The 123,388-nt window shown below is 38.9% G+C and overlaps 1 protein-coding gene across 7 annotated transcripts; it reads right to left on the bottom strand.

Moving 5' to 3' along the window:
• Positions 1-27,005: 27,005 nt before the first annotated feature.
• Positions 27,006-117,813, bottom strand: ACVR1C (activin A receptor type 1C). 7 transcript variants are annotated; one of them, XM_059704389.1, is made up of 10 exons: positions 117,520-117,567; positions 116,540-116,576; positions 81,564-81,794; positions 56,345-56,584; positions 50,680-50,910; positions 45,517-45,684; positions 43,931-44,087; positions 42,080-42,204; positions 39,430-39,560; positions 27,006-34,705 (listed from the first exon to the last, which is right to left on the bottom strand). In XM_059704389.1, the coding sequence occupies exons 2-10, from the start codon at positions 116,574-116,576 to the stop codon at positions 34,577-34,579; spliced, it is 1,449 nt and encodes a 482-aa protein (XP_059560372.1). In that variant the 5' UTR covers positions 117,520-117,567; the 3' UTR covers positions 27,006-34,576. The 7 variants fall into 7 exon arrangements, with proteins under 7 accessions (XP_059560372.1, XP_059560371.1, XP_059560373.1 ...); XM_059704388.1 differs by lacking the exon at positions 116,540-116,576 and having other exon boundaries at positions 117,520-117,813; XM_059704390.1 differs by lacking the exons at positions 116,540-116,576; positions 117,520-117,567 and adding an exon at positions 117,316-117,394.
• Positions 117,814-123,388: the final 5,575 nt, after the last annotated feature.

Here is a 123,388-nt window from a genome sequence, read left to right as displayed (position 1 = left end):
TACACTGCTTACTACACTCATTTACACTTTATTTTGGTCCTAATTGTTTAATGGAATGTGCCCTATTCTTTAGAACATCTATAATGTGCTAAGTGCTGAGCAAACACACAGAAGAAAAAATATTTTGAAAGTGCTTTCTTTTAAGATGCTACAAACAAAGCTTGACTGTGAGTAATCCTGTCCCTTTGAAATGTTTGTGGAATTACTAGGCTGGACAAGGAGAGTTAAGATCAGAAATAACATGCCAAGCAGTTTACGTAAATAACCTGGCTTTTAAAAAAATGATTAATCAGACATGCTTATGTCTGGTGAAGTGGAGAGCCTTTATCCAGGGGTCTTTTTCCTGGCCTCTTTTTTATTTTCTGTGACAAAATGACAGGTCAGGTGCCGGAAGTGACTTATGCCATTTCTACATCTTTCTCCTTAGGCAACAGACTCCAGACATTTTATTTACGATTAACTGGACCAGGCTGGTGACTGCTTTTTAAAAATGCATGACTTTCTGATGAATCAAGAGAGATTTAAGCTGTTATGTTTTAAAGATGTTAATAAGGATTCTAGGATGTTCTGGGAGTCACTAACCCAACCCAGGCTGCTGCAGTTTCACTCAGAAATTTGCACATATTTTAAAAGTCCTAGGAAATTACACCATCATCTAAAGTTCAACTTCCCTCTTTAATAAACACATCTCTGACTAAATTAAATGGAAGTATTATATTGATTCACTACTCAAGTGTATTGGTTAACATACATACCAGTGAAATTCAAGCTCCATATCTTATCAGTTAAACAGCATCTTCATTTGGCCCCAAACTACATTGCTAGCCTCAGCCTCATCTCCCCAGTACTCTAGTCACTACACATTTTATAATTTTTACTATATCAGGCTTATTTGATACCCTCTTCCTTGAAGGCTGCTCCCTCTCTCACACACAAAGACACACATACACACACACACAGGTACACACAATCACACACACACAGTTTGTCCACCTGGAAAAGTATTCATTCTTCAAGATCAGATGACATCTTCCCATTTCCCACACCACTAGCTTATCACATTTATTTACATAGGTATCTAACAAAAGCCTGAATATTTCATGTAGAGCAATCACATTTTATTCCTTTGTATCTTCAGTGTCTAGTTTCAAATCTTCGTTGAAGTTGACCTTTCTACAGAGCATCAATAAAGCACTTACTGAGGCTGGCAAGGGGATGGGTTGCACTTGGGTTGACTCTGCAGATGGAGGCACAAATGGGATGCTTAAAACCTCTTTATCAAGCAGAGCTGCTAAGGAAGGGAATAAAGGCAATTCAATAAATTATTGAGTTAAAACATCTATTTTTAAATTAAAGAGCTATTACATTAATATCAACACCATTGTCATTCAGCTCTTCACCTTTAGAATGGCCAATAGCTCAAGAGTTGGGACCATATTCTACTCCAATTGTAATAACAGCATTGAAAACAGTAGACCTACTGAATGGGTAAAGGAGATGAGAAACAGTTCAGCTTGCCAGCAATAGCAATGCTAATCGAGACTTCTGATTTCTGCTTTCAAATCCAACAGGAGGAGAACAGAAGGGAGGGATAGGGAAGGGCCCAGAACAAAGAGGAGAGGAGGAAAGGGAGGGACTGGATTGCTGGGAAAGATTATCCTTAGACTCCATGTTCGCCATTTTTATCTTTTGGAAACTGAAAAATATAGATGTTCTGACAGGTTGTACAGAACATAATGATAGGCAGTCGAAGATAAATACTACCCAGTAAAAAAGTTGCTCTGTCTCTGGAGCCTCTCACAAAAATTATTTTAAGGGCATCCTGCTTTCTTTCAATGTGTCTAGGAAGGTTCCTTTCATTCTCTAAAGTTGAAATACTGATATGTTTCCCAAATTGACCCCCCCAAAAATTTTCAGAAAGTCAGTAATTGAACAATGTTGCTCTGTACTTTTTATGAACTTGTGTACACCGTATATATGCGTCCTCTTGCGTGAACCCATGCACAGCGCGTGTGTTTAAACCTCACACTTTTAATGGGCGCGGTGAAGTTCTTTCACAAGCATTATTAGCTCATTGACCCTCATAGTCTCCTGTTATGGTCGGTAGAGTACTGTACAAATGAAGAAACCTTGTCTCAGGCAAACTTAGTGTCTTGCAGAATTAATATATAAACACAAGCTAATAGTACCCTAAGGTTTTTTCTATCTCATCATACTATGTGATTACTTTAACAATTATTAGAGATGCAGCTTTGATTCTTTACATTTCTTTAAAAAATGCTGGTTCTGTATATTTTGCACCCACTTACTCAGCAGGAAGTATATGTATGATCCACAACAATATTTTTTCCTGGATACTGGGAATCCCCTAAGAATCCATGTGTCATTTAGGGGATGCATTCCCTGGTTAATCAGACCTGATCCACATACAAGCAAATGTTTATTTTCAGATAAAACTCCAAACTTTCACCCTTCATTAATTCCTTAGCAGGCAATGCAAAATCTTCTTTCTGCCAAATCCAGCAGAGGGCAGGATGCTCCCACCAACAGCCAGCTGGCTGGTGCTGCCAGCCCAACCAGAGCGACTACCTGGTGGAGTGCTCTGACTTTACAGCAGTCATCCTTTTCCCGCCTGGATCTGAAAAAAGATGCGGGCTTGAGCTGAGAATAAGGGTGTGTGGCATGTCCTGGGAAATGCCAGGAAAAGCTTTGCTTTTGAAGCTGCCTACGTTTTGTTTGCACTTGATCTTGAAGCTACCTGGACACTAGCCAATTCCAATTATCTTTCTGGCATATCTTGCTGAGGAGGCTACACTGGGGAATTAATTTAAATATAGCATAAGAATTTCTGTTTCTGGTTTTAGGTCATCTCAGGTCACAGCTGACACTCACATGCCCTGTCTTGGGTTCCCCATCTAAGCTCAGCCCGCACCTGCTATCCTTCTCTGTCCTTCAGAGCTCCTAATGGCTCCCCATTGCCTGTCATCCCGGCACAGGGTACAGCCCCCACTAATAAGGGTTAATGACTCAATGCTCACTAATTAAAATCCTGTCTTCATCCCTAGGGCTAACTCAAGAAGCACCTCCTCCAGGAAGTTTCTGGAGATCCCAGCCCCAGTGATCATCAAACTTTCACCAAGTGAATCCCTAGCAAGTGAACTATGAGGTGAAGGTTTACCATTAGGCCTTAGATCTAAAAGATATAGCCGGTTCCTTCTAGTCCAGATTGTAGCATGGTAAATGCAAAATGAAAGGGGCAAGCATAAATGCTACAGTTAGTCAAATGTTTTGTAGAATGTTCTTCATTTGGGGTTTATCTGATTTTTCATCATGATTAAAGAGAAACTGACCAGTGCTTTTGAATGTGGCAGAAAAATAGTAGCAGTCTTTTAGAGTTTCAAACTACGGGCAAGAACTTTGTCATCGGTACCAGAAGGCTTCCAGAATTAGCTGGCATCTGGGTGGAGAGTGGCTGGTTGGTCAGGCTCTGCATCATTTCCCAACTCACTCCCCTTCCCTCAACCCCCCTTCCCCCAATCAGATGGAAGCAATTTAATTTTTACCTGTATTATTTATGTATCTTTCTGGGCACTAAATACAGATTTCCTTTTAAAGAAAAGAGGCCTACAAAAATAGGCAAACATACCAGGTACAATCTACTCATTGTAATCAAAACAACAAAATGCACTTTAAAACAATTTGAAAATCATGTCTCAAAACTTCAAAGGCCTTTCTTTACTGTTGAAGTAATCAAGCCAGGTGAGGAGAAAAGACCTGAGGTAAGAAGAGCAGTCCTTTCTCTTATATTTATTTATTTATTCAATTATCTATTTTTATCATTACAGGCTCACAGATACTTATTTTATTCTATGGGTTATAATCCAGTATTATCATTGTTTATTTTATTGCTCAAATTGCCCCAGCTTTGGCACTTGTGAGCTGCTACAGATTGGTGTCTAATCTTTTTAATATGCTCCCATCATTTATTGAATACTTACTTTCTGGCATCACAAGATAATCTGGGCTTTTGTACTCAGGCCTGGATTCAGCCTTTTACTGGAAAGTGGTACTTAGAACATGAGTCCTGGGTATTGGGTATACTCATTGCTGCTGGGGTGTCAAAGGCTTCTAGGCCTTTTAAGTATGTACACATGTATATAATGAGGCATTATATACATGTGTACATACACAAATGCATGCACATCTGTATCTATTTGTATTATAGGCATATATAGAGATATAATACAAATAGGTAGAGATGTGTAAGTAGATAGATAGATAGATAGATAGATAGATAGATAGATAGATAGAAATAAGTAATTAAAACTGATACCTTCCATTCTAATGCATAGAGTTCAGAGAGTCTCCCTCTTTCCTCAGTTGTAACTCCTTTCTCTGGCAGTGATAAATTGGCTCTGATTATATACAATTTATTTACTCATTCACTCAAATTTGCAATATACATAAGGTACTTAAACAATTATTAAAACATATCTCTGTGAAAAGCAACCTTACTCAAAAGTGTGCACTATTTGTGCAGTCTTGTTGTTTTGGGCCTTGTAGAATATATTCAAAATATTGTTTTCCAATATTGCCTAGGTTTATCATTTTCTTTTTTATCCCATTTATTATGGTTATGGTATTCATTTCTAGTACAGTTAGTTTCATTGGTTACCATTTGTATTCCGTTTACATTCCCACACATCCTGATTAATATTATTTATCTATTTTTTAATGTCTGAAATAGTATTTGATTCTAAAACTCAGAACTGTACAAAAAGATGTGCTTAAAGAAGTGTCTCCACTCATGCCTTCTACCCATTCTCACTTCTTCATTTTTTCCACTCACTCCCACCCACCTCTGTGGATAACCAATTACATTCATTTCTAACTTATCTTTGCCATATCCCTTTTTCCATAAATTAGCATATATATGCCTATTTTCTTATATCTGTCATTTATACTTGAAGAGAGCCGTGCTATAGATATATTTTGACACTTCGTGTTGTTCTTTTTTTTCACATCAAAGTATATCCTGGATACCCCTATATGTTGGTTTGGAATGGTCTTCCTCATTCTTTTTATAGCTACATATACTCTTTATTGTGTGCACATACCCTAGTTAGTCAACCACTCTCCGGTGTATGGGTGGTCAGATGGTTTCCTATATTTTGCATTTACAATGTTCCAATGAAAAAACATTGTGTGTGTGTGTGTGTGTGATTTGTATTGCTGGAGGTGTGTGTCTTCAGAATAACTTCCTAGAAGCAGGATTACTGGGTCCGAAGGCAAATGCATATATATATCTTTGTTAGATGTTGCTAAATTTTCCTGGGGAGCGTTTAATGCCTATCAGTGTCTAAGCCCTACCCCCAAAGGTTCTGACATAATTGACTGAAGAGTCTGGATGAGAATTGATATCATTTTTGATACCTTCTATTCCTTTACCCAGGTACACTAGTAAATCCACAAACTCTAAGTGTACAATTCAGTAATTTTTAAAGTAAATCTATGGAGTTGTGCAAACATGACCAGAACCGGTATGTTTTCAAGCTCTAAACTGGCCCACTGTTGGTGCTTTTTGCTACCACGTGGTGTCATTACTTGGAGCCCCTGCGCTTTTCCTACACTGCAGCGCCCCTGCAGGTCTAGATCCAGTGGAACGTGTTTCACATTGAAGCAAAAAATCCAGTTCTTATTCTTCAAAGTGAAATCAGAATCAGGCTCTAACGGCTGCATCTGAGGGAGTGCCAGCTAACGTTACACACTGTCCAAAACCATGCCATTTAACCCGCCTTCAGTGGTGACTTTTTTAAGTGTATTCTCTTGCTCATGTGAATTAGTCCCTTCTATCCCAGCAACCAGCTGAGCATAACCCCAGACAAAGGAGAAGCCAACATAAATTTTAAACATGTCCCCTATAAGATTGTCCTTTGAACGTCTCCCATAAGAAGCACTCATACTGTTCCATATAAGAAGGGTCTAGATGGCATAGGCTCAGTCTGGGAAATGTTCGGAATGGTTTCCTTAGGCAGGTGATATTTGAACTGAGTTTTCACTGATGACACTGATTAACCTGGTGAAATACTCAGAGGTAATGGAGGGCGCACCAGACCAAGCAAACAACACATACTAAGACCCTGGAGTAAGGTAGAATAAGAAATAGTGTGACTGGTGCACAGAGAGGTGGCAGGGGAATATATTGCTAGATAAGACTAAACAGGCAGACCTGAGGCCAGATCATCCGGGTCCTTTTAGGCCTGAAGGATTTTTGCTCTTAATCTTAAAAGCAGTGGAGACCCACTGAAAAAAATTTAAGTGCTGAATTAGAGGAAGATAAGGCGGATGGCATGACATAATCAAATTTACTGAGAAGAGTTCACTGTGTCTGCAGCAAAGAAAGCAGACTGGCAAGAGTAGTTACTGGAAGACCAATTAGAAAACAAATGCTTTGAAACAGTGAGAAATATTTTTTTAAATGGCTGGTGACTGGAGTGGTGCAATAGATTGACAGGACTTAATCGTTGGTTGACTCAGGGGGCTGAGAGAGAAAGATATCAAGGATGACTCAAGTTAAGAGACTATGCCACCCACTTTTTCTCCTTTGTGCAGTCATCTGTTGCCCTCCCCCTCACCATTTCTCATCATTTTTTTGGCACTTTTAACTCCTATCTTTCTGTTGCTCTCTGCATCCTGCAATAATTCTTGATGCTCTCAGTATAGGTACAGATAATCCTTCCATTATCCAGGTTGCTTAGTTACTTTGTTTCCTCTCCTTCAATTATTTTTTATTCTTATGTCACCTTAGCCACTAATTCCCATGGACAGATACTTGACCTTCTATTACTATGAACTGAAATCCTTCCATAGTCTCATTCGCAAAAATCCCTTCTAATACTCCAACTCCAATCATCCTTTGACTCTATCAGGCCCTTCATTCTATTGGTCCTACCACAATTGCACTGTCCCTCATCCCATCATATGCTCACTTTCACTTCTAAGCAGCTTCAATTCTGTTTCATATACCCTCGACCCATTTATGCCCTTCAATGTATACAATACCTTGGCAAAGCCACCATTATACAAGTAAGTGATGCGCTTTGGAGCTGTGTGAAAACAAAGTGTATGCCAAATGTCTTCTGTTTTCCCCTTCGGACCCAATCTCCTTCCTTCTCCTCCCCACTCTGTGTCCTGAGAAGCTGACCTATAAGGACTACATAGGCAAAGTTCCAATGCCCTCTGGTTTTTTAAAATGGTCATCCAATGGCAAGCCCTGCTGTGAGATAGGAGGGACAGAGGATAATTGAATTCTGGTTATTCCACTGACTCCATCCCTACAAATTCACCAAAGTTTATCTGTGTCCCTTGTTGAAGTCAGTTCACTGGCCTGCTGTAGGGGACTCACTCTCCTTCCTAGATGTTGGAGATTTCTGTTCCCATTCAAGCCTTCCCATCAAGAGACATTAGTAGTTTCACTGCTAGTGGACCTGAGTTCCACTGCACCCACCCACAATTTTTTTTAAATTGATTTTAAAGAGAGGAAGAGAGAAACAGAGTTGGTGGAGGGGGAAAGAAAGAGAAATAGATTTGTTGTTCCACTTATTTATGCCTTCAGTGGTTGATTCTTGTATGGGCCCTGACGGGGATAAAACTTGCAAACTTGACTTATTGGAATGATGTTCTAAACAACTGAGCTATCCAGCCAAGTCTCACCCACATCTTTTGTTTTACACTTATTATTAAGGTATAATCGATGCAGTGAAATACACAGAAGCCAAGCAACTCTGACAGACGTATACAGCTGGAAATCCCACATTCCAAGGAAGATATAGAACATTTTCATCACATCAGAATGATTTCTCATGACCCTTTTCAGTCAGTACTCTTTCTGCCACGGCAAGCACTGCCACCTAGCTCCGCAGATTACTTTTGCCTGTTTTGAACTATAAATGAAATCACAGAACTTTTGTTCTTTTGTGTCTTGCTTTTTTGCTCTCAACATCATGTCTATGAGATTCCTTATATAATTGTCTTGCTTTTTGCTCTCAACATCATGTCTATGAGATTCCTTATATAAAGCCTCCTTTTATGGTGAATAAGTATGCCATTGTATGGCTGTAATACAATTGAACTCTTCTATTCATGGGCATTTGGGGGGTTTCTACTAATTGGGTTTTCTACATAAAAATATTATGAGTGTTTTTGTACAATCTTTTTGTGGGCATATGTTTGCATCTTCCTTAGATAAGTAAAGAAGAGTGGAATTGATAAATCATAGGAAAAATCTACGTTTATGTTTGTAATAAATTGCCAAACGGTTTCAAAGTGATTGAATGATTTTATAACCCATAAGCATGATAGCTCCAATCGTCCATATTTGTGTAACACTTGGGGTTATTATACTGACTTTGTATTTTTAGGCATTTTATTGAGTGTGCAATACTATCTTAACTGTGGTTTTGGCTTGCATTTTTAATATTGAGTACCTTCTCCTATGCCTATTGGCTATTTGTCACTCTTCTTTGTGAGATATCCAAGTTTTTGGCTCAGTGGGGAGGGGAGCATTTATCTTCTTATAGTTAAATTATAAAAGTTCTTTTTATATTGTCAATGCAATGCCTTTGTAGATATATATATTTTGCCAGTCTTTTCTTCCATTTAGTGTCTTATCTTTTCATTTTCTGTGGATTAGAGGGTAGTATTGTACCCATGTTAATTTCCTATTTTGGTTATCTAAGAGAATATCCTTGTGTTTAGAGAATGTAAATATTATATATGGCAGAGAGAGAGAGAATTATATAGAATATGTGGTAAATGGTTAACAGGGAAGCTGAGTGAAGGGTAATCAGGAATTGTTTATACTAGCAACTTTTCTGTAAGTCAGAAATTATTTCAACATAAATTTAAAAGAATTTATGATCTCAAAGAAATCAGAGGAAGAATGCCTTTTAATAAGAAGAAAAGCGTTATGGACCAACTGTTTATGTCTCCCTCAAAGCCCTAACACCCAGTGGGATAGTACTAGGAGATAGGGCCTTTGGAATATGATTGGGTCTAGGTGACATCATGAGAGTAGCGCCCCATGATGGGATTCATGCCCTCATAAGGATGCTGCAAGAAGGCTGGATCTGCAAACCAGAAAGAGGGCCTGACCAGATGCTGGATCTGCCAGCACCTTAATCTTGGACTTCTCAGCACTCCAAACTGAAAACACATGTTTATTTTTTAAGCCTAAAGAATTTTATAACAAAATTGCTTATGCAGCCCAAACTCGAACAGAAAGATTCATAGACTTATTTGCTACAAGTACTGAGTATGTTGAACAGGTGTATAGAAGATAAACTGTAGAAGCCTTAAATGTCAGATTAAAGATAATTGATTGTTTCCTGAGGGCGATAAGGACCCATTAATGTTTATTAAACATTGAAACAACTTGTGGGATGTACTATTTTAGGAAGATTAATCTGGCAAAGGCATTCTTGGGGAGACAAGAGACTAGTTAGAGACACCAATTAATACATCATTGCAACAAGCCAGCTAATAGAGATTGGACTTTGTGGAAGTAATGAGAATGGAAAGGAAGAGACAGATATGAAAAGCATTATGATGCAGCAGCTCTGTATAGACTTTAGAAATGTGTAATTTTTAAAAGCTCCCCAGAAAATTCCAAATACAGCCAGACATAGGAACTTTGAGACTAGAATGGGTACTGGCACCATATGGTGACATTAATAAAGACCTGAGCCCTGGACACAGAAATTAGTGTTCAAGGAAACTGGATTGAGGCTAAGAAAAATGGAAGGCTACCATGGTAAAATGCAGGTTTAATTAGTATAAGACAAAGCATTTGAACAAAATGAAAATTCAAAATAATAAATCTAAAAAGAATGTGATAAAATGGACAATTCTACATTGACTAGAAACAGAGCCAGAAGTTTGAATGGAGGCTGTTCAATATTGTTTATTATAAAATTTTTTTATATTCATTAAATTATGCATTTTAAGTTTTATTTTATGTATTTGGGGGGAGGGGTTGTATGGATGGATACAAACATATGTGATAAAAGTACTACCTACTCCTATTTCTTTTCATCTCCCTCCTTATCTTGAGCTATAAAAATCTCCTTTGCATATTTCCTAAAGAGTTAATCAAATGCCTGTTCAAAATACATTATAGTTATACTCTTTATTCTCTGTAATTTCTACCTCTTGAGCTTCCACAGCAGAGCACAGAGAAATGTCAGTCAAAATGGAATAAAGTTACCTATAGTCAAAGGAACAACATGATTACCCTTTTCTTTCTCTCTCTCTATCTCACTGGATCCAAATCATCAGAAATAGTGAGTATATCTTTAAGAAAATAAACTTTGGCTAATCCAGACCGTTAGACACAAGCAGGTGATGGCATTAAATGAGAGCTACAACAAGCACTTGCTATATAAGGATGGTTAACTCTGTCCACCCAACTCTGTCCACTATCTGAGGAGGGTAAGAGGTAGAAGAAAGTCACAATCTATATATATAAAAGCCTAAACAACCAGCCGACTGGTAGCTATGATGCACAGTGGCCATCAGGGGGCAGATGCTCCATCCAGTAGCTATGACACACACTTACCACCAGGGGGAAGATGCTCAATGCAGGAGCTGCCGAGCTGTAGTGACTTGGCAGCTGTGGTTCTCAGGTGATGTACCCAGAACCAGAGAGAAGGGAGCCTGATTTTGGGGTGCATCACCCAAAAACCATCCTCTCGCAATCTGGGACCCCTCAGGGGATGTCAGAGAGCCGGTTTTGGCCCGATCCCCAAAGGCCAGGCCAAGGGACCCCACCGATGCATGAATCCATGCACCGGGCCTCTAGTTTTAAAAAAAGTTGATTTGCGTTTTGGAAGGCAGCTATGCTCACCACTATACCACCAACGCTGCACATGATTTGTGTTTTGATGCCAACCTTAGCTCTCTCCCAAGACAACAAATTCATTTATATTGGGCCCTGTTGGGATATACAAGGTGGGGCAAAATTAAGTTTACTGTTGTGAGTACACAAAACACAATTTATTCTTGTATTATTATTATTGTATTATTTCCCATATGAACAATTATAAACCTACTTTTGCCCCACCCTATACAGTGTTTTCCAAAATGGGTGCAGAGCGGTTACAAAGTAGCTTTCAGGACTATTTTTTGCTTATTGTGGGAGGAAAGAAAGAGTAGGCAAAGAACTCTCTGAACAAAAGTGTCTCTCCCACTAATTCTATCAATTAGAGATTTCATGGTAGTTAATAAGCTGTTATTTTAAAGTCAAAGTTCTTATAGGGTAAAGCTAATCTGCACTTGAATGTCATTAAACAAATAATCAATTTTAGCTGAAAGTCAAGGCAGAATAGTGTGGAAGTGGAAGGAGATGTCAAGCACTGTTCTGAGGAGTAGAGGAACTGGTAGCTAGAGGCCCGGAGGGCGGTGAGTGTCTGAAACTAGGGGAAAAGATGGCAGCAGGATTTCAAAAGAAAAAGGGGCAATGGTCAAGTTCAGTGTTGACATCTGATCAGAGGTCAGAGAGCAATGGATGTATGCCACTCATAATCGAGCAGGACTTTCACATGACCACATTAAGATAATAATAATAGTTTCTCTTGTTTCCATTTAAAATTATAACCTAAAAACTAAAATATAACTATTTTGCAAGACATAATATATCATTATTTCCCGACTGAGGAAACTTGCACACAGAGAAATTATGTAGCTTGCTCAAGGTTGCACCAAAGCTCACAAATATAAGGACAGAATTTGACCATAGATTTTTATTTTTTTTTACTTCAAAGTGTGTTTTGTTTTTAAAAAAGGCCTCCACTTCTGGCAGGCTACAATCCCACCTTCCTTCTTATGGGCTCAGTCTTCTCAGGGTAGCGCTTAGTGGTCTTTCTGGTCCACCTAAGCCCTCTTTCAGGAGTGGGTCAAGGAGTGGAAAGAATTCAAACTGTGAACTCAGATACCCTCACATCCACAGTTCAGCTCTGCCACTTACATTCTGTGTGGCCATTAGCATATTTCGTTGTCTGCGCAATAGACAAGCATACCTATCTTACAATATTCTTGGTGGTTGTTTGAGTCATCTATTCCTGTATTTTTTTAAACACTCATAATTTATTGGCTTAAAAATTTGCTTATGTATTTTATTCTTGATTCTATAATCTGATCAAAGTCTGGTAGGGAGAGCTCTTGTTTGCTCCACTCTGTGTCCCTGGGGCAGCTTGAAGGCTGGGGGCGGAATCATGTAAAGGCTTATTTACTCACAAGTGTAGAGTTTTTCTGGGTGTTGTCTGATACCCTAGCTGGTACTGTCATCCAAAATCTATACGTGATCTCTCCCAGTATCTTGGGCTTCCTCAGATATGGGGTTCCAAAGGTAAGCTTTTAGGAGAATGCATAGTTGGAAGCCCTATTTCAGTATATGCTCTTTGCCTCAGAAACCACACAGCATCAATTTTGCAGCATTCTATTCTTTGAGGTAGTCACTATGAACTACACAGGTTTTAGGGGATGAAATATAAATTCTATTAATAAAGGAGTGGCAACATTCTGGAAGAGCATTTGGGACCAAAAGTATTGCTTCCGCTATTCTTAGAACTAAAATCTGCCACGATCCACTTTGGGGTCACATGAATTCACATACACTCCACATGCAAAATACACTAATTTCTTCCCCATGACCCACCTCCTAAGCTCTGCAGGCATAGGCTTGAGGTCCAGGAAATCGTCATTAAATCAGATGAAATTCTTTGGTTGTGGTTCCTCTTGATATGTAGATCTGTGAACTAAAAAAGATTTTTCAAATATTTCACAAACCCCTGACAAGCAAAGATATGATAGATGGAGGATAATCATTAAATGTATTCACATTCAAAAAGGGAAAACTGATGAAACGTAGCCATCACTGGTTCATACCAATTCTTAAATACAGACAGGTACATATTGCCAGTTCCTTGATTAGGGCTCAGCCCTACTACCTAGGGATTCTACATAGCTCTTTGCCTTTTGGCTTCTTTCAACCCATTAACTTATCTTTCCTATTCCATAAAATGTAGGTAATCTTTGCAGTTGAGTGGTTTTCTTTATCTGCTACCTGCTCATAGACTTTGGGGAATAAAAAGACCTCTTTTAGTTTTGTACTGTCTCTTCTATCCTTTTCAGTAGAAGGTGAGAAAAATTCCTTTAAACACTCTGTGGGTTTCTTATGAATCAATTTAAAATCCACCCCATTAAACAACTACAGTATATCCAAATCCTATTGAGATAAGCCTCTTTCTAACTTGAGCCCTCTTTAAGAGCGCCTACCTTACGATTCCTAGAAACTCCATTGTTTTATAAAAGGAATTTGTGAAGCACCCCTTAAGATCTTTGGAGGGCCTTTTGTCTGTTTGACATGGTCTATAAGGCACTATTTTAAAACTTTATGAGGCCTTAACAAAAGGTTTTATATTTAGACATGTTTTCCTGACAGCACTCTGGATTTGATCTCTACTCAGAAGCCATATCTTAATTTTAGTATCATTTGCCATCTGGAGAGGCTGGGAATGAGAAACAGTTTTCTCTTCCAACCCAGCAAGTCTTGGAGACTTTATATATAACATTTCCATCTTTAGCTCCTATCCCTTCCTTATATTTTACTACAGGAAGCTAGAAGCAGATAGAAAGCAATGCGCTTTCAATCCTCTTTCTGCAAATCTTTTAAGCTCAGAAATAGGTATATTTCTCATTTCCTACCTTATTGCAGGACACATTGTTGCTAAACTTTCCATCACTACATAAGAGTCCCCTCTCCTCCAGCTTTCAATACCATTTTATTCTCTTAAAGTCCTCACCAACAACCTTCTAATGGTCCACGAAGTTTCCTCTAATAGTTTCTTTGACCCCTTTAAGATTTCAATAACCATCTTGTAAAGATGCTTTTCATTTCCTCCTACCTTCTGGTCCTAATGCTGCTACCACATGTATTAGGTTGAGTTTGGCTGCACTTACCTCCTGAAATCAAAATGTGTTTCAGGTTCCTACAGCTGCCCATAAACCACCCTAAAACTTAATGGCCTAAAAGATTGATATTTATTTTGCTCAGAAATCCACAATTTTAGGAAGACTCTGGGTGATGCTTATCTCTGCTTACCTCAGCCTTATCAGGGACAGCTCAAAGACTGAGGACTGAATTCACATTTTGTCTCTGCTCCATGATGTGTTTGGGACCTCAGTTGGTAGAATTAAAACCTATGTATGAGTCTCAGAATCATCTGAGGGCCTCTTAACTCACATGCCTGATGGTTGACACTGGCTGTTGGCTGAGATCTTTCCTGGGGCTGTTGGCCAGAGCACCTACACATGATCTTTCCATGTGTCCCGAGCTTCCAACCTGTGGCTGAATTCCAAGAGTGAACATTTTGGGGGAAATAGTGAGCCAGGATATGATGTATTACCTTTTGTGACTCAGCCTCAGAAGGCACATATGTCACTTTCGCCACATTCTTTTCATTGAGACAGTCACACAGGACCCATAAGATCAAGTGCGGGAGGAATATATTCACAGATGGAGCAATAGCAAGTTTCTGGAAGAGCATGTCAGACTAAAAATATTATTGCCTCCATATTTAGAAAATACAGTCTACCTCAAAAGAGTTAAATGAAATAATTTACATGGAGAGAAAAAAAGCTCCACAGCCTCCTTTGTCAAACCTCAGGAAGCCACAGTTGAATGTGCCATGACCCTCTTCCTCTCAGAATGGCACCATCATTGAAGCTGTCATCATTGAGTCCCTTGTTCTACTGGTATGCACCTTGGAAAATCCTTCTTTCCTTGACAGGAGGAATTGGAAGAGCATTTTAGGTTTAAAAACATGATGATACATAGCAGCTATAACAGCTGAGGTCACTTAATAAATGGTGCTAAAGTAAAACAAATATAAATAAATAAATAAATAAAACACAAAAACAAATGCTCAACACATGTCAGCTCCCTGCCTCAAGAAAAACATACATTTGCCTTCTATCCTCATCCAAAGTAGTAACTTAACATAGGGTAAATTCATGGTCTTTAAAGATGCCTTAAATTGAATGAAAAAATATCATGAATATATATGTGTGTATAATTTTTTTATGTGAAGAGAACCCATCAGATTATTAAAATACTAGGAAAAATATGATTAAGAACTAATGCTATAGTATACATCATAGAGTGCAATGCTTTAAAAATATATTATTAGAAAATGGACTTATTTCCTGCAATGCTGCATGTCAATTGTGCTAGATTATTTTGGCCAGAGCACCTAGGTGACCAAGCCTTGGAGAAAGTAATGAAGCAAAATTATTTTCTGTTTCTAAATCAATTCTCATTATCTACTGCTTTTTGAGCACACACAGTGGAAAATGGAAGAATACCCACAATCAGGAAAAGAAGAAAAAGTAATAGTTATAAAGGGGAGCATTGGGGCCATATTAGGAAGCATGTTCATCACCTAGTACTCCAATCCCCCTATTCCAGAGGAGGAAAAAAAAGTAACTGCTAGAAATAAGATAGAAGTGTCAAAAGTATGTATAATTACCTATATTCATTTAGAATAATACTGATTTTGTTCTAGAGTTTTGTAAAAATTGCAAAATTCATAGAGAACTATAACACTAAAGATGCAAGTAATTTAGGTGCCATACAAAATATTATGTTCAAACTATGCCTATAATGAAACTTAACATTTCAGGAGGTATTTTGGAGATTTTGCACTGCTAAGAAGTAATCCATCCTTAAAAAGCTATTATCATTCAACATCTCCCACCATCTGTCTATATCAGCGATTTGGGACAAGTGTGACAGAATTTTTAAAACATTCAGTACCTGACTATTTAGTAAGGGGCACTGACCTCTTTTCCCTTACATTGTCAAATCAAAAAATGACAACAGCCAACGCAACAATAGGATCCGGCATGAATGCCCTATATTGAACCATAAAGATATAGGTCATAGAGTACAGTTGCATCTTATTGGTAACACCGCATAATAAGGTTGCATCTGCTTGTTTAATTCTTGGTACCTGAAATCTTTATATACAAGTATAGGCACCAGATTTTTTTTAAAGTTACTTTGGAACAAAAAGCGTAGCTAATTACTATTATTGTTATTTTGTTGTTGTAAATCAATCAAAATTATACCTATTTTTTGCCAGATAGGCAAAAAAAAATTTTTTGGTGTGCCACAGAATTTTTGTAATTTAGTTTATGTGTGCCATTAGATGAAAAAGGTTGAAAATCACTGGTCTATACCAACTCCTCAATATGAGCAAATGATTTTGAAGCCCTTCTGATCTTTTTCTCATTGCCTGTTTCTCTGTAAAGAGTTTCAAGGAAAATACATGGAACTTTTTACATTATTAGTAAATTATAATCAGTTAAATGTGTCCAATATTTTATTTTAGATACTTGTGCTGATGCATTCAACTTGATTGAGTCTTAGAAACCTAGTACATAAATAGCCAAGTTTTTTGGAAAAACAAATATAGTATAGTAAAAGCTTTAACAATAAAAACAAATTTCTGTTTCCATCCAAGACAGACTCTCAATACAATAATTGTCCTTCTGCTATAAATAGTTAAAAATCTGAAATAAACAAAATATATGTGCAATGCTGCAGGTTAAGTGTGAAAAAGATATGTGAAATATACATGGGATATTATACATTTTATATTATGTTAGATAGATAGATGATAGTCTCCAGACATACAACCATAGGAAACACAGGAATATAATCCCTAAAACAAGGAAAATATATGAAACCAGCATCCTACCGTTGGTCCAGGATCTTTCCTTGGAAGCACTTCCTGGAGGATTGTAAGGCAAAAGGAGGAACCAAGGTAAGCATGGTAGTTTCAGTGAGTTAAGGAGACAATGTGAGGTTCCGTGGTGTAATGGTTAGCACTCTGCACTCTGAGTTAAGGAGACAGAGGTTGGGTTTGCGAAAGCTAAGATAACTCATATTCGCATAACAGGAGCAAGTTTCACAGAGAAATGGCTCCAAAGTTTGCATGGAGGTACCCTTGAGTCTTCTGCTAAATGCTAAGTAGCATTTAGCAAAATTTACTGCTTACTTAGGTGAATCTTTATGAAAAAAGACAAAGAACAATTTTTGAGTAGCTGTAAACTGGAAAATTCCCAGAGTTCTCACAGGACTAGGAGATGTTTGAGTACTGACCAGGCAGACTGTAGAGAGCTCATTTAAATCTGGGGTATTCAGTTGAAATCTCACAAAGGTCACAATTTATAATGTGATTAAATTAACCCTAGAGTTGGGCTACTTTAGGCCTACCTAACAAAGTTTTAAAAATAAGACTTGAAAGGATAAAACTATTCTTCAAGCCACTTAAATGCCTTCTAAATCTAACTTTAACACTCCAGAAAGGATGACAAATAAAATCCAGACACTTAATAAGGTAATCTACAATGTCCACCATCTAATAAAAGATTATTAGACATGCAAATAAGAAGTAAAATATAATCCATAAATAAGAGAAAAAGCAGTTAAAAGAAACAGACCTAGAAGAATGCAAAAGGAATCCAAATGATACTTCTAGAACTAAAAAATACAATATTTGAAGTAAAAACTTCAGTATAAGCATATATCAGGAGATTGGAAAATGCCAAAGAAAGGAGTAATGAACTTGAAGTCATAATCTAAATGAATCAAATAGAAGCACAGAAGGAAAGAAGTATACAAAATGAATATAATCTCAGTTACCAATATAACACTATCAAGTTGTCTAATATACATGAATTTAAAGCTCCTTTAAAAGAGAAGATAGTTCATGGGGTAGAAAAAAATCTGAAAAAATTTTAAGGGCCAGAGAAAATATCCACATTTGATGAAGACTATACACACACTGATCTAAAAAGTTCAATAAAAACAAAGAAAATCACTAGTCCATTAAAATCAGATGGCTGAAAACCTGTGAAAAGGGAAAATCTTAGGAGAGCAAACAAAGGGTACAATACAAGCAAAGGAAGATGTGAATTACCATTGATCCTATCAGAAATAATACAAGTTAGAAGATGATGAAACAACACCTTTAAAGGTTTGACAAAAAAAACAAAAACTTGTTAATTTAGAATTCTATGTCCAGTAAAAATATTCTTCAAAAATGAAAGTATTTTCACATTGACAAAAGCTGAGAAAATTGAGTACTGTATAAGTGCAGGAAGCCACCACTTACCGATACTGTCATGAGAGTGCACCAAGGAACGCAGAAGGCTGATGGACCTTGGGCATTAGCAGGTCTGATGCTAAGCACAGATGGTTAGTGTTGAGATAAGTGGTGGCTCAAGGCAAATTCCCTAACCTGATAATCCTTTTACTGTTTACCAAACTTTACCTTTGATATGCCTGTATGCATTGCTAAAGGACAAATGTGTATTCAAGTAAATAAATAGTGGACCAGGCCAGAAGTTGGTGTGTCTCTTTAAGAAAGAGGCTCCACCTGGCCCCCAATGCCTCCTAAATTCATATTTCTTGTATAGCATTTTCATTTATGCATCGGCTCCTCCTTCAGATCCTGAACCCCACCACAAAGGTTGCGCCATATAAGGAATATTAAAGGAAAATCTTCTGACTGAAGAAAATAATATCAGATTAAAACTCAAAAGTACACAGATAAAGACCATTGTATATATTAAATATAATGGGGGAATAGTCCTCATACAAAATGTTTAATTTAATCATTTAAAATATAATTGACAGTTTATGGTAAAAATTAGATCAATATTTTGTGAAATTACACATATATAAAAGTAAATTATATGATAAAAGCAAGGACAGGAGGGAGAAAATAAAAATATATTTCCTAAAATTCTTATATTATGTATAAGCTGACACAATAGTATTTGAAGGTAGATTATGGTAAGTTAACATTTATCATAAAAAAAAATTCATGTTGTAAACCCTAGAACAATCCCTAGGAAAAGAGATATCACTATTAAGTTATAGAGGAAATAAATTAGAATACTGAAAATACTGAACTCATCCCACATAAGATAAGAAAATAGCAAAGGGAGAACCAAGATGGCGGCATAGGTTAACGCCGGAGTTTGCTGCTTTGAACAACTACTTCAAAAGTGAAACCAAAAAACGGAAGGGACATCACCCAGAACCACAGGAACGCTGGCTGAGTGGAAGTCCTACAACTAGGAGGAAAGAGAAACGCACACGGACACTCAGAGGAGGCGCAGTGCTGAAGTCAAGTTCTGAGGTGCGAAGTGCGCGGTTGGCGTTTTCAATCGGGAGGGTGTCTCAGACTCTGAGCTCCAGATCCGGGTGAGTCTTTAGGGACCCAGACTCAAACGGGAGAAGCGGGACTGTCTGGCTTCGGTCAGAGCGAGTGCAGCTTTCTCTCCCAGCTTTGCAGCGGGTGCTGGGACTCAGAGAGGCAGAGCCCCTGGGGACAGGACTGAGAGCCGCCATAACTGCTCTCTCCAGCCCACCCTGTTGATCCTGTTCGACCCGCCCCGCCCAAGCCCTGCACAGAGGCATTTGCCGGATAGCCTCAGGCAAAGGCTAGATTAGCACCTCCCTAGAGGACAGAAGTTCTCTCACTGCTGACACAGCTGATTCTCATAGCCACTTGGCCTGGAGGTCAAACCCTCCCTGGGATTAGCTACAACAATCAAGGTTTAACTATAAGACTGCGAGGAAAGACCACTAGGGGGTGCACCAAGGAAGCATAACAAAATGCGGAGACAAAGAAACAGGACAAAATTGTCAATGGAAGATATAGAGTTCAGAACCACACTTTTAAGGTCTCTCAAGAACTGTTTAGAAGCTGCCGATAAACTTAATGAGATCTACACGAAAACTAATAAGACCCTCGATCTTATATTGGGGAACCAACTAGAAATTAAGCATACACGGACTGAAATAACGAATATTATACAGACGCCCGACAGCAGACCAGAGGAGCGCAAGAATCAAGTCAATGATTTGAAATGCGAGGAAGCAAAAAACATCCAACCGGAAAAGCAAAATGAAAAAAGAATCCAAAAATGCGAGGATAGTGTAAGGAGCCTCTGGGACAGCTTCAAGCGTACCAACATCAGAATTATAGGGGTGCCAGAAGATGAGAGAGAGCAAGATATTGAAAACCTATTTGAAGAAATAATGACAGAAAACTTCCCCCACCTGGTGAAAGAAATGGACTTACAGGTCCAAGAAGCGCGGAGAACCCCAAACAAAAGGAATCCAAAGAGGACCACACCAAGACACATCATCATTAAAATGCCAAGAGCAAAAGATAAAGAGAGAATCTTAAAAACAGCAAGAGAAAGAAACTCAGTTACCTACAAGGGAATACCCATACGACTGTCAGCTGATTTCTCAACAGAAACTTTGCAGGCCAGAAGGGAGTGGCAAGAAATATTCAAAGTGATGAATACCAAGAACCTACAACCAAGATTACTTTATCCAGCAAAGCTATCATTCAGAATTGAAGGTCAGATAAAGAGCTTCACAGATAAGGAAAAGCTAAAGGAGTTCATCACCACCAAACCAGGATTATATGAAATGCTGAAAGGTATCCTTTAAGAAGAGGAAGAGGAAGAAAAAGGTAAAGATACAAATTATGAACAACAAATATGCATCTATCAACAAGTGAATCTAAGAATCAAGTGAATAAATAATCTGATGAACAGAATGAACTGTTGATTATAATAGAATCAGGGACATAGAAAGGGAATGGACTGACTATTCTTGGGGGGAAAAGGGGTGTGGGAGATGTGGGAAGAGACTGGACAAAAATCGTGCACCTATGGATGAAGACAGTGGGTGGGGAGTGAGGGCGGAGGGTGGGGCGGGAACTGGGAGGAGGGGAGTTATGGGGGGGGGGGAAAGAGGAACAAATGTAATAATCTGAACAATAAAGATTTAATTTAAAAAAAAAAGAAAATAGCAAAAAGGAAACAACAGCTGAAACACATGCAAAAAATAGCAAGGCAGAAATTAAAATCAAACATAATAATTATTAAATGGTCTACACACTCCAATTTTTATAAGTCAAAGATTATCAGACCGGATAAAAATATCAGACTCAACCATAAGCTATCTTTAAGAACTCCACTTTAAATATAAAGACACAGATATGTGAAAGTAAAGAATGCAAATATATATACCATGCAAAAACTAATCATAAGAAAGCTGCAGTATCTCTGTTAATATCATAAAAAATAGACTTCAGAATAAGAATATTATGAGATATAACAACAGACATCTCATAAGAATAAAGGGATTCATTATCAAGAAGACATAAAATCTGTCCTGGCTGGGTGACTAAGTTAGTTGGAGCATCTTCCCAAACACCAAAAGGTTCAGGGTTCGATTTCAGGTCAGGGCACGTACCTAGGTTGGCGAGTTTGATCTCCAGTTGGGATGTGTAGAGGAAGCAACTGATTGATCTTTCTCTCTCACATAGGTATTTCTCTCTCTTCCTCTCTCTTCTCCCTTCCTCCCTCTAAAAATCAATAAACATACCCTCAGGTGAGGATTTTTTTAAAAAAAGAGATAAAATCTACAAACGTATACATCAAAGAAACAGAACTTCAAAATATGTAAACAAAAGTTGATTGAGTGAAAGAAGAAACCAACAAGTCCACAATTAACTTCTTTCAGTAATTGATAGGACAGAGAAATCAGGTAGGACAAAAAGGCTTAAAAAGTCTACTAATGCTTAGCTGGTTTGGCTCAGTGGATAGAGTGTCAGTCTGTGGACCAAAGGGTCCTGGGTTCAATTCCAGTCAAGGGCGTACAGGAGGCAGTCCATCAATGGTTCTCTCTCATCATTGATGCTTCTATCTCTCTCTCCCTTCCTCTCTGAAATCAATAAAAATATATTTTTAAAAAGTCTACTAAGCCACTTGACTTTATATTTATAGAACACAATACACAAAAACTACAGAATACATATATTTTCAAGTGCACACAGAAAACCACTCACCAAGATAAACCATACTCAGGTCCACAAATCAAATCTCAATAAATAGAAGAAGATAGAAACCATTTAGAGTATGGACAACTCAGGACAAAACTATGAGTAAGTAGAACTAGATTTGGGCTCAGGAGACTGATTTCAATAGCCAGGACAACATATCTGCAAAGGGGAAGTACTGCAAAACACTGGGAAGATATTCTTTTTCCCAGGAACCTATTGGTCAGATATGTAGAACTTGCTCGTTCTTATCTGATAAGCGGAAAGAAGGAGAATAGGTTTTGCCCCATCCTATTTTTTTATTATTTAGAGCCATCGTATCTATTATTGAGAACAATTGCTAATGTTATCTGAAAGGGAGAAAACATATAGGAGTGGAAACAAATTAAAACAGTGGTGGCATAAAGTTGGAGAGGAGAGATAGCCTAAGGAAGTAGAAACAGTACAACTTGATTTGGGGGTGGAACAAGAGGGATCATAGGCATGAGCATAGGTTAGTCTTGAAGGACATAAGTTAATGAGTTCATTTGACAAAATATTTGTATCTAGAATATATAAAGAATACGTACAACTCAATAATAAGAAAACAAAACAATAAAAATCAGGCAAAATATTTTAATATACTTCACAGTATAGGAGTCAATATTCACAGGAAAAGAAGCTAAATATCATTAGCCATCACAAAAAATGCAATTAAAATAACAGTGAGACACTACACATATCCACTAGAAAGGTTCAAATAAAAAAATTTGGAGCAACTATTACTCTCATTGATGGCAAGAGTGTAAAATGGTTCAAATACTTTGGACAATAATTTGCCACTTACCATATGACCTAGAAATTGCACTCCTAGTTTATTCAAGAGAAATGAAAATGTATATCCATAAAAGACCTATACATGAATAGTTGTGGCAGATTTATTCAAAATAGCTTCAAACTGGAAAAATCAAACAAATGATTGATAAAAACAAATTGTAACATGTTAGTACATTAGAATTTTACTCAGAAATACAAAAAGACAAGCTGCAGACACATCCAACAAAATGAATGAATCTCAAAAACATTATCTAAGCAAAAGAAGTCAGACACACACAAAAGTACATTTTGACATTCCAGTCTGAAGTAACTATAATACATTCAAGTGGATAAATCAAGAAGCAATTGAAAATTAGGACTGGATCTTAGAAGAGAACTCAGAAACAAATATGTAGTTTTGTCAAAGACAAAACAGTGGGTGAGGTCACCAAAAAGGGAAATTTAGGATGAAGAGAGCCAAAGACACAATCCTGGGTAAAGATTAGCATTTTAGGGACACAAGAAAGGAAGGAAGGAAGGAAGGAAGGAAGGAAGGAAGGAAGGAAGGAAGGAAGGAAGGAAGGAAGGAAGGAAAATAGGTGAAGAGCACTGAGAAAAAGAGAATAATGAAGATAGCCAGAAGAAAGTAGTATTTCAGAAATAAAAAAAAAATCATTCTGGGAGACAACATTCTGTGTCAAAAATCCTAGAGGGACTAAATAAGAAAAGAGTAAAATGCTCCTTGCACTAGGCTATATCATTCATGAATGTAGAGAAATCAAGGTTTAGAGGGGCAATGAGAGCAAAAGGTGAATTGTGGTGGATGGAGGAGTGAGTGGGCAGAGAGGAGATAGGGACAGAGAATGTACCCTACTTCCACAAAAGTTTATTTCAGAAAGGAAAAAAGAAACAAAGAAGTAGCCACATCTGTGTATTTCTGAAATTCATCTTCCTACCTGTTTGTAAATTTGGGGTATTTAATAGTTACTTTGCAGCAAGTGGATTCTTAGTAAGAGGTTCATAATATCACCCATGTGTTTCTGGTTAAAAAAAAAAAAAAAAAAGCTGACTTAGAGAAAAGTGGATTTCATGAACTAGTTCATGTATTATGTAAAAGCAAAGATCCAGATTGCGTTATAGAATTGAAATGTGTTTTTGCAAAGTCTTGCTTTCGCTCTTGTGCAGAAAACTAAGCTGTATTTCCCTGTTCTGGTTCATTTATATCTCATGTGATTGTGTCACCTTGTGTTTCTCCATTTAAAAGTTAAAGGCAAACTCAGCAGTTCCTTTTTCTTAAAATGCTTCAGTAACCAGCAGTTGCCACATTAAAAGCTTTAGCTGGAAGATTATAAAAATAGTCTAATGCTCCCTAGCAGGTAACTACTTTTGAACTGATTCTCCTTTCAGGGATGCAGTGAGGTCAAATCGACCGGCAAAAAAAGGACAGCAAACGCTGGATGACATTCAAAGGGCAAAAGTGCATTGTGTTTGGAATGTTTTGTGTAAATGTTAAATAGCACCCACATTGAACCACCTGCTTCTTGTTTAGAAGAGTTCAAATGAACAATTTCAAGCACAATTGAGTAACACTCAAAAGAAAATCAAGTGTAATTTCCTAAGTTGCTGAAGCAAGGGTTCTTCTGTGAAATCACCATTAGTATTTCTAAATCCAATTTGATTATATTTAAGATTTACTGCGCACAGTTCAGTGGCACCTGGGAATTTCTTCAGGCGGAGATGGAATTACGAGGTAGACCTTTTTAAATGATGTTTTTTTTATCTGTGTGTGTGTGCGCTTTAAAAATCTCTGGGTCATGTCTTTAATAATCTAATAATCTTTCATTTCTTTTTTCTCTTTCTTGTGAATATATTTTGCTTTGCTTTTGAGACACACTAGAATGTAAGGGGAACGCACCATAGAAAGACACCTACTTCACCCCAATGTACAGCTCATCTTGAAATTCCTTACTTGCTATCTCCAAATATTCACCAATGCGGGGGGCGGGGGGGGGGGAGTAAGGGTAGAATCTTCAGGGTTCTTTAATAAATCTTCTAAGAAGGTAACTTTTACTGCCTTTATTAAACACCAAATTCACATTATCATTGCTACTGTAAAATCTTTAGTCTCCCTCAAAGGCAAATCAAGTTCAAGTGCTATAATCTGAACCTTATAAAAACCCTCCATTCTAGTCCTATAGGTTACTCACTGCCATGAGCATTCTTACATTTTTCTTATCAGGGACTTCTTTTCTGTCTACATAACACTTATAAAAATCTTTCCTAACCTGCAACTTCAACTTGTTCATTTTCTTGAATCTTCCAACCTAACTCATACCCCAATATCTGTACTCACAATCAGCCTTAATAATTTCTTCCCTATGACTTGTCTTCCTAAATAGATTAGCTTCTTAAATGCGGGAACTTATTGTTAGCACCACCGGCAATGATGGTTATACTAAGCACTTAGTAGCAATATTTGATAAAGATCTGTTGGTTAATATTTGAGGGGAAAAGAATTTTAATCTGTTTTCACAATAAAACAAGTGACTGTAATTACAATTTTGTTAGATATAGTGCTAACAAAAAAAATTCTCTATTGAAAAATGTTTCTCATTAAATAAATTTTAAAGAAGGTAGTCAAATAAAAGTTTTAATAACTATTCTTAACTGCACCATATGTATAGTTCCTCTAAAAGTCAGACAGTATTCTTCTTTTAATTAAATCTTTATTGTTGAAAGTATTATATATGTCCCCCTTCTTCCCCCTTCAATTCTTATTCTTTTAAGTATTCTTAAAAATCTCACTTTAGGACACCCTGTAAAACAGCCTGGACTTGGTGATTCCCTCAATCTCTAGGAGTCATCCTAAGGGGACAAAAGTAACTTCAATTTCAACTTCATTCATAGGTAAACTATGTCAACAATGTGATGTTCACCAACTTCTTCACTTTAGTGTTAAAAAATCAAAATGCTGAAAAGTTATTACAACTGAAGGGGGAAAAAACACTACTAGTGGTATTGCTGAATCTACAGCATTTGTTTTATTTCATGCATAAATTTCACAATCTAGATTGACATGAAGTAAATATTTGCCCTTTCCCTACAACCCCAAGAAGAAGCTAAATGAAGCCAGATGAGAACCTGACCTCAGGACTGTTGAGCAAGAATATCTGGCTTGTGAATCTGGTTCGTACCCACTTAATGCAAGATTGTGAGAACACAATGACAGAACTGCCCCCCAAATGGGGGTTGGGGGTGGGAGGAAAGAACTGAAGAACCCATACCAAAAGTAAAACCAACACTGTGCTCCGCCTCTGTGCTCCGCCTCTCTTACGCTAAGTTCCAGAGGGCTGGGGAGGGGGCGGAGAGAATCATTGTAGGGTTGAAAATATAAACCAAACAACCTAATCTTCTCATAATGTTATTCTGGAAAAGCCACTATAAATTTGGCTAAGCTATTCTTGGTTGGGTTTATAATTATCTCTTAAGGTTTATTACAGACTTTTGGGGGGAGAGGTGGAGGGCCATGAGTAGCACAGAGTATTTTTGACTGTGCAAAACTCCTAATTCTAGTGCTCAAGGCTTTAGTCCCTGTGATAATATATACTAAAAGATATATGATAAAATAGTTAATACAAAGTGCTCTAAAGGAAAGGAAAGCAGATTAATGGATAGTGAGTGACAAAGGGTGCTACTCTATGGAGTAAGGGTGACAAGAGGTAACATACAAATATCCAGAGGAAGAACATTCCAGGCCGAGGAACTAGAGCAAATCCCCGGGACAGGCACATGCATGGCAAGTTCAGTGACAGGAAGAAGCAGGAAAGCAGTCGGGCTGGAGGTAGGGGGATACCTGACATGAAGGCAGAGAGGGGGTCAGGTTCCCTGTGCCTAAGGCACTGGTAGAACGAGTGATTATTTAGAAATTTAAGTGTAAAAGAAGCTATTTTAGACTTGAGAGCAGGCCAACCCAGGAGTCTTTGAATAAATGCTTAAATAAATGCAAAGAATGGTTACTATACAAGAAAAATCAAACAAAATCTATTATCCTGCGTGCCCTCTAGAGAAGGGGCTGTTGAAGAAGAAAGTGTCTCTGCCGGGAAGGAAGGAAGCCAAGTTCAAGGGCCAACTCTCCAATTTCCCAAACCTCTCCCTATAATGCATGCAAATGTAAATATAATTTTTAGATGATAGAACATAATTTCATAGAAACCAAAAGATGACACATTTTCATTTTATTTAAAATAGAGCTCTATATGCTTCACAGAAACAAGTGCAAGGAGTGCTTAATTTATTATCTTTGCCACTTTACAAAACAAACTTTCAGAAAATGCATACATAAAAATATAACATTTAGGCCAATAAGTATTTACATCAGGAAGCAGCTAAAAGTTATATTTAAAAAGCTTTAAAATAAATACTTTATGACTTGCTGTTAGTAAAGCTAAACATTTTGGTATGAAGGCTATCACTGAGTTCTTTCTAAATTTAAAATAATACTATTTCTAAACAAAAACATACATATTTCCACAGACTAGAAATCCATGAAACACCTGAATATCATTCATTTCTCTTTGGAATTCTCTTCAGCTTCAACAATTAATTGCAACGATTAAAATTGCCACCTGCATACTTTTTGCTACCATTTATTGCCCAATTTTCATTTCAAGACCTATTTCTTCATATTTCTTATATACGTTCACTTGGGCCTGTTAAAAGATACTATATGTTACACACTTAAGAACATCAGCTAGCTTACAATAAGTCTTTACAACAGTGCTTTTTTTTCACAGTAGTTCAAGAGTTCAAGGCATGTTTCACAGTGTCAAACTGCAATGGTTTTGACATTTGTAATGTGCTCTTAGGTACAAGAAAAGTCACACTACCAAAAGTATAATTAGTATTAGTACTTTGAAAGGCAATCCAAAATCCCTTTTTTTGAGATCTGAATCTCATTTTCTGTTTTTAGGACATTTTAAAACCTGAAACTCAGATTAAGTTTGAATAATTTTCTCCAGTCTAGGATCAAAAGAGTAGAAGAGCTTGACACTAGTCATTGTGGAAATGAACTGGAATTTAATATTTTGGCTCAGATGTCCTTACTTTATATAAAGGGGAAAAAATAGTTGTATTTTTTTTAAAAAAAAATCTAATTGCTTGTATTTAGCCTACTGGAGGAAATGGGGACATTGGTAAGTCTCATTCTATACCTGCACTAATCAGAACTTAGGCATGTAATTGCCCCTTTATAGGCAAAGTCAATGAATATGTTTGCAAATGGAATGAAAACTCACAGATACCAAAATTAGGGTCCATGTATTTTGGTGCAGAATGTCTGAGTTGAAAATCTTAATAAACAGGGTAAATCATACACTGTCTTTTGCTGTCTTGGGAATATTAGGATGAAAATCTAATGTCTTTTTTCCTCTCAGTTCTCTATTGTGTTTGCAGATGCCAAAACCACTTAGAAATTTTCATTCTCATTTTCTGAAGATGTATAATCAGGGCCCTCTTCTGAAAAATATAAAACTATTTCTGAGTTAAGGAGCCACTTGCAGGTTGGATTTCAGCCCCTACCTGCCTCTGAGAGTGTGTGTGCAGAGCACACATGCCCAGCTGGTTCCGGTGGCATCAGCATGGGCTAATTTCCCAATACACTCAGATTCCTAGTGGCTCTTTTACCATTCAGGTGCATGTAACCCAGGGTAAGCATCTTGCAGTCAAAACTATTAGATCTAGAGAGGAAAACTTTGTGTAGGATAACATGGACAAATAATAAGAAAATATAGTCCTATCTGAAAATATTAAAATCTAGGATGAGATACTCTCCCAACTAAATTAAGAAGTACCCTGGCAGCCCTCATTTGAGAGATATTAAAATGGGGATTACTATCTAATTTCAATATAATATTGTATTTAAATCATATGGTATAATAGCTTAACTTTAAAAGATGGCCAAAGCAAAACAAGCAATGGTATGCAGAAATAACATTAGCAATCACATTATGGGACATAGATTTCACATTCTCTGCTCAAGTCACTATTTCTTAAGTGGACTTTAGCATTAAGGCACCTGTAGACACATTCCTTATATGTTAGCTGAAAGCTAGAATATAAGTAGACTGATAGTCTTCTTTAAAGTGTAAAAGAAAATCACTCTGCCTTTAACAAACACCCTCTTCATCAGGCCGAGTGAAACATTACTAGAGAAAGCATGAGATGCAACCTCTCATATGTGGGTATGGGAAAGTAAAATCTTGTCAAGAAGTTTGGTGCTCTTAGGCACAAGAAAAGTCACACTACCAAAAGTATAATTAGTGTTAGTACTTTGAAAAGCAATCCAAAATCCCTTTTTTTGAGATCTGAATCTCACTTTCTGTTTTTAGGGCATTTTAAAACCTGAAACTCAGATTAAGTTTGAATAATTTTCTCCAGTCTAGGATCAAAAGAATAGAAGAGCTTGACACTAGTCATTGTGGAAATGAACTACAATTTAATATTTTGTAGCAATCTGGCAGGGGCTAAAACTACTAGAACAGGAATTACAGAGTGTTTAGAATTGAGGAAATACAAATTTTTAATGTAATAAAAAAAGATGAGTACCAAAGATAAACTAATGAGAAACTAGGAGAGAAGTAAGATAATATGCTATCAATATTGTCTCAAATTCAACTACCAAATCATCTTTCACTCCCATTCCAATGCATAAAGAGAAACAGCAATCCTAGAGAAAGGAGAGAAAAAGAGAGTTATGAAGCATCTCTTATCATTACTTGCACTAAGAAACTCCATGTTCTCACAATTCCTAAAATTTATTCAGCACTACCTAGCTATTTAAAACTCTTCCTTAGCCCATTTTTGTTTTTCTCACCGACCTCACCATGAGTGAGCAAATTATTTCAGCAGAAATAAAGAGTAAGATTTGATCACCACTATCAAATGGCACATTCAAGGTAGGTTTAGATGCACGTTAATTATTTTTTCATTTATAAATGTTGGATATAGTAGGACACCATGGTGGGTATCCCTACTGGGCTCTCAGTTCTGCTAATAAATAGCATCTCTGATCCTTGGTTTCTTCATTTATAAAAATATGGGAATTGAATTAGAAAATCTTTTACATCCTTTATGATTCGCAAGTTCTGGTTTTGTTTTTGTCTGTGACACATCTGTAATAATTTAGACCAGTGATAGATTCTCCATCATTAGAATAAGTACTGGGATGATTAAATTAAATAATAACTAGTGTGGGGTTTTTAAATTAGAGACTAAACCTAATTTTGGAAGACAGTGAGGGGAAAAGGAGGTGAGAAAAAGAATGAAATGTAAAAGAAAATCTAGAGGGGAAAAAAGAAAGTCAAATATCTGAAAATTTGCATTGAAATGTTTAAAACTGCCTGTATTATAGAATTTTTTTAACATTAGCTCTTTGATTAATTTTCTCATTTTCCAACTGACATTTTTTCTGTTTAGTAGAAGCCCTCAGAAGCAGAAAGATTATGCTCTTCACTAAATAGGACATAAAGTCCACATTAGGTCTTAGTTTATGGAGGGCTAATGCAAAGCATTGTCACACATAAAGTAGTATGTTTCCCAAGAAAAATTATATTTAGAATATCTCCAAAGACCACAACAATAACATTTTAAGATACTAATTCTCAAACATTCCAAGTAAATTAAAATGGTATATTTGTAAATTTCTTTAAAGGAACGAATATTGAAAACATCAATTGCGGTCAACTGTATTCATTTGATACTCTACGTCTACTTTCTTAACTTCCTGGTGGGAAATAAAATATCCATATTTTAAATACATTTATTTAAACAAAATACATTTTCATATTTATTTTAAATAATTAACCAAACACTATTCCCTGCCAAGCAATTTTACGTTGGATTTTGTATAATGGCAAATGTGGGCTCCCTGCTCTCAGATGATTTGCTAGTAGGTGCCCTGGTCCTGTTGTGTAAACTCAAAGATAGCCCTGAGTTTTCTCTGCCCCCAATAAGTCACATGGTCATAAAATTCCAGCACAGCAGTTTTCCTTTGTTTTGTTTAATCATTCTACTAAAGTAAAAGCAATACTAAATTATTATGGGACTTCTAATGAACCTATTGAAGATCTTCATTTTAAATTAAAACCTGATTTTTAAGTCTTCAGACACTGCAATCAGGATACTATTTTCATACAATCATGGAATTTAAAATGCAAAGTTAATTGAAAGTGTAAAGACGAAAAGCAAGTGCTACACCTAAAATAGTGCATGACACAGTCATATTTCACTTAACTTTCAAGTCAGAACAAAAATTAAGAATTTTTGATGTTACATGCCAAATATTTTAGACATAGAAGAAAGCACACAAGTCTGTACCCAATTACACGCAAAGATTATAAGGCAACAAGTTCATGCTAAAATAATTGTCAACAAATATTGTTTCCCTTACTTTAAGGGAGTGATGCTGCGTATATATATATATTCCTTCACTATTTTATACAGTACTGAAATTTCATAAATAGCATTTTCTCAAGCTTTATATTATACTCAAAGACAAAATATTTAAAAAGAGCAAAGAACAATGACACTTTGAATCAAATAACAATATTTTTTGTTTTTAACACAATTCAAAAGAAATAAATATTACACAATAAGACTCCATCAAAAACAAAAAACAAAGTTTTACAACATAGATATATATATACAGTAAATTTGCTTAATGTTCTAAACTTTATCTTATTTTTAAGTGAGCATTTCCTATTTATAATTTTGAGAATTAAGAAAAATTAGAACTTTTAATTTTTCTAATCATTTTTGTTAATCTACCCCCTTTCTTAAAAATAATGTACTTGGTAATTAAAATATAAAACTATTGAGTTAGGAGTTCTAGTTAGCCAACACAAAAACAAAAAAAAATCTCAAAATGTACAGATTTTTCTGAATTGAAAGTTGAACCAATAAAAACATGAAATTATATTTGGACACACTCAAATAAATTATAAACATAATGACAAGGAAAATGGAGAGGTTAAAACAGCCTTTCTTAAAAATTAAGTAAGTATATTCACCCAACATAAGTGAGTAAAACAGAAAATGTTATCCTCATTTATTTGAAACTATAGTACAACCATAGTAAATAAATAATTTCATTCTTATATATGCAGAAACAATCTATGACAAATGAAGGTAACAAGCATAAGCAAGATTACTCCCTTCACATAAGCTGTTTAAAAAATCCTTCACATATGCAATTTTTAAAAGTTCACATATTATTTAGATTGTCTGGAATAGCCAAGTAAAGATGTTTCTACCTGTATTGCAGATTGAAAGTAATTTGTCATATGGAACTCAAAACATCCTACTTTGTCATACAGAATTGAAAACATCCTAATTTGTCATATGGAAGTCAAATCATCTTGTCATATAGAACTCAAAACATCCTACTTTGTGCTATATTTATTTGTCAATTTGCTTTCTTCCTCCACACTTCTACATGTCTGTTCCCGTTCTCAAGTTAGAGTTTAAAATCCCTGAGGGCAGAACCTATCTATCCTTTAATTCCCCTATTGGGCCCAATATTGGCAAGGAAGATATGGGATGCCCCACATTATTTAAGGAATGGGTGAGAGTGAAAGTATATACACACGATAGCTGCCAGGTTTTTGGCTTTGATATATCATCCCAGTCAAATGAAGAAGGGTTCAGTAACATATGTCCACAGATAAGTAAATTACAAGCACTGCAGTGTGGTCTATGTGAAAAAAAATTTATATATATATAAATTGTTTTCAGACACTGTTACCCAAGCTGTGCTTTGTAGAACATTGAAATGTGGAGTAATAAAAGGTTTGCCCTCCTCTTAATAAAAAGGTTCCATGGTCAAATAATTTGGGAAATCCATTCTAAAGAAATCCAAGTAACATTTCTCTACTGCTAGACCCATCAAAGCACACGACACACTAATGTGCGGAATCACATTCTAAGAATCTATCAAATAATCCTTTTGGTCTTGGATCATCTCAGTAGAAGAGTATTCTAAGGAACAGAGTTTAGAAAATAGTATTTTAGGACAATAGAAGATACCATGTTAACTTCACCAAATTCCTTCACCAAAACAGAATTATAGATTTATAGGAAATATTTAATGTTCTATCTATTTTTCAGAGTTCATCACTTCTACTAGTATCCCCACAGGAAGTAGAATACAGGCAATATTATCATGAGCCTTCTTCTGCACCCACTCACTCACTCATTTTAAAAGGGTAGGAAATGTTTATTTATACTTACTGATACCCTCTATGGAATTTGGTTGTTATACTTCATTTAAGGGTTTCTTAATTTTTTTCAAGGTATTTCCTAGTTTCTTCTTCCTTTTCTGTTCTTTTCTTTCTAAATGTGTATGCACAAAAGTAATAGGGACCTCTGAAATGCATCTTAAAGACATCTTCTGACAATGGATCTTTATGTTTGATTTACCTCTGCACGTTTTTAGAAAACATTAGTACTTGTCTAACAAATAGGGTGACTCTGACAGCTCTATGGAAAAACATCATTGGGTATTGTCCTAAGAGTTCATGCAGATCCATTATGATTCTGCAAACAAACAAAAAAAACCTCAATTTGTCTTGTGTCACTAAACCACAAATATCATCATGAAAGAAGTTTTGGCACAGGAAGAGAAATACTGTTGGAATTAAAAGGGCAGTAAGAAGCTAGCTATCTCTGCAGTGTGGATGGTCCCAAGGCTCAGACCTAGAGCCAGCTCTCCCACTAGTGGTGTGACTTTGAGACATTTCTCCATGTCTCCAGATGTCAAGCATCTCTTCTGTAAATGAGAGGAAGTAACAATTTCAGTGGCTTTCTAACTGTTTGCTTCAGGGGCTGCTGGATTATGAAGAGTAGGGAAAGGTAGGGGTTGGGGGACCAAGTCACTGGGACCCAGACCTCACTTCCACCTTCCAACTGAGAAGCTCCACTTCTCTGTTTTGTATACTAAATTTGGAGCAACACTTATTTTTTTAAAGATCCTGCTTAATTTGAAAAATAGAGAACACCATAGACCAGCGGTTCTCAACCTGTGGGTCGCGACCCCTTTGGGGGTCGAACGACCCTTTCACAGGGGTCGCCTAAGACCACCGGAAAACATATATAATTACATATTATTTTTGTGAATAATCACTATGCTTTAATTATGTTCAATTTGTAACAATGAAAATACATCCTGCATATCAGATATTTACATTATGATTCATAACAGTAGCAAAATTACAGTTATGAAGTAGCAACGAAAATAATTTTATGGTTGGGGGTCACTGTATTAAAGGGTCGCGTCATTAGGAAGGTTGAGAACCACTGCCATAGACTGAATGATGTTACATTTTGATTAGACATAACATATTCTAGTTTATATTTTTAATGACTGTTTTCATCTCACTTTTTTTCAACACATTTTTCTCCATTCATTCATGCACTCTTGGTTCAAGTAAAATAAAACCTTAATGATGCTTATTATTTTATATAGCTTATTTTTTACACCTTTACAGTATCTTTCTTATTAAATACATGAGCTGATGTGTTGCTTTTCAAAATAAAATTAGACAACATGAAGACTGGATAAAGTCAACTCCGGCTTGATGTGAGTTATTTTTTTCATGCTGCCTTTGCACACTTAAATACTGTACTGCATTATCATTGAGGTAGACAACAACAACAACAAAGGCAAAACACATTCACATAAAGAGGGAAAATGGGGGAAAAAAGCTGCGAGAGATTTCTTTTTAACATGATTATCATCATTGGGCTTTGCAGTCTTCTTTGACACAAAGTTGAGAAATAGTCTTCTTAATACGAAGGGCAGTGAGGCGGGCTGCCCCATTGGCATACCAACACTCGCGCATTATTCTCCCCATGACTCGGAGTGCCTTTAAGAGAGAAAGATACCAAAGACTTTACTCACACAAAACACAGTACCTGAGAAGCAAAACCACAAACCCAGAAATTGATGCTAAGCTCTGATGAACAAATGGTAAATAAAAAATAATATGAGAAGGAGATTAGGACCAAACCTCTTCAACAATCCTGTCAACACACACACATGTATATTTACTTTACAGAGGCTATTTTTAAAAATAGGAAGGAAGAGGGAGAGAGAAAGAGAAACATCAATGATGAGAGAGAATCATTGATTGGCTGCCTCCTGCAAGCCCCCCACTGGGGATTGAGCCCACAACCCCGGCATGCTCCCTTGACCAGAATTGAACCTGGGACCCTTCAGTCCACAGGCCAATGCTCTATCCACTGAGCCAAACCAGTTAAGGTAGAGGCTAACTTTTAATTGAAAATTCATCCATTGATTCCTGGGGGTATGGTAGAATGGCTATTGTTTAAAATATTCTAAGAAGAGACATGATAAAAAAAAAAATAAGGGAAATGGGATGGCTTAGAAATTTACCATATATTTATCTGGGTGGTAAGCACACACATGCATACATTTTTAAAAAGGTCATCAAATTATATATCAAGATTTGTGCATACGTAAAGTATGCCACAATAAAATAATGATCTAAATAGAAATATTAAAAATTCTGAATTTTAAAAATCAGTATAAGTGAATTGGTAAATAAGTAAAATAAATACTCCCAGCAGCAGATAACGAGACTGCATGAATCCAGAGAGATACAAGAAGTCACTAAAGCCTCGTGGCTGCTCTGGTGGCATCTGCTGATCTCACTGCAGAATTTCAGAATTGATGGACCACGTGTGAGAGAGGAAACACAGCCTGAAGCACCCAGAAGGTGTCAGAGCAAGATGCTTGCGAAGTTCTGAGTGTAAGGAGAAATCAGACTTCGAAGGAATTTTGTAACGAAAATTGTCTAACTTTTAGCTCTCGTTTTTAAAAAAATCAAACCCAAGTCTTAAAGTGTTGCAGTAAGCCTGAGCTCATCATGAAAATTCACAAGCATGTGAAGAAATGAAGTAACCTAAGCAAGAGTCAATGAAACAAGAAGCAGTAAAGTCAGACCCATCGAAACATTAGATGCTACAACTAAATGATATAACATGTAAAATAAATATATGAAATAGTTTGTTTAAAGTAGAGGAAATTCAAACTATAAGTATAAAACAAGAGCATATTTTAAAAAGAAAAGTATCAATAAAAACTTATTGACATAAAAAGTATAACCATTAAGCCCTGGCCACTGTAATTTAGTCAATTGGAGCATCATCTGTTCACCAAAGGGTTGCGGATTCAATCCCTGGTTGGGGCATGTGTGGGAGGCAATTAATTGATGTCTCTCTCATCTCTCATCTCTTCTCTCTCTCTCTCTCTCTCTCTCTCTCTCTCTCTCTCTCTCTCTCTTCAAAACAATGAAAGAAAAGGTATAACCATTAGAATAACTAAATGGGTGAGTTAAATAGCAAATTTGATACATCTTAAGACAGAATTAATGAACTGGAAGATAAATGTGAGAGCTGCTGTATGAAGACACAAATATGGAAAATAGGGGAGAATAAGAAAACAGTGAAGTAAAATAAAAGGTCTAACAGGTATCCAATGAGTTTTCTAAAAAGGAGTAATAGAGACAATGAGAGGATAAATTATTTGAAGAGATAATGGCTCAGAATTTTGCAGAATCAAGGAAAGTTACAAATCATCAGAATGAGAAAGTCCAAAAATTCCAACCAAGACTAATCAAGAGGCATCAAGACCAAATGCATCATAAGAAACTGCAGAACACTAAAGTAGTCAGGAAGAAAAGAAAAATTAACTCAAAAGAGATACAAATTAGATGCCTTCTCAATAGCAATAAAGGAAACCAGAAGACAGTGAAATAATACCTTTAAAGTGTTTAGAGAAAACAACTCTGAACCTAAATTTTTATGCTCAGATAAACTATTCTACTTGTTTAAGATTGTGGACAAAATAAAGACTTTCTCAGACACCCAAATGCTGAAAGAGCTTACAACCACTAGATCCTCACTAACAAAAAACAACTTAAATAAAATATGGTCAAAGGATGCACATTAGAAAGTAAGAAAATGATCTTTGAAGAAAGCTCGGAGAGCCAAGAAGGAATGTTGAACAAAGAAAATTATAAACATGTTCATAAGTCTAAACAAACAATAATGGTATAAAATCACACCAATATCTAATACCTGGAGTTAAAACAAAATAAGATAGAACTAAAATACTGGGCAAAAATAGACAAAAATTGTATGTATCAGCAATATACAAAGTTGATTACATAAAAAATGACTATTAGGTCTATTCTGGGAGTGCAGTGGACAAGAAACAGAGACACCAAAATGTCTTTCAATAGAGGACTGGATAAAGAATATGTGGTACCTATACACAATGGACTATTACTCAGACATAAGATGAAATACTGCCATTTGCAACAACATGGATAGACCTTCAGAATATTATGCTAAGTGAAATAAGTTAGTCAGAAAAAGGTAAGAACCATATGAGTTCACTCATATGTAAGACATAAAACTGAAACTCTGAACACAGACACCAGTGTGGTGGTTACCAGAGAGAAGAGGGTGAGGGGGTTGGGGTGGAGAGATGCCTAATATATGGTGATGGAAGATAATTTGACTTTGGGTGGGGGGCACACAAAGCAATCTACAGATCATGTATCATAGAAATGCACACTTGCTACCTACATAATCCCATTAACCAATGTCACCCCCATAAATTTACTAAATTTTTAAAAAAGACACTAAAGAAGAAATGCTATATAATCACCTCACATTTTATCAAATAAAAGTTAGCTTTTATTTACCCTAATTAAAGTTTTTAAAAACAAAAACTGCAGCAAACATCATATTTAAGTGTAGAAAATACACAGTTCTAAGGAGCAAAACAAAGATATCCACTATCACCACTTCTAGGCAACATTACGCTGGCAATTCTCAAAAGTGCAATAGAAAGAAGGAAAAGGCATGAGGACTGGTCCCAAAACTCTCATTATTTGGAGACATAATCATATATGTGGACACTCCAAAAGAGTCTATAATTTAATACCTTAAAGGAATTTTACACACACAGATACATACATACATAGCAGCATTATTTAAAAAAATGAAAAATCACAGATCTGACAATCAACAGTACAGTGGTTAAAGAAATTGTGCTATGTTCATACAATGAAATGCTACACAGATGTAAAAAGGAACAGATCTGAGATAAATATGTAAGAGAAAGTAAAAAAAAAATTACGAAGAATCTACAGTGAGACTTAATAAGTTTCACAATATACAAAAGTAAGTGATATATATATATATATATATATATATATATATATATATATATATATATATATATATGGCAAAATTCTAAAGAAAAGCAAGGCAATAAATAATTAGTTATGACAGAAACCCCTCAGAGGAATAAAGAATATTCCTAGGTGCTGGAAATTTTCCATTTTTAAAACTTGGTACTGGATTTTCTGCTTTTCATTTTTTATTACATATTAAACTTTACAGATATGACATTTATTCTTTCATATATATGAAATTATTAACATAAGAAAAATTTTAATTTCAATTTGGTTATAAATGCCTCAAATTCTACCTCTTCAGTAAGTATGTAGGTAAGCTATCTACATAGAAACACCAAGACATAAGTCTTGCCTTCAATAGAAAGAGCTGAGTGAAGCATGGGGACCGGGGAGGAAGCAACTGTATAAAATAATGCCTATGACAAAGCCAAATTAAAACATGTAACTTACAAAAAGACTTCAAGCATTACATTTATGCATGGCAGAAGATATACAGTAATAACTGGGATGGGGGAGATGGTTTACAGTCTTTCCCCACCTTCCCTCCTTTCTCTTTGTGGGAGCCAGAAAAGTATCCGCAAGTACGGCAGAACCAGCATTGCAATAAGCACTTATTGTGTGTCTCCTCTACGATGGTTAGTGCATGTGGTGTTGGGGATTAAGAGATAAACAACAACTGTCCCTGCCAGAAAAGGAAGCTTTTCTGAGGAAAGAGAATACACTCAAGCTTCTGCAGGGCTGGGGATTGGGAATAGTTTATGGAATAAAAGGGGGACTGAAATTGCAATACTCTGTGTGGCACAGACATTGAGTTCCCCCATATGCCTCGCTCCCCACGGTTCCTGGCCCCTTCCTGTGAGATGGGACCAGGTTCTGGAAGGGATGTGAGTCACTTGGAGCCAAATCATTAAAGAGCCAGTGTGTGACTCTCTAGCTCAGTGGTTCTCAACCTTGGCTGCACATTTGAATCACCTGGGGATCTTTTTAAAATCTTGATTTCTGGGCCTCATTCCGGAGGACCACTGCTCTAGCTCCTCTCTTTTCTTGGCCTAGACACCTAAAAATTATGCATTGAGATAGCATCCCAAGATCAAAGTCACCTGGATTTCTGAATCACCACAGGGAGCACAGATGTTGTTGAAAGTTGCCTAACCTGGGATTGTTACTGCCCCATAACTTAGGCATTAGGTGTATATACTGCAACTAAAGGGAATAACATTAAAGACATAAACCTACATATATGAAATGAACGGGATGCCTAGATTAAAAGAGAAGAACTATATGGTCTGTGAAAATCCTCCCTGATACTTACCTCACAATTACAATAGGAAAAAATATACATAAGAATTTAGGCTTACTTCACAGCTTTGCCACTGGTTTGGGATGCTTGGTCGAAACTTCTGATCACAAACAACCTTCCTCATTTCCTCTATTGAGGGATCTGAAGGCACCATGTCATAATAAGGCAACTGGTACTCCTCAACAATTCCTATAAGAAATTTGCACATTAAATTTCCCAGTGTGAATAATAAAGATGCTTACTTTGAAATAATTTATTAGTTAAGTCTTCTAGGCACAAATGGTAGCATGGGAAACTAGAAAGTCAGGTCTATTAAAATTATGCATCACTATAAAATTAAATATATAAGCTGGCTTGGCTCAGTGGTTGAGCGTCAACCTATGAACCAGGAGGTCACAGCTCGATTCCCCGTCAGGGCACATGCCCGGGTTGCGGGCTCGATCCCCAGGGTGGGGCGTGTAGGAGGCAGCCAATCAATGATTCTCTCTCACCATTGATGTTTCTATCTCTCTCTCACTTTCCCTTCCTCTCTGAAATCAATAAAAATATTTTAAAATATTAAATATATAAGTTTAAAGTATTCGGTTGAATAGTTATATACATTTATGAATTTTTTATTTAAATTTTTTGTTGTCACTATTGCAGATGTCCACCATTTCCACCCCTCTGACCACTTGCACCCAACCCCCACTCTCCTCCCTTTGCCCTCACCACACTATTGTCTGTGTCCATGGGCTATTTTTAATATGTTCTTTAACTAATCCCTTCGTCTTCATAAAAATTTATGTAATCTTGATAATTACATAAATTTTAGACAAAAATTATATAATTATTTTATATAATACTATTATATAACTATCTACTACATATTATATATAATTTCATGTAAATATATTAAATTTATATAATTTTGTTATATAAAATATAATTTATACTATGAAAAGTCTATAAATTTTTATTTACATATCATTCTACTGTGCAATTCAGAAAAAAATAACATTTAATTGTAAAATTTATAGCATGGCCTTATTGCTATGAGTGAAGTATATTTCTCTATTAAATAACTTTTTCAAAATAAAATAGGTTTATTTTTTAAAAATTGTTAGGCAATCTTTTAAGAGCTGAATTTCTTACATTTGAATTTTAGAACCTCTATAACTAAGAATGTTCCAAAGAAGTAAGCAAAGTATTTGAAGGCGGATGGTTTAACATGAAGGTTAATATGTAAAGAGTCTCAAATACTTAGACAAAGACTAAACCTTAGTTATCAGATTAGTACTTAAATTCAAGAATTTCCTGATAAAATCATTTGCATTAACTACAGTCCTTTTAATTTAAAACATTTAAGATGCGTCATAATATTGGAAAATGAACTTCAAATTGTGTTAATAGTACATTACTATTCTGACAGGTGAAGAAAATTTAAGGACAAAAACCGAAAAGCAAAGCTAGACAAATATCAATATAAATAACGACAAATATGTTTGAATCTTGATATTTACCAAGCACTGTTCTAAGCCCTTTAGATGTTTTAACTAATCATTCCTCAAAACCACTGACTAAAGAAAGTGCTATATTATTTCTATTTTACAGAACAAGGAAACTGAGGCACAAAGAGAGTCGAGAGGTTGCTGAAGGTCATACAGCTATTAGTGGCAGATCTGGAGCTCAGCCACAGGCTCAGTGCTTCCAGTGTAGTTACAGTGCTTATAGAAATAGTTTCATCTTTCTGAATGTTTTATTATCTCGTCAATGAATACAGGGGGAACGTATGTTTCCTCATTCAAACACAATTTTAAGTTTTTCTCTTTTTTTTAAATGAGATTGATGTGAGGTAAAATGAGATCAATACAAAATGCAAAAAGTTGGTAGTGGTTAAATAAGGACAGTTCTTTCATTGAATATTTATCTGAGTTTGCTCTGTGCTAAAAGCTTCACCTCAATTAACTGAATTAATCCATTACATCCTCCAATCCAGTGGGGTCCGTTTTTTCATTTCTTCATTTCACAACTGGGGAAAGTGATACCAAGTAACTTGCTGAAAGTCAGATGTTCAGGAAGTTGTTAAACCAAGGTTTAGCCCTAAATCTGTCTCACTTGAAAGATAAGACTCTAAACCATTTAATCCCAGTATTTACTTTCTCCCACTGATGAAACAGTCCCATCAGACTGCATTGGTAGGGTTTCATTCTCTCAAATTCTTCCTCTCATTATTCATCTCTAACTGCTGGGAGCAGTAGAGTCAGGAGTTAGTCTTGGCTCACCTCTGACCTCCACTTTATACCCCACACATTCCTCATCATAGGAAAGAAAAGAATAAGAAAAGTCTGAGAATCAGAAGACTTCATTTCAAGTCCTGTGGCCTTGGCAAGCCATTTCACTTCTTTGGATTTCATTTCTGGTATAAAATAGGGATATAGCTAATGGCATACAAACTCGAGTAAAAATTTCAAGTGCTTTGCTAAGTATCGTTATGAAAATCAGAATTATCAGGAGAACTGTCACCCCCACATAAGCGGTAATCATAATATAAAATCTCCCATTATGTGCAGGACACTCTACTTTTGCCACTTAAAATATATGCCAATAGGTATTCTCTTAACTAGTAAGAAATCATTTAATATAGTGCTGAGAAAAAAAAGAACATCCTATCTCGTATTCAGAACATCAAAGAAAAGCAGACAGAAAGAATATGCCCAACATCTTACCTCCAACTGAACACCTTCGGGCTATTTCCCAGTAAACCAGACCAACAGAATAAATGTCAGCGCGTTTGAAGGACTCAAAGATATTCACATTCATTGTATCATCAAGCATTTCAGGGGCCATATACCTTCAAAACATGCACATGTCAGATTCTGTGTATGGCTTTTAGCAGTCCAGTAAAACATAATCTTACTAAATCCTGATACAAAACATAAGTGAACATAGCTTACATCAGTTTTACAGGTGGATCTGAACCACGGTACTATAACAGAATAAGATTAAATAATACAGTTATTGACTCGACCATCATTTAAAAAATACTTTTAATAGAACGAGGGGTCACCCCGTCAGTATTAAAGCATGTGTGCCAGGAGCCAAATGCTTGGAAAGCACAAGCCGGAGGGGATTCAGTACGCACAACACTCAATAGGAGAGACGAAACTCCATTTCCACCAGTAGCTCCTTGCCAAGGAAAGCTCCTTGAGGGCAAAGAGTAGGTTTTATTCATGGTGGGCCCAGTCCTCCAGCACAGAGCTCAGCAGTGTCCCACAATAATCTGTTCTGAATGGACACACTGGCTCCAAGAAACATATACTAGTACATTTTATGTTGGCTCCAACAAAATTACAGTCTTATCTTAACAGGACTAAACCAAAGTAATATACCGTTTCTGAGACCTGACTGAGCCTAGCGAGCTGTCCTAGGAAGATTTGGAGAACTACTCAGAGTTTTCAGGTGAGGGTGCAACACGCTCCCAAACTCTTTTAAAAGTTTTAGATCCCAGGGAATCTGGCATCCAAGGCTCCCCTGAGGGCCCCTAATGTGGGGACAGTACGATGGGCAAAAGTCAAAGCTCGCTTTTTATAAGGAAAAAAAGGAGGCCCCATAGGGCTGCCCCGTCTGAATAAACTGTCTTGAAGTGTTTCTGGGGCCTCATTCAAGTCTCCCAGGAACCAAGTGGAGGACTCAGAGGGACTGGCCTGGACTCTCAATTATGGCTTGGAGGCTGACTATGCCAGCTTAGAAATTCTCCTTTCTCAAGGGCCTTTAACAGCTCCAGGAAATGTTTGGGTTGTTTCTCATTTCAAGGTTAAGAAACCTGGGAGGATGCCAAAGGGGCACAGAGCCTGAAACACAAATAAAAGGAAATGAAGCATGCTGACCCCATGGTCACAGGCTGGCCACAACAAGAAAACACCGGACGTCCCACTGCAAATGGGGCCGTCCTACACATGTGTGGTATACTTGATAATATCAAGCCTGCTCTTAACTCTCAGAGATTCTGTTCCTTGAATGTGGGAACTGTGTCCGAACTCATCATCAATTTGGGAGACTTAAGGTTAAATGCAACTATGGGTAAATGCAGAAGTTGTTACAGAACATTTTCAAATACTGAGAGAACACAAGAGTGCATATCTGTAAGCATTATGCACAGTCCTCACCTCTCACGTCCACTATATAGATTCGTATCTGTTGTTTAGAATCTGAGCATGTAGAACTAGCCCTGAGTTTCAGTTCATTTGTGAGGTATAAAGGCTTTGGGAGACATTGTTTTCCTCTTTTCTGTAGGAAAATATGTTCTCAGAACGTGACACACTAAAAACAATATACCACCATCTCCTTCCCCAAGCATCGCCACTGGCCAACTGGCTACTTTCTGTATGACCAAATGCCAGCTCCCCTTGCTTTATAGCCATTGCGCCGCTCATTTCTCAGTGACCCAGAGAAGACCTTTTTGTTTTCTTGGGTCTAATGATTTCCCATTTGGAACTCTGCCCCATCCCTACACACATCCTGGACATTCATGTGTACGGGACAGTCGTAAGTCTTAGTGCCAAAGTAAGCTGGCTTACCTTTTGGTTCCCACTTTAGGATTCTGAGGTATGTCAATAGTGTTCAGTATGGAATCATGCTTCACAGCTAATCCAAAGTCTGCTATGGCACAAGTTTCACATTTTTTCACTAAGATATTCTTTGATTTTATGTCCCGATGAGCAATGGCAGGTTTGCCTGTGAAGGATGAGACAAGAATATTCACTTTTGTCATTACTGAAGACTGAATCTCTCCAAAAGGAATTATTTTGAAGACTTGGCTCACATATCGCCTAAAAGAGGTCTTCTCTGACCACCTATTCTTCATCCGAAGTCATTCGCCATCAGAGTACCCCATTTTGCCTTCTTTATAGCTCATATCACTATTTCATATGTCTAACTTATTCATATATATGTTTAATTATCTGCCTCTCCCAGCTAGACTATACACTGCATAAGGGCAGAGATTGTGTCTTAGTCATCACCATGCCCTCAATGCTTAGGTCACTAGGTCACATTTAGTAGCCACTCAGATATGTTTGCTGAATGAATAGGAAAGAATTAGCATTGCTATGTACACATGAAAACACAGCAAATATCCTCTTACAAAACAAGTTTCAAACGTCTACGATCCTAGATGAACTGTTCTCAAATGTGGCCCGAAGATCCCTGGGGGTCCTTGAGACTGTTTTCCAACTATATGTCTGTGCAATGTCACCTTTTCTTCCCATACTTCAAACAAAGCAACATGTTGGAACAGACTGAATGAAGAACAGGCATGAAAATCCAGACATTACACCAGTCATTAAATAGATTTGCAGAAATGTAAAACAAAACCATAATTTTTACTAAACTGGTTTTTGTCTTATAAAATTATGTGAATTTTTTAAAATTATGTTATTTATGCTAATATTTAATTGGTTAAATAATTATTGTTATTTTAGGTAAATTCGTTTTTTTAAATTTTTCAGTTTTAGTTCTAATATAGTAAATATTAATAGATATAATTCATAGGCAAAAAAAAAACTTTGGGGAGTCCTCAATCATTTTTAAGAAATCAAAAGGATCATGAATCCAAATTGGAGAACCAGTACTCTGACTGAACTAATGACTTTCTAGAGCCAATTCTCTATTAATTCAGTAAACAGAAAAGAAATGTTATTATGGATGATATACAAAATGACAAGTATATAGATGATAGTTGGTTCTATCATGACAAATCTTCAGCTTTATAAAGTACCTTTAGTGTTTCTTTACATTTGATAGCTGTAATAAAATAAAATACAACTAAACACTAAAAGACAATGTAGTATTCCTCCATGGGCAGTGTGGCTCAGTGGGTAAAGCATCAGCCTGCAGACCGGAGTGTCATGGGTTCAATTCCTGGTCAAGGGCATGTACCTGGGTTGCAGGTTTGATCCCTGGCCCCAGTTGGGATGCGTGTGGGAGGCAACCAATCGATGTGTCTCTCTCACATCAATGTTCTCGCTCTCCCCCTCTTCCATTCTACTTTCTCTAAAAAATCAATGGCAAAAATATTCTGAGGTGGTGATTAACAAAAATAAAATACAACTTAGTGTTCCTATCTTCATATTTAAGGAGAAAAACTGAGAAATAAAATACCTACCTTGTGTACCAACAATCTCCATGTGAAGGTGGGCCAGACCACTAGCTATGGAAAGTGCCAGTCTGATCATCCCAGCCACAGTCACTATGTTTCTATTCAAATAGTCATACAAGGAGCCCTGTTCATGATATTCCAAGACAAGCCAAAGTTGGGTCCAAGTTCCATTATCTAACAGGAAAAAATTGGGGTGCTGTAAATATATGTTGAAAAAGAAGCCAAAAGTTTTTAACAAATGTCAGTGCTTCTAGTAAATCTGTATTGTTAACAAAGCAAAGTGAATTCCTTCATGGATAATGCTGACGGTTCGAATTCATAAAGTAAAAAGTCTCAATGAGTTCCTGAAGATGTTGATATATTACAACCTGTTATATGTTCCCACCATAGTTATAGGAAGCTGCGAGGCAATGATTCTAACTGAACAACTTTCTTATTCCCTTGATATTTGCCAGTGATAGCAACCACATTATAGGAGAAACTACTGAGAGATGCATTTAGGCTCAGTGTTGTGTTATAAATTTCTCTTGAGATTTTAAGAAACATTGTACCAATAAAAAATAGAAATATAAAAAATTTACACAAAGTATTTGTACTGCCATAGGAGCTCTAACATTCTAAGAATGCTAATATTACTTACCTTTCTAATATGAAGTTGATGATTTCCCCCCAAATATTGTATATTAAGAGCCAAATACAATAACTAGACATTTTCAAATAGTTCTCCCCCATTAAACCAAAAGCTAATCAAGCTTATAAAAGATTGTTAGCAGAAGAAAAAAGCAGCCTAAGTCTTCTTTAGGTATTATAGTCCCTAGAGTTAGCTTTAGCTTTCAGGATAAAGTGTCTACAATAGCCCTCGGCACTCCTGACCAGTTCCGATGCTCAGGGAAACAAAACTATAAAAAAAATCATTGCTAAGGGCTTTTTCTACCTAGTGTTAAGTACAAGAGCTCCTCTTTATCCAAGCATTTAATTTCCAAAGCTGGTAGTGAAAACACTTCCTAGCAATGAAAAAAATAAGCATAACATCATAAAGTTTACTACTAAACTGACCTTATATAAAACTAACCCTTACTCACACCTCTCTCCCAGCTTAACACCAGTGGCTATCTTTGCCTTCTCACATCAATGTCTTTGTCAGACAGTTGACTAAAAAGTGAAACTTTAAGTGTTGCAAAAAATACAAAAATGCATGATGATGAAAGTGATGTTAGAGACTATTTGGAATCAGGCACAAAGCTACTGACAAGGAAGCCACTGACAGGTAGACCAGTAACTGAAGAAGAGAAAATCAAGAATGATCTTTCTTGTGCAAATGATCTTTCTTGTTTTATAATCCAATAAACATCATAATTAAATTAGCCCATCAAGATGATCCATATAACTATAAGTCATTACTACTTTCACCACATTCTAATTAATCTAACCAGGAGGTAGTTTAACTCAACATTAGGAAGGAAAAGAATTTCTTAACAGCTTAACAAGAAATGTTTCATTTTCAATAGGCTGGATATATTTTCAAAGAATATGTAGTTAAGAATTTGGAAAGAATCTTTTATTTCTTTTTAATTTATCTTTATTGTTGACTAGAGGCCCAGTGCACGAATTCATGCACCAGTGGGGTCCCTTGGCCTAGCCTGAGGGATCAGGCTTAAACTGGCTCTCCGACATCCCCTGAGGTGTCCCAGATTGAGAGAGGGCACAGGCCAGGCCGAGGGACCCCACTGGTGCATGATTGGGGCCGGGGAGGGATGTGGGAGGTTGGCCAGCCAGGGAAGGACTGCGGGAGGGCTCCACGGCTGGACCCCAGTAGCAAGCTAACCTACAGATTGGAGCATCTGCCCCCTCGTGATCAGTACACATCATAGCGACTGGTTGACTGGTCAACTGTCTGCCCCCTGGTGGTCAGTGCACGTCACAGCGAACAGTTGAGTGGCCTTAGCATATCATTAGCATATTACACTTTGATTGGTTGAATGGCCAACTGGACAACCAGACACTTAGCATATTAATCTTTTATTATATAGGATAGTATTACAGATGTCCCTTTTTTCCCCCCCCATTGACCACCTCCACCTGGCACCCACCCCTCCCAGGCCTTCACCACATTATTGTCTGTGCCCAGGGGCTAAGCATATCCTATCTAATAATAGAGAAACATGGTAATTAATCGTCTTTGCTACCCTTCCCATTGGCTAATCAGCGAGATATGCAAATTAACTGCCAACCAAGATGGCGGCCAGCAGCCAGGCAGCTGAAGCGAACAGGAGGCTTGCTTGCTCCAGTGATGTAGGAAGCCAAGGTTCCCCGCCTGCCACTGCTGGGCTCTGAGCTTGCACTCTAAGAAACAATGTTGCAATTATAGAAGCTAAACAAACCCCAGATACCTGCCTTCAGCAGTCAGAGCTGGAGCTGCAACAGTGTTTCAATTATAGAAGCTAAACAAAGCCCAGATACCTGCTTTCAGCAGCCGAGGTCTCAGAGCTGGAGCCGAGCCTCAGAGCTAAAGCCAGCTCTCAGCTCCAGTGACAGCCATAGAAGGTAAATAAATCCCAGAATAAAAACAAAAGAAAAAAAGGAGAGGTTGGGAGCTTCAGTCACCCACCAGCCTGAAAACGGCCCTCAGCCCCTCACCCAGACTGGCCAGGCACCCCAGTGGGGACCCCCACCCTGAAGGGGGTGTGATCAGATGCAAAGAGCCATCAGCCCCACACCCAGGCTGGCCAGGCACCCAAGCAGGACCCCCATCCTGATCTGGGACACCCTTCAGGGCAAACCAGCCGGCCCCCACCCGTGTACCAGGCCTCTATCCTATATAGTAAAAGGGTAATATGCAAACTGACCCTAACAGCAGAAAGATTGGGAGTGACTGGTCACTATGACACACACTGACCACCAGGGGGCAGACGCTCAATGCAGGAGCTACCCTCTGGTGATCAGTGCACTCTCACATGGGGAGTTCTGCTCAGCCACAAGCCAGGCTGATGGCTGCCAGTACAGTGGTGGTGGTGGGAGCCTCTCCTGCCTCCTCAGCAGTGCTAAGGATGTCCAACTGCAGTTTAGGCCTGCTCCCCGCTGGCAAGTGGACTTCCCCTGAGGGCTGCCAGGCTGCCAGAGAAATGTCTGATTGCCATCTTAGGCCCAATCCCCTGGGGGGGCCTAAGCCAGCAGGTGGTCATCCCCTGAGGGGTTCCAGACTGTGAGAGGGCACAGGCTGGTCTGACGGACCCCCCCCCGAGTGCACAAATTTTTGTGCACCGGGCCTCTAGTCTGTAATAATAAAAGTGTAATATGCTAATTAGACTGGACAGCTAAACAACATTATGGAAATCCTTCCAGATGACCTCCTGGATGAAGCCGCAGCTGCGAGGGCCAAGGCAAGCCACCATGGCTGCGAGGGCCAAGCCCCTTGCATGAATTTCATGCATTGGGCCTCTAGTAAGCATATAAGTTTCCTGAAAGAATCTTTCTTTAAAGCTCATCTTGACTTTACACAGTTTTTCTCTAGCAAATCAGATAAGATAAATCATCAGCAAATGTAATCATGGCCAAAATGTATAATAACCTAAGTTTCTCTTTTGCCGTGTAATTAATAATGGATACTTTCATGATCCAGATTATCTATATATATAAAAGCCTAAGCGACCAACTAAACGACCGAACAACCAGTCACTATGACTCACATGGACCACCAGGGGGCAGACGTTCAACACAGGAGCTGCCCCCTGGAGGTCAGCGTGCTCAGCTGCCAAGCTCAGAGACACTGGGCTCACGGCTGGCAAGCACAGCTGCAGCAGCGCAAGCCTCTCCCGCCTCCAAGACAGCGCTACCGAGCCACTGTGGTGGCAGGTGCAGTGGGGCTGGGATGAGCGGGAGCAGTGTGGTGCCCGGTCCAGGCTCAGGCTCCTCCACAGCTACCTGCCACGTCGCACACTACTATATCCCTCAGGGGATTTTGGACTGCCGGTTTCAGCCCAATCCCCGCAGGCCAGCCAACATCCCCTGAGGGGTCCCGGATTGCAAGATTGCACAGGCCAGGCTGAGGAACCCCACCAGTGCAAGAATCCATGCACCAGGCCTCTAGTATTATATAAAAATAATCATAGATTTTTAATTTTTATAGGTATTGGTAGGTACCTGATATCCACAGATAATTTGTTTTTTTTTAGCTAGAGGTTACAATCTCTACCTCCCAAAGTTCTTTATGTATTACTGAATCAAATAAAAACCAATGGACTGGAGATACGCTCACCTTTGTTCCCTGTTCCCCTTTGAGGAAACTAATGTACAGTTAAATGAATAAAAGCTATACAAAAAAAAAAAGAAAAGAGGGGGGAAAAAAGAAAAGAAAAGAGAGCATAGGTAATCTACAAACTTTATATCCAGTCCCTGATTGCTCAGGGATATATACAATATTTTTTAAGTATTATTTAAATACCAGAAAGCTGATGCTCTGTCTTGTTCCACAAAACTCAAAAAATGATACTATTTGGTGCTGTTAATGTTAAAGGTCAAGATACAAATCATACTCAAAGTACATCAATAGAAAATCTCACTGAAATTGTCTTGCTTGCCGCCATTCCCATAATGGTCACAGAAAGCTTGCATACTGGAGTTTAAGCTTGTTGCACAGATGAAAACTATAGTCCTGGCAAAGGTGAACATTCAACTAGCATTCATTGATACATTTGTATCAATTATCAAAACACTGAAATATTTCTGTCCTGATTAGCTAAGAGCTACTATTGAAAACCCCCAGTGACATTCCTTTCCCCTGGGCACTCAAAGCAGCCCCCACCCGACCCCGACCCCCACCAAGATGCCTCCAGATCTCTTCATGACCCACCAACCACAGGGATAAAAAGCCAGCATGGCAGGATTCTGTTCCAGTTGAAATTTCTGATCTGATTGGAAAGTTCACCAGTCATCAAATATTTAAAATGTCAACCTGGCTACAGTGTCATCATCATTTCATACGACAGGTTTGCCCTTTGCCCTGCTTCATTGTATGGTTACGCACATGTATCTATGGAGAAAAGAAAGGATTTTTTCTTTTCTCAATAAAGAAATTAGACTTTTATGTAGACTTTAATAAAAAGATGATTTATTCTCATCTGATAATAGACATAACACTTTCTTTGCTGAAACCAATTAGACTGAAAATACCTTTGTTGTCAGCAGCAATGAAACCAAGGACATTCTCGTGTCTCAGCATCACCGTCTGGTAAATTTCTGCCTCGCGAAACCAGGATCTTTCATCTCTGGAGGAGAATATTTTCACAGCCACGTCTTCCCCACACCATCTTCCATGCCAGACCTCACCAAATCGGCCTTTTCCTACAATCTCCTGGAGGATAATCGTCCTGGCAATTGTTCTCTGAACCAGCAGAGGTAACCCTAACCAAAGAAAAGATGGGACGGATGAAGAGCAGTAAGTGCCAGAAAAGAACTGTCAGAATGACTGGTATTTTCACATAAAAAGGCCAACATTTAAGCACTTTAATAATTTTATTGATGTTGAAGAAATAAGCACCTTTATACCAAAACTTTAATGTCAAAGCATGCTAAAAACATATTCCAAGTTCTTAATATGAATTTCTCTTCTCATATTCACAAATACAAATTTCTTAGACATAGCCTGCTGCTACAGATGTCTGATCTTTCTAGAATTGCTGCTGAATTCCCTGATTTGTACATTAAAGCCAGTCAGATTATTAAGTACACAAAAGTATAAGAAATGCTGTTAGCCTTTAAAATAAAATATATTGGTTCCTAGTACAACTGGGAATGCAGAAGAATTCTTTGAGAATTTTTTTAAAACAAATTAAAATTGGAAAGTGAAGAATCAAATTCAACAATCAAGTAAGACAATCATGTTATCTAAAAGCAAGATGCAATGATAGAAAATATCAAATGGATATTTTCTGCAGAATAAAAGACATCAAAGAAAATATATTCTAAGTGCATGTAAAATATTTAGATTCTTTGAATCAATCAATAACTCTACCTCTATAATTCTATCCCAAAGATTCAATGTAATTGCAAAATTTCTGTCAAAATGTTTAATATATTATTATTTATAGGAAAAATAAGGAAAGGTGTCTGATAATAGAAAATTATTAAATACTAGAGGCCCGTGCAGGGGTGGGGGGGAAAGGAGGGATCCCCTCAGCCCGGCCTGCACTCTCTCGCAATCTGGGACTGCTGGCTCCTAACAGCTCGCCTGCCTGCCTGCCTGCCTGATTGCCCCTAACCACTCTGCCTGCCTTTTTTATCTCCCCTTATCACTCTGCCTGTCTGCCTGCCTGATTGCCCCTAATTGCCTCTGCCTCACGTCCAGAAGGTCGTTCGGCTATTTGGTCTAATTAGCATAGTATGCTTTTATTATTATAGATAGTGCAGAGATTAATAGCACAAATAAGAAAAACCTGGCTTCACATTTCAGCTGTGCCACATGGTAGCCATGGGCAAGTTATTGAACTTCTCTAAGCTTTGGCTTCCTTGTCTGAAAAACATGAGGTAATGGTATCCCTCATCTCATAGGGATGCTATGAGAATTAGCAAGCATGTTAAGCTCTTAGCACAGTATCTAGCATATTACACACTCAGTAATAGTTAGTCCTTAATATTATGTCTTAGGTCAAATTGCTCAGAGCCAATAATAATGATGCTGCTTACGAAGAGGTATGTCCTAATGATTTGGTTAAATGCTTTTGCTGTGTCAAATAAAATAGCACAGTAAATTCTATCCATTTAAGTAAGTGTACCTAGCTATTAAAACTATGCACAGGGAAAAGACTGAAAAAGGAAATATACTAAATGCTACTTCTATTTAGTGGCATCAAAGGGAACTGTGATAGGCTTCTTTCTAATATTGTACATTTTTCTTAATTTCTACAGTGGGTATATGACTCTTAAAATTAGAGGAAAACAGATAAAGAGTTTACAGTAGAATTTAATCTAGAGAGTCATGTGCAGTTGTTGTCACTGTGCTCGATAGTGGGGAAACCCTCAGAGCAACAACTGCGCAAGCTCCAGAGGACTCACCTCTGCTCCTGAGATGAGCCAAGGTGTATTCACATGTTCTCAGCCTCATGAGAACCACCCGCTATGGCTACATAAGCACAATCTGTAAGTTTGCTATTATGGGTCTCAACAATTAGTCAAAAAGCCCCACAGCCATAAAGTTCTTCTTAGATCATCTGGTTCCCCTTATTCATTTTAGGAAAGAGAAAATGGGGGGCCGCAGTAATCACGAAGTGGCCCAGGAATAAGCTGTTAGTGGGGACGCAGATTTACAACTAAAACACTGGTCTTCAGTCCAGATTCTTGCTTTCTCACCATTTAGTGGATAAGATGCATTTGTACCCTGCTGGGAAGACTGCTAGCAGCAAACTATATGGGCTATTTTTGTAGGCTACAGTTTTACCACTTGACCACACACAATAAAAGTTGTTCTAACAATTATTAAGTCAAATCTCAACCTCAATCTCTCTCCTCCCTTCCCCGACACGCACACACATACTCACAAAAACATCACCACCAACAATCGTTACCAACAACAATGCAACGATATTTGGTTAGAGAACTAGATAAGCCAATGCTTTCAAACTGAAAATTGATGAAGCACCCAATCAGTGCCACACACCAGGGACAAAGTAAGACATGACCTAAGGTACTCAGTGCAGCAATTAAGTTGAGACTGTAAAACTCAATGAAAGTTCCCTCGGTATCATTCAAAGCAGCCCCCCAAGATAATCTAATTCTTGGGTTGTCCACTTAGAGATTTTGTTTGAAGATACATGGATGTTGCTTCCCCTCCTGGTTCATTTTATTCCTTTTCATGGGGGTTGCAGGAGCGGATGCCTGTCTGATGGAACATGGCACCTTCATGTCACCGTCAGTCAGAAGTGCTCTATCACGAGAGCAAAGCAGCAGCCTATCCAGTCTCTGAGAAGCCACTGAGACACTGTCCACTCTCAGAGACAGCCCAGGAGCACGGCAGTCCATGCTCCTCTCTCGCGGGCATTACATCTCTTTGAAATTGGTCCCTGACCGGGTCAAGGATAAGCTTCACAATTTTTGTTTCTCAGCACTTGACAAAGCTGCCTCTCGTTTAAGGTCACCGGCCAATTAAGAGAAGCAGAACCACCGATCCCCTCTGCAGGGGGCGGGGGGGAGGGGAGCTTTTGGGGCAGAAGCCTTGCTGCAGACAAACCAGCTCTGCTTATGAAAGGCAGTGCTGCCCTCACTTACTTTAGCCAGTGGTCACTGCCAAGGACGTATATGCAGCTGGCCTAGGGGAACAGTGCCTAAAGCTCTTGAGAACTGTGCATTACAAAAGTCATCCCTGCACGGGTACGTTTACAGCTTTCTTTTTAGGATAACCTAAAGAGGAGAGAGTCCAGCAGTCAATAAATCCAGACTCGGGTTTAAAGACGCACAGAAGGAGCAAAAAAACTGAATGTTAATTTTTCACTGTATGTCCTGGCTCATGACTACTTTGTTAAATTAAATATACAGTCTCCAGTTATAAAATCTCTAGAACGTTTATTTGAAAGAAAAATCCTTGGTCATATTAGACATATTCAGAGTTGCTCCAAAATACACATTTCAACCTAACATGGCTAAACTGAAATGTCTGGGTGGTAATTAAGTAGACGGTTATTTAATCACTTGAACCTCATGAAGAAATTATTTAAGGTTCCAAGGAACTTGGCACAAATCAGAGCTCTCTGTGCACATATTCTGTGCCTACATTGTTGCCAGCGCTCAAAATATTAGGGCACAATGGGCCCCAAAATGTAATACTCAAGGAAGAAAAAAGTAGTGAACTGAACAAGTTTTACTTTTAAAGAAAGAATACCATCTTTCTAGCCAATAACTGGATTTGGATTTCAGTTTTACAAACTTTGTCGTTTGGAGACACGTTGCCAGCGCTCCTCCCCTGGACATACGCCACCTAATCTGTGCAGGGAGGGCGTAAACGTTGAGAGGTTGGTCAGTGAGAGGGCAGGCAATCTTGCCCCAGAAGCAGCCAACTACCTGGGTTCCCTGGGTGACACGATCAGGCCTCTCTTTTCTGGACTCTGTGGTAAGTCCATAGCTATATCATATTACATATGATGCTCATATAGATGCCAGTGCCTCTCTCTTGTTTACCCCTGTTAACTGTGCCTATCTGTGTGCTCATTGAAATATATTTGGGGTCATCATCCTTAATAATCCTCCCAAAGCAAGGGGAGATGCAGGGGCGTCTGACATGGCTCACCTAGCCTCACCCTAGTCCACATTTCAGCAACACCGCATACTGACAGGATTTCTGGACCTGTACATGAGAGCAGGGAGCCTGCTGCCCCTCCGGGAGTTTGTGATCACAGGGGAAACTCCGCTCTATCACCAGAAACCCACGAAGCCCTCAGACGCTTTGTGCTACGAGAAAGGCTCATTTAGGCCTGAACACAGGCCCTGTACTTGAGTTGTGTCAGCAGGTCCTGGAGTTCCATTAAAGACGAAGAGAATTATCATACAACCTCAGCAGCAAAAGCCAGCACACCAGTGCTCTGCTCTTCCCTTTCATCTTTCATTTCTGTGCTTTAAGAACATAGTCTTGATTTTAATTTCAGGTCAGCTCCCTGGGAACTTCCCCCACACATCCCAGGGGTACCGACAGATTCGGAAGACCTTCATAACCACAAGTGAAGGTGCTCTAAGTACATTACTTTGCATAACTGAGTTCTCTTGCTCAGAACTCAGCTCCTTAGATACAGTAACTCCTTTGTGCACATGAACCATTACCAGGAGAGCAACAATTTTTCTTCCTCATCATAATGGAGAGGGGAGAGCAGAGAGACTCTTTCATGCTTCAGGAATTCTGAAGGACTGCCAGAATGAGAATCTGAATACCTAAAGGCTGAAAAGCCAACGGAAAAGACTTAATTCTTTAGGCCATGATGGTTTTTTCTCTTCTTCTAATCCTAAAATAAACTTCTATGTCAAAATTTAGCATGTACCAGATCAAGCATTTGAAATGACAGAATTCATATTGGGGTTCTTTTTTGTTAAAAATTGTTTTTACTGGTTTCTTTACTTTTTAACCCTCACCCAAGGATATGTTTTTATTTATTTTAGAGAGAGAAGATGAAGAGAGAGAAACATTTATTGGTTGCCTCCCATACACACCCCAGCTGAGGATCAAACCTACAACTTTCTGGTGTACTAGTATAGGACAATGCTCCAACCAACTGAGCCACCTGACTAGGGCTGTATGTATGTATGTGTGTGTGTGTGTATATATATATATATATATATATATATACATATATATATATATATATATATATATATATATATGCCTAAGTGACCAAACGACTGGTCAGTATGATGCGCACTGACCACCAGGGGGCAGATGCTCAACACAGGAGCTGCCCCCTGGTGGTCAGTGTGCTCCCACAGCAGGAGCACCATTCAGCTGGCAGATGGGCGCCAGACGCCAGGCTCATGGCTGGTGAGCGCAGCTGCAGAGGCCGCAAGCCTCTCCCACGACAGCTCTACCAAACAGTGGCGGCAGGTCAGCAGGGCCGGAATGAGCAGGAGCAGTGTGGCGCCCGGGCTTGGGCTCCTCCCCGGGTTGCCGGTTTCAGCCACATCCCCCAGGTGGCCTGCAGGGATCGGGCCACAACCAGCAGTCCGACATCCCCCGAGGGGTCCCATATTGCAAGAGAGCACAGGCCAGGCTGAGGGACCTCACCAGTGCACACATCCATGTACCGGGCCTCCAGCATTTAAAATAAGAGTTTCCTTACTTAAGAAATGGACCACGGGCACATACCAGATCCGGATCCAGAGGCGGTCACATCGTAAATCAGATCTTTCAGAGTTTTCCCAGCATTTACCAGGTTGCATTCAGAGAGGGGCTCCTCCACATTCTGCCTCTTTTTCTTCCTGTTGCTACACTGTCGACCTTGGCATGCCCAGATGCTCAGCACTGCCGCCACGGACAGCAGGCACACTGGCACAGTAATAACAACAGTCAGCTCCATAGGTCCGAGTTTGGGGGCATTTGGTGAGGCTGCAATTTAAAAAGAACATGACCATCAATCAACCCATTTAAAATATTTTGGAAATTGGAAATGTGATCACCAACATTTCACATCAATAATGTGCAGTGTACACTGATGACGGTTGACAAAGGCTCGCTGTGTTGTATACAAGGATGGGAAAGGAGGCTGGGGTCAGGCTGCAGCTAGGAATAGCTATGCCAGGTGCCAATGGAGACAGAATTAGGACCACGGAAAGCACTCACATGGGGGATTCATTCTTTCTTTCTTTCTTTCTTTCTTTCTTTCTTTCTTCCTTTGCTTATTTATTTATTTAGGTTAATCCTCACCCAAGACTATTTTTCCATTGATTTTTAGAGAGAGTGGAAGAGAGGGGAAGAGACAGAGAGAAACATCAATGTGAGAGAAACATATCAATTGGTTGGCTCACACACATGCCCCAACTAGGGCCAGGGATCGAGCCTGCAACCGAGGTATGTGCCCTTGATCAGAAATAACCTGGGACCCTTCAGTCTACAGGCCAACGCTCTATCCACTGAGCCAAACCAGCCAGGGCAGGGATCCTTTTTAAAACCTCTAAGCATTTGACATTTTTCTCCTATTTTCTCCCCATTTTCCAGCAGCCCATTCTTAGAGCACATTCATTCATATTCATTCATGCCACAAGTAATTACTGAGCTCCTGCAATAATTTGTTGCCACCATTCCAGGTGTGGAGATACAGTGGTGAGAGAGACCAAATCCTTGCTCTTGTGATACTTATGTTCCACGCACCCAGCAAGTGGAGATAAGTGCTATGAAGATAAAGGAAGCAGAAGAAAGAGACAGTGTGATGGCCAGCGCTACTTTAGATAGAGTGATCCTAGAAGGCCGCTCTGAGAGCTACCACAGAAGGTGTCTCAGGGAAGTGTGTTCCGTCAGAGGGACAGCAAGAGTAAGGTGCTCTGAGATGGAGACCTACTGGTTTGTTCAGGACAACCTAGGCCTCGAGTGAGGTAGACCAGGAGACAGATAGAAAGAAATGGGGCCAGGGAAGAAACGAGAGGAAGGCCATGTGGGGTCTCACAGGCTCAAAGGACTGGGAATTGTATTCTCAGTAGAAGCTCCTGCAGGATTTTGAGCAAGTGAAATATGATCCAACTTAATATTCTGTGTGGCTGCTATGTGAAGTCACTAGGAGCACAAGAAGAGACAAATGAGAAACCTAATGAAATAATCCTGGCAGGAAATGATGGTCTTGGCTGACAACCGTCTCTAAAATAGTCCTTCCTTCTCATTCCCCATTCACTCTTTTCCTGTTTTATTTTAATTCCTGGATCTTACTGCCACCTGGCACATCATCTATTCATTTATCTATTATTTGATTTCCTCCAAAGAGCATACACTTCATGAAGGGAAGAACTTTGCCTACTTTGTTCCCAACCATGTCCCATTTTACAGTGGTAGATGGTCAACAACTAGATCTTGAATAGCAGAGTCACGAGAAGTTTTACTAGTTTTGTACTTTTATTAAGCAAAGGATAAGATTTTTCATTTCAGAAAAATAAATATGATAGTTGAAACCAAATAACATCAGGCTATAATTAAATTTGGCACTTTAATTTTAAAATACATGTAGCCAAATTTTTTTAAAGTTCGTCCTATATCTAAGAAATCTTTTTAGTTTAGAAAAAACAGTGATACGTGAAAAATCTATGATGTCAGATATTGCCTGTGTTTTTCAAAGAAGTTATTTTGACACTTGAAATAAGCACATAGTTTGTTTTTTTCACACACTACTGACAGCCTCAACATCAATTTAATTTTATCCTCTAGTCCTAGCATCAGGGGATGTTGATTTTTGTTTTCAATAAACCTTAGGGTATATTTAATAGAATAGGGATACATAATTCTGGAGTCTTAACCTAATTATAGGTTCTCGAACATCAAGGAGAAGAAAAAAATGCAGGCTTTGGAGAGAGAGAAGCAGGTTATATGTGGCTATTGTGCCTTGAGCAAATTGCACCCTCCCCTAGCACCCGGCCAGTTGCTCTGCACAGGCCAGTGAGAGGGTTAGTTAGACATGAGGCATCGGAATCAATAGCATAACACCTGCACCTTAGAGTCTAGACAAATTACCGTGATAATGGACCTTGTGAATTAAGTCACTCCTCAGACTTCCTCCTTTGCAACTGACAACCACAGACTTGTATTAAATGTAATTACATTTTACTTACCATTACAACCAGAATATATTAATATAATTTGAAAACAATTATTATGTAAATCTAAAGGACAAATAATCAAAATCCTCAAAATTGTGTACATAGAAGTTTCATTATAATCCTAAAAATAGTAGTCTAGCTACAACCAATGAGTAAAAGATTTAAAGCTGTTAAGTGAACTTTGGAAACAAACATAACTCATGCTCTTCTACTGTGCCTCCTGCGTTTTGGCAGATCACCAGGTTGCCTTCTCCTACATGTCTCAGGATTCCTGTGAAATCATTAGAAGTTGTACAGGGACATATGGGGAGAGCTTGGCCTTGAGTGTTCTTACGACAAAGGGTAAGAGTTTTCTAACTTGACTTTGCTTTAGAATCATTAACCATGGCACTTGCAACTTCTGAAGTTTGCTTATAAAAGCATTATTAAGCGTTTCATATGGATCTTTCAAATTTACATCTCAAGTTTTATCTATATGTTTATGTGCTCACAAAAGTATTCTAAGAAAGCCACAGAATACACTCGATCACTTGCAATTTACATAAACATCTATTTAAACTTTTTTTTTAAATAAAATCCCACTATTGGATACATTTATATGGGTAAATTTTATTTTGAGATATGTTATAAGGAACTATCAATATAAACATCACAGTTAAAAAGCTTATTGATTCCCTCATTTTAGTAAATCTCCCTTATGCATTGCTCAGATCATCACTATGGCAACCAATAAGGAAGCAAAAGGTCAGCAACCCTGAAAATAGAATAATACTCGAGAGAAGGCTACTGCTTTCAGGAATGTTTATTACACAAGGGTAATGTTTCTTTTTCATGTGAATAAATTTACTGATACAAGTTAGTAAGAAAAAAAGATTACTCAGCTAGAAAAATGCTAGCAACACCATCCAGAAAGACCTCCCAAAACACTGAGCAATTTTTAAAGCAAACATTTGTAAAACAGTCTTCTAAGTCAAATGTTGATTGTCATCTTCATAGGAGATAAATGAAGAAAAACTGTAGTCTACACTCCATGAGTCATGGTAAAAGGAGACAATGGTGCAGTTAAGAAGACATTTTGATAAGTTACCTCTGATTAGCGTATTAATTTTATGAGCAGGTTTTACATTTTTTATCATAAGGGGACACTTATTATTTGATCATTCCCAATTTTTGAGATTGTCAATTGAGATGCATTCCCCATGGGGGGGGGTGGATATGTTAATCCCCAAAAATGAGGTCTGGGAGATGCTGCATTGCTAATTAAAGTTACTTCACTCCCTAGTAATTAAATAGAAGAGGATGGGGAGCAAAAGAGAGAAAAGCACTATTCTAGATGAGTCAGAGCCTAGCTCACAAATATCTCCCTTATATAAGTTCCACATGCATTAAACCAAGACAATGCAGAGAAAGGGAGTAGTAACAAATGAATAATTAATAATTTTATTCCTCAAAAAAATAGAGTGACACACTAAGCAGTGAGAAATCTACCAAACCTTCATGATGACCATCTTTTAACCTGCCATTTTAAAGCATCTTTATATGTGGGTACCATCATTTCAAACATTTGCTTGATGGTAATGAAAATACATTTCTAATTGGTTTCTTGTTGCTTTACTAAATTGGTTCAAAGACTGGGTCCAGACTGATTGGCTTGTATAATGCTGCACCGAGGACAACTCTCTCAGGGGGATCCCAGAGAAGGTGGGCACCATCCACACACTCGTGGCATTAAGACTCTACCAAGGAATACATGCTCCAGCTAGGGGACAACTCCAAAGCAATTTTGTAAGTAAAAATATGGAGGAAACTTATTGTAAGATCAAGGGAGGTGGGAGAAAAAAAATCATCATGAAGAGTTCCATTCATGACGAATCAATCCAATAAAAAAGAATATGTAACTAATGAGTCTAAGGAGCTAAGTCACAAAAACCTTATATTTTTTGTCTGTTTTCATGTCTAATTTCAATTTGGAGTGTAAAGATCTTTTTAATTAAAGTATAGTTGACATGCAATATTATATTAGTTTCAGGTGTACAGCATAGTAAATATGTTGTTGGTATTTTATTAGGGATTGCATTGAACTTATAGATTGCTTTGAATAGTATGGACATTTTAATGATGTTAATTCTAACGATTCATAAACGTAGTATATTCTTTCATTTGCTTGGATTTTCCTCTATTTCTTTTTTCCAGTGTCTTGTAGTTTTCTGAGTACAGTTCTTTGGAGCATAAACACCAGTTTTATTTATCTAACACCCCCATGCAATTCTATACTCGCTGATGGCAGGCAGCCCCTCCACACCCTGTGCCTGTCCTAGCCTCCTGTGTCCTCATAGTCGCCCTTATAAATGTCGTCAGGAATAATCCAGTTAGAAGTTATTTCAGTTAGATCCCTCCAACGTGCTCCACTATAGAGAACAGCAAATGGTCTCCCTTTTTCTCAGAGCAAAAATAATCATGTCAAACAGGTTGGTTTTGATCAACATGGACCTCAAGTACTGAACAGCATCTTAGAGATTAAAAAATATTTTATCTTAGAGATTATAAAATATTTCTATCATTGAGCCATGACAGTGATAAAAATAACATGAGAATTATTTCTGCCTTTGAACTGTATCAGATGAGCCACTGACAGACCATTTTGTTGGTCTGTGCTCAATTTCTAAATGGAAAAGCATACACGTCTTCATCTGGCCTGATACGATGAGAGTATGGCAGGCAGGGAACACCACACATAAAAAGATTTCCTGAACAATTCTTGTGCCGCTGATTTTCTGGGAGTATGTGAGGAACACGGAGAAGCTTCCAATCTTCTTTCATCCACTAGCATCTGAACATAAGTATAATAATACTTTTATATTTTAAGAAAATAGAAATGTTAGACTGAAGAATATAGTCTATATTCTTCAAAGACTATATTTTGGCACAAGGGATATGAAGAAAGTTTGACTCGGGCAGAAGTGAGATTAATACAGCATAGGAAAAAGAATTTAAATGGACCCCACCACTTTTCTTAATTTCAGGGCATGGACCCAGAGGTTCATTTCTTAATCTGCCATCAAAACGCATATACTCTGTGAAGACACTAGATAATAATTACTCGAAGAATATTTTAGTTTTTCCTCAAGCCAACCTTCTACATGGGAAAAAGAAAACTTCCTTTGGAGCCCCACCCATAGTCGTATCTCTGTCTCCCCAGCTCACAGCAGAGAGCCTTGTTCTGAGAAGGCACATTAAAATATTGATGACAAAGGAAAAGTTACAGTTTTCTGTCCTAAAGTTCATACTAATATAATTTCTCCCACAGGTAACACATTCACACAGAGCAGCTTGTTCACTTAGAAAAGATTGATGTAAGATAATCATATTGTGACCTAGTTCAATCACCCGTAAAGATAGTTGAGTAAATAGGTAATAGTGTCTATAGAACTGAGAAAGTAGGAGCTTACATAATGTAAAATTCTAAATTTAGTATTGGTTATAAATTTTACTTTCAATGTCCCATTACATCCCTATGAACAAAATTTCATAATTGAAATCAGTATACTTGTTTCTGTCGACAAGAAATGCTTCTTATCTTCCTACATTAAACTTTTAAAGCACAAGTTCGACTTCTTTGTATACTTGTATTTCACAGCACTTTCCAAAATATGAAATTCATAGCATCTTTCATTTTATGGGAGGGTGGAGGGGGGAACATCTGGCGCACCTGCCAGGTGTGCACTGAATTCTCAGAGAATGAGCTATAAATGGATTGTTCATGTGATAGCAGAACAATTCCACAAGGGGTCCCATGAGCATTTCTCAGCCTGTGGATGTCACCTTACACTGACTAGAGATCAATGAATTTATGTTTAAAGTAAAAAAACCATAAAAGAGACAACCATGAATATGTAAAGAAATGCAAATAAGACTTTTAAACTCCCAAAAGAATATTGTTCACTATCTAAATGTTGGATTTTTTTATAATTATAACATGCTTTAAAATTATTAATTTTTGATAAATTAGACTCTAATGTTTATCTTCCTTCAGTTTGGTTTATATTTAAAGACTAATTTAGACATGTGCCTAATCAATATGCATTATTCACATACTCTTAACTGATACAAATAATCAGTTTTCTTTTTCTCTTTACACACAGAATAAAACAAGTAGGTGGAAATTGTTCTGAGGTTAATAAAGCACCTACGTTTTAATGTTGCGCATGTATTTTCTTTATTAAAACTAATTATTTGAGTTAGTCAAAAATATAATAGCTTTATTAAAATAGTCTACTGAAATCTGAAAGGAAACATCAGAAATTATTATTATACTTAGCCTTGCAAGCACTGTGTTTTGGGAACAAAAAGATGCCAGGGACTTGAGTGTTTTTGTTGAATAGTCTATTTCCATATGAAGGGTAGTAATTAGTGTAAGCATGAACTAAATAGTAATTCCTATCAAAATTAATCCTATAAATAACCATCTTCAATATCTATTGGCTACACTAGTACATACTGAATGAATGAATGAAGAGGGAAGCCCATGCCCAATAAGGAAGGGCCAGTCACTTCAGCTTCAGCCAGCTGGTAAGAAGAGAAAGGCATCGAGGATGCTAAACCTCCTGATTTTTTCATGAAAAATCACACATTAGGATTTTCATATTAAGATTCTTAAATTTTAACATCATAAAAAATTCACTTTTATTTCCCAGAAATTGTGTAGATCACACAAAACTTGTCTGTGGGCCAGATACAATCTACACTAATAAACGAGAAAAATGGTAATTGGCTTATGACGCTACCCCTTTCATTGGCTAATCAGGGCTATATGCAAATTAACTGCCAACTAAGATTGGCAGTTAACTGCCAACAAGATGGCGGTTAATTTGCATATGTAGGCACAATGCAGGGAGGTGAAAGGGAAAGCAGGAAGAAGCCCCCTGCCACTGACAGTGATCGGAAACCCAGGGGGGAGCTTAGAGCTGGGGGGCCTGCCCTCCAGCCATGATCGGAGAATCAGGTGCCTTTTCCACCCTGGCCAGTGATAGCAGGAAGTAGGGGTGGAGCCAGCGATGGGAGCTGGGCACGGTCGAAGCTGGCAGTCCCAGGAGCTAGGGGTCCCATGCCTGGGCCTAAAGCGAAGCCCACGATCGCGGGGCCGCTGCAGCTGCGGGTCCCCGCTGCCCGGGCCGGACACCTAGGCCAGAGGCGCTAGGCCTGGGCAGGGGTGGAGCCTGCAACCGTGGGGAGCTGGGAGTCCCCTGCACAGGCCTGACACCTCTGCCGGAGGCCTCAGGCCTGGTCAAGGGGCTGATCCGGTGACTGGTGATCGGAGGGTGATGAGGGTCAACTCCTCTGGCCAAGGCGTCAGGCCTGGGCAAGGGTCCGATCCTGCGATTGGAGGGTGATGGGGGTCAACGCCTGAGGGCTCCCAGTATGTGAGAGGGGGCAGGCTGGGCTGAGGGACACTCCCCCCACACACACACTCACCCAGTGCATGAATTTCGTGCACCGGGCCCCTAGTAAGTAGATAAAATTCTGGATGACCTATTTTGCTGTTTCCATGTTCATTAGAACTGGGTTTACTACAAATAACAAAGGGAACCAAATAGAAGTTTTCTCTTCTCTTTCATGTAAAAGGAATTGGAAGATGGGTCATCCAATGTTAGCAACATGGCTTCATGAAGTGTTCAGCCAGGCTCCTTGCATCTCCATCCCTTGTTGCCATTCTGTGTAGTCATTATCCCCACGGTCCGAGGCAGCTGCTAAAACTCCATCCTTTACTTCCATGCAGTGTGATGGAGGACGGCATAGTAATGTTTGGAGTCTTCTCAGAAGTTCTCCAAAACACACCACCCATTTCATTAGCCAGAACTCAGTCATATGGCCACACTTACCTTATGGGTAGCTGAAAATACTATTTGTTAGGTGGACAGCCACACAACCAGCTAAAAGTCTAGGCTCTGGACTAAATGGGTATCGGCAGAAACTAGATATCTTTGAAATACTTATTTATAGTCATAGTAAACTCTGTTCCATCCATTAGATTTCTTTTCATTAGAAAAAGAACATATGTGCAACAAAATAGGTCAGTATAAGAATTTATAAAAAAAGGGTTAAATAATGTCCTTGACCAGATAGCTCTCAATACCAACTCCAGATGTTAATAGAATGTGTAACTTCCATAAAGTTACTATATTCAAAAAGTACTTTAAAATGAGGTTTTGTTCTTTTGTTATGAAATGTAATATACAAAACAGTACATACAATATGTATACAGGTTGAGTATAGAAATAATTATAAAATCCCAATTCCCCCAGTCCCCTTACTCCCACATGATCACGACTTTATCCCTTCCCCAAGAGTAACTATTATCCTGATTTAAAGAATATTAATTCCCTCGCCCTTGTACTGTGTTTACCGGAACCCCTTTTCCTATGTGGTTCCATGTTGAAATTGGGATATTTACGTACATCTTCATAAATGAGAATGTGTTATAATTTCTTTTTTCATAATGTCTTTGGTGGGTTTTTATCTCGAGGGTATGCATCAGATGAGTTAAGGAATGTTTCCTCTTTGTCTATGTTTTGGATAAGTTTGTACAAGAATTACCTATTCCTAGAAGTTTAGCAAATTTTCAGTTACAGTCTCTTGGGCTTTAAATTTTTCTTTCTTTTTTTTTAAATATATTTTATTGATCTTTTACAGAGAGGAAGGGAGAGGGATAGAGAGTTAGAAACATCAATGAGAGAGAAACATCAATCAGCTGCCTCCTGCACGCCCCCCAGTGGGGATGCGCCCGTAACCAAGGTACATGCCCTTGACCGGAATCGAACCCGGGACCCTTGAGTCCGCAAGCCGACGCTCTATCCACTGAGCCAAACTGGTACGGCTTAAATTTTTCTTTATGGGTATTTTTATTACCATTTTAAAAAACTACTCATTCAAGTTTTTAATGTCATAAGAGTATTCAGCTTCGGTAAATTGTAATTTTCTAAAATATTAGGTTGTTATTAATCATATTCTTTCAACCTTATATAGTCTTACTAATTTTTTAATCTATTTCTATCAATTACCAACATAGTGGTTTATTAAAATCTCCTTTTGAGATTGTTGACTCTATTTCTCCTTATAGATTTGTAAATATTTTCCTTATTTTTGAGACTATTCTCTTTAAGCACACAGAAATTTCAATTTATTAAGAATAGCTGGTAAATTGAAACTTTAACCATTATAAACTGACCCTTTTTTACTCTTTTTTTAATATTAAAGTTTATTTTATCTGCTCTTAATATAAAAATAAATCAACATTTTTGTTTGTTTAATATGTGAATGGTCTATCTTTTTTCGTCACAATAATTTCAACATTTCTATAAACTTTCATTTTTATACATTAAAAAATTTAATTGGATGGTCCTATATGATAACTTTTGTTTATTAACTGAAATGTTTTATCTATTTACATTAAATTATTCACATTTAAGTGTTATTAACATATTTGGATAATTTCTTTATGTTACCTCTCTTTCTCTATCTCATTCTCTCTCTCTCTCTTTCTCTCTCTCTCTCTCTCTCTCTCTCTCTCTCTCTCTCTTTCTCTCTCTCTCTCCTCTTTTTTTTCCCTCCCTGCTCTGTTAAATAATAAGCCCAAGTTTCCTCTCTGGGATTATAAGAAGATGGGCTTATATCCGGTTTACACTTTCAATAAGGAAAGAGACCTTTGATATCTCTGCTAAACATGGGGATTCTATTAGACAACCCAACTTGAGCAAACTATGTTTCTTAACTTTTATCTTCTTTGAACCTTGAGATCCCTAATAACAAAACCCAAGATTTTTCTTATTAGATAAAAAGATACACATGAGAAAAAGTATCAGATAAAATTATGAGAAAGTTAGATAATAATGTCTTAAATAATAAGGGTGTTCACTGATTCACATAACAAGAAATCTGGAAGTAGGCTGGTGACTTTACTGAGTCTCTTTGTTAATAAATCATAGAGACAATATTATAGTTACTATTTTTTTCAGTCATATATGCTACAAATATTTCTATCCCATGTTTAATTTATCTTTGGTTTTATTTATGTTATCTTTTTTTTTTTATTGCTTAAAGTATTACAAAGGGTATTACATATGTATCCATTTTATCCCCCCGCCCTAGACAGTCCCCTAGCCTCCCCTATCACCCAGTGTCTTATGTCCATTGGTTATGCTTATATGCATGCATACAAGTCCTTTAGTTGATCTCTTACCCCCCTACCTCCTGCCCCCCAACCCTCCCCGGCCTTCCCGCTGCAGTTTGACAATCTGTTTGAGGCAGCTCTGCCTCTGTATCTATTATTGTTCGAAAGTTTATAATGGTCTCTATTGTCCATGAATGAGTGAGATCATGTGGTATTTTTCCTTTATTGACTGGCTTATTTCACTTAGCATAATGCTCTCCAGTTCCATCCATGCCGTTGCAAATGGTAAGAGTTCCTTCCTTTTTACAGCAGCATAGTATTCCATCGTGTAGATGTACCACAGTTTTCTAATCCATTCATCTACTGATGGGCACTTAGGCTGTTTCCAGATCTTAGCTATGGTGAATTGTGCTGCTATGAACATAGGGGTGCATATATCCTTTCTGATTGGTGTTTCTGGTTTCTTGGGATATATTCCTAGAAGTGGGATCACAGGGTCAAATGGGAGTTCCATTTTCAGTTTTTTAAGGAAACTCCATACTGTCTTCCATAGTGGCTGCACCAGTCTGCATTCCCACCAGCAGTGCACAAGTGTTCCTTTTTCTCCACATCCTCTCCAGCACTTGTCGTTTGTTGATTTGTTGATGATAGCCAGTCTGACAGGTGTGAGATGGTACCTCATTGCTGTTTTGATTTGCATCTCTCGGATGATTAGTGACTTTGAGCATGTTTTCATATGTCTCTTGGCTTTCTGAATGTCCTCTTTTGAAAGGTATCTATTTATATCCTTTGCCCATTTTTTGATTGGATTGTTTATCTTCCTTTTGTTAAGTTGTATGAGTTCCCTATAAATTTTGGAGATTAGGCCCTTATCAGATATGTCATTGGCAAATATGTTTTCCCACACAGTGGGTTTTCTCGTTGTTTTGTTGATGGTTTCTTTTGCTGTGCAGAAGCTTTTTATTTTGATGTAGTCCCATTTGTTCATTTTTTCTTTAGTTTCAAGTGCCCTAGGAGCTGTATCAGTGAAGAAATTGCTTCGGCATATGTCTGAGATTTTCTTGCCTTTGGATTCTTCCAGAATTTTTATGGTATCCTGTCGTACATTTAAGTCCTTTATCCATTTTGAGTTTATTTTTGTGTATGGTGTAAGTTGGTGGTCTAGTTTCATTTTCTTGCATATATCTGTCCAATTTTCCCAACACCATTTATTGAAGAGACTATCTTGGCTCCATTGTATGTTCTTGCCTCCATTGTCAAATATTAATTGAGCATATTGGTTCGGGCCGATTTCTGGGCTCTCTATTCTATTCCATTGATCTATATGCCTATTCTTGTGCCAGTACCAGGCAGTTTTGAGAACAGTGGCTTTGTAATACAACTTGATATCTGGTATTGAGATCCCACCTACTTTGTTCTTTTTCAGGATTGCTGCAGCTATTCGGGGTCTTTTTTTATTCCAGATGAATTTTTGGAAGGTTCGTTCTAGATCTCTGAAGTATGCTGTTGGTACTTTAATGGGAAGTGCGTTGAATTTATAGATTGCTTTGGGTAGTATGGACATTTTAATGATGTTGATTCTACCAATCCATGAACACGGTATGTTCTTCCATCTGTTTATGTCTTCCTCTATGTCTTTTTTCAACGTCCTGTAGTTTTCTGAGTAGAGGTCTTTTACCTCTTTAGTTAAGTTTATCCCTAGGTAGCTTAATTTTTTTGGTGCGATGGTAAATGGGATTGTTTTTATAATCTCTCTTTCTGAAAGTTCACTATTGGTGTATAGAAATGCCTCAGATTTCTTGGGGTTAATTTTGTATCCTGCTACATTGCCAAATTCATGTATTAAGTCTAGTAGCTTTTTGATGGAATCTCTAGGGTTTTGTATGTATAATATCATGTTGTCTGCAAATAAGGACAGTTTTACTTCCTCTTTTCCAATTTGGATGCCTTTTATTTCTTCTTCTTGCTGAATTGCAATGGCTAACACTTCCAGTACTATGTTGAACAGGAGTGGTGAGAGGGGGCATCCCTGTCTTGTTCCTGTTCTTAGGGGAAATGGTGTTAGTTTTTGTCCGTTGAGTATGATGTTGGCTGTGGGCCTGTCATATATGGCTTTTATTATGTTGAGGTATGATCCTTCTACTCCCACCTTGCTGAGAGTTTTTATCAAAAATGGGTGTTGAATTTTGTCAAATGCTTTTTCTGCATCAATTGATATGACCATGTGGTTTTTTTCTTTCAATTTGTTTATGTGATGTATCACGTTTATTGATTTGCGGATATTGTACCATCCTTGCATCCCTGGGATAAATCCTACTTGGTCATGGTGTATGATCTTTCTGATGTACTGCTGGATCCGATTTGCTAAGATTTTGTTGAGGATTTTGGCATCTATGTTCATGAGGGATATTGGCCTGTAATTCTCTTTCATTGTGTTGTCTTTACCTGGTTTTGGTATTAGGGTGATGCTGGCTTCATAGAATGAGCTTGGAAGTGTTCCTTCCTCTTGAATTTTTTTGTAGTAGTCTGAGGAGGATAGGTTTTAGTTCTTCCTTGAATGTTTGGTAAAACTCCCCTGTGAAGCCGTCTGGTCCTGGGCTTTTGTTTGATGGAAGCTTTTTGATGACTGCTTCAATTTCTTCCATAGTTATTGGCCTGTTGAGATTTTTAGATTCTTCCTGATTGAGTTTTGGAATGCTGTATTTTTCTAGGAATTTGTCCATTTCCTCCAGGTTGTCTAGTTTGTTGGAGTAAAGCTGTCCATAGTATTTTTTAACAATCATTTGTATTTCTGTGGGGTCTGTTGTTATTTCGCCTCTATCGTTTCTGATTTTGTTTATTTGGGTCCTCTCTCTTTGCTTCTTGGTGAGTCTGGCTAGAGGTTTATCAATCTTGTTTATCCTTTCAAAGAACCAGCTCTTGGTTTCATTGATTTTCTGTATTGTTTTTTTGGTCTCTATGTCATTTATTTCTGCTCTAATCTTTATTATCTCCTTCCTTCTGCTCACTCTGGGGTTTTCTTGTTGCTCTCTTTCTAATTCTTTGAGTTGTAGAGTTAGATGATTTACTACCATTTTTTCTTGTTTTTTGAGATAGGCCTGTAGAGCTATAAACTTCCCTCTCAGGACTGCTTTCATTGTGTCCCATAGGTTTTGGATTGTTGTTTTTTCGTTGTCATTAGTTTCCAGGATGTTTTTAATTTCTTCTTTGATCTCATTGGTAACCCAATCAATATTTAATAGCATGCTATTCAGCTTCCAGGTGTTTGAGTATTTTGGGTTGTTTTTATTGTAGTTTATTTCTAATATTATGCCATCGTGGTCTGCGAAGACGCTTTTTATGATTTCAATCTTCTTGAATTTGGGGATACTTTGCTTGTGACCCAATATGTGGTCTATTTTTGAATATGTCCCATGAGCACCTGAGAAGAACGTATATTCTCTGGCTTTGGGGTGAAGTGTTCTGAAGATGTCTATTAAGTCCATCTGATCTAGTGAGTCATTTAGGATTGCTGTATCTTTGCTGGTTGTTTGTCTATAGGACTTATCCAGTGCTGTCAATGGTGTATTAAAGTCCCCTACTATGACTGTATTGTTGTCGATCTCTCCTTTGATATCTTCCAGGAGTTTTTTTTATGAATTTGGGTGCTCCTATATTGGGTGCATATATGTTTACCAGGGTTATATCTTCTTGTTGTATTGATCCCTTTAGTATTATGAAGTGGCCTTCCTTATCTCTTGTTAAGGCCTTCACTTTGAGGTCTATTTTGTCCGATATAAGTATTGCTACCCCAGCTTTCTTTTCCTTTCCATTTGCCTGAAAGATATTTTTCCATCCTTTCACTTTCAGTCTGTGTGAGTCCCTTCTAATGAGGTGGGTTTCTTGTACACAGCAGATGTATGGGTCATGTTTTTTTATCCATTCAGCCACTCGATGTCTTTTGGTTGGAGCATTTAGTCCGTTTACGTTTAAAGTTATTATTGAAAGGTACTTGTTTGTAGCCATTTCTTTTTTTGTGTGGCTGTTTTCTTTCTGAGCTTTTTATTTCTTATTTTTATAACAGTCCCTTTAGCATTCCTTGCATTGCTGGCTTGGTGGTGACAAACTCCCTTAGTCTTTTTTTGTCTGTGAAGCTTCTTATTTCCCCTTCAAGTTTGAATGATAGCCTTGCTGGATAGAGTATTCTTGGATTCAGTCCTTTGCTTTGCATCACTTTGTAAATTTCAGTCCATTCTTTTCTGGCCTGATGTGTTTCTGTTGAGAAGTCATTTGACAATCTAATGGGAGATCCCTTGTATGTAACTTTCCGTCTCTCTCTTGCAGCCTGTAAGAGTCTCTCTTTGTCCTGAACATTTGCCATGGTGATTATGATGTGTCTTGGTGTGGGTCTTTTCGGGTTCACCTTGTTTGGGACTCTCTGGGCTTGTGTGACTTTTTTCTTCCCCACCTCAGGAAAGTTTTCTGATATTATTTCTTCGAGTAGGTTTTCTAATCCTTGTTCATCCTTCTGTTGTTCTGGTACTCCTATTATTCGTATGTTGTTTCGTTTCATGTTGTCCCAAAGCTCCCTTAGGCTCTCCTCCTGTCTTTTAATTTTTTTCTCCAATTGCAGTACATTTTGGGTGTGTTTTGCTTCCTTGTCTTCTAATTCACTAATTCGGTCCTCCGCTTCTCCTAGTCTACTGTTGATACTTTCAATGGAGTTTTTCATTGCAGCTATATCACTCTTCATTTCTTCTTGGGTCTTAGGTTGTTGATTTTTTCATCTGTTTCTTCTAGCTTCTTCCATATGTTATCGATTTTTTCATCTGTTTCTTCTAGCTTCTTCCATATGTTATCGATTTTTTCATCTGTTTCTTCTTGCTTCTTGCAGAGGTTGTCGATTTTTTCCTCCATCCGGTTTATGCACTCTAGGATCCTTATTCTGAATTCTTTATCTGTCATGTTGCATGCCTCTGTATTACTTAGCTGCTTTTCTGGAGAGTCCTTCTTCTCTTTCCTTTGGGGGTTTCTTTGTCTACCCATGTTTGATCTCACTGACATATCTAGACGTTGAGTTGTTCAGTGGTTGCTCCCTTGGCGGCAGTGACTCCTTGGTCTGTGGTTGCTCTTCGGGCGGTTGCGGTAGCAGCTGCTCTTCAGTTGTCAGCAGCTCCTCTGGTGGGTGCTGTCCACAGCTGTGGTGGCTCTTCCGGCTGGTGGGGCGAGGTTTCACGTACAGCTGCTGTTCCTCAGCAGAGGATGAGGTGCTCAGGAGGTTGCTGTTGCTTGGATCTGCTGCATTGATTTAAAGGCACAAAATACAACACAACAAGGCACCACGTACCAGGCACTATACACAAATATATTCACGATATTAATAACCCCAATTAAAGGTGACCACCTGAATTAAGAGAATTAGGAGATAAGGAAGAAGGAAGAGAAAAAGATAAAAGAGAAAAAGGAAAAGAAAAGTAGGGACCAAAAAAAGGGAGTGCAAAAATGAAATTGGGAAAAAGGAAGGGGGAAAATAAAAGCGAGAAAAGAAAAGAGGAAAAAAAAAAAAAAAGAGCGAAAAGAGAGAATGAAGTGGAAGAGGGAAGAGACTTTTTATATGAGGAGAATACTCCTATAGAACAGCCATTAATCCCAACAAATTCCAGCAACAGCTCCCTGGATATGAATGCAAACTAGAAACAACCAATAATATAACGATGAAAATAGAATGGTGAACACTAATCCCAAAATAAAATAAAGAAAAAATAAAATGGCACTTTAAAAAATGGTAAAATGGTAGCAGTAATAATACTGGTTAAAAATAAGAAGGTAGTAATTAAAAGGGTAAAATCAGGTGATGGAAAAAGAAGAAAAGAAAGAAAAAAAAAAAGAACAGGAAAAAAAAGAATGAAAAAAAATTGGTTTTTTCAGTGTGGCTCGCCTTAGACCTTCCAGGTATTCAGGAGAGTGTTGAGTTTCCCTGCGATATACTGTTCCTCTGTGTTGTAAACCACAGTCCTTATTTTAAAGCATGCCGCATTTATTTCCCAGACTGCCTTATTTTGTGTTTAGCAAAGAGTCAGTTTGTGGGTCAGCCTCTGGGTGGCAGTGTTCTGGGGTTGGCCTCTGAGGCTATAGGGCCTCTCTGTCCAGTGGAAGTTCACTGCCCAGAGCTGACTGCGTAATAGTTAGTTACCTGCGCTATGTTGTTTTTGGGATTGAAAATTCCCCTATAGGCCAGACCCTGTTAACTCCCAGGGACTGATCAGGTTATCTTAATGCTTGATCTCGTACAGGGTGGAATCTGGGTGTGGCTGTGCTCCTTGCCTGGGGGCTGCGGGGAGGAGACTCACTCTCAGGAGCGGGTGGCTGCCCCAGTCCTGGGCTCAGGGGTGTCTGTCTCAGCACTCAATTCACTACCACCTCTCCCGGCTCCCCCTCTTTCCCCAGTCTCTCCCCAGATTCCACTCCTCAGCACACTCTCCCTCTCTTCAGCACAGGTGAGTGTCTGTATCCGAAATGTCCCATGAACAGGATTCAGTGAAAAAAAACAAACAAATGCCGGCCGCGGAAACGGGGAAGGCTTGGTTTCTGTAAGCTTCTTCTCTTACCGGGACTGCATGGTCAGGTCAGCTCTTCAGGCTGCCCCCTTTAGGCTCAGTCCTCCGCGGTCACAGAACCCAGCTCTCAATTTCCCTGGCGGCGCCAGGAATCCCGCGGTTCTCCTTTCCCCCATCAGGGGCTGTGCCTGTCCCAGGGGACGCGGCTATCTGCCACGTGGTCTCCCTCCGACTCTCTTGGCTCAGAGGTCTGGCAAACTTTCCTGCCCAAATCCCTGGTTTTTTACCTTTCCAGGGGAGTTCTGCTCTTCCCGGCTGCAAACCCTCTCACCAGCTGAGCAATTTCGCCAATTCGGTGTGAGTGTTACTAGCTTCAGCTGCTCGCTCCATTTGCTCTGGGACACGACCTGGGACACGTCTCTATTTATGTTATCTTTTACCATTCATTTTTATTTTAGTTTGCATGTAGCCAATTATATTTATCTTTTCCTTTTATAGCAGTTGGATTTTCTGTCTTATTTAAGAACAGCCTTCACACTATAAAGTCACAAAAATCATTTTTTTTCTAAATTTTCCTCTGACATTTAAATTGTTTTGCATTTCACAATTAGATATCTAATTGAGCTGTAATTTATTTTTGTATATGGTATGACACTGTTGTAGAGCCCTATTTTCTTCCAGATGGATAGATAATTATGCCAGCATCATTTCAAAAATAAACTGTCCTGGAATTTCCACTTCTATCAAGTTACACTTAAATGTCCACAGACGCCCTTCTTGGTGTAGCACAAACAAAAAATGCTGAATAAACTATAAATGAAAAACTTTTTTTCTATTACGTGATTAAGCTGGTGGGAAAATAAAAGAACTGTTCAACAGGCAAAATTACAGTGCAAAGTGAGAGAGGTGCTTGAGCACCAGAGCTGCCGTTTGCCCTACAGGTATTGGCCAGTTCTTGATGACTAAGTCTTAGTTTACCAGACTGGTTCACAAGATCAGGAGATAAAAACTGGCTCCTGCCCTAACCTGTGTGGCTAAGGTGGTTGGGTGTGGTTCTGTGCACCAAAAGGTTGCCGGTTTGATTCCCAGTCAGGGCACATACCCAGGTTGTGGGTGGTGGGATTGCAGGAGGCAGTCGATCAATGATCAGATGTTTTTCTCTCTCTCCCTTCCTTTCTCTCTAAAACAATCAATGAAAATATTTTTTTTAAAAAAAAACCTGCTTCCTGAAATAGTGAAAGGTCAGATTAGAGATCCTTGTATAAATTAGGAAACTATGAATGGCATTATATTGGAAACAAAACAAAATAGAACATGGTGTTCAGAGACAGACAGTGAACATATTCATCTATTTGTCTGTCTCAACCTTGATTTGGGGCACAGAAGAAAAATAAAGTATCTCCAATAGTTCTTTACCACAAGCATGTACCCATACAGGAAGGCTTAAAGCCAGAATTCATGCCGTATGTTGGCCAAAGAATCTTAATCAAAACATCACCCCTAGATACCTGGCAAGAGCTAATGTAAATCTTCTCTGGAGGAGCACATTGCATTTTAAATATAGGTTTCAAATGTTTCCTCCAGAGACGGATCCCCAAAAATGACCTTAGAATCGAAAATCACAAAACACACAAGGAAAGCAGCCACAAAGAATATGAGCCAGTAGAATAAAAAACAGCAAACTAACTATAGATATTAGAATTATCAGAAATTCAAATATGAGAAAAAGAGTTTAAGAGGCATGGGGAATAGCTACAGAAGGCCAAATTTATGTAAAATCAGCGAAGGAATTGTGAGAACTGAGGAGAACTTATAAGAGGGCTCACAGAGAGAGCACATTGTAGAAAAACACACCCAAAACATCTTCCATTGTGAATGAAACTTTTTTGTTTATTATTTGCTTACCCTACCTGGTGTCCCCCACCCCAAAAGTGCACATTATTTGTACAAATGAGTCTTATATTTTTGAAATTGAAATATTCTTTTTTTTTTTAATCATCACCTGAGGATATGTTTTTGTTTTCATTGAATCTGGAGAGGAAGAGAAAAAAACAAAAAACATTTACCAGTTGCCTCCTGTATGTGCCCTGACCAGGGATCGAACTCGAAACTTGGATATGTGCCCTGACCGAGAATCGAACCTGAGACCCTTCAATGCATGGAACAACACACTAACCATTTAACAACACCAGTCATGGCAAACCAGAAATATTCTTAAAGAGTTCAGAATACATCAGTTACTTTTTGGAGGTGAATTTTCCCCACCAACATGGCTCCTCTCCTAATTTCAAAGAAAGCTAAGAGTGGACAATCTGCACGAGTTGAGTTACTGTATATTAATGGTGTCTGAGAGTACTAGGTCAAAGGTCACTGGAGAGAGAGCAAGAAAAGTAGAATCCCAGAAAGATGGGCAGATATTTCTGTAATTGAAGATAGTTATTCTTATCTGGTCTAAAAACAAACAGGAAGATGATATTAGGGTACACTACATAAAATATATATGCTTTTGTTATTTAACTGATTTGCATAGTCTATTTTTAATTTTTCAAATTTCTTTTGTGAAAATAATAACATATTTCCCATTAGTGGGAACATGAACTTAAAGCACTAGTCAAATAAATGGCTGTTCCTGGAAATGGTTGTTGTCTTTCAAGTTTTACATAGAAAAAAATCCTCTAAGTATCTATATATATAAAAAGCCTAAGCGACCATTACGACCAGTAGACCCTAACCCCATGGTCGGCAAACCATGGCTCGCGAGCCACATGCGGCTCTTTGGCCCCTTCACTGTGGTTCTTCCACAAAATACTACGTGCGGGCGCACACGTACAGTGCGATTGAAACTTCGTGGCCTGTGCGCAGAAGTCGGTATTTTGTGGAAGAGCCACACTGAAGGGGCGAAGGAGCCACATGTGCCTCGCAAGCCGCGGTTTGCCGAGCCGCAGTTTGCCGAGCCGCAGTTTGCCGAGCCGCAGTTTGCCGACCACTGCCCTAACCAATCTTCTGGTTGCTATGACACACATGCTCAATGCAGGAGCTGCCCCCTGATGGTCAGTGCACTCCCACAGCCAACCTCCCTTGGTCCCTCCCCCGGGCCGGCCTGGAGGTCAATGTGCTCCCACAGCCAACCTCCTGCTGCCAGCCAACCTCCCACCACCCCTCCCCCAGGCCAGCCGGCTCTAATCGCCCCGATTGGCCCCAATCAGGACTGGGCAAGTGCCGGGGTCCAACCCCAGCAGGTCCAGGGGTTCCCAAAGGCGTAGACGGAGTCGGCGAAGAAGGAAGGACACGGAGACAGTGTTCAGTTGATCAGCAGCCTAGCCAGGATCTCTAGCCAGGATCTCCAGCCAAGTTCTGGTCTGGATCTCCAGAGAGGTTCTGCTTTGGATCTCCAGGGAAGTTCTGTGGCCATGTTCCCTCGCTAGGATCTCCAGCCAGGTTCTGTCCAGGTTCTCCAGGCAGGTCCAGTCACCAGGTTCTAGTCAGGCTCTCCTGCCAATCTCCGCAGTCAGGTTCAGTCCAGGATCCCCTGCCATGCTCTCTCGCCAGCGAAGTTCTTCTGTCCCTAGAGAACATTCTGTGTAGGTTCTGTGCCTAGGCTCTGTCTCTCTTGGTCCTGTCTTCCAAGCCCTGTGTTCTAAGTTCTGTCTTATAAGTTCTGTGTCTTGCTGTCTTGTTACATCTGTATTTATACCAGTTGATTTTAATCCTGTCAATTTCTATTCCAAAGGTTAGGGCGTTTCTTATCTCCATTCCAGGGAGTAAAGATTATGTAGCTTAAGCATGATTGTTCGTAGTTAAAGTGATTAATTACCCGCCTGGCACTTAGTTGAGAGGTTTTATTCCCTCCCTAACTTCAGGGGAAAATCCCTACCTGGGGATTCAACCTTTCTCGGAGAGGTGACCTTGGTTAAAACACAGCGCCAAGAAGGTGAGCAAACATATTAAGAACCGTATGCCATATATGCCAGGTCCCTTGAAACAGCAAGGATGGACCGGCTCCCGGCAGGCAAGACGGCCTTAATAGGCCCTGATCACTGGCCAGGCCAAGGAACCCCACACATGCACGAATTCATGCACCAGGCCTCTAGTTTGTGGTAATAGTTGAACATGGAAGGTCACTCCAGTAACGTAAAACATATCTACCTCAATAAATTTCAGGGAAGGAAGTATTTCTACCAAACTATGGAATTACTTCTATCAAAAAATTATTAACTTCTAAAAATTAAATCCGCATGCAATGTCAGAGAAGAAAGTATGTTTTAAGGGCAAGTGACTGAATTTAATATAATCTAAAGCAAATACTGCTTACAAAGATCTGAGTTAAGTACACATAAATTTAATTCAATTTAGTATTAAAAGTGAATGGGTAAGGAGGTTTTTAAAAAGGTCTTTTAAAAGAAAAAACACTTGAAATTAAAATATTAACTAGATTCTTAATAGGTACTTTACTAATAAATTAAAATAATAAATGTCCTTGCTCCATTTAAAATCACCACATTTTAAATATCAACAAAACAGTGTTTCTTAAACTGTAAACAGAACCTATTAGCGGGGTCTGACCAACATTTTTACTTAATGAAAGAGCATAGAGTATCTCACACATTTTAATGGTAAGAATATTTTATAAAATTCTTGTTTCAGTTGTGTGTGAATGCAGGTTGGGAAAATTATGTAAAATTTACATCTGTCTTTGTGTCACATGGAAACATGTATGAGAGTCATGAGTCTAAAGTTTTAGGAATTAGTCAAACACATAAGAGGCTTTTTAGGAGGGCAAGTGTGAGTTCCTACAGTTCTCTAATTGCCAAGTACGAGAGAACCAGTAGGAAGAGGAGCCAGGAGAAAAATGTCACCAGCTGTATTCAAGGTGGGAACTTTGTCACAAAGAAATGAAGCAAGAGCCCAATATTACACACAGGATCTAAGGAACAAGAGGGCCAGCTGAAATATGACAAGACTGAGTTACCGTCCCTACATCAAGACAGCTATCCAGAAATGGCCCCACAGTCAGGGTGATGAATGAATGAGCCAAAGAGGCAAGGATCCACTTGGCTTCCCTCAAAGAGATGTCTCAGATTTTCTCCAACTTCCTCTGATCACCTCCCAACCTTTTCTTTCTTGGCCCATGGAAGTGATGCAGAGTATTAATGACTATAGAAATGCCATACGATCTATTTTTCAGAATGCTCATATATACGGTATATATCATCTATATGTGATCACATTTAAAATTGATAAATCCCTGCTAGGCAGAGCAGGGGATATCAATCACACTCACTGATGACGCTGAAGCAGCAGCATTCCTGGCACCGGCTGTGTCGGTGCTCAGCCTGGAGATTCCCAATGCCTCTCCAAACAGCTGCTGCTGCAACACAGCTAAGAACCATTTAGCACTGCCTCCCAGCGAGAACAGCCTGCCACCGGATGACTGCATATGCAGGGCTGTTCCATTTCATGTCAGCTTATCACACAATGCCTTGATCAGGAGCACATTCTTAGTTTAAGTAAAAAGAAAATGAATTCAATGAATCGTCACATAGGAATAATTACTGGATAGACAACACACATCTTCCCTATTATGAAAGATCGTTGAAAAAGCAATTAATGTAATCTGTGATATCAATAGACTAAAAGAGAAAAATCATGTGATAATCTCAATAAAGTCATGAAAATACTTGAGAAAGTTTAATATTTATTCACAATAAGAACACTTTCCCCTAAAGTGAGAATAAAAGTAAGTTTCCTCGCTTGATGACAGGCATCTATTAAAAGAACTAAAAGACATCATACTTAATGGTAAAAAAGTGAAGACATTCCTCCCAAACAGGAAAAGGGCACAGAACTTCACTCTCATCACTCCTATTCATCTTATTGGCAGTGTTGGCCAGTGCAAAAAGGCAAGAGCAAGAAATAAAATGCATACAGGTCAGAGTGGAAGATTAAAATTTCCTGTATTCACAGATGATTATATATGGAAAAACATCAAAAATCTGAAAAATCTACTAGAAATAATATAAGTTATTTTGGCAGCTTTGTAGGAAATATGGTGAATATACAAAATTAATTTTAATGTACTAGCAATTAACATTTAGAAATTGAGATATTAAAAACCATTCACATACAGAGTATGTGCTTATTATAATACATTTCATTTTCAAAATTGAGCTATCAGCTGTTAAAGAGTGTATACATTTTTGGGGACATCCTATATGTGTCAAATTCATCAAATTATCGACTTGAAATGTGTTTCATTATATCTAAATTATACCATAATAAAATTATTGTTTAAAAAAGATGGGTCCTGACTACACTTGTGGTATTGATTCCAAGGTACTAAATAAAATAAAAGTTATTCATTAAAAAAGGACAGCCAGATTATTTTTAAAATAGGTTAAAAGTACTAAACAGATAATTTTCAAAAGAAGACATAAGAAAGGCCAAGAGACATATGAAAACATGCTCAAAGTCACTAATCATCCGAGAGATGCAAATCAAAACGACAATGTGGTACCATCTCACACCTGTCAGAATGGCTATCATCAACAAATCAACAAACAACAAGTGCTGGCAAGGATGCGGAGAAAAAAGAACACTTGTGCACTGCTGGTGGGAATGCAGACTTGTGCAGCCACTGTGGAGAACAGTAGGGAGCTTCCTCAAAAAGTTAAAAATGGAACTCCCATTTGACCCAGTGATCCCACTTGTAGGAATATATCACAAGAAACTAGAAACCAATCAGAAAGGATATATGCATCCCTATGTTCATAGCAGCACAATTTATAATAGTTAAGATTTGGAAACAGCCTAAGTGCCCATCAGCAGATGAGTGGATTAAAAAACTGGTACATCTATACAATGGAATACTACACTGCAGTAAAAAAGAAGGAATTCTTACCATTTGCAACAGCATGGATGGAACTGGAGAGCATTATGCTAAGCGAAATAAGGCAGTCGGAGAAAGATAAATATCACATGATCTCACTCATTTGTGGAATATAATGAACAACATAAACTGATGAACAAAAACAGATCCAGAGACAGAGAAGTATCGATCAGACCATCAAACCTCAGAGGGATTGTAGGGAAGGGTGGGGATAAGGGGGAGAGAGCAACCAAAGGACTTGTATGCATGCATATAAGCCTAACCAATGGACAGAGACAATGGGGAGGTGAGGGCATGAGGGGGTAGGTGTGTGTGTGTGTGGGGGGCAATGGGGGAATAAGGACACATATGTAATACCTTAATCAATAAAGAAAAAATATTTTTTTAAGGTACTATAGTGGAATATTGATATGGTGATATGCAAATGCCTAAGAGAGGAAAACAGTATCTTAAAATGTTAATTTATAAGGAAGAGTATGTATCTGTATATAGACATTAACACATCAACAAGCACTTACTTATTACTATATTAATAAATACCGAAGAAGATTCACTAACATGACATTCTCATAAGTTAGTTTTTGGCTTGAATTAATATCCCCCAAAGTTTCAGATCCCATATTGCTGATAAAATATGAGATTAAGATCTTCAATATTTTGTAAATTGGGATAAAACACCATGACATTGGGGGAAGGCAGGAATATATCTGAACAGTAATATCTTTCTGCTACTGAATGTTTTCACATGAGTGTGGGCACATAAAGAAGCTGTGCAGAAAGTACCCATAATAAAAGCTTCTGTCTCCATAGAAGTTGGAAGTCTACAATATTTTATTTTTCTCTCTTTTTTTTCTTTTTTCTTTCCTTGGTGTATTTTTAAGTGTCTTTCCTTTAAAATAATCCACACAAATTTATATTTACTTTAGGTCCATTCATCACTTCCAAAAATGTAATTCACATAGACAAATTTCTTCAAAATTATAATGTGTTGTCAATGTTTTCACAGTCTTGCACAATTTTAAAAAATCAACCTCACCTAAACCTTTGACAATTTTACCAGTCCAAAGGAAGAAGAAGAAAAAAGAGAACTGTAAAACAGATTTTATTTAAAGAAACACAAAACAGGTTGATTTCTACTATGTGTATGATTTCCCAAGAGTAGAATTAAACTTGGAATGAACAAAGATAAACCCCTTACCTGTTGGAAGGTGCAGTGTTATGTTATTGCAGAAATCTGTGAAGCAGCATTCGGTTTTGGTAACATTGTTGGAACTATGACAGAAGACTTGAGCATTTAATTCTGGGAGAGAGACACAGGACTTGATCACCTGCTCCTTTCCATTGGTTAGCATAACTGAAGCCCAGCATGCTCCTTCCGTTTGGCAGGTGAAGTTTGAAGAGTCACACAAAAGACATACACACTTCAGTCCTGAAAAGTGTAAGGCAAGCAAAAAAAGGTGTAAGATACAAAAGACATCATGCAAATGTGTTTCAGCAAACCTAGGTGTAGAAAACCAATCTTAATGAAAATTGAGGGAGGGATTAAATAAACAGCACCAGATAAATACATGCTGAACACATTAACGCTCTCTCAGTCAGGTGTTTTGTTTAAACAGGTTGCCCAATCATCACTTTGTTTGGATGCTTATGAATTTATTGCTATTATATTTTAAAACAATTTTCTCATCCATGGTCTGTCTAATCTCTTCTTCTTAAGCTTAATCAGCTCATTCCTAAATCAATAGCTCCTATGCAACACTAGGATACAGTAACACAGCAACCAAGAGGGGCCTGTCTGGCATCACTTGTGGAACATTCAAGTGTGATCACAGCAGCTGTGTAACCAAACGGCACAGTTTATTCTGTTCACTTACTCTTCTCCTGTAATCTTTTAAGTGAATGTGCTAAATACAAACCTAACCATAGATATTTAGAGCTAAAAAAATAGTGTGAGTCTTTACAGGTATATTTTGTAACATTTAACATTGTTGTTATCCTCCTAGTAACTTTAAGGCACTGATGAGCCATTATAATTCCCCCTCTTCACTAATGAATACATGTTAGAATGAGAGTCATTTGAACATACACCATGACCTTCAGGCAATTTTCTTTAATGAAAACATCTATTCAATAAAGCAAAACACATCAATTATACAGTTTCATATATCTACTGCAATAAAACTTTCCAAAAAAACTACATTTTGCTAAATTAATTTGTTCGCTTCACAGATTTCCTCCACATTCCCCACTTCCCATACACACACACACACACACACACACACACACACACACACATTAGCTCACATGGTCCAAGTGATGCAGTACTTTTATTCTGATGTAAAATACCTGTCAGCCAGAAAAGTCCAGTGGTGGTGAGCAATTTATTTAAATTTTATTAATACCATTGTTTTTTTAAAAAATACAATAAAGTATTTTTACTTTAATAAACTTTTAAAAAAATTATAACTGCCCCCAACAATTATCTGACTATCCAAACTTTTACAATGAAATCATTTTTACTCAAATGAAAGTCTTTAAATTACTAATTGGTCAATTTGGAGCTGAGTTTATACCTATAAAATATTCAATACATAAATGGCAATTAATATACTCAACTTCAACTACTAATATAAGAGCAAATATAGATAATATTCTTATATAAAAGGGTGAGTTAGAAAGAAAAAATTACATAGTGATTAATAGAAATTATATCTTCCTTTGATAATTTTTTCTTGAGTAGTAGAATATCATCCCCATAAGTATTTTCATTCCTATGTGCTAAGAGAAATACAAACATAAACTAAAACATTATTTTGTTAACAACTTTGGACCAAGCATAATGGCTCATTCTTCTATTTATTCCAATTATGATCAATTTAAATGTACTCTGAGGGTAACAGATGTACATTCGGGCAGGGGTGGGCTGGAGGGGGTCATGGGGGTAAAGGGGGTCATATGTAAGACTTTCAACAATAAAGAATTACTTTTAAAAATGGTGAAAGGAAGAGGGCAGAGAGGAAAGGACATGAATAAAGTGGATATACTTTTAACTTTTTTAATATTTGTGTGCTATGGTGGAACTTTATAATCTAGATTTGTTGGTATTCAGCAGAACTAGATATATAAAATCTAAGTGATTTGAGTTTTAAGTCACTTTCTTTGCATAACAGAGAGCTCGTGTAATGAGGATCCACCCACCCAGGTGTCTTCTGAAAGTGAAATCTCTCTAGCATCTTCCAATTCCAACCTCAAGGCCTTCAAATCCTAGTTATACTAGCTTTGTAATCTTGGGCATTGCTTGGCCCCTCTATGCTTCCATTTCTTTATATGAAAGATAAGAAAAATATACTTCTTTATAGTGTTGTTATGAAGAATAAATTAGTTTACCTATGTAAAGTCCTTAGAACAGTGCCTGGTACATAGAAAGTACTATGCGATTATTAGTGAATATGTATTTTTCCTGCTGAAGGAAATGAAGCTCATTGTCCTATGCAATCAATCAAAATATATTGGTGATCCATAAAGGAATGGCTGAAATAACTAGGTGCACAGACCATTTCAAAGGCATAACAAGGAAATATATCTTTTTTCTGCTCTGCTCACTAAGTTCAATGTTCTCATTCTTTTCATTGTTTGTGCTAGAACCTAGATAGGCAGTCCCAGAGCAGGGTGGTGTCTGGTGACAGTCCAGATAAAGGTCAGGAAAAGATGAAGGTCCCAGTCCCAGCTCTGTCACTCACAGGCTGATTGGCTGATTGAATTTGGAGAAGATGTTGAATTCCATGGGCTCTCACTGCCTTCCTCTAAAAATGAGAAATAAACTGGGGGAGGCAGCGGATCCAGAAATCTTGAAGTCTCATATGGTACCAGCATTTTATGACTTTATAAATTTATAATTTATGGATTTTCACAATTACAAAATAAGGAACATTCTTTGATTTAAAGAAACTGACTCTACTCTGTTTATTCTTCAATCTCATATTTTTAGGGGCTGAAGTTGCGATTATAAATCTCCTGACACACAATCTCAATCTGTTTGTTACTAGACACCTCATCAGAGCCTCCTTGAATTTTTCTATTTCCAAGAGAAGCCTAACCTGGAAACCAAGGCAATTAAGGAATATGGACCCACTGAGTGAACACAACCGTAAAGTACTCAACAACCAGACATATGCTAGTTTCTCATGTGTTTATCACTGCGGATAATTCCCAGTGCAACTGTGGGTGTTACCTGTCACTATCTCCATTTTATAGATGATGAAATGAGGCTCAAAAAGATCAAGTAACTGAATTAATGTGGTCATTAGACTACTCAAGCAAATGTTGCTTCTATTTTACTAAAGCTGATTTTTTAAAAAATGGGGACAGAAACCATTCTCCCATCTCACCAGTTTCTAATGAATGTGAATAAAATGTAATTCTATTCAGCAGAAGGAAATTAATAATCAACTTAATAATTGAGATTTTGATCTGCATTGTCCCAATTACCTTTTAAAACACTTAATATGTTTAAAACAATTCTACCTACCTATTTTATGAGGAGACAGGTGGTCCAATAAAAGTCAATAGCCTGGGCCTTGCATCAAGCCCAAAGAACCTAATCTTTCAAGTTATCTGAATTTTGAAATAAGTGTAAGCTTCTAGGTACCTAACCTGATACTTTCTCTTCAAAACAATACTAGCTCTTTAGAAAACGATTGCATAATAGTTCTCATCAAGGAATAACATGGATACTCACTGACTAACAGGCTATAAAATTACCTTCATTTAAAGTGAAAGGAATAAATCAGAAGAAGAATATAGATCCAGATGATACAGTTAAGAGGTAGTAAATGACATCTTACTTTGAATGTTGCACAATGGAAAACACTGCCAAAATTGAGAATTTGTTGATGATAACAGCTGCAAACATCTGCTAAATGTTCTCATTTATTTCAGGTCAATTGGCAGTACTATAGCACTGACAGAGAGCGAAGAGCAAATTACAAGAGCCTAAGATGTATAACTAACACACACCTCATTCAGTCTTGCAATTTTTCTTTCCCACCAATCCACAACATGGTCACATTTGGTATACAATTAAACCATATTTATGTCAACCATCCTCCACATAGAACCTTTGTATTGCCAATGAAAACTTAAGTTGCCATTAGTGATTAGACTTATGCTTTCATAGTTTGTTTGTTGTGTTGTTTTTTAAAACTGCTGTTAAATGAGTCAATTATACTAGAATATTCCATGACAGGATGAATCCTGTTACTAGCAGACTAGTCCAGCCCCATGTTTCTTTATTTTATACTTTCCCGTTATACTCTCTTTGAGTCATATGGGAAAAGATAGCAAATGAAATTGAAGAAGGAGGTAATTACCCATAATAAGGAGGTCTATTGGATTTTTCCCCCACAAGGAAGACTGCACTTTCCCTGTGTCTCCTCCCATCCCTTTAATTATCCTCTTTCCCCGTTTTTGTCAATTAGTCTGTAAAAGCCAAGACATCTGTTACCTCAAGACATCTGTTACCCGCATGAAACCAATGGATGTGCACATTTCTAATCAACCAGAAAATAACTTTTTGTCCATGTTTACAGGTGATGGCAAGCACACGCTGGTGTCCAGAGATGTGAAAACTATCACACTACAAAAAAATGAACCAAAGTGATCAAATATTTCTTGAGAAATAATCATTGTTTTGAATTAGATACGATTTGCAATAAGTTGGTTTTATATTTCCTACGTTTTCTCCATTTTGGTTCTCTATAATAAAATAACTATTGACCAGTGTGTTATGTAAATTTCTGACACATACCCTTTCCTCTTTTCCAAACATTAGTTGATTCAATATTCCAAATTTTATTTTTATTTTTTAAATATATATTTTTAAAATTTATTTCAGAGAGAGGAAGGGAAAGGAAGAGAGGAATAGAAACATCAATGATGAGAGAGATTCATTGATTGGCTGCCTCCTGCATGAATCCCTACTTGAAATCGAGCCTGCAACCAAGGCATATGCCCTGACCCTGGGAATCGAACAGTGACCTCCTGGTTCATAGGTCAATACTCAACCACTGAGCTATACCGGTCAGGCCAATATTCCTAATTTTAGAGCAGGCTAGTGAACACAAAATACTTTTTAATTTCAGAAAACTCTTAAGTTTGACCTGCTGAATATGTAATATTCATCATTTGCAGGCTTTTGAATTTAAAAAAATATACAACTCAAGCTCATCAGTGTAATGAATCTGAAAGTATGAAAACAAGAACGAAGCCAATACAACTAATAATCGTGATTATGAGGTAAAGCCAGACAGAAGCAAAGAAAATCAGGCAAAGATTTTCTTTTCCTTTTCTGTTCCTTTTCAGAACTTTGATTTCTTGTCATACGAGCATTTAAAAGCATTTTTCTTTCTTATTAGTAAGGAAAAGTAGAGTAGAAGAAGAAAGCAATAAGATATGGGCAATATAAATGCAAACTTTTGGATCAAATGAGCTTTTAATAGACACTCGACTTTTAGAACTTCTATTTGCCAGGCTGTATCCAAAGAAATTCAGAATCCCTAAAATATAGGAGGAATATACTCAGGACAAAGGAAAACTGTTCCTTTATGCAAAGTGGCATTTATGTTTCCTACTCAAGAAAGCCTCAACTTTCTAGCTGAGAAAGGGATGGGTCCACCCTAACTGGATTCTTCCCAGGAGAACTTTCACTTCCAGGACAGGGCTCTATTTACCGAGGTTCTAGCATGTTTTGAATGATAGTACTGGTCATTCTGAATGTCCTCAGTCCCAAAGCAGCACTAAAGAAAACCTGAGTTTTCAGCCCCCCTCTACCATGAACCACGTAAGACTTCAGACAAGTTTCTCAACCTCAACATCTTACTAGTAGATTCCTCACCTAAAATATGATGATGTCAGGAAATAGATGAAAAGATTTCTAAAGACCTCTCCAGTTTTATAGCCCTCTGCTGCTCTGAGCTCGCGTCCCAATTGTCTATATAAGTAACATTAGGGTTATCTTATCCATGATAGACAAAAAGAGGGAGTTGTGTTTACAAAAGAGAATCCAAGGAGGACAGGTTTGTACCCAAAATCATGCACTGTTATTTCAATGAAACTTCTGCAGTGGATAACAAGATGATTTTTCTTGTCCTATATTTATCCTATGAGAATCTAATGTTCTTTTCAATACCAGTATGATATTTCGAGGAGGTGGAGGGAAAGTTCACAGCCTTTCTTAGTTGGATTAGATGCAGACTCTGGCCTGATCCCTCAATCACAATATACACATGATCACAACTTTAGACTTTGTAGTCATGTAAGGAATAAAAAAACCAAAACTATTTGGGGTCTCCCATCTGGAGCATCATGTCAAAACAAACAAAAAACAAAAAAACAAAAAACACAGTGTCCCTTATCACAGGACACTTTTCTTCTGTTATCCTCCCATATAATTCTCATGGAATTTGAGAAGGTATTTTCTTTTCTTACATTGGCAGTGTAAGTGATGTCTCATCAAACTGTTCAGTCTTGACACATTTTATTGTCTCCTGCTTGGGAAAAGAGTGATATTCAATGGATTCCAATTACATTTAAAATAAAACAAAATCCGTAATTATTATTATGACCTAATAGGCTAGTAAGTCTGGGTTCTTCCTATTTCTCAAACCCAGTTTCTTAGATCTCAGTCCCCCAGGCACACTGGTCTCTTTTGTAGCTTTAAACAACAAGTTCTTTCCCCCTCACAGCCCTTGCGCTTCTTCTCCTTCCAATTCTTCAGTTCTCAGCTCCAATGCCATCACCTAAGACAGACCTTCACACAGTCCCCTGGACAAATGATCTTCTGCTCCCCATCCTTTCTGGTTGTTATTGCAATCTGTAGTTAGCTTATTTACTATTTCGGCCCCACTAAAACGAAAACAGGGAACTTTCCAGTCTTATCTACCATCATATCCTCAACACCTAGAGTAGGATATGGCCTATGAGAAAAAAACCAGTACACATGTATTAAATTAAAAATTGTAGAAAACTGAAAAGTACAGAGGAATGAAAAATAGCCAAATTCATAAAATGACTCAAAACCCTATAATTATTGTGTTACGTTTTCTTTCAGTGTTTTTTTTCCTATAGCAGTTTTTTTATAGTCAAATTCTACCTATAAACACAGCTTTAAGTGTTTTTTTTTTTATTCTGACAGCATTACATCATGAGCTTTATAATCTCTTCTTTATAGTTATTAGATGGCATTTATAGTTCCGAACATTAGCTTAAATGATGGCTTATAGAATTTCCTTACTCTTAGGCACTTCAGTTCTTTCCAGTTTTTGCAATTAAATAACACTCTGTTAAATATCTTTGTGGATTAATCTTTAACCAAGTTAATTTTCTAGGCTAGAGTCCCAGAAGTGTAATTATAACATCAGACATTCTTGATAGGCGTTGTCAAAGGGCTTTCCAGAAAATTTGTACCAATTATGATTTCCACTGGCCTTGTATGAAAGTACCCATTTCACAATACACTCAGCATTAGTCAGCATTAGTCTCGCTAAAATCTTAATAATATGATAGATGGAAGTTGCATCATCTTTTAATTTGCATTTCCCTACTAATGGGGTTGAACTTTTTGTTTTTCAAATAGTTCCTTCCCTTTCAAAGATTTCCTCTTGGGTAAATTTTTTACCCATGCCATTTATCTCTTGGATGAACTTTAAATTTATTCTTCTCAGTTTGAAAGAGCTCTTTATAAAGACATACGTCCTTTGTCATATGTGTTACATATAACGTATCCCACTTCCATATTTATGTTTTTTTCCTAACATACCACCCTCATGTTTTTTGAAAAAGAAACAAAAAAACTGTTTCCAAATATTTCCTTTTGATTACCAGTCTTTTAGTTAGCACTTGCTTCTCTTGCCTTCAAACTTGGCAAACCCCCACCCAGATATTTTCTAAATGTTCAATATTTTCTTCCACTCTTAACCCTTAAATTCACAAAGAATTTGATTGTGGTGTGAGATAATACACAATCTCTTTGACAGATGATAAGTGAATTACTTTATGGCAAAGTTCCAGATATTAAAAATTATTTTTTAAATCATTATTCATAGAATGTTACAATTTTAAAGAATTTAAAAAATTTGCATCAGGGAAATGAAAATCAAAACCACAATGAGATATCATTTCACACCTTTTTTAACTGCTATTATCAAAAACACAAAATGTAGTAAGTGTTGGCAAGGATATGAAGAAAGGGGAACTCTTGTACACTGTTAGCGAAAATGTGTATTAGGGCAGTCACTATGGAAAACAGTATGGAGGCTCCCACCAAAATTAAAAATAGAACTATCATATGATCCAGCAGTTCCTCTTCTGAGTATTTATCTGAAGAAAACAAATGCACTAACTTGAAAAGATATATCCACCCCATATTCACTGAAGCATTATATACAATATCCAAGATATGGAAACAACCTAAATGTCTGTCAATGGATGAATGGATAAAGTAAATGTGGTAATGTAGTCCTCCTTAATGTGTGAGGAAAACATTTCAAGGCCCCCAATGGTTGCTTAAAACTATAGATAAGACCAAACCTCATAGTTGCTATGTTTTTCCTAAACATACATACCTATGATAAAGTTTAATTTATAAGCTGGGTACATTAAGAGTAACAGCAATAATTAATAATGAAATATCATAACAATATACTGTAATAAAAGTGATGAAAATGCGGACTCTCTCTCTCTCTCTCTCTCTCTCTCTCTCTCTCTCTCTCTCTCTCTCTCTTATAACTGAGACAGATGCTAAGTGACTAACAAGCAGGTAACATATAAAACATGGATTTAAAATTTATGAATTTCTGGAATTTTCCACTTAATATTTTCAGACTACAGTTGACTGCAAGTAACTGAAATCCCAGAAAGTGAAACCAGATAAAGAGAGACTACTGTATTTATATATATTAGAATATTATTCAGCCATAAAAAAAAAGAGTGAAATCTTGCCATTTGCAGCAACATGGATGAGTCTTAAAGGCATGATGAAATAAGGCTAAATGAAATAAGTCAGAGAGAGAAAAAAATATTATACAATTTCATTTATATGTGCAATCTTACATTTTCTTATAACTATGTATGGTGATGGATGTTAACTAGACTTAAAAATATGACTATTGTGCCTGGCCAGCATGGCTCAGTGATTGAACATCAATTTGTGAACCAGGAGTTCACAGTTTGATTTCCGGTCAGGGCACCTGCCCAGGTTGTGGGGTTGATCGGGGCGTGGGGCCGGGGGGGGTGGGGAGAGCCAATCAATGATTCTCTCTCATTATTGATGTTTCTATCTCTGTCTCCCTTTACCTTCCTCTCTGAAATCAATAAAAATTTATTTAAAAAAACATGAACATTGTATTAAAGTTCTTCAGAGAAACAGAACCAATAGTATATACTATACAGATACATACATATATATGTTTATCTCTATGTCTATTTATAGAGAGAAGTTTGTTTTAAGGCATTGGCTCACTGGATTGTGGTGGCTGACAATTCCAAAATCTGAGGGTAGGCCAGCAGGCTACAGACCCAGGGAACAGTTGATGTTGCAACTCTGGAGACAGTTTGGAGGCAGAATCCCCTCTTCTTCAGGGGACCTCAATTTGTGTTTCTCTTAAAGCCTTCAACTGATTTGATGAGGCCCTCCAATTATGGAGTGTAATCTGTTTTATTCAAAGACTATGAATTTAAATGTGGATCTAATCCTAAAAATAACTTCATGGCAATATCCAGACTGGAGTTTGACCAAATATCTAGTGACTGCGGCCAAATTGACACATAAAATTAACCATCACAAGTATTTACTACATGTCAAATACTATGATAAGAGCTAAGAAAAAAAGAGGAGGAAAGCCAAAAGAACATTCCTTACAGGTGTTATTGAATTAAAGACTCTATATACAGTAGGTCCTCAGGTTACGTCGGAGATCCGTTCCTACAGCATGACATAACGCGATTTTCACCATAAGTCAGAACCCACCTACATAAGCACCCACGTCATTCATATGGAGCACATACACAGCAGTAATGAAGTGAAACAGTAAAAAAAATTTAAAAGAAAGATAACAGTTCCTGACCTTGTGGTAAATAAATAATAAAAAACATAAATCAGATATGTACATACGTCGAAATGACAGAACTTTTTTTTTATATAAATAAATGGGAGATGGCGACGTAACCACGAAACAATGTACGCCAAGTCCAACGTAACCCAAGGATTGTCTATATATAAAAGGCTAAGTGTCTGTCCATCCAACCAGTAGCTATGCCGCACACTGACCACCAGGCAGCAGACGCTCAACACAGGAGCTGCCATGATGCACACTGGCCATTTAAAAATAAATGGCGCCATGGACCTGGCACCAACAAACCAACACTCGGCTTCCCCCAAGTGGGACACAGGCCCTGCCACCACCCCCAGAATGACACCCCACCAAATCGCAGCTAATGCTGCCAAGACCCCATGGCGCAAAATGTGGCCCACAGCCCAGCCCAGCCCGGAAACGGTCACTGTGGGTGCCAGGTAATGACATCATGTAGCAATGCCTGGCTTCCTCTCCCTAGCGACTAGCCTCCTTGGAGTTTCTTCAGCCCAGGAACCCAACTTGCTTTATAGCCAGGTGCAAACATTTTACAGGTTAACCAAATGTCTGTGAAGCATTTTCCTGTGCCTCATCTCATTTGATCCTCACAGAAGTCCTAGAGTAAGTAGAGAGGAGACTCAGTAGAGTCCTATTTTCTTTTCATTAGCTGGAAAATGGAGATGTAGAAAGTTTAGAAACTTGACCCAACTGAAAAGAAGTAAGAAATGGTGGAACTTGAAAATGACTTCAGTTTTCTCACTGCACAGAATATAGTCAAACATTGCTACAGTTAAATATTTTACCTTTTGTTCTCCCTGCGTGATCTACAATAGTAATCAGCTTTGTGTTGATATTTACTGCTATGTTGCTGACAATTACATGAAAGAGAAGTTGGGGTGCTTCACTGGCTAGAAAAAGTTTAGCTAAATCAGAAAGCACATCTAATTAAGCAAGTTTATCTATATACTAGAGGCCTGGTGCACAAATTCTTGCATGGGTGGGGTCCCTCAGCCTGGCTGGTGATCAGAGCCAATCGGGGCCACGGGAGGTTGACCAGCCGGCCCTATTGGGGCGATCGGGGCCAGTCAACAGGGGGAGGGACTGTGGGAGGTTGAATGGCCGCGGGAGGTTGGCTGTGGGAGTGCACTGACCACCAGGAGGCAGCTTCTGCATTGAGCGTCTGCCCCCTGGTGGTCAGTGTGCATCATAGTGACCAGTTGACCGGTAGTTCGGTCACTTAGGCTTTTATATATCCTATATAATAAAAGGTTGATTTGCAAATCAACCGAATGGCAGAACAACTGCTCTCTATGATGCACACTGACCACCAGGGGGCAGACGCTCAATGCAGAAGCTGCCCCCCAGTGGTCAGTGTGCTCCCACAGGGGGAGTGCTGCTCAGCCAGAAGCCAGGCACACAGCTGGTGAGTGCAACGGCAGTGGCAGGAGCCTCTTCTGCCTCCCCGGAAGTACTAAGGATGCCCGACTGATGGCTTAGGTGGGGAGCAGGCCTAAGCTAACAGTCAGACATCCCCTGAAGGCTCCCAGACTGTGAGAGGGTTCAGGCCAGGCTGAGGGACCCCCCCAACCCTCCAACTGCACATATCTCGTGCACCGGGCCTCTAGTATAGATTTAAAAAGCTAAGTTGACTCGCGCATGAGTGATACATATAAAGCTCTCACTGGCACCAATCGCATGCATGTGTTTTGATCTGTCATTGTCGATTGTGAATTTGGTTGACACTTCTATTATAGAGAAAGGGCAAATAGCAATATTAAAATATTCCTTCTAATTGATTTCCTTTCAATGTGCACAAATCCATGCACCAGGTAAGTCAGGAATGTGTACATAGAGTCTTTGCTTTTTTGTTGTTTTGTTTTAAATATATTTTTATTGATTTCAGAGAGGAAGGGAAAGGGAGAGAGAGAGATAGAAACATCAAATATGAGAAAGAATCATTGATCGGCTGCCTCCTGCACCCCCCACACTGGGGATCGAGCCTGCAACCTGGGCATGTGTTCTGGCTGAGAATTAAACCTGTGACCTTCTGGTTCATAGGTGGATGTTCAACCACTAAGCCATGCCAACTGGGCTACATAGTGTCTTTGGACACAGAGGTGGAGCACTGGTTAATACAGCTGGGGTGAGGGACAGGGGCAATAGTAAAGGCTTCTTTGTGGTGTGTCTTGAGGAGCACAATTGTTCATCATCTTCAGTCCTCTCCCCTCCCCCATGCAGAGTACTGCTCCTCCCCCCACTTACCCAGCAGTCCTAAAACACCCTCCTTTCAGCCTCCATCAGCCTGAGGAAAACACAGCAGCTTCATGCTCCCCCACAGTAGGGGGAAATAGCTCCTACTATGTGGTTGAAATGTATGGGAAAATGAATCCATGTAAAGATAAGAAACATGAGGGATTCTGATCCAGTCTAGCGCATTTAGGGTCCACCTGGGAGACCTAGGGTTCTTATCCTTGATCTTGAATGTGGGCTTTGAGGCTTCTGTGTCCTCAACTGATCTGTCCAAGAAAGAATTCAGTTAGATAATCTCTAATTGTTCTAAAGTCCTAGGACCCTAGGAAATGAGTGCATCAATGGCCATGTCGTATCAGAAAGAGCACTTTGAGTGACTGCGCACCCAGAGAACAAAGAAGCTGCTGTCCTGGAAGTAGAGTTCACAATACAAACCACTCTGGTGAAGACCGAAGCAAATACTCTGAGTTAATGCTTTAGAGATCTATTAAGTCACAGAAGCCTAATTTTATATTATAATCTTCATGAGATAGGGGAGATAAAAACCAAATGGGAGAGGATACAGAGAGTTTGGTGATGAAAACAGAGTGTGACACAGTCTATCTGTTCGGGAAAGATGGAAGAAAATACAAAAATTTAATGATAAAAAAAAAATAAGGTTTTAAAAGCTAAAGAAGCTCTGACTTGTTTAAAGGAGGCAAATAAAAACAATCAGTAAAGCTTGCCAAAACCGGTCTGGCTCAGTGGATAGAGCATCGGCCTTCGGACTGAAAGGTCCCAGGTTCGATTCCGGTCAAGGGCATGTACCTGAGTTTCGGGCACATCCCCAGTGGGGGATATGCAGGAGGCAGCTGATCGATGTTTCTCTCTCATTGATGTTTCTAACTCTCTGTCTCTCTCCCTTCCTCTCTGTAAAAAAATCAATAAAATATATTTAAAAAAAAAAACAATCAGTAAAGCCCTGTTCAGGTGGCTCAGTTGATTGGGGTATCATCCCATACACCAATAGGTTGTAGGTTCGATTCCCAATCAGGACACATGCCTAGGTTGGGGATTCAATCCTCTCTCAGTGCACATACAGGAGACAACTGATCAATGTTTCTCTCTCACATAGATGTTTCTCTCTCTCTCTCCCTTCCTCTCTTTAAAAATCAATTTTAAAAAAAACACAAACATATCCTGCCCGGCCAGCATTGCTCAGTGGTTGAACATTGACCTATGAACCAGGAGGTCACGGTTCAATTCCAAGTCAGGGCACATGCCCGGATTGTGGGCTCAATCCCCAGTGTGAGGCATGTATCAATTATTCTTTCTCATCATTGATATTTCTCTCTCCCTCTCCATTCCTCTCTGAAATCAATAAAAATATATATTTTTTAAAAACATATCCTTGGGTGAGGATTAAAAAAAATCAGTAAAGAAAAAGTAAGGAATCAACAATTAATCATCAAACTACAGGGCAAAAAGAATAGGCAGAGAGAAAAAGACACAAAACTGTCTCAAATTTAGCATGAAAGTGGCAAAGAAAATGGAAAAGTTAAAGTCCTCAAGAGTTCTCAGGGGCTCACTTGTCAGAAATTTCTATCACAATCCACAACTGTTCATTTATCTAATCAGATATGGTAAGGAATAGATAATTATTAATCTTGAAATAAAAGGAAACTATCCAAAGTCAGAAACTGATCTAAGTAAAAATAGAATAGCAGTGAAGAGTTGAAAGTGGAAGAGGAGAGCAAGTGATATAAAGCAAAGTTTTTTTGTTTTTTTTTTTGTTTTTTTAATATATTTTATTGATTTTTTTTACAGAGAGGAAGGGAGAGAGATAGAGAGTTAGAAACATCGATGAGAGAGAAACATTGACCAGCTGCCTCCTACACACTTCCCACTGGGGATGTGCCCAAAACCAAGGTACATGCCCTTGACCGGAATCGAACCCAGGACCTTTCAGTCCGCAGGCCGATGCTCTATCCACTGAGCCAACCAGCCACGGCATAAAGGAAAGTTTTTAAAGACTAATTCCAACTGGGCCTCTTCTTAACACTGACCCCAAAAGATTTAGCTTAGATACTCTGAAGAACTCATACTGTGCAAACTAAAAAGGACAGCATCACCAGCCTCTCTATTCAGAGAAGATGGGTGGCAGTGGGAGCTGAGGAGTGGGAGATAAAATTTTTCCATCTATAACTTTAGTATATATATATATATATATATATATATATATATATATATATATATATAATCTAATAAAAAAGAAACATGGTAATTACTGTCACTCCACTACCCTTCCCATTGGCTAATCCACCTGTCACTCACAGAGTAGGGCCGAGATATGCAAATTAACTGGCAGCCAAGATGACGGCTGATGCGAACAGGGAGGCTTGCTTGCTTCAGTGACAGAGAACTCCAACGTTCCCCGCCTGACTTGCCGGCCTCTCAGCTGCAACTCTCAGCAACTATGTTGCGAATAAAGAAGCTAAAAAAACCCCAGAAACCTGCTTTATTCAGCGGAGCTTCAGCCAGCCGAACCGCAACATTGTATCAAATACAAACAGTAAACAAAGGCCAGAAACCTGTTTTCAGCAGCCGAGGCCTCAGAGCTAAAGCTGGCCCAGAATAAAAAAAAAAAAAAAAGAAAAAATGGAACGGAGCGGTTGGGAGCTTCAGTCCCAGCCTGAAAACAGCCCTCATCCCCTCAGTCAGACTGGCCAGGCACCCCAGTGGGGACCCCCACCCTGATCCAGGACACCCTTCAGGGCAAACCAGCCAGCCCCACCCATGCACCAGGCCTCTATTCTATACAGTAAAAGGGTAATATGCCTCCCAGCACTGGGATCAGCGGAGCCGCGAGGCCTCCCTGCACCAGGATCAGCGTGACAGGGGGCAGCGCCCAAACCCCCTGATCACCCTGCAGCTCTGTGTGTGACAGGGGGCGGGGCCACACACACACCCCCCCCCCACGGGCCCTGCTCTGTGTGTGATGGGGTAGAGTCATAACCTCCCCATCGGCCCTGCCCTGAGTGTGACAGTGGCGGCGCCCCAACCCCCTGATCGGCCCTACCCTGAGTGTGACAGGGGGCGGTGCCCCAACTCCCCTATCGGCCCTACTCTGTGAGTGACAGGGGGGAGCTCCTCAACTCCCTGATGGGCCCTGCTCTGTGCATGACTGGGGGGAGCTCCCCAACCCCCTGATTGACCCTGCTCTGTGCATGACAGGGTATAGAGCCCCAACCCCCCTGATGGGCCCTGCTCTGTGCATGACAGTGGGTGGCACCGCAACCTCCCCATCGACACAGCCTTGAGTGTGACAGGGGGTGGTGCCCCAACCCCCCAATTGGCCCTACCCTGAGAGTGACTGAGAGTGGCATCGCAACCTCCCAATCTGCCCTGCTCTGTGCATGACAGGGGAAGGCACCCCAACTCCCCAATCGGCCCTGCTCTGAGCCAGACCAGGGGCTGCACCTAGAGATTGGGCCTGCCCTCTGCCACCTGGGAGCAGGCCTAAGCCAGCAGGTCGTTATCTCCCGAGGGGTCCCATACTGCAAGAGGGCACAGGCCGGTCTGAGGGACCCCCCCCTTCCCCCGAGTGCACAAATTTTTGTGCACCGGGCCTCTAATATATAGACTGTGTATAGACTGCAGATGCAAGCAAAACTCTCCATATATATATATGGCATAATATGCTAATTAGACCAGACGTCCTTCCAGACAATCTTCTGGGCGAAGCCAGGGCTGCATGGGAAGCCTGGGTCCTGGGTGCCAGAGGGAAGTGGTGCTGGTAGCCAGCCAGGGGAAGGAAGGCCTACTCTTGCATGAATTTCATGCATCGGACCTGTAATATATATATCATAGCTGCTTTAGAAAGTGGGTTAAAGGGCTTTCCTAGAATTGTACTTTCCTTTCTTTATCAAAGCATTATTAAACAAAATAACTGCTTTTTTTTTTCAGCAACATAAATACATTTCAGGACGTAAAAGTGAAGAATTACAAAAAGGAAATTGGAGGACCTCAGAGAATTCTCAAAGATTCATATTAGACTGAACAAAAGGCAAGTCAAAGGCAGGTGAGAACAAAAAACAACAGCAACAAACAACCTTATCTTAGTAACTCTGTTCAATCGAGTTTAATCTTGCTGGAATTCAGCAAGAATCCTGTTGCTTTGGAGACTTCACTTCTGTAGCTAGACCAGCTGTGTGGCTCGGAAAGTGACTCCACCTCTCTGAATCCAATTATGCAGTGATGAAGCACAGATAACGATTCCTATCTCACAGGATTTTTATGTGATTAAAAGATATTTTAGACACACAGTAGATGTTTAAAAACAAAACACCTAAAAATTAAGCTCCTGCTATTACAAATTATGAGCTGTTGAGAGTTCAACATTCAAAGCCCAAACCACACTCCTTAAAAATAACTTTCCATGTTTCTGACACTCCTTTACAGCTTTGATGAACTTTTTCTTCTATAATGACACTGCCACACTAAAGTGATAAAATCAGCACCTCCAAACAAACAAACATTTTTGTTTAAAAAATAAAAACAAACACAACTTTGGCATTTGAGCATGATCAAAGAATAGGAGCTTCTAAGCTATTAACTTTCATATTGGTTACTACACTTCTTTTTGCTTCTCAGTCACCTCTTGAATTTGACAAATAAATTTGGAAAAGACAAATCTGTCAACAGAAAAATGTACAAAGTAGATGAACAAAGAAAGGAAAATTGTCAATAAACATGAAAAACTTTAATTTTATTAATAAAACAGAAAATTAATAGAAAGACATAATTTTCATTTGCCAAACTGGAAATTGCAACACCTAGAAATGGCAGGGGAGAATCAATTAAATTTCACTTTATACACAGATGGTGGAGTATCAGTTAGTATAAACTTCTCAGAGTACAATGTTACATATTTGTCTCAAGAGTCCTAAAAATATTTATGATCATTGGATCATATTGCTACTTCCTCTATATTAAATAATCAAAAGATAAAATTTTATTTCAAATTTCCATTGCAGAGTTATTATTCACAAAAATAAAAAATGAAAATAACCTTAATGTCCCCAGATCAACAACGCATTTAAATAAATTTTGAAAATCCATATGATGGCATAATATCCTGTTTTTAATAATATTTAATTAGAGTGGAAATTGTTCACTATAAATATGAAAAAAGTAGGATCATAGAACACCCATGATATAATCTCAATTTACATATATGTAACATATATATGTATAGAAATAAAAAACTAGAAGGAAATATACCAAAATATTAATAGTGGCTATCTCTGAGGTATGAAACTAAATATGATTTTTACATTTTTCAACACTTTTCCCTAATTTCATATAATGAATGCATATAAATGCAATGATCAGAAACTAATGGCAACATTATTTTGTTAAAGTCACTTCTTGCTCTTTCAAAATTGGAATCTGTAGTCTGAAAAGAGGCTAGCATGTTTGAAAGCAGGGCTGACCCTGAAAATTCATGAGTATCACAGTATGACTCCCACACTACACTGGAAAATGACCTGACCTTGAGGACCAAAACCAACAGACTAGCCTAGCCTGATGACCTTTCCATAACCTTTCATGTCATCTTGTAATCTGTCTTGGAATTGAGTCAAAACAGGCATAGTGACTTTCCCTGACTGTGAAAAAGACAATAAAAAAATGCTGATTGCCCACAGTGTGCATGACACTGTACTGAACAAGGGATACCTCTAACCTGACTCAGCAAAATGAGGTTTCTTAATGCATTAATGAGCTTGTGTATAGACTGCAGATGCAAGCAAAACTCTCCATAAGCAAGCTTAATGCTATAGTAAACCAGCTAAAAGGGCCCAAACAGCCCATAAGTGCTCCCTTTTAGGTGATAAATGACCTTTCAAGTTTAACCAAATGCTTTAACCTAAAAGAGCAGGTGAGTAATGCTGCATTTGCAAAGGGCTTTATCTATGTATGGATAATGTCCCTCAGTTATAATTTCCTTTGCTAAGAGAAGAAATTACCACTCCCATGAATAAAACACAGCCTAACATCCTATTTTGTTTCATTTCTATCTACTTGATGACATTTTACAGATTGAGGATTATATACACAGAACACATTTTGCTTGCTTACTTATATAGAACTTGTACAACAAAAGTAAATGAAATATTTTTAATTTTATAATACTTTTATTTGTTTGTTTAATCAATATCACAAATGCACATGATAAAAAATATAGTATAGAAAGAATGACAATGTAAAGCATCTGTCTAGTGACCTACATCTACCCAGTCTCACTTCCCAGAAGCACCCATTTTTAACTATTTTTGTTGTTATTCTTTAGGACATTATCTTAAGACAGTGGTTCTCAACCTTCCTAATGCCACGACCCTTTAATACAGTTCCTCAAGTTGTGGTAACTCCCAACCATAAAATTATTTTCGTTGCTACTTCATAACTGTAATTTTGCTACTGTTATGAATCGTAATGTAAATATCTGATATGCAGGATGTATCTTCATTGTTCGCAACCCACAGGTTGAGAACTGCTATCTTAAGACATTACCTCTAAAAATATACTGCTGTTCTTGATAAACCAATTTGAAACATTATCTGTTGACTTCCTGATTTATATAAGACTTAGTTCACACACATGCACTCCAATTTGGGGAGGAGGTCAAGTTTATCCTATATTATTAAAGCATAATATGCAAATCGACTGGCCTGGACTGATCTATTTTGAGTTATTTTTTATATATGGTGTGAGGTAGGGCATCTGGTCACTATGACACACACTGACCACCAGGGGGCAGACACTCAATGCAGGAGCTACGCCCTAGTGGTCAGTGCACTCTCACAGGAGGAGAACCACTAGGCCAGAAACTGGGCTCACAGCTGGCGAGAGCAGCGGCGGTGGTGGGAGCGGACCTAAGCTGCCAGTCAGACATCCCCCGAGGGCTCCCAGACTGCGAGAGGGCGCAGGACAGACTGAGGGACACCCCCCCCAAGTGTACAAATTTTGTGCACCAGGCCTCTAGTTGAAATATAATTTACATATGATAACATTCATCCTTTTTAGTATATAGTCTTATGAGATTTGACAGCTGCAGTTCAATCACCTCTCCCCCAAAATTTTCTCATACACCCTTTTAGACAACTCCTACTGCTCCTGGCAGGCAATGATGTTTTCTGTTTCCATAGGTTTCCCTTCTCCAAAATGAGAAATGAATGCAGCCTGTTGATTCCGACTCCCATCATTGCCTTAAGGTATTTGAGATTCATTCATGTTGTTGCATACATCAGTAGTTCATTGCATGAATGTACAACAGTTTGTTGATCCATATACTAGATAAAGAATGTTTATTCTTAATCCCCAGGTTTTGTGGATTAAGAATAAACCTGTAACAAATAATGACATACAGATTTTATATGAAACTAGTGGCCTGGTGCATGAAATTTGGGCACATTAAAAGGGAGTTAATTAGAGGAAATATTTTAATATTACTATTTGCCCTTTCTCTATAATAGAAGTGTCAGAGATGAAAGAAAATTAGTAAAATGTATATGAAAATCTCCCTCCTATCAGAGTCTGGGGCATGCCGCAGGAACAGAGTCAAGTCCCCACCCATTGTGTGCACCTCAAAATCGCGTGAGACCCAGACCTGGCCAGCCCCACCCTGTCAAGCCCTGCAGGGTGGGAGGCACAGCCCCAGGCCCCCTGTCAAGACCCACCAGACTGGGGGTGCAGCTTCAGGTCCCTTGGCCCTGGTGCCAGAGTGGGGAGCACAGCCTCAGGTCCCCAGGCCCGGCATCAAGTCCCCCGGCCCTGGCACTGGGGTGAGGGGTGAGGGGCACAGCCTCAGGACCCCAGCCTGGCCTCAGGTCCCCTGGCCCCGGCACAAGAGCGCGAGACACGAGTGCACGAGGGCATGAGGGCTTGATGACCATTTGCATATTAGCTCTTTATTATATAGGATAAGTTCCATTTCTCCTCATTAAAAACCTAGGTGTGGGATTTCTAGGTTTGACAGAAAGTGTGTATTTATGTTTTCTAAAGTGGCTGTACCATTTTATAGGCCACAGGTTATGTATGAGAATTCCTATTACTTAGCATTCCTGTCAGCACTTGGTATTGTTAACTTTGTTTTTTGTTTGCTTGTTTGTTGTTGGGGGATTATTTGCATTCTGTTTTAGCTATTCAGATAGGTGTGCAATAGCATGTCACTGTGGTTTTAATAAGCATTTCCTTAATGTGTAATAATATTGAGCATTTTGGGTGTTCTTTTTTCCATTCATGTATTTTCTTTATCTGCTCAAATATTTTGTCCAATTCTTTTTTCCCCCCTTTTTATTCAGCACTATTTTTTCCAATTATAGTTTATATTCAATGTTATTTTCAGGTGTATAGCACAGTAGTTAGACATTTATGTAATTTACAAAGTGATCCCCCCAATAATTCTAGTACCTATCCGGCACCATACATAGTAATTACAATATTATTCGCTATATTTCCTATGTTGCACCTTACATCCCCATGACTATTTTGCAACCACCAATTTGTATTTCTTAATCCGTTTGCATTTCACCCATTCCCCCAACCTCCCTCCAATCTGGCAACCCTTGATTTGTTCTCTGTATCTCTAAGTTAGTTTCTGTCTTATTTGTTCATTTTGTTCTTCAGATTCTACATATGTAAAACCATATGGTATTTGTCTTTCTCTGACTGATTTATTTAACTTAGCATAATACTCTCCAGGTCCATCCATGTTGTTCTAAATGGTAAAATTTCACTCATTTTTAAGGCTGAGTAATATTCCACTGGATAAATGTACGTCTTCTTTATTCACTTGTCTATTGATGGACACTTGGGTTGCTTCCATAGCTTGGCTCTTATAAGTAATGCACCTTTGAACACAGTGGTGCATATATATTTTCAAATTAGTGTTTTATGTTTCTTTGGATATATATACTCAGAAATGGAATTGCTGGATCATAAAGTACTTCTATTTTTTATTTTTCTTAGGAAACTCCATAATGTGTTGTATAGTGGTTTCATCAATCTGCATTCCCAATAGTGTACAAGGGTTCACTTTTCTCTACATTCTCATCAACACTTATTGTTTGTTGATTTACTGATAATAGCCATACAGGTATGAGGTAATATCTCATCATGGTTTTAATCTGCATTTGTCTGATGATTAGTAATGATAAGGATCTTTTCATATGCCTATTGCTTTGCACACTTCTTTTGGGTTGTTTTTCTCATTCAGTTCTGAGAATCTTTTATGTATTCTGATTCAGTGCTTTGTCTAATATGTGTTTTGCATATACTATCTTCCAGCCCACAGCTTGTCTTTTCATTCTCTTAACACCATCTTTCAAAAAATAGAAGTTTTTATTTTTGATGAAGTCCAATACATCAATATTTTCTTTTATGGAATATGCTTTTGGTACTGTCATCTAAGAAATGTTTCTTAACCCAAGATCAAAAGATTTTCTTCTGTGTTTTTTATTAAAGTTTTTATAGTTATTAGATTTTTTTGCCTATGAGTCATTCTGAATTAACAATTATAGACGTGCAAGGCACGTTTTTAGGTTTATTTTTTCCTGTTCCAGCATCATTTGGTAAAAAGACTATACTTTATTAAGTTGCCTTTATTTCTTTTTTTAAAATAAAAAGAACAATTGATCATATATGTATGAGTCTATTTCTATTCCACTAATTTGATATCTTTCATTGTATTTGGGAAATTATTAACCAATACCTTTTAGAATATTTTTTATTACATCCACCTAGGATTACACTTACATATAAGCTATACCACTCGATATTGTCTCAGACCTCTTGGATGCTCTGTTTAGGTTCTTTTCACTCTTCCCACTTCACCTCTTGACAGTGCCCACTTTAGTGTAATGATTTTATAATAATAATTTCTATTGGTCCATCTTCAAGTTGAAAACACAACATAGCACCACTTATGAATCTGGTTCTTTAAAGCTGTGTTAATCTAGATTATGACCCTCTGAGTTAACATCTCTTGGATAAGCATGCATTTATGAAACTAAACATTTTGCATTAAAATAAACATTAACCAAAGAACTGATATGCATATGTGTATAATCTATGGACAGAGAATAGTGCGGTGAAGACCTGGGGCGGGGGTGGGAGTGGGGTGGAGAGGGTCAATGGGAGGATAAAATGGGGCAACTATAATACTTTCAACAATAAAGATAAATTTAAAATAATGAAATGATCATAGTCCAGATCTGGGTGGATTAGGTTGTTTTCTAATCCTGTTTTTGACCACAGAGTATTTATTTCAATCAATTATGGCTTTGAACAAAAATTTCTAAGAAATTTAATCAACATACAGAGATATGGCATCTATCTTTGTCATTTTACCTTGTCATGAGATAAGAATGGTAAAACAGATCAGGAAAAAATGTATTTCACTTTCAAAATTAGAATATACTAATCATTTTCTTGATGTGAAAAGTTTAATGAAAAAGTAGATTGATCTAATTTGGGATGCTTAAGTCACAGGCACATTTAAATTGTTTTAAAAAATAATAAGCCAAGTTCTTGAGTCATACTAAATGATTCACCCATGAATTCTTGAGGGGATTAATTTAAAACAGTTCCAAAGAAACAGTATCTTCACATACCTACAATAACAACAACAAAAAGAAAAAAAGAAGAAAACAACAGGAACAGGGAGTTAGTCCAGAGGAGAAAAAGGGAAGAATCAGGGCAGAGCATAACCTTGTTAGCCTGGTTGGCCAATCAAAGTAGATGAAGTCAAGAGCCATGTGAGAACGCACGGGAACATCCCCTGAGAATAGCTGAGTTTTGGCTTCTATGGAAAAAAAGTATTCTTTATCTATTCACCTCCTTGCTAGCTTTTCCTTTTGTTTTGTTTATCCCTTTTTACTAAATTTATTGAGGAGACTCTGGTTAACAAAGTTATACAGGTTCCAGGTGCACAATTCCGCAACAAATCAGTACTCTATATTCTATGTTCACCACTCGAAATAAAGTATCCTTCCATCACCATTTATCCCTCCTGTACCCACCTCCACTTACCCCAAACCTTTATTTCCCCCAATCACCACACTGTGGTACATGTCCATGAATTTTCTTTCTTTTTTTATTTTTTAGTCAATCCCTCCATTGTTCCCCACCTAGCCTCACCTGCCCCCAGTAGCTGTCAGCCTGCTCTCTATGAGTTTGTCTCTATTTTGCTTATTAGTTAATTTTGTTCATTGGATTCCACATATGTGTGAAATCATGTACTTGTCTTACTCTAAGTGGCCTAGCATAATGCTCGTAGGTCCATCCATGCTGTAGCAAAGGGTAACATTTCCCTCTTATTCACACCAAGTAGTACTCTGTTGTGTAAATGTACCACAGCTTTTTTATCCACTCATCTACTGATGAACACTTGGGCTGCTTCCAAATATTGGCTATTGTATATAACATTGCAATAAACATAGGGGTGCATATATACTTTTGAATTAATATTTCAGATTTGTTCAGCTATATTCCCAGAAGTAGAATTTCTGGGTAACAAGGCAGTTCCAGTTTTAATTTTTGGACGAAGCTCCATACTGCTTTCCACAGTGGCTGCACCAATCTGCATTCTCACCAACAGTGCACAAGGGTTCCTTTTTCTCCATACCTTCGCCAACACTTATTTATTGATTTACTATGGGCCCAGTGAATGAATTTGTGCACCTTGAGAGGAACCGTGGGTCACAAGGCTGTAGTGGGCACAGGGGCAGGTCTCGGCCCATCCTCCATGCCCCCGTCTGGCCCCTTCCACTGCGGCCCCCCGCACCCTGTCTGCCAGCAGCCCCGCTCCCACAGCCACGGCTCCCAGGTGCTGATGGCACTGGCCCCATTCACACCCGCTGAGGGCTCAGAGTGATTGGGGCCAGTGCCAGCAGTGGGTACAAGCTGTGGCTACTGCTCCGATCGCCTCTCAGAAGCAGGGAGAGGTGGAAAAGCCCTCGGGGCAATCGGGGCCAGCAGCCACCACTTGCACCTGCTGCTGGCACTCAGCGCCAGCCCCGATCACTCAGCGCTGTCAGCAGGTGCAAGCGCTGGGCGAGACCATGGCACACAGGAACAAAGAATTTTCAGTAACCATCAGAGGCTCATTCTGAAGACAGCAACCGGTGCCCCGCCATGGTCTGGTGCCCCTGCTCACCTTCTCCACCATCCCGCTGCGGCCAACACCTGCCATGTTTTGTGCTCTACCTCCTGCTGCCGATGCCTGCCATGTTTCGCGCATGCCCCCTGGTGGTCAGTGCACATCACAGTGACCAGTTGTTCCTCCATTCGGTCTATTTGCATATTAGGGTTATATATATATATATATATATATATATATATATATATATATAAAGCATAGCTGAGTTTTATACATATACTGGAGGCCCGGTGGACAAAAATTTGTGCACTCGGGAGTAGGGGGTCCCTCAGCCCTCTTGCAGTCTGGGACCCCTCAGGGGTGACCACTTGCTGGCTTAGGCCTGCTCCCCGGGGGATTGGGCCTAAGATGGCAATCAGACATCCCTCTGGCAGCCCGACAGCCTTCGGGGGATGTCCACTTGCCAGCGGGGAGCAGACCTAAGCTGCAGTCGGACATCCTTAGCGCTGCTGAGGAGGTGGGAGAGGCTCCCACCACCACCGCTGTACTGGCAGCCATCAGCCTGGCTGTGGCTGAGCAGAGCTCCCCTCTGTGAGAGCACACTGACCACCAGAGGGCAGCTCCTGCATTGAGCATCTGCCCCCTGGTGGTCAGTGTGTGTCATAGTGACCAGTCATTCCCAGTCCTTCTGCTGTTAGGGTCAGTTTGCATATTACCCTTTTACTATATAGGATAGAGGCCTGGTGCACGGGTGGGGGCCAGCTGGTTTGCCCTGAAGGGTGTCCCGGATCAGGGTGGGGGTCCCGCTTGGGTGCCTGGCCAGCCTGGGTGAGGGGCTGATGGATGTTTGCAGCTGGTCACACCCCCTTCAGGGTGGGGGTCCCCACTGGGGTGCCTGGTCAGTCTGGGTGAGGGGCTGAGGGCCGTTTTCAGGCTGGCAGGCGACTGAAGCTCCCAGCCTCCTTTTTCTTTCTTTTTCTTTTTTTATTCTGGGATTTATTTACCTTCTATAGCTGTCACTGGAGCTGAGAGCCGGCTCCAGCTCTGAGCCCGCTGCCACTGAAAGCAGGTATCTGGGGTTTGTTTAGCTTCTATAATTGCAACATTGTTGCATCCGGAGCTCAGAGCTGGGCCACGGCAGGCAGGGAACCTTGGCTTCCTCCATCACTGGAGCAAGCAAGCCTCATGTTCGCTTCAGCTGCGTGGCTGCCGGCCTCCATCTCTGTTGGCAGTTAATTTGCATATCCTGGATGATTAGCCAATGTGAAGCGTAGTGGACGTATGGTTAATTACCATGTTTGTCTATTATTAGATAGGATTGATGATAGCCAATCTGACAGGTGTGAAGTGATATCTCATTGCAAATTTAATTTGAATTTCTCTGATGATTAGTGACATTAAGCATCTTTTCATATGTCTATTTGATATCTGTATGTCCTCTTGGAAGAAATCTCTATTCAGGTCCTTTGCCCATTTTTTAACTGGATTGTTTGTTTTAGTGATGAGTTTTATAAGTTCTTTATAAATTTTGAATATTAATCCCTTATCAAATGTATCAGCAAATATCTTTTTTCATTCAGTTGGCTGTCTTTTTCATTTTGTTGATGGTTGGCTTTGCTGTGCAAAAACTTTTAAGTGTGATGAAGTCCATTTGTTTATTTTTTCTTTCATTTCCCTTGCCCAAGGAGATATATCAGAAAAAATATTGCTATGAGAAATGTCCAAGAATTTTTACTATTTTTCTTCCAGGATATTAATAGTTTTGAGTCTAACATTTAAGTTTTTAATCCATTTTGAGTTCATTTTGTGTATGGTGTTAGAAGGTGGGGTAGTTTCATTTTTTGGCACATATCTGTCCATTTTCCCAACACTATTTATTGAATAGACTGTCTTTACCCCATTGTAGGATTTTGCTTCCTTTGTCAAATATTGACTATAAAGGTGTAGTTTGCTGTTCCTTTTCAAGTTCCTTTAAGTGTAAAGTTAGGTTGTTTACTTAAGATTTTTCTTTTTCCTTGAAATAGGCCTGTATGAATTTCCCTCTTAGAAGTGCTTCCACTGTGTTTCATAAATTTTGAGTTGTTTTTTCTCATTTTCAATTGTTTCAGGGTATTTTTTAAAATTTATTCCTTGATCTCACAGTTAACCCATTCATTGTTTAGTAATGTTATTTAGCTTCCATGCTTTGTGTGTTTTTCAGGGGTTTATCTTGTGATTGATTTCTAGTTTCATACCATTATGGTCAAAGAAGATGCTTGATGTTATTTCAATCTTCTTAAAGTTGAGCCTTGTTTTGTGTCATGACATGTGGTCTATCCTAGAAAATGTTCCATGTGCATTTGTAAATAATGTATATTCTTCTGTTTTGGAGTGAAATGATCTGAAGATATAAATTAAATCCATCTGATCTAGTATGTCATTTAAGGCCACCGTTTCCTGGTTGATTTTCTCTCTGAAAGATCTATCCATTGATGTCAGTGGTGTGTTAAAATCCTCTACTATGACTATATATGGACAAAGCTCCATATTCCCTTTATGTCCATCAACATTTGTTTTACATATTTAGGTGCTCCTATGTTGGTGCAAAAATATTTAGGATTATAACCTTTTATTTTCTTTTTTTAAATTATTAAAAGTATTACAGATATCCCCTTTTCTCCCCCCTTTGACCTCCTCCACCTCACTTCCATCCCCTCCCCAGGCCTTACCCACACTATTATCTGTCCATGGACTATGCATATGTGTTTATAAGTGCATTGGCTAATCTCTTTCTATTACCCCACCTTCCCTCTGAAATATGACAGTCTGTTCCATGTTTCAATGTCTCTGGATCTTCTTTTTTCTTCATCCGTTTATATTGTTCATTAGATTCCACATATAAGTGAAATCATGTGATGCTTGTCTTTCTCTGACTGGTTTATTTCACTTTATCCTCTTGTTGGATTCCTCCCTTAATCATAATGTAGTATTCTTCTTTGTCTTTTACTATAGCTTTTGTTTTAAAGTCTATTTAGTCAGATATAATATTGCTACCCCAGCTTTTTTTATTTGTATTTGCATGAAATATCTTTTTCCAGACCTTTATTTTTAGTATGTGTGTATCTTTTGTTCTGAAGTGGGTCTCTTGTAGACAGTATATATGTGGGCCTTGTTTTCTTATCTATTCAGCTGCCCTGTGTCTTTTGATTGGAGCATTTAAGCAATTTACATTTAAAGTGATTATTGATAGGTATATACTTATTGCCATTTTATTCTTTTACCTATGTTCCTCTACTTGGCTATTATTATTATTATTATTATTATTATTATTATTATTATTACAGGCCCTTTAACTTTTCTTGTAATATTTATTCAGTGGTAACAAACTCCTTTAGTTTTTTCTTGTCTAAGAAGCTCTTTATTTCTCTTTCAATTTTAAATGGTAACCTTACAGGGTAAAGTGGTCTTGGTTGTAGGTTCTTGCTTCCATATCTTTGAATATTTCATGCCAATCCCTTCTGGCCTTAAATGTTTCTGCTGAGAAATCAGCTGAGAGTCTTACTGGGGTTCCTTGTAGGTAACCAACTCTTTCTCTAACAGCTTTTAAAATTCTATCTTTGTCTTTAACTTTGCCATTTTAATTATAATACATCTTGGTGTGGGCCTCTTTGGGTTCATCTTGTTTGGGACTCTCTGTGATCCTTGGATTTGTATGTCTTTTTTCTTCACCAGGTTAGGGAAGCTTTGTCATTATTTCTTCAAATAGGTTCTCAATCCCTTGCTCTCTCTCTTCTCCATCTGGTACCCCTATGATGAAGATGTTGTTACACTTCATGTTGCCCCAAAGGTCCCTTAAACTAGCCTCATTTTTTTTTTCAAATTATTATCTCTTTTTCTTTGCTCTGATTGGATGTTTTTTTCTACCTTGTCTTCCAAACCACTGATTCAATCTTCTGCTTCATCCAACCTACTGTTTATTACTTCTAGTGTATTCTTCATTTCATATATTATATTTTTCATTTCTGTCTGGTCCTTTTTTTATGGTTTCTATGTCCTTTTTCATTCTGTTCAGCATTCTTTTAATCATTACTTTGAACTCTGATAAATTGCTTGCCTCCATTTCATTTAGTTCTTTTTCTAGAGATTTATCCTGTTCTTTCATTTGGAGCTTGCTTCTTTGTCTCCCATTTTGGCTACCTCTTTGGATTTCTTTCTGTGTATTAGATTTGCTATGACTCCCAGTCTTCATGGGAAGGCCTTATGTAGTAGGTGTACTCTGGGCTCCATTGGTGCAATCACCTTGATCACCTGTGCTGGGTGCTCTAGGAATGTCCCCTGTGTGTGTTACGTGGGCCCTCTTATTGTAATTGAGTCTTGATTGCTCCTGGCCCATCCATGTATGGGACAGACCCTCAGGCTGACTAACTGTGAGGCTCAACCCCTACCATGGCATGCAACCTACTGTGCAGATGCTGACACCATGAAGTGGAATTTGACTCAGCAGGGTTTGGTGCCTGATGAGATCTCCCTTTGGATATGCTACTTGTGAAGCTTATTGGATCCTTCTCTGTGTTGTCTGAAGCTGGCCACTGAGTTATTGGTTCTAGGCCTCTTGAGAGGGACTCTAGTGCAGGTAATGTATGATGCTGCCTGTGACTGGCCCTTGGCAATTTGTTTGGCGCTATAAGCAATCTACAGTTTGTAGCTGCCTCTGCTGGGCCTGGGTGTGTTCAGGAAGGACCAAGCTGTATACCAAGGCTGGCTTTTACCAGCACCTGCCTGGGAGGTCAGCATAAGTCCCAAGGCATCCAGATCCACCTCCATCTGCTTCCACCTGTTGGCTACCTGTTAGGCTCAGTCACTGAAAGAGCCTCTGGCTGTACTCAAGTTGCCTATGAGACATTCACAATGAGTCACCTGACAGGGATAAGTGATGTTCACCAGACTGATACAAATTCAAACTTAGTGCAGTGCTGGGGAGCCTGGCTTGTGGTGTCACTGCCACCCAGTGGGTGCTCTCACACCTTTGTGGTGAAGCAGGGTCTCAGGGAGGTATCAGGGTGAGGTTGGCAGAATTTATCATGCCCAAAGAGACCACGATTTGGCCATGTGAAGGGAGGCCTCTGCTCAGATCAGGTGTTCAAGGGAAAAAATGGCTCCTATTGTAAAGCCACACAGCTCAATCTGTTCCAGATTCTGCCATGAGGAGATGGAGCTCAGCAGGGTGGGGTTATCGGGAGTCAGGAGTATGGGGCTAGTGGATGTCCCATGATGGGAAGGTACCAGTCAGGCTTTGGGAAATATGAGTGGTGTGGCCCCTTCCCCAGAACCACACCACTCAGTCAGATTTTGCCCTGATTTTGGCAGGGTGGAGCCACCAGAAGTCAGGTGGGCGGGGCCGTCTGAGCTGGAGCCAGAACCCACAGGGTGGGTCCGCTGGAAGCCCAGAAAGTGGTTCTAGTGGATCTCCTGTGAGGGGGGAGCACCAGTCAGGTTCTCAGGAAAGTGGGAGAATAGCCCCCAACCCAAAGCCACACAACTAAGTCACTGACACCCGAGTCTTCCCAGACCTCTATATTCTGGCCAAGGCATTTGATTCCTCAGTAGAATGTGAGCTCCACAGGGTGGTGCAAGAGGGAGGCCAGAGGGTAGGGCTATTGCATTCCCTCAAGCTAATGCCACACAGAGGGGAGTGTTCCACCCCAGAAAGATGGCGATGGCGACTGTGGTATTGGAGAATGACTCAGCACAGGGATCCTGGAGGCTGTCCCTCAGGGCTCTCCTCAGAGCCAGAAACTTCAGACTCTCTTCACAGACTCTAGTCTGCTCCACCCTCCCTTCACCACAGCCCTGGTTAAGTGACTGTGAATAAATTGTTGTGTGTTAGCCCTTTAAAAGGGTGCCTGTGTCTCTAGCAGACTCCTGTCCCTCCCTGATGGATAAAATTCCTACTGATTTTCACAGCCAGATGTTATGTGGGTGCCTATTCCCTGTTCTGATGCTCTGGGCTGGGGGTTGAGACCTCAAACTTCTCAGGGGAAACCCTCTTGTAGCTGAGATATCCCTCAGCTGCCACTCGTGGGAGCGGGGCCAACTCCTTTCATGTCTCTACGCTTCCTACCAATATCAATGTGGCTTCTTCTGTAAATCCTTCAGCTAGTCTTCAGTTTGTTATTCAGTATGATTGTTCTGTAATTTAGTTGTAATTCCAGGTTGATCCTGAAAGGAGGTGCATGTAGCTTCCACCTACTCTGCTGCCATTTTGAATCTCTCTCCTCCTTCCCTTTTACTTTTAATTGGATCCCCAATTGAAAGGAATAATGATTTGTATTGTTCAGATTCCAGGGAACCAAGAGGCCCACATGCCTTAAGGATCCAGCTTTCAAAGAGTGCAAAAGCACAGGACTCATGCTTATGATGCCTTCTTGTGCATCTCTTTATAGAAAGTTGGGAATAACAGGACCTGCTTCCTCATAGAAGAGACCCAACCACCTTTCTCCACAGACTCACGACTTTCCCTCACTGAACAGTGACCCTTGAGTTTATCGCCCAGAACTCTTTTCGGAGCTGCCATAGAGGATGGACTAAGGTCAGGTATTAAAGATAGAGGTTCCCTGCTCTGGTACGCTGGCTTTATTTTGCCAGGCACTGCATAAACTTTTGACTGTATCGGTGTCAGGATTCTGGATTCTGATTTATCACACACCTCCTTTCTCTATCCTTAGGCTATTTAGTAATTAGTAAAAGTTTAAAAAGGATAGTATATTAGAGTTCTGCCATGCAATTTAGGATTAAAACACCAGGTAACAAAACAGTTACTTTGCCTTATTTTGCCTCCCTTTTCTAGGTGTCCCCTAGTTACCCCTTCTAAACTAGAGTTAGGCACAACTAAGCCAAGGTCGTAGCTAGGTATTCCTAGGTTTCCTTAGCAAAAGTAGCATTTCTATATCACTTATGAACATATCCTAATATTATCCAAATTTCTTAAGCAATGTAAAAAGAAACCTTGAGATTTTGAATATCAGCTGGGGAAAATTTAAGACACAGAAGCCCAAAGCAATGGAAAATCCAGAAAAAAATTCACATATATAAATGATAAGGAATGATACAAAGTATAATCTTTGTTCTTAGAATTTTCCATTTCCCCACCCCTTTTCAGTTCTTTTTTCTATTTATACTTAAAAATTAGCCCTCATTTTAAATGTTTATTAAAATAAACCCTTTACATTTGAACATATCTGTTTGAGATTTTTAATGACCCGGGCCTACAGTTATTCATTTAAAGGACACTTTCCCCTACAGATCACCAAATAAAGCCAATACCAGTCATTTGTTAGCAGCTCAAGGCATAGCTATAGCGGGAGCTAAACAGCCTCTGGCTGACATTTACATATCCCTGCCCCTCTCCCAAAGGGCTTGCAATCGCTCTCGTAGGAACATGCTCTTAACCCTCGAACTGTGTCTGATTATCAGGTCCTGTGGGGCTCGAGCCCTTCTAAGCCCTGACCCTATCCATTCACCTCTCCTCTTAACCTTCTCTTATTTACAATAAGTGATACGAGCACTGCCTAGAAAAAGTCAACAAACTGGACCTCAGCTCCTCTATAAGAGAAACATATAAATGTTTATTCAAAAGGAAAGTATTCTAAAAATGCATTTGGAAATAACAATCACACTCAAAAGACAATAAATGCTGGCAAAACCAACTTCTTTCACTAACAATCATTTGCAGGGAGTCTAGAGAGTTATTCTTATCTTTTTCACGCATCCTTTCCTAATAAGCTACTCATATAAGGTTAGGAAAGGCTGGGTATCCCTCCCTGTTGACTCAGAAGCAGTGGAAATAGTGCAAAGAGCTGGTAGTGACCCATTCAGAGATGCATATGGGACAGCAACAGAGCTAGAACAGCAGTTCTAAGAGATGAGGACTAGAAATAGGTCTATACTCCTCTTTCTGATGCAAGAGCTGGAAATACATGTATCAGAAGCTGGTCATCTCACCACAATATCTCTTTAATGTTGGATTGCCAGTTAAAAATACAGAACACCAATTAAAGTAGAATTAAGCAGCAATTAATTTTGAATATAAGTATATACCATGTAACATTTGGAACATATTTGTAATCAAAAGTCTGTTGTTTATCTGAAATTCAATTTAACTGGGTGTTCTATGATTGCTAAACCTGTGACTATTTAATGTATATTTTAAGATTATCTATAAGGGCCCTTAGCTCCATATTTTTTATCTTCTGACCAGTCTTATAACCTAAACTTTGGGTGCATAAAACCAATTACGTACTTGATATCTCCACTTCAATGTCTAATAAGCACTTTAAACTCAACATAACCAAAACTGGGCTTCAGATCTGCCGCTGTCCTCTTGTCTCCAGGCCTCAACCCCCGTAAGGGTCTATTCTTCCATTGCTTGGGTCAAAAATTTGGTGTCATCTTTTCTTCCTCTCTCTCTCACACCACAAATCCTTTATTTTTCTATGATTATAGTGAATCGGGGTACTCTCTGTTTTATACTTCGTACATCTGAGGCTGGAAAACGGGTTGAAGCATTATAGTCAGTGAAGAAATGTGCCCCCAAGGACTTCTGCACAGAGTTTCTTCTGGGCTAGAGAAGTTTGTTCCTTGGAAACAGAGAGCCTCTTGCCACATTTGTGTCCATCAACCAACAAATGATTGTGCTTAAAGAAGGGCAAAGGTGACAATACCTTTTGCATTTATAAACCCAGTCAATCCAAAGCGTTCACTTTCAAATCCAGCAAAGCTTAAAATGTATAGTGGGAAGTGTATGGTGGTAGTGAGGAGCGGGGGGGGGGGGAATGTGTGGTAAGAATCTCACTATCTGAAAAGCCAACCCCCACCCTGGTTATTAAATGAAACAGTTTTCAGTTTAGTAATCCTTTCCCAACCAGAAGACGAAGGAATTCCATAAAATTAGTGGAGAAGGTATGAATCTATGTAATATCCAAAGCACAACTTATAATTTGAGACATTTTCTGCCAATTCTTTGTTTAGTACCTAGGATAACTGTTGGGAGGTTATCGCAGAGCTTTCTTATGAAACATCAAGAAACCCAGTAACTAGATAATGAGAGTAAGTCAGAGGAGCCTAGTTTTTAGCCAGTCTGGACCAATAAATATTTTCTCTAAATTCTCATCAGTGATTACCCACTGAGATTCTCATCAAGAGCAATAGTTTCTATTATGCTGTTGATGCATGACACATCTGAGGTGATAGAGCTGCTGCAAAGAACAGCCAAAGCAAAAGGCGTTTTATTGGTTTATCAATGTCCTTAGATATTTAAGGTCCTAGATCTGGTGCTCAGCAGAGCCAAACTGGAAGGTGGCGTTTTCTGTCATGCAGTTTTGCTATGTCATCTTGTCAAAAGCAACTTCTCATATAACATGCCAATAATGGCATGTACATTTTCAAAAATGGCCAATATGATTAACAATGTAATTTGTAAAAGTGACCAGGTAACCACATGAAAAAAACAACTTAGAAGGTTAAATAAATAAATAAGCCCTAGCTGGTTTGGCTCAGCAGATAGAGTGTCGGCCTGTGGACCAAAGGGTCCCGGGTTTGATTGCGGTCAAGGGCACATACCTTGGTTGCAAGCTCCTCCCCGGCCAGAGCCCTGGTGAGGGCTCCTGCAGGAGGCAACCAATCAATGTGTTTCTCTCACATTGACGCTTCTCTCTCTGTCTTTCCCTCTCCCGCTCACCCTAAAAATCAATGAAAAAATATTCTCGGGTGAGGATTAACAACAACTAAATAAATAAATAAATAAATAACCTTGAATCCCCCTACCAAATAATCAAAGATTTGCACAAATATTAAGAATCAAAAATGTAAATAGCAACGGACTTTTTTTTCTGTGGGATACAAAGAAGGATAAAGTTTCTTTAAGAGATTTGAAAATGATTTATGTTCAAAAGTTCATTGTAAAGTTCAAGTTTGGTAAGCACCTTTCTACTATATTGACACATTATCTCCACATCAGGCATTTTTCTTAGCCTTCAGGTTTTGAGGAAACAATCAAATTTGAATGGATATTCTTTTTTTTTTCTATTTTGTACATTTCAATGTCAAAAGTTTCCATTCCTTTTTCAGAACATAGCAGGGCTTGTTTTGCCATGCTGCTATACCCAGGGTCTCTGAAATTCTCTAAAAGATTCTGTCATAGAATAAAACATACCTTTCAAGAGATATAAAAAGATAATTGAGTCTTTTTTAAACCTCTGCAGCTAAGCTATTAGCTCCCCAAATAAATAAGGCTGAATGGACAGCCTGCGGAGGCAATTTCACAGGTGTCTAGTCAAAATATCTGGAAGACTATATTTTTTTTTTGTAAATTCTATCAGTACTTTGAATATTCTTTCCAAGTTAGCAGAGTTCCCACCCATTTCTTATAAAGACTCTGCAGTCAGTTTTTTCCCTATTTACGATTTTACTACCTCTGAATGAAAATATTTCACTTTACCTCATCATTTTCCTGATAACCTCTGGGTAACTGCTTTCCTAATTAATCCCTCCCAATAATCAAAATTTCACTTAAATGCATGTAGTGTTTCTCTCAGACCATCTAAAACACTGAAATCTGTGCATGCAGCAATCATACTATTCACAACATTCTCCTGAATTGTCACTAAGAGGAAAACTACCCACCCTGGAGTATCGCTATTAACGTCAAACACATTGTCATCTGGGAAAACAAAAACGCATCAAAGTCAGCTCCGGGCCAAGTGCAGTTCTACCAAAATACACCAGGTTTTTATGTGCAAATGTCTTAAATGTCTGACTGAAATGTTTCAAGAATGAGTTAGCAAGGAATCCTGCTCCTGCTCTCCATAACCCAGGATAATGTTATAATGAAAACAGTTTCTGAATTAAATGTGTTTTTCATCTCAGCACACTTCGCTTTTACCAAAGATGCATTTGCCCCAGTTTCTAGTAAACATTATCAAGAAACGTTTGGTTTCTAGCTCGGGCTACTTAGCCTATCAAGAAACAGACCTGTTATAAACGCTGGGACGCTTGCCAGAATTTTTTCCCTGCAACTCTTGGTAAAGATCGTACCTCGAAAGCAACGTGTGTTGCAAACCACGCAGATCTAAGCTCCCACTCCCGCCTACATCGCTTGGCACCAGCGGCTTCTGAGGTATCCCTGGCCTCCTCAAACTCGGTCTGAATCGCCCCCACCTCTCCGCAGCCTCCCATCCCCTGGCTCGGCTCCGCGCGGAGCTCAGCACAGAGCGTCCCCCAGGCACTTGCAGGGCGAACTCCTGGTGCCACTCAGCTCCCAGCCCTGCGCACACCCAGCAACACACTCTCCTCCGCTGCGAACTGCCCCCAGATCTGTCACCTACCTCACCCACTACCCAACCCCCCACACGGTTCCTATCGCTTTTCCCCTTCCCTCGGTGGCTTCGTCCCCAACACACCTGTCTGCCCCTACGCCTGCCAGGCGTCAGGTGCCCGCGCCCCTTCGATCCAACAGGCGCTTCCCATTCCGCCCCGTGGAAGGTCAGTTTGCTCCAAGCACCTTCTTCAACTACCGCGCCCGCCCGCGGACGGTCCCCGACTCCCCCCTACCCGCCCCCCCCCCCAACCCCCGCGTGAGCGCGGGGCAGCCGCGCCCGTCCTACCTGCGGAGAGCGCGGCGGCCGCGGCGAGCAGCAGAGCCTGGCGGAGCGCAGCGCCGAGCGCTCGGGTCATGGCCACCGGGCGGCCGCGCGGGGCTGCGAGGCCCCAGAGCGGACCTGGCGGCCGGGGCAGCGCCCGCCGCTTTGAAGTTCCCGGGGCGCGGGAGGGAAGCGCAGCCCCGCAGCCTTCGGAAGTGCGCGGTTGGCTCTAATCCGTGAGGGCGCACCCCTCCTCTGCCTCCCCCATCTCACGCCCCTCGTGGCTGGCGGTGCGCGGCGCTCCTGCCACTGACCCCAGGGACGCGCTGGAGGGGAGCGGGGTGGGGGGAGGAGGGTGCCAGGGCCCGCCCCCGCCGCGCCTCCGCCCCCTGCGCCCTCGGAACCGCCTGGGGCCTGGCGCTGTCGGGCCGGCTGGCAGAGGCCGCCCAGAGCTGGAGGGAAGCAAGGGAGTGGGGTGGCGTGGAGCCCCCTGGCCTGGAGGTGGGAGTCAGGACGGCAGGGAAAGCCCTGCTAAGACTTTAGGAAACTTAAGCCCTGCAGCAATTGCTTTCTGGTGGTCCGCTCCGCAGGTCGCTACAGAAGACCCACCCGTCCAGGTCTCTTGGCGTTTGTTTGTAGTCCGGTGCCCTACGGGATTTCCAACTAGACTGAGCCTGAGACTCCCCGGTGCATTCCCGCCGGGCCTGTCCCACCACCTGTCCGGGCTGTGCACGTGTCTGTGGAAGGGCGCCCTCTCTGTTCAGCCCAGGAAATAACCAATTATTCGACTGCATTGGCTACCCTTTGCTTTAGTTTCACAAACTTCAGCTCTTGCGGGATGATTTCCTGCGGCCCTCCCCTGTATGAAATGGCGACTCAAGCTAGACCCCCTTGCGCCAGATGATGAGGGTGAGGACTCATCCTATGGAATATATCTCCGGCAGCTACAGTTTTCAGCAATTAAAAATTGGGGGGGGGGGGGGGGGAGGAGCGGACATCATATACAAGGTTTAAGGGGAGGTGAAGGACGATTTAAAGTAATATATTAGAAACTTGTTTAAGTGCTGTTTAAATCCCTGGAGCTTATTATGTAATGGGTGTGCTCCCCATGTGGATTGTGATGGAAAATACAAAGGCAACGTTACCAATTAATAGCAATTAGCCTAAATTCAATCCTACGCGTACACTGAGGTGAATGGTAGTATTTTAACCTCAATAACAACAACAACCAAAAGCCAAGAATCCAGTACCGGTGTTATTTCTACTGTTATGGGGCACCTTGAAAAGTGATTGTCATGTAAATGAGTTGCCTTGAGTAAGAGAGATTACTTGCTTCTTCACCTAGCTCAGCTGGAAATAACCAAGTGTTCTTTCTGAGGTCTATGAAAGACCTATGGTGGAGTGATATACACAACTGACTTTACCATCCAAGGACCCCGCAGTGCGGGGCTGGGGGAGGGGGGGGGGATAACTGTTGGGCTTTGATGCATGATGGTGACAGTCCTGAGGATTTCAACCATCACCACCACCACCACCACCACCACCTTGGCTGAATCAAAACATTCCCAAGCATAAAAAGACTTTGTTCTCATTTTATTCTGGATCCAAGTAAACAGAAAAAAAAAAAAAAAAAAAAGATGTGGGACAAGCCTGAGCCCTTTCAGACACCCACAAAACAGATGCTTTTAAAAAAAGGCAACAAATTGCTAGGACACATGTTTTGTCTGACTTGGCTTGCTCATTATTTGGTAACTGTACCCTACATGGTAATCTATGGTTGGCTGGAGAGATTTGGAGCTGAAGGAGCTGGAGGTAGAGTCCTCTATGGGCCTGCTTCCTCAAAAGTAAATGGAACTTGCACCTCCTCCACCCTCTATTTCTCAGACCCATGACAGGGATTAACAGGGTAGTGAATGTGACCACTGTGCCAAGCCATAAGGCATCAGTAAACACCAATGTCAGGAATTTACTCCCCACATATTTTTTTTGTCTCTTGAAAATAGTAACATCCCTGCAAGTTGGAAAGCTCTGATCTTCCAAGGAAGCAAGGTTCTTTTCCAGAGAATTCTGGTGTTGAAAAACTTCAATAGTTTAACAAATTCAACACTTTCCTCTTAGTCTAACAGTGCATTGTGCCTATGGTAATCTGCTAGCCACAGGGTGTGGTCTTCAGTAGCCACATGTGGATAGTGAGCACTGGAAACATGTTAGTTCAAACTGACATGTGCTGTAAGTATGAAATACATGCTGGAATTTAAAAACATAATACAAAATTAGAATGTAAAATATATCATTAATAATTTATATATTTTACTTGTTGAATAAAAATATTTTGGACATATTGGGTTAAATAATGTATATTATTAAATGAGTTTCACCTATTTATTTTTATTTTTTAATGTGGCTATTAGAAAAATTTAAATTACATATGTGGTTTATATAATATCTCAATTGGGCAGTGCTGGTCTAATGAATCCTCATCAGGTAGCAAAGATCTTTGTCTTAAGCACAGTATAAAACACCAAAAGAATTGTTAAGTGCCTTGACAGTCGGTATATGGCCAGCCAATGAAAGAATCATGAATTCTGGGTGCAAAATTCTGTGACACAACAACAAAAGGTTAATATGTCAAAAATCCAAGTTCTTAATTTGTAGGAGTATTTTAATCTAGGTCTTCAACAACCATTTCCCTCTGTCCTCTTGTGCATGTTCTTCTTCCAATATCAATAATACCGAAGCTTGGAAAATAAAGGACATTCTCGGGCAATTATAAATATTTCTATATTCTTCAGTCCTTAAGGCCACCTTTATGGCAACCAAGAAAAGATCTTCATCTTTACAACATGTCCCATTTTTTACTTAAAAGTATAACTTATTTATACATAGACACATACGTACATGGAAATTAACTCAATCTTTTTAAAAAATATATATTTTATTGATTTTTTTACAGAGAGGAAGGGAGAGGAATAGAGAGTTAGAAACATCAATGAGAGAGAAACATCGATCAGCTGCCTCCTGCACACCTCCTACTGGGGATGTGCCCGCAACCAAGGTACATGCCCCTGACCGGAATCGAACCTGGGGCCCTTCAGTCCGCAGGCCGACGCTCTATCCACTGAGCCAAACTGGTTAGGGCAATTAACTCAATCTTAATCCAATATATTTTAAATGAGGAGCTCCAGTGGCGCAATCGGTTAGCGCGCGGTACTTATACAATATATTTTAAATGAAATATTATTAAGAAAATACTCTTTGGAGTATATTGACTAACTTCTGTTATTTAATGTAAACAATACAAATGCATGGTTCAAGATGTGATATAACATCTTTCATATTTTGCATATATAACATGGAAAAATGTACATTTGAGACTTTTTTATTTCGCTGAAAAGAAATTTACATGCTAATGTGTCACAAGATTTAACCTCCCCCCACCCTTAATCTTCTATTTGTACATATTCATTACCATAGCAACACTACATCATGACACCTAGGTTCTCATAATCAAAAGAAAGCTTCAACAACAAATAATCGAGGAGTTCATAACCCATCAGCAAAACAGACTCTGGGTGAGTAACTCTTACATAAGCAAGGGAATCAAAAATAGGGACCTGAGATTAAAAAGATCTGATACATTTGCAGAATAGCATTCCAAAACAATAAGGCAAATAAGTGTGTGTGATAATTGAACTTTGAAAATGACTAATCTTTGGATGTGGTTGTTTGGGAATTTTTTTTATCATGCAGGTTTCTTTTATTATTCATTTCTAACTTTATTTTTCAGTTACAGTACATTCAATATAATTTTGCATTAATTTCAGTGTACAGAGTAGTGGTTGGATAATCATATATGTTACAAAGGGAACCTTCCAATATTTCCAGTACCCACATGGGACCATACATAGTCATTAAAATATTATTGACTCTTTTCTCTAAGCTGTACATTACATTCTTGTGACCATTTTGCAGCTACTAATTTGTACTTCTTAATTCCTTCAGCTTTTTCACCTAGCCCCTTCACCTTCCTCACCTCTGGGCAACCATTGATCTATTCTCTGTATCTATGAGTCTGTTTCTATTTTGTTTGTTCATTTATTTATTATTATTCTTTCCAAAAACCCAAATGTCATGCATCTTACTTTCTTATTTCACTTTGGCATATAAACTTACCATGGAATGAGCATATGGTGAGGAGGCATACTATGATAATTTTCTATATACAATCAAGGTCTAATCTTTCATCCTGTTACTGCATTTTTTTTTTTCCCTAAACTACAGTCTCCCTGAAGAAGTGCATGACACATTCATCTCCCTCAGCTTATTAGGAAATCTTGGCCTCTTCTTTTCCTTCTCTTCCTTCTTCTTTTGTTAATTCTTTTTCATAAACATAGTCACGTGTTCAGGGACCTTTATTGAGATGCTACCATATGTGCCTTCAATGTGCCTGTATTATGGGACAGCTCGGGTCTCACATAGGGGAAAATAATGATCGCTCTGTGGACATGAATAATGGGAAATATCAAAGCAGTTTCTTAGCTCATCAGCCACTGTCAAGAGCTTAGTTGTTTTTTTTTAGTACTTAAATTATCTTTTTTCCCTACCTTCCAAAATGGCTGCCCCCTTCATTGATTGCCATATCCTTTTAAAACCATTAATATGGTCTTTTCACATTACTCAAACTTTATGTTTTCCCTTCCACTAACCAATGTCAATGTGCTGGGCTGATTAGCTGCATTCAATAGGGGCTCTCTCTGTAAAAGGCAGGTCAGAGAATCAGTTCCAAGTAAGCAAGCCACCACTATTGGGTCATCCCCTTAGAATGTGCCTATAATTATGTTGTACCAGAGTGAGGTCACAAAGAGGTAAGAGAGTTAGATGACTCAATACAAAGCCATCCCTTTCTGGATAAGTAACTCAGAAAGGATTTTTTTTTTCAACCACAGACAAATCGACATTAGGGTTCTGATCATATTGACTCAAGCAAAAGAGTCGTCTAAAGCTGCTGTGTCTAAAACGAGCCACTTGTGGCTATAGAGCACTTGAAATGTGACTAGTCTGAATTGATATGCACTGTAAGTGTAAGATATGCATTGGATTTTAGACTTAGTAACCCCCCCTTAAAAAAAACCAACTCTTTTTTATGTTAATTACATATTAAAATTATACTATTTAGATATATTGGATTAAACAAAATATATTATTAAATTTCACCTTTTTACATTTTTAATTCAGCTAGAAGGAAATTTAGAATTACATATGTAGCTCTTATTATATTTCTGTTGGACAATGCTCATCTCATGAATCCTCATCAGATGTTAGGAATCATTTTTTCTGGGCTTAAAATTGTAGGAAAAGCAAGACCTTTCTTCCCTCACATAGGTCCAACTTCAGTTATCTTTACTCCTTTCACCTCTTCAGCAGCAACCATATTCAGTTCATAATAAAGACAGTTTTACTTTCCTTTTGTGCTGTCCATTGTTATTCATACTCTTATTTCCATAGTCCAAGTCCATAATAACTTCATACCTGAGGTGTAATTCCAACTAACCAAATCACCTTCACAACTTTGTGTTATCCCTATCAAAATGTATCCTCAAGACTGCCATCAGAACAATTTTCTAACATGACTCTGATTATGTTCTTCCTGCCCACACATCTTTAATGATCACCCTTGTCTGTAGAATCAGTGCTAAATTCTCTAGCACACAGGTTCTCAAATTTTCTGATAGCATCACCCCTTTTATACTTTACAAATTCTGAGGACCCCAAAGAGTTTATGTTCCGGTGGGTTATATCTATCAACATTTACCCTATTAGAAATATAAATTGAAAAATCCGTAAAATGCAGGAATATACAAGCACACAATCCATTAGCCTTCAAAGTGATCAC

Source organism: Myotis daubentonii, chromosome 7 (assembly GCF_963259705.1).
Source record: "Myotis daubentonii chromosome 7, mMyoDau2.1, whole genome shotgun sequence".
Taxonomy (NCBI): domain Eukaryota; kingdom Metazoa; phylum Chordata; class Mammalia; order Chiroptera; family Vespertilionidae; genus Myotis; species Myotis daubentonii.
This window is presented reverse-complemented; position numbering and strand designations above follow the sequence as displayed.

Bases quoted from the DNA above. Each gene is read 5' to 3' on its own strand.
- ACVR1C (XM_059704388.1), bottom strand. From the start codon at position 117,589: ATGACCCGAGCGCTCGGCGCTGCGCTCCGCCAGGCTCTGCTGCTCGCC. The intron at 44,088-45,516 runs GTAGGTATTTTA...CATCCTTCACAG, and splicing joins GGAGATTGTTGGTACACAAG to GCAAACCTGCCATTGCTCAT. The intron at 42,205-43,930 runs GTAAGCCAGCTT...CATGTTTTGAAG, and splicing joins CCTAAAGTGGGAACCAAAAG to GTATATGGCCCCTGAAATGC.